General features: G+C 44.5%; 2 protein-coding genes across 5 annotated transcripts; both read left to right on the top strand.

Annotated features, from left to right (window-relative positions):
* Positions 1–1358: 1358 nt before the first annotated feature.
* LOC144943883 (stonin-2-like) lies at positions 1359–51321 on the top strand. The gene is made up of 17 exons (XM_078871721.1): positions 1359–1633; positions 24805–26635; positions 30328–30530; positions 31377–31447; positions 39953–39957; positions 40505–40548; positions 42678–42779; positions 43662–43809; positions 43938–43987; positions 44140–44212; positions 44666–44784; positions 45974–46093; positions 47113–47346; positions 47873–47998; positions 48273–48443; positions 49117–49206; positions 49374–51321. The coding sequence occupies exons 2-17, from the start codon at positions 24904–24906 to the stop codon at positions 49479–49481; spliced, it is 3396 nt and encodes a 1131-aa protein (XP_078727847.1). The 5' UTR covers positions 1359–1633; positions 24805–24903; the 3' UTR covers positions 49482–51321.
* A 3358-nt stretch (positions 51322–54679) lies between these two features.
* Positions 54680–70771, top strand: CEP128 (centrosomal protein 128). 4 transcript variants are annotated; one of them, XM_078872014.1, is made up of 25 exons: positions 54680–54841; positions 57962–58156; positions 58986–59072; positions 59214–59343; positions 59860–59972; positions 60574–60665; positions 61037–61070; positions 61580–61696; positions 61899–61982; positions 62079–62153; positions 62364–62493; positions 62703–62851; positions 63113–63571; positions 64143–64402; positions 65118–65379; positions 65648–65812; positions 66082–66249; positions 66770–66829; positions 67026–67218; positions 67542–67591; positions 67696–67719; positions 67839–67916; positions 68016–68129; positions 68403–68508; positions 69043–70771. In XM_078872014.1, the coding sequence occupies exons 2-25, from the start codon at positions 58010–58012 to the stop codon at positions 69129–69131; spliced, it is 3186 nt and encodes a 1061-aa protein (XP_078728140.1). In that variant the 5' UTR covers positions 54680–54841; positions 57962–58009; the 3' UTR covers positions 69132–70771. The 4 variants fall into 4 exon arrangements, with proteins under 4 accessions (XP_078728140.1, XP_078728139.1, XP_078728141.1 ...); XM_078872013.1 differs by having other exon boundaries at positions 57965–58156; XM_078872015.1 differs by having other exon boundaries at positions 57965–58156; positions 69052–70771.
* Positions 70772–144179: the final 73408 nt, after the last annotated feature.

A 144179-nucleotide genomic window follows, 5' to 3' on the forward strand; every position in this document is an offset into this window, starting at 1 on the left:
CGAGGCATTTACCGGATGCAGCGCTTTAACAGGTTACGTTATTGATGTCTCCTTACTGGGCTGTTTCTTTTTAGAACGTAAGCGTTCTGCAAATGCCAATAAAAGATCACTTTAAGACTTATGATTCTTTCAACATCTCAGAATTCAGTTCATTTGCAAAATTCTGTGAGAGCGAAATTAAGGTGGCTGATAAGAAAAAAAGAGTGGGAAAAATGTAACAAAGCTTTAAAATGTGTTTCCCGGTTTTACTACGCATTTGTCGGCATGATGTTTCGCTCCACAGGATAGGAGCTTCAGGAAATGCATGTTCAGTTTCTGAAGGAAGCACATGCTGAGAGGATCCTGGAAAAGTAGAACATCGGGAAAAAATGTCAAACATCACTTGCTGGGAGATTTTTTTCAGCGAGCGAAATTCGGACATCATGCCGAAGAACCCGCGGTACAATCTGAAAATTGCATTGGACACGCAGCACAAATGCGAACAAAAAAACCCCTACGCAGTGGACATGACGCATGCCAAAACTATCACTTGTACACGAGAACATTAGGAAATGATGCAATAAAAATAATTCATGGGACGATGCCACGAAGGCTTGGCGTTATGAAGCACAATTTCATTTTGAAAATGAGTCTCTAATATAAAATGTGTGACATCAGTAAAGAAGAAAATGTCAGTCTCTGCTAATGGGTTTACATCACCTCTCCTCGCACAAAAGTGATTACGATGAAAATAGCGAGGGTGAGGTTCATTTAATCGAAAGGTGTGGGGGAGGGCCTTCATCCAGTCAGCGGCTGTGAATTACCGTGTTATTTTAATTATCATTACTACGATCCACTAGGGTTTCCGACTGTCCCGCTTTGCCCAGAATCATCCTGAAGTTCAGACAGCCGTCCCGGGAAAGCTGTAAGTCTACCAAGCACATTAAAAGTTGCGACTTTTATAAGTTCTGAAATAGCACACCACTTATTAGACAACGCATACACTCTATAAATGTATTTCTCCCCTCTTCTGTTATTGTGAAATACAGCACTCCTCTTCCCATGCTACGTCTCGATTGGTTTTGATATACAACAGAGGTGGCAACGCTCCTAACCATTAACCCACACTCTGTGTGCGGTGTCTTGTTCGGCACTCAAAAGCATTGACATGCCTTCACAGTTCCTGCTCCACACACTCGCTGTCACATGACTCCCCCCCTCCACTCTGCTCACCCTTCCCTCCATCATCCCCCATGCACTCCGCCCCCATCCAACGCACAACCTCCACTGCACCACCCCTGCTCCACCTCCCCGCTCCTCCTACAACACCGCCCCCCGAGGGGGAAGGGGGTGGGTGGGTGGTATGTGTGGGCTTGCAAACCGGGGCTGACTGAGCATCAGTGTTTGTCGAACGCCTCCCTCCGAGTCGGAGGCGAGCGAAACCCACGGAAAGGTGCGAGTGGGTTTTCACCACCCCGCGCACAGATTCGCGAAGACCCAGAGATTCGTGCGGCTACGGGAGACTTAGAATGCGACTTCGTTGCAGGAGCAAGCGTCTTTGGGGAAACGTTGGAGAGTAACAAAGAAGAGAGAGAGGGAGAAGGAGGGAGGCAACGTGTTGTCTCAGCAGGCGAGCAGCTGGCGGAACAACTGGGTGAGTCGTCACTGAGTGAGCCAAGCGAGCGTGACCGCTCGTGTGCTGTGCCGGTCTTCATAGGTGCTCGCTAATAACAGCACTTTGTTGGAGGAGGGGGGTAAAGGGGATCTTTGTCTGTCTCGTGTTTTAGTTTTGTTTCGCTTTAACGTCACCGGCTCGGTGGCAGCTGTTCCAGTACATCCTGTTGCGCCCTGGGGGCTCGCTACTGAAGAGTTGGGGAAGAATTCCCGTGGAAAGTTGTGAATGACCGCGGCTCGCGCAGCGCGCTCATCGCAAAGCCAAGTGACATTGTTTCTGTTCAGTCGAGCGATGATTTGCTTTGTGTCTGGGTGCTCGCTTGTCCCAGCCGCCAGAGCCGACACACGCTTTTTTTTTGCCGAGTCAACAAAACGTGTGGTTTCTTGGACCACAATCATTGCACGTGATTTTGTCTTTTGTAAGAGTTAATTCCGCAAAATGTGCCCGGCGTTTCAAGACAAACGGAGTCGAGTCAAAACAAAAAAATATCTGCGCCTTCTATCGTGGATGTTTTCTTGCTGTTAACACATTTGTGTGTTACACATCAAGAGCGCAAGTTTAATGCGCGCGCGCGCGCGTGTGTGTAAATATAATAGGCGACGTTTACGGGGAGAAGGGCAACGTCCCTTTTTCGGAGCATTCATGTGGTTGTGTGTCATCTTTCGCGTGATACTAGGACAACTAGTTTCTACTTTCGCGTGACACTAGGAGATCATATCCTCCACTTGGCAGCGGAAAGGGCACGGAGTCGTCAACGCGTGAGTCTCTCCCGCCTGCTCTGACGATGGTCACGGCTGCCCTTCTTCAACCGCGCTTCTTCCAAGCAGCAATTTGGGTCGCGTGTGATTCCAGCAGTAGCAGCAGCAGTAGCAGCAGCAGCAGTAGCAGCAGCAAGTCCCATGCTGATGCCAGCCACTACTATACCGTGGTATGTAGTGCAGAGCGCGCGCGTTGGAAGCATTCCTGTCGCATTCTTGAAGTTTAAATCACCCCCCCCCCCATAGCCTGATCTTGTTTAAAGGGGGTGTGGAGGGGAGGGGGAGAGACTGATTCTAGATTTGAAGCTTTCGTGACTTGTGTTGCCTCCGAAACGTCGTGATTTAATTGATTTATTTTCATTTATTAGTATTATGTTATTTCAAAAAAAATTTACCTACGTGACTTTACCGAAAAAAACCAAGAGTAAGAGAGAGACTGGACGGCCAACGTTAAACAAACTCTAAACAATTTTGGTTTGAAGCTTTCCTGACTGCAGGAATCCATACTCTTTGGTTCTTTCGGTAAAGTCACGTAGGTAGAAAAATAAAATGAATCACGATGTTTCGGGCGCAACACAAGCGTCCGTCAATCAGGTGGGAAAACAGTCTGCATCAGCAGCAGGCCATGCTTTCCCACCTGATGACGGACGCATGTGTTGCGCCCGAAACGTCGTGATTTATTTTATTTTTTATACCTACGTGACTTTACCGAAAGAACCAAAGAATATCTAAACAAGTCGTGAAACGCCCAACATAATGGGCAAACGACACGATCTGCTGATGTCCCGCATGCGTTCTTCGCTCTGGCATCTTCACTACCAGTCCACACGGAGCGACGACCAGACGCACCTTCGCTTAATTCACTCCTGACGATGTGGACAGGGGATGAGCGGACAGCGGAGGGCAAGGCGGTGTCTGTAGGCGGATGAGCCCCCCCCCTCCATTCAGCAGGGGATGGCGGGGGGTCTCAGCCCCCATCCAGTCGCCCGACGCTACGGGGTTCATTCAAGTGCCACGTGTGCATACCAGCAGTAAACAAACATGATCATATAATAATACTCCTTGGTTCTTTCGGTAAAGTCACGTAGGTATATTTAATTTTTCTACTTACGTGACTTTACCGAAAGAACCAAAGAGTATGGATTCCTGCAGTCACGAAAGCTTCAAATCAAGATGGTAATTTCATGTCCTGGTGAAGGGTATACTCTGAAGTTTCTGGCCCAGATGTCTTGTGACCCCACAATGAATTGACCCCCTAACATTTTTTTCCCCTTTGCATAGTTATTTCTGTTTTAAAGAAACCTTTTAGAAAAAAGGTTACTATTTAGGGAATTAAATGGGGGGGGGGGGGGGGTGTCACAAGACATCTGGACCATCCTGTACAGTACCTACCCTATGGGCTTTGAGTCGAGCTGACAGGTTTGTATATGCAGCGTTAAGAGCTCCGTGACTTGGCTTGGGTGCCACTCGACTGACTTTTGTGATATTTCTGCCTCATTTAGATCATCAACGTCGTATGGACTGTTTTTTGTTGAACAGGGTATGAGAAATGTTGATGTTGGGGACAGTTGTGTTAAAACGAATTAAACGTGGTTTAGCATTCCTGCTAGATCCACGTTTTCATCATAAATATTGCCTCTATTGTGTAGTATTTGGAGTTGTTTCTTCTCGTGATAAGAGCACACAATGTCCCATTCTATCTTTGTAAATCTTTGTCTGACGTGTTTACGTTTTATTCCAAATGTACCATTGGCATCGTGTGTTCTCAAGCGCCCGTTCTGAAACCTTGCGGTGCAGTGCATCACCCTCTGTTATAAAATCGCCCGTGGAATGAGATTTCACAGAACTACTTCCGATATCCTCTAAAGTAATGTTTTGTATAATTATTTTACGTGAATTACGGTCCTAAGCAGTTGACATGCTATGCTGCAGTAACAGAATCCAATTAAAATACAGTATTGTATTACCGATGAGTAAAGTACTGTCATTTTAAAGTGTCTGTCTGATAGTTTTCATTCAAAGAGCTGTAATTTGGTCAAATTCGGTGAAAATAGTTTTTTCGTGTGATGGTTTTTTTTTGTTGGTGCAGTCACCATGAACTCGTAAAACTTGAGGACCCAGTTTAATCACGTGGGGGCAGTCGGGCGACCTGGATTCAAACGCAGAATCTCAGCGGTGCCAAGTCAGCGTTTTTTTAACCCCTTAGCCACCCTGCCACCGACCAATGACGTATTCTTAAGCAGAACGCCACTTGGTTCACAACAAATGACAGACAAGCTTATGAAGTGCTTTTTGATGCAGAACTCGCATCACAAAATCGGGGCGCTCTGAGATTTGGGGACTGCAAAACAACAGACTCAGTGGTGATTTTGGCTGAATTCCAAACCACTGAAGCACCCTGAATGGTTTCAGATTATTTTTTTACATTTTATCTTAACGTGTTAGATGGTCATAGTATTGCTAGAGAAGGCAGGGTGGCTCAGAGGGTCTGAGCACTGAGATGTTGGGTTCCAATTTGGACAATTGCCCGTAATTTTAAATAGGGTTCTCAAGTGGAGAGAGTTGTTACTCTCAGACCGATCTGTATAAGAAGTAATATCATTTAAAAAGATAGATTTTTCAATTGATTTGCTTGAATTCCAACTACAAAATAAAAAAAAAAGTCTGCCCCCCCCTAGTGTGTTTAAGAAGTCACTTTAAGAACATAATTCACAGGTAGATCTTTGACATCCATTTCCACGGACCATTCTCTAACTTGGGGTGATTGCATCTTTTTGCGAGAATTCCCAATGTATTGTTTGTCTGACATAACACCGATTGCAAAAACATTTTTAAAAAAACATGCTCACATGATTCTAACTTTGAAATGGGCAAATAGCTTTTTTTTCCTACACATTATAAGTTTATTTTTATAAAATTACATTTTCTGTCTTACCATTTTCTTGGCTTCGTCACGAGGTAGCGTGACGTGTTGCCTCAACGTAATCGTGGTCATCGCTGAGATGCGTGCGACACACGGGGGTCTTGTCCCCAGCAATCTCGGCGCGTCGGGGTGCTCGTGGAATTTGTTTCGTCTAGACGTTCGATAACGAGACACACCCGCCCTGGACGCAACGCAGGTCGAATTGGGACCCTGGCTGTGGCCGCTGCTGTGAAATGGGCACGGCTTTTGCAGGTGGCTGGACTGAAGCCCCTTCTTTGTTCCTTGCCAAGAGCCCTCATGCTTCAGCAATCTGCCCCTAGCATTTCCAATGAACAAGCCAAGCATATTATGAAATGAAGTGCCCCTGCGCAACCTCCCTCCCCCACCCCCACGTCACCAGCTACTTTCTGACAGCGATGTTAAGGCTCGGCTTAATGAAATGTCCTGTGAGGTGGAAATTCTATTGGCGTCAAGGTCCGCTCAATGCATCGCAAAAACAAAGACGCTTGTTAGTTTTCACTTGCGTTTATCTACACGGGTTCGATGCCCAGCCACGGTTAACACCACTGGCAAGTTATAACTAGGTGGGTTATTATTACATTACAGGATCCTGAGAGATTGTGGTGGTTTGAGGAGACTTTTACCCAGCGGTGCATTGGCAATGGCTGATGATAATAATTAAATGAAGCTATTATGATCAGTTTGCTCCACGATTGTGGAGATTGTTTGACTTTACCATGCTGGTCAGTCTGGTTTGGTGAAGAGAGGACCCAGACCGGTTGGCTGGAAATCAAACTCGGGTCACCGGGTTCATAGTGTGCTAACCAGTGCTTCGCTGCTCAACCTCGATGCTATAAATAATCTACAGACAATTATATAACATACACACGATCATGAAAAAAAAGACCCCGTGTGTTATCAAACACAGATATGCATTGCATTCCGAAGGAATGGCGAATTGCATCTGATGAACAATCTTACATATACACCTGTGCATGTGCGTACGTGCGTGCATGTGTGCGGAATGCAAATATGTCTCGAGAGGACTGAAAGTTAAAGAAAACACAGTCGGACAGCTGAGTATGCAACTGGCAGGATTTTACCAGGAAAAGCAGATCCGGAAATGCAAGCAAGATGGCAAAATATTCCAGCAGATTTATAGATTTCAGTGGGATAAAGAAATGGAAGTATGAATATTACACAAACACACGTACGCCCATGTGCACATACACATGAACGTAGCGCGATGCAGTACTCACGTTCTGTTTTTAAAGCTTTTTGTAAGTTGTGAATTGTAAATAAATACAATGGAATAAAAATTATTCTAAAAAGTGACAAATTGTACTTTTGACAGCTCTGACCAAAAAAGGCCTTCCTAATGATGCAACAGCAATTTTCTTTAAAACAAATATGTTTCGTAAGAAGAGAATGGATTACCACTGCCGTGTGTTGTTACAGTATTTCCAGCTTTGCAGCACAGCTCTTCGATGTATTTTTGGGTTGCACCGCATGTTGTTTTACGTGATAGCCGATGTTTTGCTCCCACGTACTGGGGAGCTTCTTCAGGGACATGATAAACAGCATGCAGCAAAACCCCAAGAACACGTCGGAATGCGAGAGAATGGATCCTGTATTGTCGACGATAAAGTTTGACGTGTTGAATTTTGTGTGAGACTGGCAAGGTACAGCCTTCTCAAGAGGCAAGAGGCAAGGTGCTGGTTATGTGACAATATTTTTTCAAATATTAAAACATTAACAACCAATTTTATTCCACATTTGGAACTCTCGCAGAGTATTGCATTACTCGGTGTTTGAGAACAGCTTCGTGGAAGGCATATCACGAACTAATTCTGACATTTCTTCAAGTGACTTCTTTTACATGCTAGGGGAACTGCACTATCCCAAATGCCTTGTTAAAGACATTTTCCCACGTAGCATTTTATTTAGCTTTTACAAGTTTGACTTGTTGGCAATTTATTAAAAAAAAAATGATTGTGTTTTTTTTTGTATGTGCAATCTCACTACAATTGAAAACCTCTTCTTGGTTCTTTTGGTAAAGTCACGTAGAATGGAAATAATAAAATAATAAAAATCAAACATAATAAAATAATTCTCACGACATTTCGGCCACAACGCAAGCAGCCGTCCTCAGGTGAAGAACAGGTCTGTCGCTGTATTTCCGACAGACCTGTTCTTCACCTGAGGACGGCTGCTTGCGTTGTGACTAAAACGTCGTGAGAATTATTTTATTATGTTTTATTTTTATTGTTTTATTATTTCCCTTCTACGTGACTTTACCGAAAGAACCAAGAAGATGAATCCCTGCAGTCACGAAAGCTTTAAATCGAAATTGAAAACCTGTTTTAATCAGTGGTGGTCGACACCCAGATTTGAATCCAGGATCTCAGCAGTTCCGGCTCAGTACTCTGAACACTGAGCCACCAAACCACCTCCAGTCTTCTGGCAATCTTAATAAGAATCTAGTGTGCCATTTGTGGGGAAAAGCGCAATATATGACGCATCAGCTTTCCGTAGAAAATAGAAAACAGATATTGATAAAAAAAGCACTTGTGATCACATATCATGCTTTTTTTAAAGGCACCCCTCTGAGCCTATTTTCCAATGCTAAGTGTTTTTGCATTTGCAAGGGAGTCATTGCCTTTCTTCATGCATCATCTTACGAGAAAAACGCATTATTCACGTAAAATAAAGGGTTTGTATGATGATTGGCATGTCTCTTAGACTTATTTGCATTTTACCAACTGGCAGCGCTGTCTATTTTTATAGTGTCATTCCAATCTTCGACATTTCAATCCCACTTGGATTTTTGTACCAAGCAGTAATTTCTTACAAGCCACAGTGGTTGAGTGCACCTGCCCAGAAGTCAAGCTACCCCATCTCGCGACGGAGATGAGATGGAGTTGGCCACGCATGGTGGCCCTCTCACCCCTTGTTTAGCTGTGTGTAGAGATTGCCAGATATTCCTTTGTCTGCTCTGCGCAGTATTTGGTCTAGCGGCGAGCACAAAAATTCACCAAGCGAAAAAATTGCAGAAATAAATTTGCGTGAAAGTTTTTACTGCAGAGGCATTCTACGCATCCGAGCAAAAATTATTGCGGAAACGGTTACGGCTCTGTGACCCAGTGTTCTAACCAAGATCTTTGTGTAAATAAACTGCATTATATGTTGCTTGACATTTCCATTAATATTTATTGTTTTAATAGATGCAAAATAAACGAGGCAACGTGCACATCAGCAGATATTACAGAAATAGAAGAAACGTCCACAAACAGATGTAGAGATATGAGTAGTGAGTTTCAAAACATTTTTAAAAGTCAAATTGATTGTTTCCATATTTTTTGTTTAAAGATATCATTGTGGTTGCTGAGAACATGTTTCAAACGCTGGCCCGGGAAGCCCTGACAATCCACACCCCACTCGCTTCCCGTCCCGAACGTGCAACAGGACGCGTATCCAGATTCCCTGGTGTCACTCGCAGTGTCGCCTGGTGGGTCACAATGTTGTCCCTATTATAATAAAATTCCCTTGGGAATCTCTTGTGGTGTAATGGTCAGCACACTGGACTTGCAATCCAGAGGTTGCTGTTTCGATTCGATCGCCCGACGTGACAGTTAAAACTAAAACCTGAACTGAACGCTTTTTATATTAACAGGTAAAGCCCACAGTAATAATGAAGTGGCTTATCACGTGGAAATGTATAGCAGCCAGTTGAAACAATGGGACAAGTTTATTAAATCGCCACCAACTTCTGTCCACCTAGCAGTGTCAATGGGTTACACTGCAGTTAGACGATGGGCAGGTCACGTGGGGTGGGGTATAGTGTGGGTACTCCCCACTTCCACCAAGATATCTGGTCAGCGTAGAAGACTAGTTCAAAACTCCCTCTTTTTTTAACGCAAATTTTTGAGTGGGATGTCGCCCCATGGCTCCATACAGACCAGCTGCCACTAATCGCATGATGAGGGAGGCAGACTGGACGAAGAGCCAGGACACATGTTCTCCGTAACAGCTAAGGGTCGTGAAAGTAAATCCAGACTGAAACCTAACAGGGGTTACACGAGGCCACGAAAGCCTCTCTTGGCAAAAACAAAAATCCATAACATCGTGGTTTTTTCCATTGATCCACCGCGATGGGTCAGGTTAAATAATCTACTGTACTTATTTGATAAATGTTATTCATTCTTTGTGTGTAGTACAAACAGGATGGATTCTTGTGTCATGGGACTGCGAGAGATGGCAATGGCTTTTCGAAGCCTTCGTGCAGCAGTGGATAGATCTTGGCAGAAGATGATAATAATGATGACACACAGATGGCGATAATGATGGCGTAGCTCAGTAAGTAGAGTGGCGAGGCTCTAGTGGGAAAAGATGAGTTTGAACCCTGGCTGCTTTTGACTAAACCTTGTCTCCTCTTACGTTGATAAAATGAGCACCAGCTGGTACGGCAGCAACACTTGGCATATTATTTTTCATGATTGTGTTATGGCTACACAACTTATCCCTGCCATATGAATGTGGAATGTACACTACTTGCTTAAGAAGACCAATTAAATTTAGTTTTCAATACCACTAAATGTCTGTTTATCACGAGTTAAACTTGTTTTTTTCCTGAAAAATACATGAAGATAGTGATACTGTAATACAATTGCTTACAGCCCTTTGTCAACCCACTACTGCATGAAGGCCTCCCCACGCGGTGCCAGTCATGGGGGTGGTTTGACCATAATTCACCACGATGGTCAGTGCAGGTTATCGAAGGGAGGTCTCTGAGAACGTTTCAATTATCACGAGTCACTGATGTTAGCCGTGGCCAAGATTCTAACTCGGGCCGCTGTGTTCAGAGCTAAGCGCGATAACCACTCCGCCAAGTACATCGCGAAACATAAATCCCAGCGTGGGTTTTTTATTTATTTCCCTAGCCACCGTATGGGACCCATTTTCGGATGTTGTAGCCTTCACGGATGTATATGTCCGAAGCAGAATGAGTGATGCACCAAAGGAACGATGTGTTCTGTAAGAGTAATCACGTGCCGTACGCCACGGCTTCAGTTGCCCCCCCCCACCACACCACCCCAGCCTTGGTGTAATGGTTATCACACTGGACTTGCAATCCCGAGTTCACCCGTTCGTTTCGATCTCCTGGCGTGGCAGTTGAAACATTGGTGCCAGTGTCTTCAATTGCCCATGCCTCTGTCCATACATGGGTACAACCACAGTTGGTCGATTGGTAGGTTGTGTGCGGTGGTGAAGGTGGTGGGGGTTGACATATAAAGTTCTTGTGCCTCTTTGCAAATCCAGCCAGCGTAGAAGAGTAGGCCAAATAACCTATTCTCAGGGCGTTCCCTTTAGCCAGCAGTGATGTCATCAATTACCCAATATTCGCCAGATTATAAGATACACCCTAAACTTGTGACAGGTGCCAATAGAGTTGCAAAGACAAAGATCCCCCGTATAGCCTTAACAGACTGTAGGGGCAAGTGCTGTTAGCGAGCACCTATAAAGGCCGGCACGGTACACGAGGGGGTGGGTGGCTAGTACGACGCCCGGCCACCTTTGTCTCGCCAGTGGCGATGTTGACACATCCCACCAGGTACTCATATGAGGCCGAGTCGACCTAGGGGAGGCCCAGGACCGGTTTTGATAATCGTCACTGGTGTTCAACCGTGAGCGGGAATCGACCTCGGGTCGCCAGGTTCGTAGAACTGTGCGCTAACCGCTACACCACCGTTCCCCCTTAGAGTTACACACATCTGACCCAAAAAATACATGTAAAATACAGGGGTGGGAAAGTGCGTGTTGCAATCTGGAGAAGTCGGTTATTGCAGGGCTGCACCTTTGGCTCCATAAAGAGTTCGTTGTGTTGTTGGTGCCGGTTTGGGGGAGTTGACCGCGTGATTTCCTGTCAGTTGTATCTCGTTGTTGTGGATTCGATTCTGACGATGAAAAAAAGTTTTGGCCATGAGAATGAAACATCTTTATCCTTTACAGCAGCCGAAGGTGGGGTAATGTTTACTTTGATCTCCGCCTCTACATTCTTGGCAAAAGCGTGGCCAAAAAATAAATAGTTATAAGGCCCAGTAGATATTCTATCTCTATTGTTTTTGTGAAAGCTTATGTCGATGTATGCGGTGGTTAGCACACCGCACTATGAACCTGGAAACATGAGTTTGACCAGTTAACATGATTGGTGAGTGATTTCTTAACTGGTCCGAGGTAACCTACTTCACCAACTTGCACTGACCAGCATGGTGAAGTATGGTCAAAATAATTCCCCATGACCAGAAGGCATGGAGAGCCCTTCATGCAGTAGTGGATTGACAATTGGCTGTAAATTATTACTACAGTCTATAATATAGGTTTTTGGGTTAGATCGTGTAAATATAATTGCGTTGTTAAACACGCCACCACCCAACACGGCCAATTAGTAAGGTTTGTCATGTCAACAAAACGTGCCAATTCGTTACTAGTACAGCACACCGGTGTGTTGGAGAGCAAAGCCACAACATTTACAATGTACAATTCGGTGTTGTGGGTTTTAATCTCCAACACACCAGTGTGCTGAACTTGTAACACATCGGCATGTTTTGTTTACGTGACAAACCTTACTAGTCGGCTGTGTCGGGTGGTGACAGGTTTAATGACTCATTTATATATTCATGCGATCTAGCCCAAAAACCTCTAATGGATAATATTGGTCACAAAAGCCTACGTGTTATTGGTGGAGTATTAACTATTTTTTAGGTGCATGGCAGTAATGGCTAGCAAACACAGAAGCCTTTCGTAAACGAATTTATTTTTTTAATTTAACCGTGCATTCATGGGACTGGCATTTAAAAACCAGTTTCAGAAAATGATTAGAAAGGCCTGGAGCATATAGCGTGCGACTGTTTCTCATTCCCCAGATGACAAACGTTTGAATTTCGCCCACCTCTAAAGTTGCTGTGAGAGAGAAAAAAATACAGTACAGGTTTCTGAAAACAAAGCGCAGCTGTGTGTGTGTGAGCGTGCTTTCGTACGCGCGCAAAAGTTTCGCTCATTCGCATTTTACACATTCCACTATATACCATCGACTGTACGGTAATGAAATCAAGAGCTACATCGAAGCAGGAAGCGGCGATGATGCACAGCTTTTAGTGATGATTTACCACAGAATTACAGTAGAGAATATCCCAGCAGGCAAGCGTGCCCAAACTCGAACCTCTGATTTATGACATTAACGTTCTTGATTCTCTCATTGCAGAAATCATTCGCTTACTAATGTTGGGAGGGGAAAAAAATGCAGCACAGCTTGCACTATTTGGGTTGCCACCCATGTCCTACTTTTCTCCCAGCATTGTCATCTTCTGTTGTCCTGGGGGAAATCTCGAAGTCTTTCCGGGACCTTACAAGTTCAGTTTTTTTTGTCAATTTCGTAACAAGAATAATATAGTCCACCACTGCTACACGATGGGTTTACGTGTACAGTGATTCTGCCCACCTCTGACCCCGTATTTGTGAGATAATCTTCTTCACTTGACACTGGTTTTGTTGTACCATACCCCAAAGGTGGCAACCCTTCGTTTAGGCCGTGTTGCACAAGACAATCACCTACTGACCTGCACCTTACAGTCGTTACTGGCTTGCCACAGCAGGCATGGCGTCTTGTTGTTATTGCGCGTGTGACCTTTCCAGTTGAGCCTGCTGACGCAGTGTCGCCCAGAGCCCGTAATGCTCGAACGGCGGTCAGTTCGGCGTGTGGTGATGGAGGGGTAAATTCCTCGTGTATTTTCCATGAACCTGAGTATATGCTTGCTGCCCGTGGTGTAATGGTTAGGCCCGCCGGACTTGCGATCTGGAGGTCACCGGTTGATTCCCCCACACCCCCCACCTCTGGCCAGCCAGCTGTATAAATGGGTAAAGCCACAGTGAGTCGGTGGGCGCGTAGCGCGTGTGGTGGGGTAAAGTGTGGGTGCTCCCACTCCTTTCAAGACATCTGGTCAGCAGTGGAAGAGTAGACCAAGTAGCCTCTAGAGGGGGTCATTCCGCCAGCAGCGGCGTTAGCAGGAAATTGACCTTTGCCCTCCGTTGACGAACTTCCATCATCTGTGTGTCGAACGTTTGCCTATAAGCTGCATTGTGTCTGTGATCCGACGGCATGCACTGCAGCGATTACAGCATTAACTGTACAGTACTGGATTGTGTGTTGTCTTCTTGTCCATGAAGCTCAGGTGTAACTGCCCCCACACACCTGCCTGTACCTGCCCTGCTGCAAATGTGGCAGCCTTGGCTGTAGGGGATATGAGGACACCAGCCACCAGGAGCTTTATTGCTATTTGCTGGTGGCCTGAACTAATAATAATTAATGGGTGTAAGATTGGCCTGTCATTGCATGAGAGCTGATTGACAAGTTGTCAGCAGGAGGGGGTGGGGAAGGATGGAGGAGGACACCGTTGGTGTCTCGTGAACCCAATTGGTCATTTAACCAATTACAGCGCACTGGGACATCAGAACGGAGTGATGTCCTCATCTCAGATGTTCAAGCGAGAACTGGCTTTGCCAGCACAAGACGGTGACTAAACCATCCCCCAATTGCTCTGCATTACGGTTGATACCTGGTCACTAGCAGCAGCAGCGTTAGCTAGCAATCGCAAGGCTGCATCTTTACCATGCGTGCATCTTGGAGGATATCGCATGGACCGAGTGTACCTCCCTCGGTGGAGTGAAGTGGTGGTGGCAGGTATTCATATTTATATAAAAAAATTAGTTTGCTGTACATGCGGTATTGCTGGCGCTGCTTACTTCCTCGCGAGTTTGGCGAGCCCAGAAGAGTCTGTTCTCCTGTAACGCGGTAGTTGCATTTCTAAAGAACCCCGTGTTATGGAAAAACCGCGTTATAATGAACAATACATAATATAGGGGTGAAGCACAGTCGGCGATAACACGTGGGAGATGCGTATGCAGGGTGAACAAAGACTGAGGCGCCGTGGATAGCGTCTAGAAGCATCCAGCAGCATCCCGCCCTGTTCCTACTCGCGCAACGTCGTTCCGTTCACTCTATCGCGTTATATCCAGTTTGCGTCCACGTTATAAAAAAGTGTGTTCCCGAATATATTCATCGCGCTATATCCAATTCGCCGCATGAAAACACACATGATAGGAGAACAGACTGCGGAGTGCTCGATGGGACTGTCACTTGCATGCGGGTGCATCCACGTGTGGTGGAACGCAGACGTTACACATTGCAGACCTGTGGCTAAAAGCGTTTGCGAGTTAAGGCAGAGTGACGGAGAGTCGGAGACGAAGACTGGCTCAGCCTTGTTTTGACGGCACAAAGCAATACGTTCAGATGCCAATTGGTTTATTAATAGTGGTGACCATTCACTGAAAGGTGAATCTTTAGGTCATTACCGATATGGATAAACAGATACAGTAATAATTATAAACACATTCCTGCGGAGGGAGCTGATAGGAACGTTGGCCAGGGTCAGCGGCGGCGTGTTGTATTCCACAAATATGCCCGACTGTGAGGGCGGGCACAAGCCGGCGTGAGTAGGTTAAACGTTGAGTTTTATAAGGGCACCACGGGGTGACCAGCCCTTCCCCACCCAGCCCCACCCTCCCCACCCAGCCCCTCCCCACCCAGCCCCTTCCCACCCTCCCCACCCAGCCCCTCCCCACCCTCCCCTCCCCACCCAGCCCCACCCTCTCCACCTAGCCCCTCCCCACCCAGGCCCTCCCCACCCAGCTCCTCCCTCCCCACCCAGCCCCTCCCTGCACGACGGATACAATAATCCCCTGTGGGCTGGTGTAACCAGGAGGTTTCTGCCAGTATAATGTACTGTATAGCCAATGTCAATACATTGCTGGATGAAGGGCTCACTTGGCTGTATTATTCAGAAACCACTTGAGCTCTGCTCTTTTATTAAATCTAGATTGAAAACTCATTCCTTTAGAACTGCTTTTTGTCTTTTAGTTTGTTGTCCTTCCCCCGCACCCCCGATTAGCACGGTTGGCTATGTAGAGTGCAAAAGAAGTTCTACGTACATACACACACGCATGGGGATTGTTATGGATGTACTTCACCATGCTGGTCAGTGCAGTTTAATGATGATGATTTATTTTTTTATTTTTGTGCCAGGCCATCTCTGAGTGCATTACACTCAAGCAAGGTTGCATCACATCTCGTCTCAAACGTCTGAAAGGGCACTTCTCCCAGTGGCAGCTGTACCCGTGGGCACAAGATTACTCAGAATCTGGCTTGCAATCAGGCATTGCTCTGCCATTAGGGGGCAATGATTGCGCTGTGTAATCCCAATTGAGTAATTTGCAGGTCATTTTGAACAGCCGAATGTATCGTATCTGATGCTTGACCACGTGACTTTTTTTTTATTAGATTGGCTTTGGCAGGTGGTGGAGGGGTTCATGATAAACATTTAGCCACGGCCTGGAATCAAACTCGGGTCACCAGGTTTATGTAACTCGGTTGCTAAACGCGGCGAGAGGAGGAAAGATATCTGACACAATCTTAATTTTTGGAGCTTTCGTGACTGCAGGAATTATTCTTTGGTTCTTTCGGTTAAGTCACGTCTAAAGATAAAATAATAAATTAAAATAATAGCGACGTTTCGATTGCAACACAAGCAATCATCATCAGGCATAAGAGAAATAGCAACAAAAATCTAACTAGAAAACTATAGACAGACATACAAGCAGACAGACATCACAAGGACACACAGAGAGAGGACACATATCGGCACAGAGAGAGGGGTCGTTTCTGTGACGGTCCCTTAAATATAGGGAGGGGGGGGCGGGGACGGAGAGAGGGAGGGGGCATAGAAAATTAGCATATAAATGAGTGGACGGCAACGTGTTGCTGCTGCTCAAGTAAGATGACGACGTGGCACGGCACGCAAGCTTGAAAATTAGGAGAAAGACACACTCTCTGTGTTGCATTACATCACATTTCGATATTTTGCGAGGTTATTTAATTTGAGTGTGTCTTTCTCCTAATTTTCAAGCTTGCGTGCCGTGCCACGTCGTCATCTCACTTGCGCAGCAGCAACACGTTGCCGTCCACTCATTGATATGCTAATTTTCTCTGCCCCCTCCCTCTCTCCGTCCCCGCCCCCCCTCCCTATATTTAAGGGACCGTCACAGAAACGACCCCTCTCTCTGTGCCGATATGTGTCCTCTCTCTGTGTGTCCTTGTGATATCTGTCTGCTTGTATGTCTGTCTATAGTTTTCTAGTTAGATTTTTGTTGCTATTTCTCTTATGCCTGATGATGATTGCTTGTGTTGCAATCGAAACGTCGCTATTATTTTAATTCATTATTTTATCTTTAGACGTGACTTAACCGAAAGAACCAAAGAATAATATCTGACACACTGTATAAAGATACACTTTGCATCTTAGGTGTGAGAAGCTGCACAAGTACAGTTGTGACTGCTGTCATCGAAAATGTGGGCCAACTCGTATTTTTTTTGTTCGCTGGGAGTTTGTCTGAGAATTCTTTCTCGACGTTTGGTCAACGTTGCCATGTGGCTTGAACCGTTGGCGCAACGTTCCATGCTTACCGAGTTTCTGCCCCTTTTTCTACGTGTGTATAACAAAAAAAACCAGACATTGGTGGTGCTAGAACAGCTAATTTACCAATCACGTCATGCTGTATTTAGCCGAGGTCAAAGGCCAATTGCTTCCCAGGTGTACAGTGCCAAAACCATAGTCGACAGCGCAAACAGCTAACAGCTGATAATAGGTCTATCATTTTTTTAAATGTTTTTTTGCCCCCGACAGTAACATTTACGGTATATTATATTTCAGCGGGGCTTAATATTTGCTGCAATGCTGTTTTAAGATGTCATTCCTGTACAACATCCTTAAGTGTTGCACATTTTTTGTTAAACGGCAGTTTGTTTTGTTTACACGTTGGAATGTGTTTGCTGTTTTTTTTTTGCCGCACTTGTTTAGACAAGTACTGTACTGTTTACTTGTTAAAACCCTTGAGAGAGATACTGTAACTGGCCTCAATGGGATATTTAATAATGTAAAGTATCCTTCAAGGAACGTCGAGGAGATGGAGCGAAAAGGATTCGGCTCGTTGTGCCGTAGGTACTCGTTGTGTGATTGTGAGAGATGGCACCGGCTTGGGGAGGCCTTCATCCAGCAGTGAATTGACCATGGCAGGTGATCATATCGTACAGTAACTGACAATAAAGGTCACCTCTCTATATTATGTGCGGTATGTTAGCAGGTGTCATTTTAAGTGTACGTGTATCTACAACCCAGTACAGTATGTCTAAGGTATCTCTGTAAAGTTTATGCAAGAGACTTCTGTTCTCAATGGGCTCTTACCTCCTCGCTTTGTTTACATGTGTAATGACATGATGACACCTGCTGGCTAGAAAAGGAAAGCACGGGTACAGGCACCACTAAAACAACATCCAATCTGAAAGGGAGAGGTATCTGGGGCAAAGGTAATGGGCGGGGTTGGCCAAGATTCTCCGGGAACCTGCTGGAAGGTTCCATGATAAGGCGTGGCCAGAGGCGGAGCCTAGCCACGCCTGGGGTGATATAAGCGGGGTCGGAGGGGGACTCTGGGTTTGTGTGTGGAGTCTTGGGTCCGGACTGCGCCGTCATCTCTCTCCGTCGTCCGGCCACGTGGAAGATCTCCTGCGGGCTTCCATGACCCTCCCCGGCCACGCCGCCAGCCAGCGGCGTGGCCGGGTGCGGACGGTGGAACCGCGCCGAGTGATCGGCCGTGTGTGTGTAGCCAGTGGAGACGCGAACATCTAAGTGTTGTACTCAGAGTTAGAAGATAAGGTTGGCCTGTGCTGTGCCCGTATAAGAATAAAGAAGAAGTACCCTCTACACGACGTGTCGCGGAAGTCGCTCATTACACATGTATAGTATATTTAAATGTGACATGTCGATTGTCTTATCTTTGGTTTGCTCTGGTAACCGGTAACCTTGTTCTACCTTCACGACAAGGTGGAGGCTACAACCACAACGGCCGCCATTTGCTGTGACGTAAAAACAGCGCTCGTGCCAAGCTAGGTGCACTTTTAGGCCATGTGAAGTGTCGAAGGCTCACTCCTGACCGAAGGACACGGTACAGACCCAGGTGTTATCGGTTGACTGAGATGACTGATAGATGCACGACCTGTGTGCCTCATTGCCAGCGTGCGGCGTTTTATCCACCCGCCGCTCCACTCATTGTTGTGAGTGACTGCTCCTCTGCCCTTATTTGTTGTTGGGAGGGGCGACTGCCTCCAACTGCCCAAGTAGCGTCCTTCACGAGCCTCCTCCACAGAGGCCAATATTGACACCGTTCCAATCAGTCATCGTCGAGTCCGATTAGTTCTCCAGCCTCCTGTACTGCATTGGTCTATCTCTTCTCTAGCCCGTGTTGCTGCACCCGTTTAGTCACCCTCTCTATCTGGCCAGACTCAAGCTGCCTTCCCTCTTTTGGCTGCCACTCGGTAGTTATTCTCGCCCACCTGGCCATCATCGCTTCGAGCAACGCAATGTCCTGCTGAAGCCCACGTTGCTTTTCTCGCCGTCTGTGCTGCAGGTCTGCGAATGACACGTTAGAATCGTCCTCTGTTGCCCGAGCCTTGCAGTGCTGCATTCAAAGTGCTGTGACGTCAGCTGGGTTGCGTTCGTGCCCTTGGCATCCTCCAACAAGTCCTCCCACGGAAGGCAGTGCATGCATAGGGCAAACAACAAGGGCTTTGTGGTGTGGTCAGGCTAAGGGCCAGGTACAAAGAGTTTGCTGCACAGGCATGAATACGGCAATGAGCTGACTACCTCTGCCACGTTGACGAACTTGTGTAACTTGCGCAATAGTACAGGCACACCTACATTGCGTATGCCGGTGGTGAGATAGGCAAATATCCCCCATATAGCCTTTAGCAAACTGTTGGGGCAAGTGCTGTTAGCAAGAACTTTTTAAGGCCGTCACGGCACACCAGGAGGTGGGTGGCCAGCACCACGCCCCGTCGACTTTGTCTCCATTTAAGGCTAAGTCGACCTACGGGAGGCTTAGGACCGGTCTGGATATTCATCATGGATGTTGGCAGTGAGCAAGAATTGAACTCGGGTTGCCAGGTTCGAAGCACAGTGTGCCGATTAGGATGAACAAAGATTCTGATTCTGAAATGTTGGCTTTGGAACACACTCGCACACACACACACACGTGGTTTGAATGGGATCACGTTGGGATTGCTGAAAGGTTGCTGCCTGTCCTGGATTTTCAAGCATCGTCCTCTTTCCGAGGTTGCAGCTGGCCGTCCTGGGAAATCTGCAAGTCTTCTTGGGACAATAAAAGTCCTAGTTTTTGACAGTTGCATAATAATACAGCACGAATACACCCAGACAATGCATTTCGTATGGGACTCTCCCCTCTAATGTTGTTCTGAGATATTCTTTATTCCAATATACTGTATGTCCTATTTTTTCATATCCTAGAGGTGGCAACTTTAGTTTCCACCGGTTAGTTGATAATTAGACTTCCGAACTGGCCGGTGGTACCAATGTTTAAACGCTGTGAAAGAAGAACGTAATAGTATTGTAGCAAATCTTGACTTGAAGCTTTCGTGGCTGCAAGAATTCATATTCTTTGGGTCTTCTCGGTAAAGTCACGCAGATGGGTACCTATCTACGTGACTTTACCGAAAGACCCAAAGGGTATTATTGCAGCAGTATATAGTTGACAGGGTAAATGAACCTTAAAAGTAATCTTTTATATATTGTCTCAGACTGTCTGGTGACGGCCAGCTTTGCTAGACTTAGCAGGTTCGGCAGGATAGGAGCGCTTTGCAGAAAAGTTGTTAACAAAAGTAACAAGAGACAGATGATGGATGTGACTCAATTGGCAAAACAAACACGAGACGAAAACAAACGTTCGCAGTCAAGCACACACAAGGCCAGCACACATAAACTTACAAACATACAGAGGCAAATGTACAAAGACAAATATCTCCTGTATAGCCTGAGCAGACTGTTGGAGCAAGTGCTGTTAGCGTGCACTTATGAAGGCCAGAACGGCACACACACCGCACCAGGTACTCTTTTGAGGCTGAGTTGACTTAGAGGAGGCCCAGGACAGGTTCAGATAATCCTCACTGATGTTGACCATGAGTGGGAATCGAACTTGGGTGGCCAGGTTCGTAGCGCAATGCGCTAACCGCTACACCACCGCTCCCAAAAATGTACAAGCACCCATACAAATGTATAAACACCCATACACACGCAAAGCTTACAAGCACACAGACACACAGACACACCCAAACTCACACACACATAAAAACCTACACACAAGCTTCCAAATGTACACACACACACTACTCGGAGGCAGGCTGTCAGACAGACACCCTCTGGAGTGTCAGTGGGTGGTTACTCATGCTCAGTCAGGACCCAGTGCGTCCCGTGAGACCCTGGAAAGGTGGTGCAAGGGGCAGTAGTTGTCACTCTAGCCCACTTAACCTGGACCAAAAACCACTCTGAGAACGAGCACATAGGGCGTCTTCTGTTCTTCAGGGCCATACATCGTGCTGAATGACGGCTCTCGGGTGCGCTTCCATTGTGTTTGCGGTCATGCTGCCTTTTGAATTGCTTGCGCAGACTTAGCCCCCAGGGTTGCCCACCACTCAGTGCAATTTCAAGACCGAGCAAGACCCCAACGTGTGAAGTGCTGTGCCTGGAGCTCAGCTGCGTTCACGCATATCGCTGTGTATAGAGTGGAACGTTGCAGCGTTAGTGTTTTATTTGGCAACAGAGTGCACTTTCAGTCGCTACTGTATAGCCTTGCTTGTTTGCAAGACGACGAGTGAATTTGTTTCGGCAAACTTTAATTTAAAAGCGTCCACGGTGCAAAGGAAAATGTCTCGCGGAATGTTTTGAGCGTACAGTTCAGTTGCTGTACGTATGCCAAAGTTTTACAAATATATTACAAATGTAGCATGTGACCGGAGTCTGTCAGCTATGAATACAAAACGAATCTTGCATTGCCGTTGAGAATTATGGGTTATAAAATAAATGAATATTATTTTCATTCATGGAATAGACATTTCACTATAGGAGGGAGGGATGGTGGCCAATGGGCAAAAATCGTGCCGGGAGTTGCAGCCAATGGATGGGATGCGTCTGAGAGCCGGAGGAGATGGAGCAATGAAATCAGCTCATGTGCAGGTGCTAGATTGATGGTTGTGTCACAGAACCATGACGACCTGGGGAGGCCTTCATCCAGCAGTTTATTAATTATAGCTGATGGTGACAATGAGTGGAACAGGAGGTCGTGGCTTCGAACCCAACCCAGACGCCTGCTGTATATTTGGAGTTTGCATGTTTCTCTCCGTGGTCGTGTGAATTTTTCTCTGGATCCTCCAGTTTTTCCCTCCACATTTAGAAATATGTGTTTAGAGTATTTTTCATACTAAAGGTTTTTCGGTTAGATCGCGTTATTTATAAATGTGTCGTAACCCTCCACCACCCGACACGGCCAAACATTAAAAAATGTGTCACGTTTACAAAGGACAAAATCATTCACTTATTTAGCCCACCGGTGTGTTGAAGAGTGAATCAACATCATTTAAAATTTGAGTACGACGTTTCGCTGGTAATTACGTTTAGAGTATTTGGCTGCTGTCAATATCCACACGATAAGTCGCTTTGTTGAGCGATCATTTATGGTCACGTGGCTTCTAAAAAAGAGCTATGTGGCTCAGCGGGTCTTACCTGGTAAAATACAAATTAAATAAGTATATTTGTGAATGCAGTATACAGTAAGATGGGCCCCATCACGTAGACAGAGAGCGCTTGCCAATATCGTCTGCCAACCCAGCAGTATTTGTTTAACAAGCCCGACGCTGCGAATGAGACCATACGTGTTTAAACAAATGCTGCGGGATAATATTGGTCTTGAAATCCCAAAGGCTGTTGGACTAAGATACCGTTTATATTATGTGCCAGGTGGCTCAGCAGTAGAGTCAACCCATCTACCCTACGGGGGTCGATAAAATGAGCACAATGTTTGTGCGGAAGTCAACAGTGGTTGGTCAATGGAGAGACTCGCCCCTGCCAAAGGTTTGTGGAATTTCCACCACTGGCTCTGGGTTGTAAATAGGAGATGGGCATCACCTCTGCTCACTTGAGGATGAAATCACTGACTTTAATTATCCCGTACAGCATAGTCATATAATGCATTACTGCGCAATGTTTTCAGTACCATTAATGTCTGTACAGTGTTACCCTTCTGTAGATAAATTAGTTTTCGTGACATTATTTTGATTTGACGGTTGCACATTGACATTGAACAGGCAAAACAGATCATTAAGGTGGTCATAGCCATGTAATTTTTGGTAAACGACCGATAGCGTCCCGTGGGTCATGCTGACGTCTTAACACGGGCCGAGTGAGTGTGATGAAACGTGTTTTGTTCACACTACGTCAACACTCCTGGCTGGACCCATATGGCCTCGCGGTCAAGAACTTTATATGCGTGCGTGCGAGGGCCCAATTCTCCCTCCTGACCCGCGTCTCCTCTGCCGTGTCTGGCTTGTTGGCACAACCATTGCAAAAGCGTCGTGGCAAAGCGAATGTTCAGAGTCACAAAGCACAGCTTCGGGCTGTTGCCAGGAGCCAGATGACACGCACACACCCAATGCGGGAAAAGGTTTAAACTGTGGAGGATGACGATCGCTTGTGTTTATTTTTACTGGTAGGAACCACCTGGTTCCACCAGCCCACAGGGGATTATTGTGTCCGTTCGTCGTGCATACAGAAATGGGTGGGGCTGGGTGGAGAGGGGAGGGGCTGGGTGGAGAGGGGAGGGTGGGAAGGGGCTGGGTGGGGAGGGTGGGGCTGGGTCGGGGGTGGGTGCGGTGGGGCTGGGTGGGGAGGGGCTGGGTGGGGAGGGTCTGGGTGGGGAGGGGCTGGGTGGGGAGGGGCTGGTCATCGCGTGGTGCCCTTATAAGACTCAATGTTTAACCTACACACGCCGGCTTGTGCCCGCCCTCAGTCGGGCATATTTGCGGAATACACCACGCCGCCGTTGACCCTGGCCATTGACCAAGCAACCCAACGTTCCTACCAGCTCCCTCCGCAGGAATGTGTTTGAGCCTATCTACGTGACTTGCCTGAGAGACCCAGGAATATGTGGAGGACAACTTACATTATACAATGACGATGACTGTTATTTCTGTATTAGGCGTTTTAGTGATGTATCGATTCATTGATTAATGCAGTTACTGAAGCTCGCGACGCATGCGTGCATGAATTGTGCCTGTAATAATTAATTACCGTAAAAATCATGAAAACGTTGCAACATTAAAAGTAAAATTTAGGCTGACGGAGTGAGCTAAACTGTAGAAAACGAGACGGGGAAAGAAATTGCAGGACAAATGAGATGGCCAAAGCCGAGACAACAAAGTGAACGTTTATTTAATCGAATCGCAACTAGAATCGTGACAATTTGTCGAATCAGTAGTGGAGGGGTTGGTGGTGAATTGAGCAGTATCTTGGTAAAAAAAAAAACTTGATAACCCACATATATACAAACACATTCAACACATATACAAAACTATTCAACGACATCGTGTGGCCTTAAAATAAATAAAAGTATATTATAATATACAACGTTTCTATCAATGACCCTTCATAGCACGTAAATAATGTGCTATGCAGATGAGAATGTGCACCGCTGCCAAAGCTTGCAATCACTCCAATAATTTGTCACATATAAGCAGTACAGTATGTAGAAGAAAACCCATGCGAATTCCGTTGGAACACTTTACGACCCACTTCTGACAGCTTTCATCACAGTATCTCATCTCCCATTTCATAAAAAAAAATTCCTTTTCTCAACAAAAGCTTTGCGGGTTATCATGTGTTAAATCTAAATACCCCCTCCCCACCCTCCCTCAATTGTCACACGCTTAATGATGTAATTATCCACGTCCTCGTCCTTCCTGGGAATGTGATGAGCACATGAACCTTGGGTCCCGCCGTAAGGTTAATGTGAAACGATGGGACAAGGCTTGCATGCTGTCTTTCAGGGGCTTATTTATTTATTCTGAGGTTGGTAATGGGTGGGAAGGGCGTTGGAATACAAACAAGCCTTGTGTGTGGTGCTTAGACTGCCCAGGGTGAACATACAGTGGGCACATTTGTACACAATTTGTATGACACCGTGCTTTACGCTATCAAGTGCACTGTCCGGTTACAGAGCGGACGAATTGCATGTAATTCAACACAGTCTGTCCAACTTTGCTCCACATCTAATCATCGTTTGGTGTATTAGCAGAGATTTTTGACATCACATTCCAAGTACTGTACAGTCAAAGGTTTTTTTTTGTGTGGCAAATTGTTTAGCTTTTTTTTACCGTACGAGTATTCACGTTGCAACCAGCTGGGGGGAAGTGTTGGCTTCAACTGTAAACATTTTTGTTTATTTTGTTTTATGTTTTACAGGCACAGAAAATACTGCTTCCGAACACAGTGGCATGTAAAAAAAAAGGATTGACTCAGCAACTGGCTCTTTCATTCTGGTAACAAAAAGAATCTTGAACCATGACGACCTCGGCAAATTTTTCAAACTGGGTGACCTTTGATGATGACCCCGGATTTAAAGCTTGGGGCGAGGCCAACCCCGACGGGCATTCATTCGCGGAGCAGAAGGGGAGCGGCGCCCTTGATCTGCTCACGTTTGAGTCTCAGCAAAGCGCCTCCCTCCCCGCGCCTTCCACGAGCAACGGGACGTTTCCCACTCCCGTGGCTCAGCAACCATCGCCGCCGCACACTCCGCTCCACCCATCCAATCCATTCCTCATCAATCTATACGACGATGTCCAGCCCTCCACCATAAACCCTTTTCAGTCGTTCTTTGACAGTTTTGAGAACCCGGAGGAGAAGGGAACTGGGCAGCAGCAACAGCAACAGCAGCAGCAACAGCAGCAGTCTGGTCAAGAGTCGCCGCAACTTCTGTTGAACGGATCCTATCACTCAGAAGACTTAAATGCGTCGGTTGACTCGACAAAGCCTGACCCACACGCTGAGGTCATTGACAAACTTAAACAAATTCAGATTGTGGACTCGTACGCGCAGGAAGATCCTTATTTGTCCGACGAATCTGTTGACACTCCGTATGCTTACTGCCCAGACTTCCCCGAGGTCGAATCAAAAGACGGCTGGCCACTGATGATGAGGATTCCGGAGAAGAAAACGAAGATGTCCTCCCGGCAGTGGGGTAATATCTACACCACCGTCTCTGACGGCCTCCTTATGTTCTACTACGAGAAGGGTCTCGAGAAGCCCTTCAAGGAATTCCAGCTGCAGCCCGACCACGAGCTCTCGGAACCCCGGCTGGAAAATTTTAACGAGCTCGGCAAAATCCACACCATCAGGATTGAGTGTGTCTCCTTCAAGGAGAAGCGCAAGTACCCGAGCAAAATCTTGCAGGCCCATGGTGAAACGAGGACGGAGTTGCTCAAGCTGGGCACCCCCGACTACAACGACTTCACCAGCTTCCTTCAGACGATTCGCGATCAGCTGATGCACCTCACAGTACCGCTGGACAGGTGCTCGGTGTACACCGAGGACACCGTGGAAATCGAGGTAGCGGATGAATTTAGGGGCATCTTGAGGAAAGACGACAGCAACTTGGTCAAGCATTCCGTCACGACACACATATATGCCATGGCACTCGTCTCTGGGAAGCCTGAGTGCGTCATCGGCATCAACGACATTGACGTCAGGGGCAAGGAGAGTGTCAACAGGCAGGACATTATTGCGTCTTCGTGCAACAATTGGATCAGACTGCACGACTGTCAATTTCACTCCTGCGTGGATGCTGCCGCCTTTGCCGAGTCAAAAGCAATCAAATTCACGCCTCCGGACGCCTGCAAGATTGAAGTAATGCGCTTCCGGACGGCGTACTGCGAGAAGGAGACTCCGTTTTCTCTGAAAACCGTGGCAACGGTCCGCGGGGCCTTCATCGAGCTGCAGTCGTGGCTGTTGATGTCGCCGGGCTTCTCGCCGAACAGGAACGTCCTGCGGCAGGTGCCCTGCGAGAACGTGATGGTGCGTTACCCCGTTCCGCCGGACTGGGTCAAGATCTTCCGCACGGAAAACTTCATCAAGCAGAAGTCGCTCCTGGCCAAGGTGAACAAGAGCGCCAAGTTCGGCACGACCAGCGTCTCCGGCTCGGAGCCCGTCATGCGTGTGACGATTGGCACGGCGAAGTACGAGCACGCGTACAACGCCATTGTGTGGCGCATCGACAGGCTCCCCGACAAAAACGCCGGTATGTGCAGAGATCGGAAACCACCCTCGATCATCGCTGCTTTCGGTGACTTGCGTATATCGTAAAAAGTTGTTGAAATTATCCTTTATCCAGCCACTGCTCGGGAAAATACCTCAACCCACCATTCTTACACTCTTGTCACAGCTGTTACTTTTGTATCGTTAATTGAGAGTTTCAACCTGCTTTTTTTTAGTGTTGAAACGTATAAATTGTTGGGTGTAATGAAAGGAAGCCGCCTGGTCATGGGCATCCCCTTCATCGGCTTGCACTCGCCGGCATGGAAAAGTATGGTCCAACAAGCCCCCATGGCTGACATGGTGTGGGGTGATCTAGCAGTGGATTGACATAGGGCTGTATATGTTTACAATTACCATACTACGTACACCAATTATGGGATCTAGAAAAAGGGAAACAAATTCTTTTTAGAGGTACGGTGACATGAGCGATTTTCGCTATGATAACCTATTTACCTTAACCATTATATACAGTGTGTATGCATACTCCAAAACATCAACGATGATTAATAATAAGCATTCACAGGCCTTTGTCAACTGTCTACTGGATGAAAGATGTTCTACACCGTGTCGGGTCATGGTGGTTGTCGGGTTGGTGAATCGGGGTAGGGGCAGCAATGAGCACTCGTTCATTTGTCACTCGTCACTGATGTTAATCGTGGCCGGGATATATTTTGTTTGCAGATCACCAGGTCCATTGTACAATGCAGCTATAATTTTGAAACTAATAATTTTTAAACTAAGTGAGGTTTAAAAAAAAAGGATTGGTTTTGCTGCATTTGTTTGAAAAGAAATCCCCGAAATTGTTATGAAAATGGAAGTGCTTCTCGTTTAAAATTCCTGTCATAATTTCAAAATTATATTAATAATTACATTTATTCTTATATGCAGGAAGACTGCACCAAATCTCAAGACTTTGTCAAGAAGATTTCCCCCTGGGGATGTCAACAGATAGGGGCAGTCCTCGACTTATGAACGGGTTACGTTCCTTAGACCCGTTCATAAGTCGATTTTTTCGTATCTCGGAACTCAATATTTTATTGTACAGCACGTACGATCAGTGCCTTAAACATGTGTTACGGTTCAACACAAAAGGGAACCATTGTTTAACTCATAAGAATAAATATTGTACGTTTGCAAGTGGTGCAGTAAGAAATACTGCGTCATAAATAAATAGCATAACACGAAAAGAAAAAAAAGCAGCTTTATTTTCACTTACCTCGAGTCCTGATGCTGGCATGCTTGTCACGAGGGGCGTTGCACGCAGGATGCCGGGACTCATTACGCCTTGCGGAGGATCACTCCGCCAAAAACAAAATAGTTGCTTTTTGACGAGGAAAATACAGTAGGTCTCTTTATTTGACTCTGCCATTCTACGGCTTCGCCCAAGATAACAAGATGGAATGCACTACGTTACTGCATTGCAGAAGGGTGCTCATGCCTGTCACAGTAAATTACTTAAATGGTGGAGCATGTCTTCTTCCAGTGCTATGCTTTTAGACTGACTTAAGTCAGTCTAAGTGTGGATATTCACTTAAGTCAGTCTAAGTGTGGATAATTGCTGATTACCATCTACTGCGCCGAGAATAAAATACTATTTGTATTTGTCTCGTGTCAAAATGCAACTGCACCTCTCGCAAACAGAGGGATGTGCATCACAGAGAAGAAGGAGGTCTGTGTGTGAGCAGTAGTGTAGCGGTTAGCGCGCTGCACTACGAACCTGGCAACCCATAGTTTGATTTTTGCTGACGGCCAACACCAGTGACGATTATCTCCCCTAGGTCGACTCCGCCTCAAATGAGTACCCGGTGCGGTGTGTAAACATCGCCACTCGGGAGACAAAGGCGGCCGGGCGTGGTGCTGGCCACCCACCCCCTCCTTCATCGGTGCTCGATAACAGCACTTGCCCCAACAATTTGTTAAGGCTATACGGGAGATCCTTGTCTTTGTATAATATATAGGAAGTTGAATTTATATATATGAGAAGAGACAGACGTTTGAGAAAAGGAAGGTCTTGAGCCTGAACTTTAACAGTGGCAGGGAATCGATAGCCCCACACAACAGGGGCATTAGCGGAGAAGGGAGGAATGACCTCCCACTGTGCAAATGTTGACATTGGGCTTCAGCAGAAGGCCCTAGTTGCCGGAACAGAAAGCAAATGAAGACCTGGAGTGGTGAAAGGTAGGCAGAGGTGAGTCGATGGAAGATTTTGAAGACTCTCGGGGTAACCTTGCTGCTAATCCAGTAAATGCATCAGAGGATTTTGATGATGGGGTTAAAGAGATTGGGCAGAGGGAATTAAATTAATAAGTGATCTATCGTCATCCTCCTCAGTCCCCATGTCAATGCCATCTTGCTCCGTCTAACAATGTTCTAATCCATCTTGCTCCCGCGCATGAGTTTGTGTCGCCACGATTGCTTCGGGGGTCATGCTCTGGGGCATGTTCCTTCATTTTCCTGCCATTCTGTCACTAGTCTCGCCCATCGGCCATAATCCCTTCAAGCAATGTGTCCTGCCCAAGACAACTTAGAGTTCATAAGAGTCGCCATTGTTTTTAATTGGCACATGTTCTCTGATCCATGTGTCCCTCCTTTATTCTCTCTCTATATCTCCCAGCATGCATCTGGGGGGTGGGGATGACAATGGAAGTCTTGAACACCGCAGCAGTGGCATAGCAATGCTGGTATGGACCCTGGTGCAAGGAATGAGATGGGGCTTCACGTATCATTTCCCCTCTCTTTGTTGCCCAGCGCCTAGGCTGGGGTTACCACCTATCCTGGTGTCCCCCAAGATTGTCCTCTTGTTGAGGTAGCTAGATATCCTGTACGTCTTTCTGGGAAAATACTGTCACTTAACAATACACCAGCCAAGAAAGTGCATTCACATGGAGCTCTTCCGGTATCGTGAGATATTCTTCTCCTCATGGTATGTCGCATTTGTTTCGCCTTCACAGGTGGTGAAATGTTAACTACCTCTCCTGATATACAGGAGGTCGTGGATTCGATCCCTATGCTGACGCCTGCATATTTGGAGTTTGTATGTCTCTCTCCCCGTGGTTGTGTGGATTTTTCTCCAGGGTCCTCTGGTGTTTCCTTGCATATTTAGAATCGATATGTGTTGAAAATATTTGGTCGCTATAAAGTTTCACACAATAAGCCACTTCTTTGGGCTATAATTTGTGGCCAGGTGCTTCTGAAAAAGTGCTCCATAGCTCAGTGGGCCTTACCTGATGAAATAAAAATACCGTAAAACGTTGGATTGCCAGCATAATTCGTTCCGGAAACGTGTTTGTAATCCAAAGCACTCGTATATCAAAGCACTCGTATATCAGTTGTGATCACGTGACGCTCGGCAGACAAAGCGTATACACGTACTACTCGTATTGCAAGACTTCGCTCGTTTATCAAATTAATATTTATTTCAAATGTTTGCTCGTCTTGTAAAACACTCGCAGACCAAGTTTACTCGCAATCCAAGGTTTTACTGTAGTTCAGTTTTAGTTTAGTTTCAGGTGGCAACCTTATCCTGCGAACCTTCTGCCCATGGGCCCTGGTGCGGTTGCACCACCTGCACACTCGACAGCGACGTCAACCGCACTGGAGTGATCACGAGTGTGGCGCCGACATTGTCAGACCCTTGCGATTGTTGATGCGTCACTCGCTTTTGCCCGGCGCCAGCGGCCGACCACCCGCACTGCTTCACGTGCCGCCTGGAGCTGGGCTCGGACCAGGAGGTGCCGAGAGGCTTCTTCCACTCGTTGGAGGCGGAGTTTGACATGCAGACCACCACCGCCTCTGGGGCGAACGTCCGCTCCGTGAGCGTGGTGGGGAACGTGGACGCTATCAAGAACATCAGCTACCGAGGGCATTATCGGTACCAGGTACGAAGTGATGGCCAACTCTGGGTTCTTCTTGGTTATGTGTTTATGTATGTATGTTGAACTTATTTCGCCAGCGTACATAGCCAACCGTGCTGAACGGAGGTGCTTATGGCTGGATGAGTGAAATTAAGTTAAAGGTGTAGCACTGCAATATTATATTTTTTGTATTACCGAATTGGGAGAATGCATAGCAATCAAGCCTCCCCCCCGCCACCCCGCGCTGTGGAACTATTGCAGACTGTTCGAAACATAGCTATAAGAATAGTGCAAATACGAAATGTGCTGAAGCTTTAATTTTCTTGTCGTGTATAATACATATTAATTGCACCAAGTTATCTCGTATAAAAGATGAAGGCGCAGCCCTGCAATTGCTCGGTCACGCCCCTGCTGGCGGAAGGGTCGCCACTAGAGGGAGCTCGAGAGGAAACCTCTGGAGGGTTACGATTGCTTACGCTTGCATGCTGGCCAGGCATCCTTGAGGGTATAAGAGTGGCCCACACTCTGCGTCACCACACGCGACCTACCGGTCGACTAACCATAGTGTACCCATTTATGCTGCTGGGTGAACTGTGGCGGCAGGATTGTTTCGTTTGGCCGCGCCGTGGGGTTGAATTGGACTGGTGACACCAGGATTTAAAGTACAGTGTGCTAACCCGTTACACCACGGCTGGATGATCGACGATTACCTATCCAGGAAATGGCTTCTGTTGATGTGTGGTGGATCACTTTGAGGAGCCCAGTGCCGGGGTCGAACGACGGTATTTGAGACGGTGGGGAAAGGCTTGCTCTGTCACCAAGGTTGCTGTGCTAAGACGAATGCACGCTCTCTTGCATGCCGTGTGCCAGGTGGAAATGGAGAAGAGATGGATCAAGGTGGGGGAAGTGGACGAAGATAAGCCAGGAGAGTGCTCGCAACAGTGAACCCTGGCCATGGCAGGGGGTGTATATTTTGAGGAAGGTGTGCACTTTTGTCGGAGGCTGTTGTGTCACAAGAGCAGCAGCTTTTAACTGACTTCTTAAAATTAAAATGCCATTATTAGTTTCTCCCATAGGGAGACGCTATTATATTTGGTTGGGGACCTTATATATCTATCTCTCTGTACCTCGAACTCTTTCGTCTGCAAATGATCTCCAAATATAAGGTTTATCTCAAAGAGAAACTCTTGACCTTTATTTGTGACGTATCAGAATACAAATGGCTAATATGTGTAGTTTTTTTTACGAAATTGCGCACTTCCGATTAGCGCGGTTGGCTACGTACGGCGCGAAAGAAGTTCAACGTACATTCAAAAACATCAATCTTGCACAACCGATAGAGCCACCTAGTGGTGAAATGTTGGTATCGCTTCGTGTGAGATGCGTTGAAAAAGCCGAGTGCGCGTGCACGCACCAAGAGATGAGCGGATAATACTGATAGTTTAAGAAAACGAAAAAGTTAAATACTTTGACAACTAGTGTATTTAAACACTATGTTTATGATTCTTAGGACTCGGTGTAAATTGTAAATCGCTGCAGCAGCCAAGTGAAAGCAACTCATCAAAGATCCTAGAAGTAGCAGCAGAAATAACTCGAGGTGCAATGCATGGCTGCCTCGTTTAAAATAGATTTAGCTTCTTTTTAACTGACGTGTCGGGCAGTAATGTCTGTAAAACACCCAAAGTCTATCGAAAATTTTACATTAACAAAGAGAGCTTTAATTTAATCCATTAGTGAGTAAGTACATTCTGTCAAAATTCACTCTGGTAGTTATGCTAAGTTTAAAATCTTGGGAGTATGGTCTAATTACTACAGTAATTAAAGCAAATGATGAATGTTGGCTTTTAAAGGGAAAAATAACCCATTGTTAAATTGACAGACACACACACTGGCTTAATGTAACACATTATCCCTTAAAAATGTTAAATAATTATATTTTAAGAAACTTTAATATGTTTGACATATTTTAGCTGGACAGGATCCAGCATTGGGATTTTAAGCTTTTTCTATTCTGTGTGTAATAAAGCTCATGGTAATGGAAGAGTGAAACCTTTATATTGCGTACCATTGTTGCAGCTGGTTGCAGTGTGGTTTTATCCCCTTAATTGCTATTGGGGCCATTCTCTCGTTTTTCCGTTAATGTATTTCTTTGTTGCCAACTGTTCAGCAGACTATTAACAAAATGCAGAGACAATGGATTGCTTCGCTTCATTTTCATTCCAACTGAATTCGTAGGAGAAATAAATCAATAAAAACAGCGGAAGTCGTGTAGAAACTCGAATGTTATTATTTGTTATGTGCCACATTCATTTCTATATATAACAAAAAAAAACCTTGCTTCATAATATAAGGTATATGTATAAAGTAAATGCGTGCAATAAACTGTATGTATATACAGGGTGCCCATCAATGTATAATTCATTGAAAAATAGACAGCAGTTTGAGCTAGGTTGATTCTATATATGCTCACATTTGTCGTAAAAAACAAAAGGTAAAGGTGCAGCCCTGCAATTACTTTTACAACACTGTGGGTGGAAAGGCCTCCACGAGTTGCCACTCTAGAGAGTCCCCCTAGAGGGTATTTGGCCTACTCTTCCATACTGGCCATGGAAGAGTTGGGAGTATCCACGCGTGACCTGCCCATCAACTAACTGAAGTTTACCCATTTATACTGCTGATGGGACAGATGGGGAGGATTGAATAAACTTGTACACTTGGTGGTGTGTAGATTGTATGAGTCTCATCACTAAACCACCACATATCTGCCATGGCATTGGTGTGACACATTTTGTATTGAGGTTTGTCCCAGATAGTCACCGACATTTCTGGCTTGATTTTTTTCAATTCTATCATGTGCTGTTGAAGACATTCATGTGTATTGGTAAATTAAAACCCAAAAAACTGAACCATTAGGAAAATGTTCCCAATATATCAACCACATAGTTGAAAATATTGTGTGTTTTATTATTTAATAATGGATAATATTATGGACACCATGTATGTATGATCTGCAGTAAGGCAAGACTTGATTTTTTTATGTTGCCATAATCAGAAACTGGACATTTACTTTATATATATGAACAGTTTTGCAGTGGGTTATTAAAAGTATCTGCATTCCCAATCGTGAAACTTAATTTTCATTTTAACTTAATGCACTTATTATTATGAGTACAGTACGTAAAACAAAGATTTGAGATAGCCCCCAACAGGAGATTTGTTGTGACTTCTTGGATAAAACGTTTGAACTTAATAGCCTAAAGTTTATTCATCAAATCTTTGCATAACATGAAGTCCCAAGATTAATAAACCTTTCGGAAATCTTGATTAGCGGTCGCCACGCCATATACTGGGGAACGGACTTCTCCACCAAATTTCTTCAAGTGGACTTTTTATTCTTTACACAGGTCAGTTCCCTTTTCCCACACACTTTCGATTGTTCATCACATTGCAGTCGAGCCAATATGTTTAATTGTCAGCTGGAATTTTGCCAAATTAAGTTAAAATGCGAATTTCAAAATGGTGATTTAAAACAGATATTTACATCCAGGGTCAGAATATAAACTCACTGCACTTGAGAACCCAGTTTTTATTCTGGATGGCTGCCTAGAATTTAATCTAGAATCTTGGCAGTGTCAGCTCAGTGTCCTGACCTCCAATCCACCTGGCCACAATCACAGTTGTCACTTTTAACCAGAACATGCAATTTTGAAACACTGCATGAAACATATTAAGTACAATTCATAATTAATTAATTGGTTAGGCCACGTAATGATATGGCCAATATTCAGTACAGATTTCTTAATTTGTTTTTAAATTTGTGCCAAATGTCATGAGTTTAATCTTGTTTATAAAGGATATTTTAGTGCTGCATATTCGTTGGCCTCTAATTCCCATTGGGCTTCTAATATTTTCATATAAAATATATAATAAGTTGTGTTGAGGATAATGACGTGCATAGGCTATATTCTCCATGTATTCAGCATGCTCTGCAGATGCTATATTCCTGACCAAATATAGAAATGTAACTTTATATGTTGCATAAAATTGTCTTACTTTTGTGAGAATATATTGATTCTTAACTTAAGCATTAAAGGCATTTCATGGACATTTGATGTTTAGAGGGTGACCTCTATCTGCATTGGCGTCTACTACCAATGCAGTCGTCCTTTCTTGGGCCAACTTTGCTAAATATTTGCTGCCATAAAATAGAACATTCCTCATTGCAATGCACATTTTTTTAAAATACATAACTGGTTCTTTCGCGCCCTCTAGTGGATGAATTTAAACAAGCACGTTTTAGAAATGTTCAGCCATGGAGTTGTGGGCAGTCTCAATTCTTTGGTGGTCGCTCTGATGTTTGACATTGGACATACGTTGGGGTGGAATGATGGTGCATTGGTTCGCGATGTATGCAATGAACTCGGTGATTTCAGTTTGATTCTCGCCACGGCTAACATGAGTGAAGAGTGATATCTGAGCTGGTTCTGCAACCCTCATTTCATGGACATGCCAACAAGGCATACGTCGGCTTTTATCCTGCATCGTTGTCGACAAAGAGATGTAAGTTTAACACGTAGGCTTTCGCGACCAATATTACTCGAAAAGTTGTAAATGTTGTGGTTTCACGCTTCAACACACCGGTTGGCTAAAGCAGTGAACTATTTGTCTTTTGTCAACGTGACACTTTTTTTACTGATTGGCCGTGTCGGGTGGTGGAGGGTTACGACACATTTATAAATAACGCGATCTAAACCCAAAAACGTTGATTATGAAAGAGATGTAAGTTAATAGTTGTAATTGGCATGTTATAGAACGTTTGAGACCTAATTTGTGGATACCTCATTAAGTATACTTTAAGACAATATAATAGGTAAGGTATATTTTCGTATTAAAACACCAAACAATACTTTAAAATTATTATCTTAACTACTGATAAAATTACTGCCCTGGCCTATAAGTGATTTTCATTTATAGGCCCCCCTTGCCTCGAAGTATTTTTCATTATTTGCATCAAATCCAGATTGCCTCTCCAAAATTCCCCTAGACTGCCTTGATATTTGTGTGTTTGATAAAAAAAATAAAAAAATTTATAGTCCAGGATATTTTTTGTATAACATAAGCCATGCCTTACTTGTGTTACACAGTGGTACCATTGCTTTTTTTTTATTCAGTATAACCGATATAAAGGTATGCATCTTGCACTTTCCTGGCAAACTTGTGTTTTATGCTGCGGTTGGGTGCATTCACTATTGTGCATTGATATCTTTTTTTGGCAGTTGCAGTTTAATGCGTTTTTTATATGTAGGAAAGTAGGTTCAGTATAGTACACTCCTCTCCAGTTTAATTGCTAGTTTCCTTGACAATCTGCATTGAAAGTAATAGAATTTCACTCGTCGAATCACAACAAATGTCAAGTTTGTGGTAACTTTGGGATTATAAATATATTTAACAATGCGACTGTGCAGTAAGTACAAAAGCAGATTTTATTGTTTTACCAAGATACAACAAATATTGTACAGTGATTAACACGAGGGGAGGCAGAATGTGTACCTTTTGAGTTTCATGTGAAAACTATGCTGTGTTAACATTCCAAAATAAAATTGTAACTGCTATGAAAGTTGTTGGTTTTCTTGGTGCGAAAGAAGTTCTACATACATACAGATGGGAGAGTTTTATGTCGGTGTACTGTATTATTAGTGTCCATTCTATTTCTATCTCATGAATTAGAAGTGGACACAGTACTCCATATGCTTAATACTGTATGTACTACATTTTATGTCATGTGCAATGCTTCAAATAAGATTGCAAAAATGTATATGCAAAAAACCATCAACATTTCATGAAGAGGTGCATTGTGGTCCTCTTGTCTTCGATCAGCATCAAAATAAATTTGAGAAAATGTGACCAACTGATAGCAGCACGTCACCTCGATGACTGACATTGGGGAGGTTTTCATCCCGAAATGTAATGGCAAAAGACTGAATTGAATCAAGGTATTTACACTCATGGATATTAATTGTATATGTTAATGTGTTGAATGCTGCACATTTTTGTATTATCCTAACATACATTCTCCATCGGGTCATATACAGTATCTAATTTTACTTAACTGCAAACTTTAAACAACCTTACTGATGTACATGAGGGCAAGACAACATTCACTTAGTGCCCTCATGTATAATTTTATCTGTGCTTCACACTGCTTGTTAACAAATGTTATCAAAAGGCCACTGCATGTCAATTTCCCAGTGTTAGGAGCATAATCTACTATATTTATTATTCACTTAAATGTACAAACACTGCATCCAAGTTTGTCTTTGGGAAAATTCACAAACAAGAGTGCCGCAGTAAATAAATGACTTTGTGCTGGTTATGCAAGATGTGTAAAAAAGCGTTTGATAGTTTGTATAAATATTCAGTACAGTCATGCATTTATTTTGTATTTCATTTGAAACATATATATAGTACATAATTTGCTTGAAACATTTAGCCATGAGTGAAAGTATGGCATTCATCCTTTCACTTCTGTCTTCAAACATAATGGTTAACAAATGGTGGCAATTTACAATGTTAAAAATGCGATGTTTTAATACACAACCAGTTCATGTATTTCCACCGTTGAATTGAACAAAATATGGACACATCTTTCCTATATCATCACGACAAATGCTGTTTGTGTTGGGGACAGTGGCATAAAGTCATGCACGTTGTTTAAAGAGTCGAATGCTGCAGTGCTGAGGGAACCCATCACAAACAAGCACTGCCAATATTAATAGAGGGTCTCATCCAGTAGTGGATTAACAAATTGTGCTGTACACGTACAAATTACACACGGGTGACAACCCTATATATCCAGAGCACATTTCAGCATTTGGCGATACTGCCTTGGCAGTGGTGCAAACCCACAACTAAAAAAAAACCCTTAAAAACATTCAATAAGCCTTACAAGTAATATAATAGGCTATTATCATGATCGCACATATAAGACGTTTCTGGCAATAGACCTTCTTCACAGCTCATAAGAGGCCAGAGAGGTGAGTGAACAGTGGCAGTGAAATAACTATCATCCATTTGCATATGCAACAAATGTGTTTAAAACTCATGGCTTTCTGGCCTGCACCACTATTATGATGGGTCTTTCTCGTCCTTATAATTTGGAGATGCTGTTGCTGCTGCGTTAGGCAATGGTGTACAAGCTACAGTAAATCTCGACACGCTTGTCACCAATAACCACTGGGACCTTGAAAAGAAAACACATACCTGTCAACCCCTTATCAGTGCCTACCTTATTACAGACCAATTCAGACCTTATTGGTCACCCCGTGATCTTATAAATCTCAACGTTCATCCTACAAAGTCCCATCACAAGGGAGAAACACAAACACATTTTTTTGCCCGTATTGAAACGGCCGTACGCCGCATGGACCTGAAAACTCAATTTCCCTGCACAAGAATACGGCTAAACAGTTGACAGGTATGTCACAATCGGCGACGTTTCGGGCAACCGCCCTTCCTCGTGGCACACGTTGCCGTGTCTTTGATAGAGTTGCTGGCGCACACAACAGCTGTGGAGAACTGTGGCAAGGCACGGATGGCATATCCGGCCACACCGCCGCCAGTAGGGCATTGGCGGTAATACAACAACAGCAGCAGCCGCCGTGAACGGGGTACGCGCAGTAGGCCCACAGCGAGGGCTATGGCCGCGCCTTAAATGCGACGGCGGCCCTCGAGAGCGCCTTAAATACCGCGTCGTGACGTCATGTCCGCCCGCCCACCGCGGGCCAATCACGCACGAGGGTCAAACACGTTTGATTGGAATACGTAGAGTGGACACGCGTGCTCACTTGTTTGCCGTGAATGTGGCCCACACGTTGAGTTCAACGTTCGACTCACGTTGGTTTGACGTTGGGCCAACGTTCGGCTAACGTTGGTCAAACGTTGGGCCAGCGTAAGTCCAACGTTGGGCCAGCCTAGGGATAACGTTGGGCCAACATAGGGCCAACGTTTGCACGTGGTTGAAAACTTTTGCCCAATGTTCCCTGTTAATTTGGATACCTCTCAGCTCTGGCCTCTGGCTTGCTTGGTCGTGTGTGCACCCCGGTTATACTTTTATTTTTTCAATTTCTTAAGGCCACTGTGTTATGAACGAATGTGGTGATATTTTTAGTTGTCCGTGCACCACTGTGAGACTGCATCATCACCAAATAATTTAAGTTGGCAATTGCAGTGTTGAGTTAATCTTCATCATGTTTTATTGTTTTTGTGAATGTCGTGGATGTTACATTTTGTCTTTATGTTGATACTGTGTATATTGTGCTTCAATGTGTCCTACAGAGCTGTGATTTTGGATTCATGCGTTTGTTTCATGCTATGTTTATGAGTCCATTGAAAAAAATTTACATTTGGTCTCAATGACTTAACCTGATTATAAATATTGTAAAGTATAATGACAATGATTATAATTAAAGGATCATTAATATTATTGATTGTTGATAGGTAGTAATCATAAATGGTGATTGATAAAGGTGATTATAATGGCCATAGCGATAATTGAAGATGGTGATCGTAATGATAACAGCGCTGAGAAGAGTATTGATGCTGCTGATAATTGTGAAAAAAGTTATGTTGATGGTTCCTGTAGACGGTGATCATGACAATTCCAACTGAAGGTGAATTTATGACAATTTCGAAGATCAATACAGTGATGGTCACAGTGACGGTAATTATGACAATTACGAAGATTGTGACGTTCATTCCAGTAAACATGCCAATGTTGGCATGTCTTTGGAACTGTTTGGCCCCAATATTGGCCCATACTGGGATGATAGTGCTTATGAAGACGAAGGTGATGATGTTGATGGCCCCAACAACTATAACCGCCGTTCACCACTAACTGGCAGTGACGTCTATCAAGGCGCTTGTGCCAGGCTCGGTACACTATGAGGCCACGTAAAAGTGTCGAAGGCCCGCTGGCAGGAAGTCACAAAACAAACCCAGGTGCCATAGCATTGGTTGACTGACCGAGATTTAAGACCGAAACAGGGGGAGGTCTCCACGAATCTGGCTGTTGACTGATGATGCTGGTTGTAATTACCGTACTCGAATTGTAAATGTTGTGGGTTCACTCTACAACACACCGGTGTGCTGAACTAGTAACGAATTGGCAGGTTTTGTTTACGTGGCAGTTATGAGCTAAGTAAAGAATTAAAAAGTGGAAGATTAGGCGTAAAAAGAGTCGGTGGTAAAACACCACATTTAAATCTCCAATGAAAAAAAATATTCGCGACCAATATTATTGATAGTATATTGGGGATATTGGGTAGCAAAAGCCTCCTGACCGACATGACGAGAGATCAGCAATAGTTATCGACAAACCCATGGTGAATAGGGGGGTGGGGGTTAACTTGGCCCTATAATTCCCCCAAGACATTCGCCGCCTGTGCCAGGCCAGGTGCACTTTGAGGCAAAGACAAAGATTCCCCCTATAGCCTTAACAGACTGTTGGGGCAAGTGCTGTTTGCGATCACCTATGAAAGCCGGCACGGCACACGAGGGGGTGGGTGGCCAGCACCACGCCCGACCACCTTTGTCTCCCTAGTGACGATGTTTACACACCGCACCAGGTACTAATTTCAGGCTGAGTCGACCTAGAGGAGGCCCAGGACCGGTTCAGATAATCGTCACTGGTGGTGTTAGCCCTGAGCGGAAATCGAACCCGGGTCGCAGGGTTCATAGCACAGCGCGCTGACCGCTACACCACCGCTCCCCACCATCAACACACAGACACATACACACAGGACACACACACAGGACACACACACACGTTCATCGCCTTATGCGTGGTGGGAAATGTGAAGGGTAGCCCCGCCCCCGCCCCCTACCCCCCTCCCCACAGCGACCTACCCGGGCGCCATTGGAGTCGGCTCGCCGCCTATATAAGCGGACTGCGGCCACCTCTCGCTCGGCTTCCTTGAAGCCGCGTCGTTTGTAAAAAAAAGGGGGCCCACAGACGCGAGCCATCATGGCCTATGGTAACCAAGTGGTAAGACCCGAGTGCTTGTGGCTGAGGAGTAAAGGGTGGGCTTATTTTGCCTGTGAATGGTGTTTTTTTTCTTTTTTGGCCGTAACAAACATCTCGTCCTCATCTTTGCTTGGTTGCTGTCGGGAGCGAAATGGCTTCCGACACATTTTTTTCCGTCTCTCTCTCACTCTCTTACTTCACCCCCCCCCCCTTTACCAGCGTCCGCCGAGCTTCATACATTTGCGTTTCTTGCTGCCTTTTGTAAACGTTACAAACCGGAATCGTACGTGTTTATACGATCCTTCAATGTTCTCTTGCGTGCGTGTGCAGTCGGGTAGCGTTTTGACTAAAGAGGGATTAAGTGGTTTTTTTTAGTTCGTCGGCTGTGTGCGTTTTAATGGTGAAGTGGCGGATACTGCTACAGCCCGAACGGGGCAAGTCTTTGCCTATGGAGCAGAGGACTCCTTTCTCATCCGAATCTTTGGCAAGATTACAAAAAAATATATATTAAAGCGTCGTTTTGGCGACGTTAATTCGTAAATAAATGAGTGGCGCCCAAATCGCATTTTTGTATTTTGCACGAAAAAGTAAATTGCGGTTCAAGCCACAAAGGTGAGCAGGGATTTTGAGAAGCCGGTCTCCTTGGGTCGCGTGGTTCAGGTTCTCTTGTTCTGTTTGCATTCGTTTTTGCTATGTTTTTGGAGGACTTATGTAATTCAATTTGCCTGTGGGGATAGACTCTGGGTTTGGGGGGGGTCAGAAGGGTGAGGATTCCGTTTAGACTTGGAAATATCCACACGAAGGTGGCTTTGGAGCCCAGTGGTCCCGGGGCCGGGGACTTTGGAGTTCATACCACCATCATGTTTAAGATTGATGTTTGGGAGGAAACAAAAAATCCCCTTTCAACGTGGTATGAGACGTTTCCCATTGTGTGCCTGCGTTTTCAGCTCTCATCCCACATTGATCATGACCCTGCAAGTCAATGAGAACACAGTAGAATTGTAATGCAGTGGTGATACTACAGTGTCCCAGGTATTATTTTGCACAATAAGTGCTACAGGCAGAGCTGATCCAGCTGTAATCTTGGTAACTGAGGTATTCTGCTGACCTGATTAAAGGACATTAATAATCCCTGACGAGACACTTGATAATGTATATAGTGCGCTACGCATGAACTTTTTCCACGTACACTTAAATGTATTTCAATCCTGTGTCCATTTATAAATGTGACCCCACGTTGGAGTGAATGAGGACCAATTAACCCAATAGAGTGTATTGTATGCACTACACATGATAAAACGACTTGACCACACAAGCACTGTCTGCTTTACCATTACCAATGAATTTATGGTCAGTGTAGTGATGGTACTGCACATTTGTTAGATGTTCAAGCATATATTTAACGAAATTTTTGAACAGATTTGAATGCGTAAAGTAAGTCCGAATAAATTTGAGTTACTTAAACTTTTAAAAGAGAGTGCTTTGACAAATGTGAAGTTGATGTGAGCCAGACTTGCTCACATTGGCTTATGATTGGCTGACATGCCTTGCATTGAGCTATGTAACATTTTCACCCACAGAAAAAGTTACTTTTGTCATTGCCTTAAATACCGACCCTAAAAAATGTAGACTGATGTTTAGATGGTCTTTGTCACTTTAAACTGAATTCAGATTGAACTCATTTTGAGGAAATGAGATTGAATGAACCGACAATTCTAAATACTGTATTAGGATTTCCATGCGATTAATTCTCTGAAGAGTTGAGGTATTTCTATAAACTGTCATGACCAGTATTGTGTATTCATATTTGAGGGAGGACTGGTTGGGTTGCTGTTTTTGAAAATTAACAGTACCCACATTTGTTTTTCCACAAAAAACTTTGGCTTTTTTACATTGATGCAATTGCTCTTCACATTTTTAACTTGTAGTTCTTTACTTGTTAGATGATTTTTTTAAATGTTTAAAAACTTGGTGGTTAAAGTTCTAGAAATACTTTTTTACGTATGCATGCTATGAATGTTTTGTGATGTCATTGTGCTATATTCAGGTGTAAAATTACATCTCGTGCCCATGTAATTGCATAGTTATATTTAAATTTCAGTGGTTAATGAATTAAATTGATTCAATTGTCTTTGTTGTTTTTTTTCCAGCCCAAGCTCTACACAGCTGTGATTGAGGATGTTGTGCAAAATCTAAAAGACATCTTCCTAGATGAGGGAGTGGATGAACATGTTTTGCAAGAACTTAAGCAGGTTTGTTTTAGTACAAGTGTTCCAATATACTTCTATAGTATGAACATAATAGGCATTTAATTATTTCCTCCCGCCCCACTGCATGATTAAAAAAATGCCAGAATTCAGGGCCAGGATTCCATTAAATATTAGATTTTATTGTCTGCTATCTTGTTCATTTATATTGTCTGTTCCATCTTTCATGTAATGTTTCATTCCTTTGTATTACCATTCACATTTGTACTAATGTTCTTGTTTGTGCCATCTGCTTTGGCTTTAGTGATGTGTACATTTTCTTGTCTATTTTATATTATCTGGTACCACTCATTATTTCTGGACATGGGTTTAAAATAAAGCTTTGCATGAAATGTGCATACATGGTAAAAACATTGCATAGTTCATTACATCATGAACATAATCGTTTGTATTTAAATAAAAATGTCTAATTCCTAATAGTACACTTTTTTGTTTTTAAGTTCTCATGGTAATGAATATCATAAAGTAATTTACAACCCTAGTCAATCTACTGTTGGATGAAGGCTTCCCCAAGTGATGTCGACCGTAGGTGTTGTTTGACCACACTTCACACTGGTCTGTGAGTTGGTGGGTCAATTTCCCCGACAACTAGTTTAAATATAACTCGCCACGATTATTAGCTATGGCCGCAAATCGAACTTATTTCACCATATTTAAAGTGCATTGTGTTAACTGATGTGCCACTTTAACCTCTTGGACTTAAAACAAGTATAAACTATGCGACTTGGAAGATGTACAATTGGTAACTCATAATATCACACTGCATTTTGGGATGAGATTCAGGGGAAGGCCTGTACTTGTCGAAATACATATTTTCATGAACATTGCATGTTAATGATAAAGGAAACCTTTTGTCTTTCATCACAGCTCTGGGAAAGCAAGTTAATGCAGTCAAAGGCTCTGGAGAGCCTGCAGCATCAGGAGAACTTGATGATCGCCCGTGCACAGCAGCCACATCAGCAGAACAAGAAACCCTCGCCTACAGTGGCTGTAGTTAGGCCACAAACAACTGCAGGTTAACTACCGACATCATTGTATTTTTCAGACGGCATTTTTTGGTTGTTATTTTTATACAAGAGCACTTTGCAGTAAATATTCATGGAATATGCTGTTGACATGTGTACATGCTTTTGTCTTTTGTAGCTGGTGTGTTGCCAGATCAGAGAAATGTTCAAATGACTACAACTACAGTGGTAAGTGCTGAAAAGTCTTTCAGCAGTCGCAATGGAACATTTGCAGTGAGATAGTTGAAAAAAATGAAAATGCTTTTTCCGTATGTGCTGATATGATGGTACGATTTCGGTGTTAACGTTTTATTTTTGCGCCAAAAATGTATTTCCCTTAGAGTACGCCTGTTGCGACAATGACTCTACCGACTGGCGTGATCTCGCCGTTTCAAGTCACTGCTCTTTCCCAAGGTAATACACTACTAGCATTAGTTGTAGATTTGAAGCTTTCGTGACTGCAAGGATTCATATTCTTAGGCTTTTTCGGTAAAGTCGCGTAGGTAAAAAAATTAAAATTAATGGAAGTAAAATAAAAATAAAAATCACGATGTTTCGGAGGCAACCTGAAGACGGAAGCTTGTGTTGCCTCCGAAACGTCGTGATTTTTATTTTATTTTACTTTAATTAATTTTTATGTTTTACCTACGTGACTTTACCGAAAAAAACCTAAGAATACTAGCATTAGCTTTAAAAAATACTCTTATGGTTAAAGTTGCTCTTCAAAGTAAATAACATGCTTTCAGATTGTGGAAAAATGTCCTGTCGCATGGTGTAAATTTTTTAAAAATATAAATCTCAACGATGAGAGACCATATTTGCTAATGTGCATGTCCTGTTGTACCTTTTTTCCATTGCGATGTTTAGGCATGATTGGTCGAATGCCTGTGGTGGTGAGCCAGGGGGGCCAGCAGATTGTTTCACCGCAGTTTCTGCAGCATATTCAACAGATGCAGCAGTTCCAGCAGGTCCCGCAAATGCAGCAGGTAAGCACAGCTTGTGTCAGATGCTGAAGAACAAATGTGACCTAAGGTCCTCGTTCATTTACCAGCTTCACATTCCTTATTGCCATACAAATACTGGAGGAAGGGCCTTTGCTGTTCATGCCCCCAGGGTCTTGCCAATAAACTGCAACTTAATCACTACCTGTGAGATCTGCAATCAAAACTGCTCTTGAGGAGCTGTACACCCCTAGCTGTCACTGCTATGCAGAGTGGCCTGAAATCAAATGCATCGCTCTGGATGACCGCTGCAAAGTATGATCTTGAGTTTTGATTATAGTGTGCGCTGATCTTTAAAGGTGCATTGCAAATTTTTGATACTCCTGCTGTTATGGAGTGATTCATGCTGCCAGCTATGGCTGCAAAGTTTGGTCATTCATGTTAGGGAGATCGTTTATTGTTAAATTTGAATCATAGTTCCTATGATCACTGTTACATTGTTTTTATAGCTTTATTTTGGTGATTTCGAAAACGTATGGTTTAGCCATGTTTGTTTTGAAGTACAGAGTTGGCCTAATAACTTAAATCTAAATTGTCTTATAGTTATTGTTCGACTTGCATCCCACTGGGATTTTTGCACACAGCGTTGATATACAGTGTTTTTTTCTGGAAAACTTTGCTGTTTTTTCCTGGATTTTTCTGTTGCGCGCGTAGTCACTTAAAGATGTTCTTTGTTCATGTTTTTGTTTGTTGGGGTTGCACCGGAGTCAAAAGCCGCATGGCTCACAGTGCTATACCTAATAAATGAAACTGAAAAGATAAAGGTGCAGTCCTTGGAATGACTTGTTAACGCCACTGCTGGGGGATGGGCTGCCAGTAGAGGGAGCTTTAGAGCGCACCCCCTTTTTTAAAGAGGGTATTTCGGTCTATTCCACACTGACCAGATGTGTTTTGAAGTACCCACATTAATCCCACCACACGTCTGCATATCGACTATTCCATTTATACTACTGGGTGAACGTGACTAGAGGTGGGGAAATGTAAGAAGCTTGAATGTTATTTGAACTTTCGCCAGGAAATTGCATCAAATTGAATACCTCCTGTGTTTAATAAATAAATGTGACACAAATGTGAAAATGAAACCTAAGAGTGGTTTATTGTGATTGCGCTTATTGCCCAAGCACCACAACCTTATGTTTGCAAGTCTAATTGTGTGGTTTTGCTATGTGCACAGATCCAGGTTCAGCATGTACCCACCATACAGCAGGTGAGACAAGTTCCAACCATCCAGCAGATGCAGCAGGGACAGCCAGGACAGCCTGGCCAGCTCCAGATCCTGCAACAGCTGCCTCCGGTGTGTGTAAATGTACAAATGCTTGGGCTACACACACACACACAGGTTTCGTGATTTTCTTACGTTTCCTATACTTGGCACTCTTGTCATTCTTCTTGGTTCTTTCGGTAAAGTCACGTAGAAGGGAAATAATAAAATAATAAAAATACAACATAATAAAATAAAATTCTCATGACGTTTCGGCCACAACGCAAGCAGTCGTCATCAGGTGAAGAACAGGGCTGTCGGAAAGACAGCGTCCGAATGAACACCACCAAGCTTGGCAGCGTATATTTAAGCTGGGTTAGAGGAGGAAAGCGCCTTGACAAAGGAATTTACATATCAACAGATGAATTTAGCATATTTATGGAAAATGCAGATATGGGATTAGTCACTACTTGTGGAATGTGTTGGTGGTGGGGAGGTCTCAAAGTCATATGCTCGTGTATTATGTAGGATTAGCAGTCATCAAGGGAGGAAGTAGGATTAGCAGTAATAGAGGGAGGGAAATTTTAATAGTAAAGCATTTTAATAGTAACTCTTGTCATTGTTTCTATGGTTTGTTGTCGTAACTTTATGAACTGTCCCTGCTGGACATCTATGAAAAAGAGCTTCATAGCTCCATTGGATTTTTCCAGGATAAATCAAGATTTATATTCTTAAATGAATGTCACAAAGGATAACTAATGTCATTTTTATTAAACAGACTTATTCAGAATTGCATAAATGTATTTCACTCTGGTTCTTTTGGTAAAGTCACGTAGAAAGGAAATAAATTAAATAAATATTTCTACGTGACTTTACCGAAAGAACCAAAGAGTAATTCCTGCAGTCACGAAAGCTTCAAATCAAGTATGAAATGTATTTCAGTTGTGTTTTTAAAGCAATATAAGGGAAAGTACGATTTGTTTACACCACATGGCAGCTTGTTTTAAACAATGTGCCTTATTTTCAATTCGATAATGGCAATACAGTACTTTGCCTAACTTTCATGCAATGTGATTTTTTTAAAATATTGACTTTTTAAAATGTTTTTCTAGGTCTTGCAGCTGCAGCAGGTTTCTCAGGCCCAGACACAAGGTCAGACACCTGTCATACAGCAGCAGTCTCAGCAGCAGCAGCATGCTCAACAACAACAGCAACAACAGCAGCAGCAGCAAGCAGGGCTGACGCAGTTGCTGCAGCTGCAACACGTCAACCCCCACATGCTGCCGGGGCAAATGCAAAATACCACATGCCACCCTGGAGTGATCCAACAGCAGATGCCTCAGCAAGTACGAATAATTTTTGTTTACTGAAATAGTTTGATAAAAATGTATCCATAAACCCAAGTGTATTGTGGACACCTTCTTTTATCATTAAAATTATATTGATTGTTTACCTTGTATCCCGGCTCCTCGCCTTCACTGACCAGCGTGGTGAAGTTTGGTTAAACAACTCGCACAACCCATGGTGTGGGTAGGCCCTAAATCAGCAGTGGGTTGACCAAGGGCACTTACATGAAATGTTTTAAAAGCATCACATCCTCATGGTCATAGGCAGAGTGGTTTACTGTATAGGTTTTAATATATATACAGTGTATTGTTTGTCGGGATTGAACGAGGGCATAGATTAATCAAGTATGGTTTCTTCAACTCGGTAACATACATCGAATTGTTAATGCTAAATGGTTTTTCGATTTGTATGTAATGGGTTTGAGTGACCGCTCGACCCTTTAAAAGATGAATCGTTACACACCAAGTGATTTGCAGTGATGTGCGTATTTTTAGGTCGTAATATTAATGTTTTTTTATTTATCAGGTCATTACCCAGCTGACCTCAACACATCAGAACTTGCCACCCGGCTCTGTGTTGTTGCAGCAGCAGCAGCCGCCTGTGTCGCAGCATCAGTCTGTCATCACGGGGCGTGTTCAGCCTGCTCAGCAGGTATGGCTTGGCATACAATAGTAATACTGTAACAAATATGAGCTTGAAATCATTCTTCAAATTGCATTTTTATTGGCAGGATGTTACTGTAAAATGTATCCATTGCGTGCCACTTTTTTTTTAGTTTTGCATCGGCTTTTGTTTTGAGGGTTGATTATATAATTTACGATTAACTTGTCTCTTGAAACTCCCCTGCTGGGGTGTACCTCCTATAGATGCATAGTTTAGTAATGGCAGCGTTAAACCCATTTTCTATGTTATACGAATCATTTAGGCAGGTGTTGCAATTGGACAGGTGAGCAGTGCATCTTCAAGTGCGCAGCCACCTGTAATCATCCAAGTTGATGGTGCTGGAGATACTTCATCAGAGGATGAATATGACGAAGAGGAAGAAGATAAAGACAAGGATGATGACTTGGGCGAGGAGGCGGAGCATGTGGAGGAGGTTTGATGAATTTATTTCAATGTACAGTGATACCTCGGTTCACGAACGCTTCTGTTCACGAACAACTCGGTTCACGAACAGAAAAGTTCATAAAAATCTGCTCCGGTTCACGAACTCCGCTTCGGTTCACGAACAGGAGCCGCGCCCATTTTAATGCTATTTCCAGGCTGTCACATGGTCGTGACTTCCTGTAGGAAGATCGTGGAGAGAAGAAGAGACACAGAAAGAAGTACTGTGAGTACTGTGAAGACACTTTCAGTGACTTTTTGGTGTGCTTTTTAGCACATACAGTACTGTACTACTGTACTGTACTGTACAATACTGTACTTACTGTATTGTACAGTTCACCCGTTTGAGTGCTTACTGAAGTCATCTCAAGCAAGGTTAGTGTTCTCTCTTTATACATTACTATACTGTTCAGTACTAATGTGTATTGTAATTTGTTTCATATTTTTGTGCTTCAAAAACCAAAAAAAAAGGTCAGAACAGATTAACCGGATTTACATTGAACCCTATGGGAAAATGTGCCTCGGTTCACGACCAATTCGGTTCACGACCAGAGTCAGTTCACGAATTAAGTTCGTGAACAGAGGTATCACTGTACAATTGATTTTGCTCCACGTTCCATGCCATGGTAACATGCCAAGAAGTAACACTCGTCGTTATTTTTCAGGAACCTTTGAATTCTGAGGATGATGTCAGTGATGAGGAGGGCACGGAGCTTTTTGAAACTGACAATGTGGTCGTGTGTCAGTATGACAAAGTAAGTTGTACATGAAATGCACTGATCATTGGCAGATTGAGCAGTTGTATATTTTAACAAGTCATTTTAAGACATTACTTTTGCAGTATTGTATTTGGGGAAACTAAATTAGTCTTCAATAGATGTAAAACAATGTCCTAAATTATCTCTTTTTTTTATTGGGACAGATTCACCGGAGCAAAAACAAATGGAAGTTCCACCTGAAAGATGGCATCATGAACCTCAATGGTAGGGATTTTGTGTTTTCCAGAGCCACCGGTGATGCGGAGTGGTAATTGAATTCATACACGTATTTGATTCTCGCAAGGCTTATATAAATTGCCTCAATGCCAATTCCATGTTCGATGAGCCAACTTGGTAGTCCAATCCCAGGATTCCATTCAGCATTACCTTGTTGTTAAACTGCTTGAAACTGACTGCATGTGCAGTTTTGCAGAGAAGATGGTACCATTTTAGTCATGCAGCTGTGAAATGAGCTTGGATGTCTGTAGGATTAACGGAAGATGGATACATTAATGTGGCACACTAAATGATTTTGTAATATCTTAATTACCAATGTATACTATAGGCTGTTGACATTAGTTGTTAAATTTGGTGTTTTTTCCCCGCAAACTGAAAAGGTTTGGTTTTTTTTCCTCCTGAAATTGATGGGATTGTGGTCGTCAATAGGTTTTTTGTAATTGTTAACTTTTTTGAAAGAGCTTAGTGAAAATCATTTATAAATATATTAGCTATTTTAGCATGTGCGTAAATTTTAATCACAAAGATAAGCACAGGCTTTAATTCTGTAGTACTGTTATCCATAAAATATGTAACTATAGCAAATGAGTGATCTTGCATGGTGAGGATGCTAATATTGCTCATCATGAACCCCTTTGGGAAGTTTTCATTTAATCATGTAAATAGTATAACTTGTTCATTTAAGCTGTTAAATGTTTTATATAAATGAGATATTTTACGTAATAGAATATCATTATTTGAATGTTTAATGTTGAATTTATATAAGTTAAACTTTGTTTTAAAAACAGTTAAAATACTGTGTTAGTATTTTACTTGTGTGCATGAAAGTATTTTAAAATCGAGTCAGAAATCATATTATGATATTGCCTTTTTTCTGTACCTACAAGTGCAATTGTGCTGTTTATAAGCAATATATTCCCAAGTGCCTTAGCACTGCTTAAATAAGCAGCCAGATCTTACGTGGCACATGTCAAAAAAAATATATTAACAGTTGCAGTTGTTCACATTTTACAGATGGTGTTACATTCGTCTGTTTGGTTGTAGTTCAGTATTTGCATTTTCATTGCTTGCCTGCACTGTTGACCAAGACAGGGTTTGTGTACAGTATATCATGACTCATGGGTGTTGTGTGATTAGTGTGAAAATCCTGATTGACATTATGGCATCACAACTTACACACACTTGAGAATTTACTGTTTTATGTGGTATGTACTTGATCAGAAACTTGATATATCCTGTCTTTTTCTACAACGGCAATAAATCAAGCAGGCGTCATGAAAATGTTGTGCTTATTAACCTATTGTGTTGAAGACGAACTCTTTCAAAACTCTCACTTTGTAGTGAAGAAATAAGTTGACATCTGGTTCCAAAAGCATTGTAGATAATGGTTAATTAAATGGTGTACTTTTTCATTGACCGCTGTTTTATTAGTTGTTACAGGTATACGCTGTAATGATCTGACATAAATATGCAGATGAACTCCTTATTACAGTACAAGTTTGCATGTTTTGGTGTTTCCTAGTGTGATAATTTAATGTTGGATTGCTAATTGTGGCATTTGCAATGCGCTGTTTTAAATGTTGAAATGCAATATGTGCACTGCAGCTTTATGTACCTTCATTTTATGTTGCATTTTGTTGGGTGAAGTGTGAAACGTGAAAGCTGTATGTGGTTTATATAAAATTTGCATTGATGGACAAAGGGTTGGTAGGCTAAATTGCTTTACAATTTATGAAATTCTTTACGAATAAACATTTACAATTATTCCTATATTCATCGACATCATTGTCTGTTTTGATATTCATTTCTGCTATGTTGTTTTTGTACTTGGTCTCCCGTAAATTAAAGTTGGCGTGAATGGTGATGCAGTAAGCGGGGCCCGCAATGTGAAAATTTCAGCCTGAGGTTTGACTCCCAACCAAGGCTAACATCAGTTTGCAAGTGAAAACTGAACTGGCCTGTCACCCTTGCCAACTTACACTCATGAGTATGGCGAAACGTGGTCACACACCCCCTGAATTGTTTCAAGAATTGCACTTATCCCTTGAATTTAATGCACGTCTGGTGGAAACAAGTCCAAAACTTCAGTTATTGAATGGGTAGAATTAAAAGGACCGTTCAGTAAAATGCCCTTTTCACAATGATGTGCGGTATATTGTGGAATTTTCCCATAAAATGTAATGTTACTCAAAAGTGTCTTTTACATCAACGCATTGTAACTCGGGAGTTTTTTCTGCACGTCAGATGATCTTGCATGTGATCCAAGGAGTGAGTGCAGTCATTATGAGGGGATAGCTGAAAGCAAAAGGAGCAGTGTGCTATCAAAAACAAGCTGGCTTTATAAATCAAGTCCCTGGGGTATTTTATGTTATTGAGCAGAACGCTTGGGTAAGTTCAGAAACCATTTTGTGCAGTTGGTAAACGGTTTATGTAAAATTAGCTATCCAGAATGTATATTCAATGTGTAATGGTAAATAGTGTTACATATTACAATGTGCTAAGTGTGTTTCGGTGTATGATGTTTTTTCAGCTTTGCTCCGTTAAAATGCGGCCCAAATTGTGTTTGTCACTCGGGGAAAAAATGTACACCCATAATACATGATCGATAAGGACTTGCGAAGCACGTTTAAATACCAAACCCGTTCATATTTTAATGATTATTTACAACGGGGAGTTATCAAATGCATGATGTAAATTCTTACGAGGCTCTTCAGAGCTGCATCTCTTCAGTCAACACGAGGTTTGCAAGTGGCATCTTGTCCAAATCCATAAGCGGGGACGCGTCTCCCAGGTGACGAAAGCGATGAATGCGTGGACAGGTATGGAGTGGTGCTGTGCATGGGGGAGGTAAGCGGTTATTTCGCGAGTGGTTCTTTATCCAGGAAAGCCTAAATGAAGTTGAGATTTCGGGAGGGGGGGGGGTTGGAATGTTTGCAGTCGCCTCTCCGTTTTGAGCTAAACTAGGGTTGAGGAATGGACTTAAGTTGTGATTTAACCTTTAAAATGTCAGACTGCACTGCTCCACTGAGCAGTAAATACCAGTTTTCTCCTAAAAAAAAAAGCACGTCTTGTATTTTGGTTTATTTTTGACACGAACTAAATTAGGAATGTGCTACAATTTAGGTGGTATATAAACTATATAGGTTGCTTGTTTAAATTGTATAAAAAAAAAACTTAAATGTGCAATTATGCACGCAGTTCCAGTAACCAGCGTTGCTTTGTCAGCTTATTTTGTTGACCTTTGGTGTCGCTCCAATGCTGGTGAATTTATTGTACTTAACCGACGAGAGTTTTGGAAAAACATGACGGCCTAATGAATTAATGTGCCTGGGTTATATGCAGAGTTGGTGTGCGGCATTCACCATTTTTTTCTGATGAGGATAATTGGGAAAAATTACGTCTTTCCCGGAGATCACTGTTGAATAAATTGTCCGTGGATAAACGGATGACCAGCATGCATTTACTGACGCTGCTTCGGTCATTCTCTTGGACAAAAACATTGTAGCGGCCACCAGTGAATGTCATTTGAATCTCCAGATGTTGATTCTTTTTGGAAGTAAGAGAGTGGGTTGTGGATTAGAATCCTACGATAATGTCTCTAATTGTATCGTGTTCTGCGGATTGTACGTTGGTACGCCTGAACTTCTGATTTAAAATATGACCACTGCAAACACTAGTGGCCACGACATTTACCCACAATTTAAAATAAAAAAAACAGATGGATCACGACATTAATCGATTCGCAAAAGCGTAACTGGTATTATACAATACTAATTATAGCACATTATGTGGTGATACGGAGTTGGAAGTGGTGCACATATAACCAAAAAGTCACTTCGGCAATAACAGTCGCCTTAAAAAGTCTGTTTTTAAGGCCGTATTTGCCGAATATTTACGATGATATTATTTATACATGACAAAGTATTGATCGAATTCTGCTCCGCAGCTCACCTTTGGCATAAGACTTTTCGTGGCTGGATTTAACATCAATAACACATTCCGCTCAACCTGCTTTGAGCTTCGTCAGGTCGCGAACTCGAAAATCGAGTTCTCATCGACAAGGTGATATGAAGGACCATTGCTTGAAACGTCGCCGATTAGCACGGTTGGCTTGGTAAGGTGCTTTATAAGTTCAACATACATACACAGATACACTGAGTTTTTTTGTTACAAAAATTGTGCTCCCAGTTAAACGTGGAACGTAAAGCCCAACATTGGGCCAAGCCATACCTGTCAACCCATACGGTTTAGCCGTATTCTTGTACAGGGAAATTTAGTTTTCAGGTCTATACAGCGTACAGCCGTTTCAATGCGGGCAAATTTTTTGTCCATTTGTGTTTCTCACTTGTGATGGAACTTTGAGATGTATAAGGGCACGGGATGACCAATACGGTCTGAATTGATCTGCAATATTGTAGGCACTTAAGGGGGGGTTAAGAAATGCCAACGGGTTCAACCATTCACATGCACAGCTCAACGTTGACAATGTATGGGGGGCCTAAGTACATGACACCAACCAAAATAATGACCAAATTACAAATATTTTGGTGTAATAAAACAATCACGTGGCTGAACACACATAAAAAAACCCACACACAACACATGTGAATCATAGCATTGGCTATCTAAACACCGACACGTATCTACTTACGCGATCTAACCCCCCCCCAAACCCCCCCCCTCTATTATGGATAAACACCGAGTGAATATGGGTTTTTATTATTTGCGCGAGCGCGCGTGTTGCTATTTGCTTTGCAAGTTTCGTTGTGGGCGAGGGCTGGGCTGGGTTCCACCACGCTGGGTGGGGGGGGTGTGTGGGTGGGGGGGTTTCGGGGGGGGGGGTGGGGGGGTTTCGGGGGGGGGGGTGGGGGGGTTTCGGGGGGGGGGGGTGGGGGGGTTTCGGGGGGTTTATGGGGTGAGGAGGGGGTTTCGGTGGGGGGGTTTCGGTGGGGGGGTTCGGTGGGGGGGTTCGGGGGGGGTTTGGGGTGTGTGGGTGGGGGGGGTTTATGGGGGGTGTGTGGGGGGTGGGTGGGGGTGTGTGGGTGGGGGGGTTTCGGGGGGGGTGGGGGTGTGTGGGTGGGGGGTTTCGCGGGCAATGCGCCCGCGAAACGCAGCGGCAGCGCCGAGGCCACCCCGGGGCTGGGGGGTGGGGGCTCAGGGGGGGTTGGGGGGTGGGGGTCGCGGGGTCCTTCGCCTGCCAACGGCGGCCATTTCAAGCCGCCTCGTAGACGCCGTCAACCCGCGTGCACTCCCCAGCCGCCTGCCTCGCTCACGGGGAGTCGCCGCACGCTTTCATTCAATCGTCGTTGGGGTTTATATTTTGTTTTGTAATCCTCGTCAAACTCTCGCTTGTTGAGCCGTCGCGGTTTGCAGTGGCGGGGTGCCGTGGAGAGGGGTGAGTGTTGATCCGTCTCACGTCGGCACTCATAATTCGTGATTCGGAACGAACTTGTCCACTTTAGTTCGTTCGCTGCGGTGGAGCCGTCAAATTCTCTAGGTAATTCGTTCGCGTGTATTTGGCCATTCGGTCATTCATTCATTCATTCGCCGGCAACGCAAGGCGTCGATATTAAAGTGTCGGCGAGTGCTGTGAAGGCGAAGTTGTCGAATCGATTTTGGATCCACATTAATCATCTTATGCTTCAGCTAACTTATGATTTATGTGAATCGATTTTGGCTCCACATGAATCATCTTGTGCTTTTGCTAACTTATGCTTCAGCTAACTTGTGCTTCAACTAACTTACTGGTAAGTTAGCTGAAGCATAAGATGATTAATAAGATGATTTATGTGGAGATGATTTAAGTGAATCGATTTTGCCTCCACATTAATCATCTTTCTAGATTTGAAGCTTTCGTGACTGCAATGATCCATACTCGTAGGTTTTTTTTCGGTAAAGTCACGTCGGTAAAAAATAAATAATAATAATAAAAATAATAATTGCGTGACTTTACCGAATAAACCTAAGAGTATAAATGATCTTATGCTTCAGCTAACTTAATGGTAAGTTAATACGTTACACTACTCGTTAAAGTGTCCACGAATTCGATTGTATTATCAATTGTTTATAATCTGAGGCGTGGAGACGAGTTGCCAACTCATTCCCCGTAATTTATTTTGCAAACTTTATTGTTGTTATAATATGACAGCGTTGTTAGTGTTCACGCTGATTATATATAAACTTTAAATGTTTGTGTAAGAGCGAGCTGTTGTGTGGTGAGACTGGGTACGCTGTACACAGAGAGTTGGTAAATTAATATTATTGGTTATTTCGGTAACACAAACAATCATCATGTTATGATGATTATTGCTTGTGTTGCAATAAAACGTCGTGAGAATTTTATTGTATTTTTTAAATTAATTTACAATTTTATTTATTATTATTTTATTATTTTCCTTCTATGTGACTTTACCGAAAGAACCAAGAATATGAATCCCTGCAGTCACGAAAGCTTTAAATCGAAAGTTTGTAAATTATTACACGTAATTACTTTATGACCCTTTAGTCAATCTACCGTTTAAAGGGTCTCCGTCACTTGGGCGTCGGTGAAGGTGGTGGTTGGGGTGGGGTTAAGATAACAACTCATTCTAGATTTGAAGCTTTCGTGACTGCAAGGATTCATACGCTTGGGTTTTTTTTGGTAAAGTCACGTAGTAAAAATAAATAATAATAAATAATAGAAATATTTTTATTATAATAGAAATATCTTGTATTTCTATTATTTTCATTATTTATTTTTAACTACGTGACTTTACCGATAAAACCTTAGACTATAACAACTCATGTTAGTCGTCTCGATTACAATTCATGTCGACGTCTTTACAGCACCTTCATATCGTACACTGTGTACATATCCACACGCCTAAATGCACATATGATACTTATAGTGCATATACATATATGCCTTACGAGTTTTTAGCTCTAAGAAAAGGTGCATGAGTGGTAGGTGATATAAAACACCGGTCCTAACCCTCCCCCATCCCACCCACTCTTCACACTGACCCCACACTGACCAACGTGGCGAAGCAAGGTAAACATTGACCCCCCCCCCCCCCACGATCTACATGGCGTGGGGAAACTTCATCCATTTGGGGGCTTGAGAATGGTCGGAATGTAGTTGTGTTACTTTGTACGATACATCCACTGTACTGTATTGTCACGTTGAGCTCAAAGAGGAACTGTTGTGGGCTAGTGTCGACACGAGTGCCCACTGGGTTCCGCTTTGGTCCCAATTAATTTGGCGAATGGTGAGCGGATGCTTTATACAGTACTTGTACAGGGTGATACAGATGTATTGCGACCCCCCCCCCCAAATTAATTGACCCTTTCCCCTTTTTTCTTTGCACATTCATTTATGGCTTAAATAAACATAAAAAATGTTTTATTAAGTCTTAGAGAATTTAAATGGGGGTTACAAGACATATGGATCACCCTATACGATATAAGTCATGTATCAGCCCATTGAGACGAGAGATTCCACGAGAGATCTAGGAAAAACACAAGCACATGGGTTCGTAATACACAAAGTAATATTACGTTTTATAGTGCAATTTGGCAGGGCAGTGTACTTAGAATTATTCTTGGAATGCATTAAAAGTGCCCACTCAATTAGTCTTGGTGTGGAGTGTTAAGCCGTTGGGGCGGTGCTACGTCGTTTGCTTCCTGCTATAGCGCCGTCTTGTGGCTGAGAGGTTGATGTGTCGATTAGCGGCGTGAAAGTTTGTAATGCGCTTGACACTGCGTGGGAATTCGGAAAGTTAGCTTCACTGTGCATTGCAGTTGAAATACGATTATATATCTGGAGACCAATTTTCATTAGCCTGAGCGCATTATGCAAGTTGGTAGGGTAATCGGATAGACATTATCTTGACACGTTTCATCTACCATATTCTCAGAAATTATTGTATTGCGATACAAAACATTAATACATCGAAAACTAAAGGTAATACAATCACTGCACTTTGATTGGCTAGGTCACAATGAAGTATCTGATTTTTCCCAATTCATAAGTTTTAAAAAGTAAAAAGTCACCAGGGTATGATTCCAGGTCATGGATAACATTATTGGCGAGTGATATCTGAACCAGTGCTGAGCCCCTAACTTTCGATCTATAATAGCCAAAGTGGTGAAGTATGGTCAAACAATCCTGACACTGCGACGAGATCCCGTGTTAAATTGGCAAAGGATTGTAGAAAGACGACCTAAATGGGGCACTGCCTTGATGTTTGTGAATAATTCTGAGAGCCTTGGAGATCTGAGGAGCTATATTGGATAGGGACACCCATACCAATCAAGTATTCAGTAAGAGGCGAGACAAAATGTGCTCACTTCACCAACTAGCACTGACCAGCTTGGTTAAATGTGTCAACAAAAATATATTCTATTGCAGGATCGTAAGAGATTGAAACGGCTTTTATTATCAGCCATGGTTTGCTCATGGCTGATGATGATCATGGTTGACGATATAGAAATGACTCTTAACATTTTCTGACTCGCGTACATGTGTGACTTTAAGTAGCAGGCAGGGCTGCATGAAGGAGTGAGCGGCACATGGAGAGCGTAAATGGATGACTCATCGGGAGAGTCGGAGAGCAGCGACTTGCAACAAGGCGCCCCACCTCCTCGAGATGGCCGCCGGCACACGAGGCGCCACCCGGGTGCCGGAGATGGCATCGCCCGCAAGATCAACACTCTCGCCAGCAGCTTGCAGGTTTTCTAAACGGCGAACGATCCATCGATTAATTTCCACTCGCAACATGCATCGAATTGTGCACGTAAAATGTATGATAATTATACAAATGTTAAGGGCAAATCAGATCGAACATACAAGATAATACAAGATAACAAATTGATCTTTGAATGGAGGTGGCTCAGGTCAGACCGCTGAGCTGATAAAGTTGGGTTCAAATCCAGGCCATGTCCAAGGCTAAATTACAGCTGAATTGAAAATAGCAAGTAGGAAAGTGCTGCCCCCTAGTGTCATTTGAAATGTTTTTTTCCTTCCATGCAGAACTTTTCTTAATAAGGTGTTATTCCACTGCTCTGTGAGGGTTCCTAAAGCCTTTTTCCTCTAATGATGATGCTGATTGCACAATTGGGAAAAATATGTAAACATTTATATATATAACAAAAATCAAGTGGTGGGTGAATTCTTACATGCCTATGTTCTACCATCAGTTCTATACCAGGCCACCGTAAACTTTGCATATAATATACTCCATTAACAATTAATGACTTGAGGTTGATGAGTTAAATCTCATTTGAAAGTTGTTGGGGAATTGGAGGGAGACACTTTTGACCTATCGTGTAAAGAGAAACATTTTTTAAATAAAATCACAGGCAAGCTTCATATATTAAAATACTGTTCTTGCTTGAGTTATGCTTCTTTGTATAGATCAGTTATGGATTTACTTTTATCATTACACTAATTAGCTTTTAAAACAAAAACATAAAAATTGTATGAAGATTTTGTTTGGTGTTTTGATTATGACAGGATTTTATATGTTAGTAAATAACTTCAGAAAATTTCTGCTTTTTAGGATACAAATCGTAATCTTCGAAGTGTGGACAGCCTGCTGGGCCAATACAGGGACTACACAGGCGACCAAACAGAAGCTATGTCTAGAGTGAGTTTAAATTTGCTCCCAACTCTTTGTTCAAACAGTTTATTAAAAAGGTATGTCTTGTCATATCTTTTATTAATGAACATTTTATTGTGAATACTTGCATCTGCACCCACACATATAATGTTGTGTTCCAACATTTAGTTGCGCGACAATCTAGAAGAGTCATTGGAGGATCTGAGAAGCCAGAGACTGAGTCGGAGTGCAGGAGTACGGGGGGCATCTACACTGCATTCTCTTCATGCGAGTGATCTGGATGACACCAACAGCAGGGGTAAAAGACCTGCAATATTCATTATTGCGTTGAAATACATCTATTTCATGGACCTATACTCACTTCGTCATCAGCCTTGGTTAGTCCAATGCTGGATGAAGACCTCTACAAGCTGCTGCCATCTCTCATGATCTTGCGATGTAATAATCCAACAAGCACATGTACACGAGCTGATTTCATTGGTTCATCTCTTCTTCTGGATGTGTTCCGTTCCTTGACTGCCACTCTGTCATTATTCTTGGCCATCTGCCCTCTCTTCTAGTGACATGTTTTGCCGAAGCCCGCTTACTTTTCTTTTCTTGAAATTTCTTGAAAGTTTCAATGTTGTCGTTTACATGTGTATATCCTCTAATATTTGTGTTCTGCTTTCTGTTTATCAATGTAATTTCAAGCAAGCATCCATGCTTTTTTGTGTACTTGTTAATGACCATGTTTCTAAATCCTATTTCAGAGCAGGTATTATGCATTGATAAAAAAAGCCTCACTGTTTATGTAAATATTTGTAATGTTCTTCAGAAGGCCGGCAGTATCGGCCCACCTCGCCACTCAGGAATTATGGTAGTCCCACACGACACAGGAGATCAAGATCTGTCGTGCGGTTTGCAGATGAGGCCATCCCTCGAAGCCAGGTGTGTGCTTTGGCTTCCACTCATTGAGGCTAATGAATCCTTTTTTGGGTTTCTACTGTGTGTGTCTGCAGTTGTGGTGTATGTGTTTGATGTGTTTTTGGGTTGTACCACATGTTGCCGGCACGATGTCCGACATTTCACTCCCAAGTGCTCGGAGCTTCTTGCCGAACAACATGCAGTACAACTCAAACACATCGGAGAGCATGTTTAGGGCATTTAATTTCGTTTCTATTGATATCATAATTGCACGCAGAAAAACGAAAACAAAAATGATTGGTGCCATACATTGAAATGTCTAATGGTAAAAATCCTGCCCTGCATGCGCGTCTTTGTTTTAAAGTACTATGCGGTAACTGATAAGCCCTGCCTCTTGTTGTTTAATATGGCTGAAGCTGACCAATCACATTTGAATCCACTGTGCAGTTTGAACGTTCAACATCTACTTAAGTTGACCTGGATTTGATTATCAATTCCATACTTTAGTAATTGATGGTTTATTATGAAAATAATGATAACAAAAACGTAGAATATATTAAGAACATAAAAATTGTTTGAAATATGTAAACTCATCTTTCGTCTCATTTTGTTATTTCTCATTTAGTTGCACAGAGTACACCAGTCTTTACGAGATCTCACGAGCGACCAAATGCGGATTGGTGATGATTTGGACAGGGAAATAGATCGTCGAAACAGGTACAGATTTTTTGACAAATGATAACTATTTCTGATTAAATTTTTGCAAGTTTGGTAATTTATTATGGTACTACTGCGTAGGTTTTCGCGGTTGTGCTATATAGCTCTCTGATGTGTTTTTGGGTTGTACCGTGTGTTACACGGCACGATAACAGACTTTACTCCGTGTGCTGGAAGGTTCTTTATAAACTGGGGAACGGAAATAAACTGAATTTTTATTTGATACCTGACGAAGCTCCCAAGCTCGAGGAGCGAAATGTCAGACGTGCGCAATAACTCGCACGTCTAACACAACTCGAAAGGACCCCAGAGAGCTATTTATTTAGCTATTTATTATGGCGTTATAAAACCAATGTGCAATGTATTTTCAGACCACTTGCACAAGATGGGAACACAACACTGAAGGTGAATTTTTGGGTCACATTTCACACTGATTTTATTTTCCTGTGCGTGAACCCCTTTTTCAGGGTAGAGGTTGATACCAGGCGAGCTATGCAGGACCTTTCGGAGAGCCTGCATGATTCAAGGAGCAGAGATGGTGTATGTTCTGTCAATCATGTATCCACTTAAACAATGTAGATACTTTAATTCAAGTCTTTAGTAACTTAATATGTGTAAATGCACATTTGTGTGTGTAATTGTGCACACGGTGGTTAAATATAGGCAAACTAAATTTACTGAATACTGTCATTTTGCTTTCATGCTGCAACAGGGAGCTGTGTAAGTATACTACACATTTGAGTTTCTGATAATTCAACATGAAAATGTAACACGTGACACTTTTTTTGATAATTTAACGGTTTAGTTATATTTTTGGCATGCCCTGTATGTAAACATGTACTTGGGTTAATTGGTAGATAGTGTGGTATTTGTTTGGTGAAATGCTCACTTTGTTACCTCGTGGGAATTTGCAGAGCTCCGATCGTGTGGAACGCCGGCTCCAGGAGATGGAACGGGAGATGCGAATAGAGAGGGAGATGATGGAGCGCAAGCAGGACCAAATTGGGCAATTGTCATCAAGTCTACAGGAGGCATGGATTTACCTTAAGTCGTTTATTGTAAACCCATTTCAGACTGTATTTTGAAATAATCCTGTGCTGCTTCGCTGGACAAGTTCATGCATTTGTTTTAGGAATAAATATGTTAACACAGTAATGCACGTTCCCATTTTTTGTGCATATGTACATTACTGCAATGAAAATGTAAAATATGTTGTGCTCTGCTGGCTGGCAGGTACTCTTAAAAAAAGAAGCCAAATCTGAAGCCGAGTCGCTATTGAAGACCAAGATGCTCAAGACTGAGTCTGAAAAACTTCAAGTAAGCATATGGCTCTTTGAATACTAAATCAATCTTATGAGGAATGTTATATTGTCGACGTAGTGTTTTTAACATTTGCAATGTATCTCTCTAAAGCTTGAGCAAGACCTTGAGCGGTTGCGTCGCAAGTTGGATCAGTCGGAGGGTGGCCGAGATGCCCTCTTCCAACAGGTTTGTTTGATGATGCAATAGAATGCAGTTTGGCTTTATATTCAGAGTAATAAATGAAGAGCCCCAACATGTTTACCTGAACTAATACTATTGTAAAGAAACCGTTTTGTACTTGAAAAACAAGATAAATGTTATCTTTAAAAACAGTGTCCGTAAGAATGTGGAAGTTTTATTATCTTGCGTCGGTGGTTGTGCCTTGCCTGGCTTCAGATTGATGAGCTGCGCTTGCAGCTGCGACGAGCCGAGGAGGAGAGGGCAGGGTTGCAGCACCAGATTTCCCAAGTGTCCTTGCAAAAGGTTCGCCGAACCGAAGAGGAAGACACGAGCTCGCTCCGGGCTGGTAATTCCTTTTTTGTCTCCACTTGAGCAATGGGCTCCGAGAGGAAATTTCCATATGGTGGCTTTGTTCATGAATGTCTTTTGCCCATATGTGAAATGTGCTTTTTAATTGGTCAATTTATATACTAAAAGATGTGCGTGCATGCGATTGTAGAATGTACCTCCTAACAGGCTATATTTTTGAATTATTCTTTGTGTTGGATATCCAAGTGGAGAGGGAGAAAATGGATCTGGAGCGACAAGTTTTGGAACTGAAAGCACAACTTAATCGCAGTGCTGTACTCACTGAGATGGATGAATTAAAACATGCTCTGCAGAAGAAAGAGAAAGAGATTGCAAAGCTCACGGCTCATGTAGAGGTAAATTATTCTGGTCCAGTAAAAAAAAAGTCATGTACTTTGATATGATATATGATTAAACTGGTTGTAACGTCTACATTAAAGTTCTCATGCAACTTAGTGTAGGTTGATGTGTGCAAATTTACTTGTCAATGTAAGAGCTTTCCAAGTTTAATATCTCTAAATATGTGTTGGCTCGTACAATTTTTTTTTACAACTTAACAGAACAATTTATATGAAAATTTACAATCCTGAGTTATATTACATTGTACGCTTTGGCAGCTGCTGTCGGCCGATGTGGACAAGCGCGAGAGACACACTCTGCGCATGCTGGAGCAGCTGAAGCAGCTGCAAGGCCAGTACGAGGTGTGCGAACGCGAGAGGCGGCGGGCTGAGGTTCATGCTGAGGAATTGTCCCGGGACATCGAGGGCCATCAGGTGCAGCTTCGCCAGACGGACCAACAGCTGTCCGAGGCGGAGCGGCGTCGTGACGAGCTGAGGCAGAAAGCGCAGGAGTCTCTGCGCCAGTGGAAGGGAAAGTGCCGGTCTTTGGAGCGCGAGCTGGACAAACAGAAGGAGGTTGTGACACGCGCCACAGAAAAGGGCGGGCAGCTGGAGAAGGAAAGTGAAGCCCTTCGCTCGCAGTTGGTGACCGGGTCGCAGAGAGTGGACGGACTCAAGCGGGAGCTGGACGATGTGCTGGCCAAACGAGCCCAGCAGGAGGAAATCATCCGCCGCAAGGTGATTGGTCAGCTATGAGACATGTTGTGTGCGTGATGAACATAACTAATCGGCTAAAATTGCGATGATTACATTCCTCTGAACATTGTTAAAAACCTGTTTCTTTTTGCATGTTTTCTTTCACTTGCACAGTGCACATGAAAGAAGGTAGATCTGAATCATTTCATAAGAACCCATTAGACCAGGATTCTCTTTCAATGAAGACCTGGCTTGAAATTAATATTACAAAACGCCAAACAAATCTATAAAGAAAAACACAAAACCACCATTTGACAAAGTTTAAATTATTTATGCTGCATCCTGGTTTTGGAGATTCCGCCATGGGGTGTAATGGTTGTTACACTGGATTTGCAACCCAAAGGCAGTTGGTTTGATCTCCCATCTGGGTACACCACAGTCCATCAGCAGATGGAGTAAAGTGTGGTGGCCAGCATGGAAGAGTAGACAAAATATCCCTCGAGAGGGGCTCTCTAGAGCTCCCACTATTGGAGAGACCCTTCTGTCAGCAGTGCCATGAGTAAGGAATTGCAGGGTTGCACCTGTACCTTTTACATTATATTCTGGTTTTGAGGACTCTGACCTGGGAGAGCTGCGCCTACTGCGTTCGGAATTGGAGCGCGAGCTGGGCGATTCTCGTGAGCGGACGGAGAGGCTGGACGTGGAGACACAGCGCCGAGGCTTGCAGGCAGAGCAGCTCCGGGAGGAGAATCGGCGTCTCGAGGAGGAGGTTGCTGTGCTGAGCTCACAGCACGAGCGCGACCGCCAGGCCTCGCTGCAGCTACAGAAGGAGCTCCGCGATCAGGGCTTGCAGCGAGCAGAGATTGCGACCAGGTGAGAAAACTGCCTTTTAAAAGCATTTCCGAAAGATTTCGGGATGGTGAGACATTGAACTCGTCGTGAAATATACTTTAAATATGGATTTTGTCCGACACCCACTGTTATGGTTTCAAATTGATATGGCATGAAATGGTCTTCACATTAAACTGTGTTAACATTTGAGAATTGGCATTGCTTTTTTTCTTTCTGAAGGCATTAAACACAAGTGATATAACCTTTAGTGACATCCACCTGATTTTGCAGTTGAAAGCAATAATACCTGATAAAATACATTTTATTGCTTGTGAATTTTACGTTGTTTTCAGTCAGGCGTGGGGAACCTATGGCCCATGGGCCAGATACAGCATGTAGCTGCACGTCATATAGCCTGTCGCTTTGAGCGCTATTTATTCATCAATACAAGTATCTTGGCTGCACTAATTGGGTACTAGAAGGGAATATTTTGGACTTGGCAACGATGTATTTTATATTGCATAATTGTGAGAAAACAGCTTGGTTAAATCTTCATTCACCAGTGAATTGATTGTGGCTGATGATCAACACCGCATTTATAAGTTTTGTCACTTATAAGTTTAGTCACTTACATCACTGCAAGGGCCTCCAGCAGTGACAGAAGTGACTGGGGTTTAACATGCGGTAAATGGATACAAATATTGCAAATTCCTATTCAGCCTTCGGTAAGGAAACGGTTTCCGACCCAATGCTCTAGGTTGACTGAGGAGGAACGTCTGGGCAAGGAGCTCCGCACACGGCTGGTGGAGTCTCGGGAGGAGACGGCAAAAGCGCAGGCTGAGGTCACGCAGCTTGAGCGCCAACTTGCACTGGAGAGGGACGCGCACCACCGTGAGGCTGAGGAGCTGAGGATTGAGGCACAAGTGGCTGCCACCCAGCATGAGGCCAGCACCCAGAAGGCAGCGCATGCCTACAGGCAGGAGCTTGCCCAGCTGGAAAACCACATTGAGAGCCTCAAGGTGCACATTTATCATCTGTCAAGCGCAGCGTCTATTAGAAATGCCTCTCTTTGTCTATTAACACTTTTTTTTCTCCATCATAATGCTACAAAGTATCAGTTTGCTTTGGGAATCCCACTGTCTGCGTTGTACAATTTGACTTGATGCCGAACATGCTGACCAACCACAAGGCTACTACTCGGTCAGGCCAGATTTTTACGTCAGCGCTGCAGCCGTTTGTCTTTTTGTGTGTCAGTCATTTTTCAGTAACGTATTTCTTTCATCTCAGGCAGAGCTTGTGGGGGAAAAGAGTTCCGCCAAGTCTGTGCGCACACGGATGGACAAGATGAAGGTGGAGTGCGACCGTCTGACCTCGGAGCTCGGCCAGCGTGAGGAAGAGCTTTCTCGTTTTCGTCGCAAATACCAGACTGTGCGCCAGGACCTGGAGAAGAAGGTCCGTTTCATGCCTGTGTTTAATGCAGACATTTATTGTGAATACGTGTTTTCAATTTGTCTGGAATGGCAGCCATTGAATGGCGACATGTATTAAAATGAACCTACAAAGCGCAAAACTGTTGCTGCGTTGTCTGTGATTAATGTGTTATGTCCCTGTGCGCCAGCTCCATTCACTCGTTGGTGTCTTGACGCCGGTGTGGATTGGGGGGGGATTGCTTGTGTGTGCGCATGTGTGATCTGTGCGTGCGTGCCAATTTTGCTCGGCAGAGCGAGCTGGCGGCCAGCCGTGGGGAGCGTGAGCAGCAGCTGGAGGAGGAGACGTGCCGTCTGGGCGAGCGGGTTGCCGGATTGGAGACCGAACTCGAGTCCGTCCTGGGTGCTGTCGGCAAAGAGATTGTGGCCCTTTGTGAAATCGTCTCCAAGGACGCTGCTAAGGTTAAACAAAACAAATGAAAACAAAATAAACTAAAAAAAAACACGAGCGTATTATATATAGAGACGGAGGAGATAACTCGACTTGCAATCCAAAGCTCAGCAGAATCCATTCAATCTCCCGGTGCGGCAGTTGGAACGGTGGGCAGGTTTCTTAAATCCCCCACCCAGCAGTATAATTCGGTTCACTGCAGGTATTCAATTAGGACGTTACATGTGGTGAGGTACTTCCATCTCTTCTAAGACATTTGGCTAGAGTGGAAGAGCAGGCCAAATACGATCCAGAGGTGCTCTCAAATTCTTGCGAGTGGAGACTCTTCTCCCAGCAGTGGTGTGAGCAAGTAAACCACAGGGCCTACACCTTATTACATGGAATAGATATGGCATCATTGTCATATTGCACACATGTTTGATACAATTTGAAATGTTAAATCTGTAAACACTTCCCATTTTTAGATAGTTGAATTGTAACTTTTGAGGATCAATCATAAGCTGGTCTTATTTGTTTTATTTATGCACGCAGGTATTGGCAAAACATGATGAACTACCAAGAGACCCCCATAGGTGGTCAGCAGAAATGAAGGTGAGTCGTGTTGTATTAGCAATGTTTGTCTCATGTTACGACTTGTACTTGTGGGTTCCTTTGGTTGTAACGGTTTATATTGCAATTAAAACAGTACTTAAGATTACTCCCATGTCACTCTTCCATCAGTTAAATTTCATTACGTCATATCCGTACTTACCAAAGTCGCTGCTCATACGGCTTTTTGTGGGCGTAGGCCAAGCTGCAGTGGGTGCGGGAGGAGCTGGCGGAACACATGGAAAAGGAGCAGCGCCTCCGGCGGCAGTTCCAGCAAGTGCGCGAGCAGCTGAGGGGAGCGGCCCAGGGTAAAGATTCCGAGCGGCAGCTCTACATGGAGCAGCTCACCAAGCAAGAGAAATTACTCGCCGAGATCCACCGAGAGAAAAGAGGTACGGGGGGGCGGCAGGTGTTAATGAACAGATCATGCCAGCGCACGTTGTCCCGGCACCTTGCGTTCAAAATTTATCGCCAGTTTTTCGCCTCCCACCCTCCCGAAAATGGATGTAATGTGGTTATAATGCTCTTAAAACACCCTGTCTTGCACATCTGTAGGATAACGTTTTTGACAGTAGGTGGTTGAGAGTCTTATGGTGCAACTTAGGCCATTCGTTTTCTCACACTCATTTTATCAAACCTGCAACAAATAATAACTGCAGTACTTTCTGTGATTCTGTCCATCAAATAAGTGAAGTGTGCAAATTCCTCTTTTAAGATCTATTGGACAAAAACAGAAAAAGGGATGAAGAAGTCCGTGTTCTACAGGTGATTGTCAAGATTACTTTTAACTTATAACAGATACATTTAATTTAATATGCACAACACTTTAGCACAAGTTCTCTGACCATTGTATTCTGTCGTATTCACAGGATCGAATAGCAGATCTGGAAATCGTGAGTACTTTTATCACAACCTATAAAAACAACTGCCATATTTGAAAGACGTTTAAAATTATCTGCTTTCAAATTTTGCCTTTCTGTTTGTTTCTTGTCAAAATATCTTTTTTTATCAGAGTACACGGGTAGCATTGGATCACTTGGAGTCTGTTCCAGAGAAACTGGAAGTTCTTGAGGGACTCAAGGACTTGGAAGTATGTGATTGACTTTTGGAGTGTTGTGTTAGAATAGATCATTCAGTCTTATGCCCTGAATTGAGCAGGCTTTCTCACCGTATATGTTTGTTCAACCAGGAATCTCACCAAGAGCAGAACAGAATTCAGGAGCGATACTCCAACTATCGAGAGTCTCTGGGTTTTCTGCAGCACCAGTTGGATGAGTCAAAACGCAAGGTCGAAGAGTACCGGGTACCGACTAACCGCTGCACGTCTGCTTAGCTAACTGCCTGCTCTTCCTATTTTATTTTAAGCTATAGGAAATGTTTACATCCTTTTACATACATAATATGCTATGGGCATATCGCTATTGGCCGAAAACACTAATATTTGTTTTACATTATCAATCTTTATTTTTTTAAAGCTTGGACCATTACAAACTATAGTAATTATGGAAGCAATGAATAGTTGACATGGCGTGAGTTTATATCGGTAGCTTTGTTCCCTCCCCCCTTGGTTCTGCAGGAACAGGAATTTGATGCATCCCTCCGCGCATCAAGACTGTCGGCACTGTCCTCTTTGCACGAGGGGGGAAGCTTTCTGAGCAGCTCGGCTCTGACAGACTACGCAGGTTGTGCTCTTGGCAACTGACCTTGTTTTCTCATGCAATATTTCAGCTTGTTACGTGAATTGTTTGTTTCATGGCCAAGCGGTAGCACGTTTGCCTCTCGTTCCAGAGGTTCACGGTTTGAGCAGGTGTACTAATACTACGGCTGTATTAACCAAAGATACGTGCTTTTTCACAAGCGCTAGGTGCTTTGTGCCAGTATAACAGTCCAAATTTGCAACATTTTCAAGATCCCTGAAAATTATCTGAATTAGTCAAACCACAGCAGCACTGCCCACTACTGGTCGATGGCATCCACCTGGAACATGCCTTCGTGCTCTAAGAATGAAGCAAATACGAAATGTAGCAATTGTTATAATTATCGATCGTGATTTATTTTCAAACAGAATGCTGCTCATGGAAGAAAAGATATTTATTGGGGAAGGCATGCATATTAGGTTTAATCCTGATTTCGTGCAAAATTTAGATTTGTCTAGAAAAAATGCAATGCAACGGAGCAGTGCTCATTTGTAACACATCACCTGCGTTTTTGTACAGGTGGCCAAGATAGGAAGCCGTCACCGGATTTGAAATTGTCGCCACTTAAAGAAAAACAACCTTCGAAGCAAAAAGTCCGGAAGAAATGAAATAATGCTCGAAGCACTTATATTTTTATTGTCACGTTTGCGTCAAACTTATGATTATACAGTATTTTGTATTCAAACTTCTATTTTTGTAATGAAAAAAAGTGTAAATATGTGAATCCATGAAACATAGATGTGTGTGGGTTGTGCAAGTAATTTAAAGCGATCCCGTTTTGTAAGAGACTCGTGTCTGCATACAGTACGTGCACAGCCAGATATGCCAGGCGGGGAGGCACAGCATACAAATAAGCTGCACGTCTTTGTTGCATCCACATCTGCCGGGCCGGGAACAATTATCTCCTGGAGGCGTTTTTGCTACAAACACAAGCAAGGGTGAAATGAACCCTCAGCGTATTTACTTGAACTTTCCTGATAAATGCGTGTGCTGTACACATTGCTAGATTAATGAGCTAACAATGGGTTTGCGGGTTGGCTGTGTTGGCTTGAATTTACTTCACGCAAAAAAATCTACCATTACAATGAAACGTGGCAATTTAATCGGTATCCATGAGAACGCCATTATGTCAATAACAGGTGCTAAAAAGTTTTTCATTTTTATGATCCTGCTGTACAGAAATTATTTGTATAATACAATGCGGATGTGTGGGGAAAAAAAATCATTGTTTACACAGCGCAGTATGTGTAGACTACATTTTTGTCAAAACATAGAGGATATTCTACAATGTACCTCCAAAATAAATGTAATCATGTAACAACACAACTGTAATTTGGATTTCCAGGGTACAGCGCATACTTTTGTTCTCAGAGTTCTTCACCATGCACAAAAGTTTTGAATTGGTGTATCAACTCTTGTGAAAATATTGCAATCAAAGTAACAATTACGCAACCTGTAACGCGCGCAAATGAACAAAAGTTAGAAGGCAACTCGTGGGTGCATTATAGTGAAATTAATCAATATTTACATGAGCTTAATGCTGCCTTAAATAAACCAGAGCATCCATTTTTATAAATATTTAGATATGCACATGTGGCATTAGCTAAATTAGAATTTCACTTTCTGACAACATTTTCCCGTGTTCCAATGTCATTGATGTAAACAACTTAAGCGAAAATGACATGAATCACATGATCTTTACCACTCCGGATGACAGGCACTTTTTACTTAATTAACCAATTATAATTTACATTATTTCTATGCAGTCGCGTGCCTCTGGAGCCCTATTGTAATTTCAAAAACCTGTTAATTGGAATGTGCGCATGAGCGGGCATTACAGACAAGCTTTTAAGTGATGCATTCATAAGTTGCACCAAAAGGTTAGCAGCAAGTGTAATTCTTGCGAATTATGATTTTGGAAAGTTAGTGATGTGCTGTTATTGTGATGATGATTACTGGTCCCGGTGTTCCTGCTGTGTTTTTTTTTAAATCACGTTTGCTGTGAATGGGTGAGTGCTTTCAAAATTAAGTGTTTTTTTGTTTGTTAAATCGAGTGTGTTATTTATATGACCCTGATTTTTTACAATACAAATTTTGTAAAATGTTCATTTGTTGAAAATATTTATTGAAGTGTTGAAAGAAAACGTGTGTGCATGTCAGGTTTTGGCATTTGACCTGTGTGCAATGCAGTATGTAATAAAACATGTCTGATGAGTTAGATTTTTCCCGTTTACTCCAGATAATAACATAAGCGTGTTTATAAGTTATTCATTTAACATGGAATGCAGTCACAAATCTAAACGAACCTCCACTAGAGGGTGATATTGTATAGTATAGTACTGTTGTGAAAAACATGAACTACATTGTATTTTCTGTGGCCATTTCGAAATATTTCAAGGCGCATTATATAACGGATTTTTTTGGGGGAATTTAATTTAATGGTATATCCTTAATGATAATGCGGCGATTATATAATTACAGGGAAATTAACAAAAACATTTCTAAAATATCTCCGTAGTAATGTTGGGATGCTTTTGTAAAGTAATGCAAACCATCGTATGCCACTTGTGCAGCGAGTATTATTCGTCTTGGTTGCGGATTATTTTCTCCTTCCATTGCAGCCATTGCTGGCCCTTTTATGAAAGCGATAAGAGAAATGACAGCTACAATAAAACATCTTTTTTCATGTTTTCTCCCCCAATATCACAAAGCCCAACAAGCAAGCCCAGCTGATTTACAATTTTGCACCACGTTTGTTTACGGAATATAGAGGTGGTGATATGGTATGCTCGTGTGAAAAAAAATACATTTAGTTCTGGTTTTGACACTTCAGTTATCCGGGACTTCAGGGGAAGCACCTCTGCAAATGTGATCACTGCAGAGGACTCTTAATACGTGTTTGAAATTACATTTTAAATTATTAAATCAATCTTTCACTCGGTTTATACAACTGTGTTCTGGAGTCAGGGGTGAGCGATGTGTAATGTGATTGCTCATTTGAGAGGTCACTATGCAGTGTTGGTACTCGGGTGACGGCCAACAATGACCGACAAGTCTACCTTTGGTTTATGTAAATGATGAAGGGTAATGACCTAATGTTATCCCAGTGAGAAGTAATTGGCACGGGAGGTTTGAACAATCAGCAAGACGGCTAACGGTGACAGCCGCTTCTGCGTTTTGTCTACAATTATCTTGCTGGCTATGAAATATTTAATGCACCAAAGCTCTTGGGTATATAATTGAGTTTCTCCATGGGGATGTTCTTTTCTGTTTACAACCTATAGCCTAATTGCATGTATCTCTGGGTTTCCAGAGTTTTCTCAAACAAAAAAACACATTTGCTTGTTAAAAAGTCACCAAACCATTATTGGGACGCCCACTAATGAAAAACAAACTGGTCTATCTACTGTTAGATGAAGGCGTCCCCAAGCCGTCGCTATCACTTCTATCATGTAACCTACCACAAACGTGCACACGAGATAATTTAATTGCTCTGTGATATTACATTCCTTGGCTGCTGCTCAGTTATTCTTCACTTATTGCCCATCTTCCCTTCTAGCCATGGGTCTGGCCTGAGCCAACTTCCATTTCTTAACAGTTTGAATTATTTCATTCACACCGCATGTGTTCTTCTTTGTGCCTCTCAATGTAATTACAAGCATGCTTCTTCGCACACTTTTCAATTTTCGTTCCAATTTTTGGTTCGTGACTTACGTGTCAGTAGGTAGTATGCACGTATATGATTTTGTTTTTGAATAACCAATATTACATTTCGTAGTGTATGATGGAGCTAAACAATCTAGAGCGGTATATTCGTGTCGTATGTTACCTGTGGTATTGAAGTACACTGTATCGCGCGCTTTCACTTGCGCTTCTGCGGCCGTCTGGAACGCTCTTCTGATTTTTGGAAGCCACTAGATCTAGATTGAAAACTAATTTCTTGAGAACCACCTCCGATTAGCACGTTTGGCTACGCACGGTGCGAAATACATTCAACATACACACCTTGGTTCTTTCGGTAAAGTCACGTAGAAGGTAAATAATAAAATAATAAAAATAAAATAATTCTCACGACGTTTCGGCCACAACGCAAGCAGCCGTCCTCAGGTGAAGAACAGGTCTGTCGGGAAGACAGCGTCTGAATGAAACACCCCAGGCTTGGAGCGTATATTTAAGCTGGGTTGGAGGGGGAAGAGCGCCTTAGAGTCGCGGCATCTCTTCGTTTCTGAGACGAAAGCTGAATTTGGATAAGTTCACAGCGGGGGTTTATTTTCCAGTGTCGGTCAACTGCGCGGGCAATTGGGGTTCAAGGTAAAGGTGCGGCCCTGCAATTGCTTACACTGCTGCTGGCGGAAGGACCTCCACGAAAGCAAACTAGAGGGTATCCAGTCGACTCTGTCACGTTAACCAGACGTGTTGAAATAGATGGGTGCGCACACACCTTACTTCCACCACACGCTGTGTGACCTGCCGATCGACTGGTATACTCGTCTACGGGAGAGCTGTAAAAAAAAAAGCTTTACAGCTCATCGGATTCCTCCAGTAAAAGTGGACATTCTGATGCTGACACTGCTGGGTGGAAAGAGAGACGGTGGCAAGTGAGTAACTTATATTGTTTCAATTTCTATGTAAAGCTTTCGTGACTGCAGGGATTCATATTCTTGGTTCTTTCGGTAAATTGACAATAAAATGTAATTGTTTTATTATTTTATTATTTCCCTTCTACGTGACTTTACCGAAAGAACCAAGAATATTGTTTAAATATTGATGTTTAAAAAAAAATCTTACTCGGTAAGGTCCACTGAGCTTTACAGCCCCTTTTCAGAAGCGACCTGGCCACAGATGATCGCTGAACGAAGTGGCTTATCACCATGTGGAAATTATAGCAGCCGAATACTCTAAACGCATGTCTCTAAATGTGGAGGGGAAAACCGGAGGACCCGGAGAAAAATCCACGCGACTACGGGGAGAACAACTCCAAATATACAGCAGGCGTCAGAGTTGGGGTCGAACCCACGACCTCCTGTACACCAGGCGAGGTAGGGAACATGTCGCCAAATAAAACTCAAACTGCCATTGCTATAAGATGGAATTGGACTTCTGGATTGCAACGACAGCGTTTTCACCAATTACACCTCAGCGTTGGTGGGTCTCATGTTAAGTAACAAAGACAAAGATCCCCCGCATAGCCTTGACAGTCTGCTGGGGCAAGTGCTGTTAGCGAGCACCTATGAAGGCCGGGGGGATGGTGGCCAACACCACACTCGGCCGACTTTGTCTCTCTAGTGGCGATGTTTGCACACCGCACCAGGTACTCATTTGAGGCTGAGTCGACCTAGGTGAGGTCCAGGACCGGTTGAGATAATCGCCACTGATGTTGACCGTGAACAGGAATCGGACTCGGGTCGCCGGGTTCGTAGTGGAGTGCGTTAACCACTATACTACCGTTCACCCACCGGCTGCCTTGTGGGCAAGTCTGGGAAGACAAAGGCTAGGGGCCGTCCATAAATGACGTCACGCGATTTTGGACGATTTTTGTCCCCCCCCCTCGTCACACATCGTCACAAATGTCTGACCCCCCCCCCCCCAAGTGCGTGACGTCATTTATGGACGGCTCCGTGGGTGGTGTGGCGACGGGAGCAGGTACGACACGTACCAGGAGCTCCTCGTAAGGGGGCGTCCATAAATGACGTCACGCACCTATGGGGGGGGGGGGGGGGTTGAGAAATGTGACGTCACATCAAAATGCGCAACTTTAAATAAATATAGACAACACGTTCTACATAATACAATTTACTTTTTAATAAATATTTTCTCCTACAGCATCAGAGTGCAGCGCCACATTAAATACGCACTACAATGACAATAGTTGAAAGCGATTTGAAGCATGTTTTATATTTTTTTTTGGGGGGGGGGGGCAGAGCTTTGTGACGTCATATTTGAGGGGGGGGGTCTGACTTTTTGTGACGCCGTGTGACAAAGGGGGGGGGGGTTAAAAAATCGTCCAAAATCGCGTGACGTCATTTATGGACGGCCCCTAAGACTCCTGGGTAGTGTGGCGACGGGAGTAGGTACGACACGTACCGGGAGCTCCTCGTCAGACCCCTGCACGCCAGCGGCACAGGGGTCAATCTCACAGAAACGCGGATTGGTCGCTTGCAGCTGGCACTGAGTGGCAACTGCTCTCGCCAGACCCCTGTGTGACTGAGCAGTCCTATTTAGGACCAGCACTGCTCACCCCGAATGGGGAGGGGCCTAGAAAAGGTGGCCTAAACATCGCCAATTCAAACTTACCTGGATAGGTAACCCGTAACCTATCGGGTTGTTCCAGCCTGAGGTCGAAGAAACCACAAGAAAATAATCGCCTCAAACTGGCAACGTGGAATGTAAGAACCCTACTGGACGCTGACCGTAACAACTGAGAGACCCCATCGAAGAACTGCAATAGTTGCAGCCGAAACTTAAGTGATACAATATTGACATTGCTGCACCACGCGAAACCAGACTCCTGGATGAAGGCTCGCTGAAGGAGGAGGAAGGCCAGGGTTGTACCTTCTTCTGGAAGGGATACCCCCCAAGGAGGACAACATCTACATGGTGTGGGATTCGCAATAAAACAGCCTCCTACCCAATCTCACAGAAACACCGATTGAGCATCTCGCTGACAAAGAAGCGCTATGCCACACTTATCAGTGCCTATGCACCGACTGAACATTGCTTGACCATCACGAACACCCTCTTTCAATTAAACGACAAATATAAGACATCCTGGATCCACCCACGTTCCAAACATTGTCACATAATAGATTACATCATTGTGAGACGTTCCGATATCAATTGCATCTTACTCCCCCGTGCAATGAGAGGTGCTGGACAGATCACAGACTTATCACGACCAAGTTACAGGTGAGAGTACGCCCTTCAATCTGTGTCCAGAAGTCAGGAAAGAAGCGACTCGACTGTGTCCGGCTCGAAAACGCTGTGGTCCGGAACGACCTTCGACGCTCTCTGGCTGAGAAATTGGAAGACGTTGAGCCTTTGCTAAGCGCAGAGGATTCCATTGATGTGAAATGGTCCTCTATCAGCTCAAGCCTCTGTGAGGCAACAACCGACTCCATCGGCCACAAGGGCAAAAAGACACCAGGATTGGTTCAATGAAAACGCTCCACCAATAAGTACCTTACTCAAAGATATGCACAAAGCTCACAGCGCTACAATCAACAAACCCACATCGGACACATTTCGGCAAAAACGATATGCACAACTTTTATGATGCAGTGAAAACCATCTACGTCCCAAGAAACTGATATGTCTCTCCCCTGAAATCGGTTGATGACCTGACCCTCATAAAGGACCAGATAAAGATCACACAGAGATGTGCCAAACATTTCGAAGCCCTTCTTAACCAACACTCCCTTGCAGACCACTCTGTTCTGGACGAATTACCTGACTGCCCCACTATTCAAGACCTGGATCTCTCATCAACCTTCACAGAGGTTCAGTCAGCAGTAAAGTTTATGAAAAACAACAAGACCCCAGGTCCTGATAGCATCCCTGCGGAGATCTCCAAAGAAGGAGATTACCTTTGCATCTGAGGCACTACACCTCCTCATCACTCAAGTTTGGGAGCATGAAATCGTCCCCCAGCAATGGCGGGACGCAAACATCACCACCATCTATAAAGGCAAGGGTGATGAGTCAATTTGCGGCAACGGCCGTGACATTTCACTACTGGTTATTGATGGCAAGGTCCTTGCCAAAGCAATGCTCCACAGACTGGTGCAGGAGCGTCACAGAGGAGCTGTTTCCTGAGTCGCAGTGTGGTCTCAGGCGAAACAGGAGCACTGTAGACATGATTTTCACAGCACGACAACTCCAGGAGAAGGTTCGAAAGCAGCACCAGAACCTCTTCATGGCTTTTGTCGATCTGTCAAAGGCCTTCGACACAGTTAACAGGGAGTTTCTGTGGGACGTTTTCCTGAAGTTTGGCTGCGCAAGAAAAGTTGTCAATATCCTGCGTCAATTTCATGAGACGATGATGTCACAGGTGACCATAGGAGGCCAGGAGTCTGAGCCCTTCAGAGTGCGCACCGGCGAACGCCTCGGACATGCGTCCTTGCTCCGGTACTCTTCAACATCTTCCTCCTGTGTGTCACCAAGCTACTGCACAAGTAGATTGAGAAGGATAGTGGTGTGACAGTAGACTTCAGGCTGAATGGAAACCTTGTTAACATCAGGAGGTTCCGAGCAGTCACATAAATTACATCCGAGCTGGTCATCGAGTTGCAGTATGCTAATGACTGCGCGCTTGTGGCCCACACACCAGAGGCCCTGCAAGCTACCCTTGCAGCTGCTGCAAATGCGTATGGCAGATTTGGTCTCTCGGTGAACATCATGAAGACTGAAGTAGTATGCCAGTGGGCATCTACTAATCCACCTTATCCACCCACCTTCACCGTCTTTGAGAAACCACTCACAATAGTGGAATCCTTTAAGTACCTGGGCAGCTTTCTGTCTGGCGACCGCAGCATTGAAAGGGAAGTATAAAACCGAGTAAAGCAGGCGTCATCCTCTTTTGGCAGGCTCAGAAAAAGGGTATTCCAGAACAAGGACGTTGGCCTACGTATTAAAACATCTGCTTACCAGGCAGTGGTCATCACGACACTCCTTTACAGCTGCGAGACGTGGACCTTGCACAGTCGCCACATCAGGATACTTGAGGCCTTCCATATTCGTTGTCTTCAATGCATCCTGGGGATAACCTGGCATGACCGAGTGCCCCATACCGAGATACACTGCAAAACCAACTGCATCAGTATGGAGGCTACCACCATCCAGCACCGACTTCGCTGGCTCGGTCACGTCATCAGGATGCCAAAGGAGCGTCTTCCACGTAAGGTCCTCTATGGCCAGCTGCACCTAGGCCACCGCTCTACAGGTGACGAGAAAAAGGGCGCTACAAGGACCAACTGAAGACGGCCATGAAAAAGTGCAGCCTGAACCCTACCCAGCTGGAGGACACTGCCGCAGGACGCTCCGTCTGGCACCAGCTCTGCCAGCAGAGAGTTGTCGAAACTGGAAGAGGACCGAAGTTAGCTACGGAAAAGGCAGCGTCTTAAGAGACATGAAGCCAGAACCGCACCTACAATCAGCGACTTCACCGGCTTTGTCTGTAGCAGACGATGTGGGTCGAGGATTTGACTTTACAGTCACACAAAATCCCACAAATAGAGTCAGAGGAGAAAGGTCATCATCGGATACGATGGACAACCCCGAAGAAGACGAAAAGGCCGATCCCCAAATGTTAAATAACACCCACACCTCTATCGTTACACCAAGCCAGATCGTGTTGCGCAGGTATGGGGGGGGGGACATTCAATTTGGAGCGTATCACGTCGTGCGTGTTTGACAAGGTCAAATCGAAGTCCCGCAGTATACGTGCCTGAATGCTTTAACTCTAAAGCATCCCAAACCTAATGTCACGATAATGAGATATATCAATAACACTTACGTTTTGCAATATCAATATCACCCAGAATTATGTATCGATCTCCCGGCCCTGCCCGTTTTCACAGTTACATCTTTGACCCCGTGTTAGGCCCACACATCCCCGTTTGTGAAAGCTACAGGCTTTGGTATGAGCGCATGACAGTGCAGGTAAGAGCTCACCAGTAGGTGTTGTAAAAATCATCCGATTTCATTGATACTCTTTGTTCAGACTTTCTTTGGTTAATGGTGAGAACACAGGACTTGCAATCCGGAGTTCGATTCTAACTCCCGGTCAGGCAGTCGAACCCATGATTGAGTTGTTTTGTTTGTTTAAATCCACCACGCCTCTGTCCACCGAGCGGCGTGATGTACAGGGCTACACCACCGGTCGTCAAATCGGCAGGCTGCATGTGTGGTGGGGTAAAGTGTGGGTACTCCGCCCACCTCTTCCAAGACGTCTCGCCAGCGTGGTATAGTAGGCCAAGAACACTCGAGAGCACTGGTTCTTAACCTTCACTGCAGCCTTGCACCCCTTTGGTTCGCAATCGTTAAAAAACATTATAACGTTAATAAACACATAGGTTTGATTAAAAAAAAGTATTGTACTTACGTTCCCGTGCTTTGTGTTTTAGATTATTTACCTTCAAAAAAAATCTGGCATGTCTCGCAACCCCATGGGGTGCGTGCACACCAGATTAAGAACACATTCCTGCAGAGGGAGCTGGTAGGAACGTTGGGTTGCTCGGTCAATGGCCAGAGTCAACGGCGGCGTGGTGTATTCCGCAAATATGCCCGACTGTGAGGGCGGGCACAAGCCGGCGTGAGGAGGTTGAACCCAGCGCCACCCCTCCCTACCCCCCCACCCAGCCCCTCCCCACCCAGCCCCTCCCCACCCTCCCCACCCAGCCCCTCCCCACCCTCCCCTCCCCACCCAGCCCCTCCCCACCCAGCCCCTCCCCACCCAGCCCCTCCCCACCCTCCCCACCCAGCCCCTCCCCACCCTCCCCTCCCCACTCAGCCCCTCCCTTCCCACCCAGCCCCTCCCCACCCAGCCCCTCCCCACCCTCCCCACCCAGCCCCTCCCCACCCTCCACTCTCCACCCAGCCCGACCCCTCCCATTTTTGGATGGACTTCGGACGGACGGACACAATAATCCCCTATGGGCTGGTGGTACCAGGTGGTTCCTACCAGTAAGAACCAGTGCAGTAGCGAAAGCTCGACAGAGCTTCAGAGGGCTTCCTCTAGCCCAGGGGTCGGCAACCTGCAGCGGAGGAGCCGCGTGCGGCTCTCTACGGACTGCTTCGTGACTTCAAGTCGCATGTATTCACACGCATTGCGCCTCTTCGAATATTGAGTTTTGCACCGAATTCGAATTTTTTTAAATCTTCTTGTTATTTTGGTTGCCCACCCCCTGCTCGAGCTCTGTAGAGTGCAAGCCCTTCCACCAGCAGTGGCGTGTGAAATTAATTTCATGGAAGCACCTTTACCTTTTGATTTGCTTGGCAACGTGGTTCCTATATGTCCCAGTATTTCTCAAACTCTGAGATCCATTGACTCGTATAGAGACCCATAGACTCACACAGAGACCGCAGACTCCCATTAGGGACCCATAGACTCACACGAGAGACCCACAGACGCACATGGAGACTGGAATGTGCTGGCAGTGGCTTTCCAGAATCCGCAGCGCTTTCTCCAGCAGACGGGCACGGTCGCATCCCACGGGGATTCCCAGGGGAAACTGGTCTGGTGGGAAGCCCGACACTGGGGCATCAGCAGAAGCATCATAATCATCATCACAACCACGCGTCGCCTTTGTGTTCCAATGAGTCCACCTGCATGCCGCGCAATCATTAGTTCTTGTTAACTGTACCATCATGCGTGTCTGACGATGACATTCACAAAAAGGGATAAGCAGATAATGTCTCCATCATATATCTTCTGTCTTTCCACGTAAAAAAAAAACGATATATATTCAATGTTGCTATATTGCCCTGTAATGAAAACCATAACCCACGAATAATTGGCACCATTCGTGGCCACGATTCTATACAAGAAACTACTTTTTGTTGCTATTCTCGTAGAGCAATCTCTGGTGGCACCAGGGGTCACGTGAACCCATACATCGTCGTCATCATCAGCCACGATTTATTCACTGCTGGATTGAAGCCCTCCCCCAAGCCGTCACCAACGATTGCACTGGGCTGCATATACAACATCGAAAACAAAAAACCAGTTCAACACGATGGCGTATATCGTGGACCAAAATCATCAACTCTTGTGCGAGGTGCTCTGGATTGTTATATCGCCGGATCGGCAGAGATGCCGAATAGCTGGGGGGAGGGGGGCCTTCATCCAGCAGTGGATTGATCATGGCTTATGATGAATAATGATCGCATTATTGATTCAATATATCGAATAAATAATGCATGTTAGACGTATTGTTCAGGTAGACTTTGCTATAATACTCGCCGCGCGTGCTTGAAGCGAGATTTATTTTGATGAACCGAGCAATATCAGAACTGTCATCCGTGTGCCATGCACAAGGGTCATTGCCCGAAACATTGCCTATTCTAGACAATTTTCTTTTAATGCGACTTATTGATGAGCGCGTTGAATTTTTTGTTTTTCTCTCTGTCTATAATCCGCGGGGCTATTCACGATTTTAGGCTCCTCTGCTCATCCGCAGTGGCAATAATGCGGAAAATAGGAGTCGTGAATAATAGGGTGACTGATAATAGGAGTTCTACAAGAACAACAATGGAAGGGGGGAAAAGTTATAAATTGTAGATTAAAGTCGGTATGGAACCACAACAACAACAACACAATTACTGCAGAGGCCAGAGAAAATTGAGCACTGTGTCGTTGAGATTAATTTCCTGAATATTTGTATGAGGAGATATCTAAATTTGGCTGCGAACACTTAGTTTACAACGAGGCCTTGTCAGCAGGAGCAGCAATACACCTCGATCAAGTCGAAGCAAGCAGAGTTATCATCGGCCCAGGAGGACCTCGAGCAAAATAAACAACAGCATGGAATTACACCATTGGAACCTCCTTTGCCAGTAGCAAAATATGATAATTGTTTTTTGACCCTTTTATCTGGCAACAAAACTGACACCTTTTTTTACAAGGAGCATGTTTGCATTGACCACAATACCTGCGGTCGGAATGCAAACAAAAAACACAACTCTGATAATGTATGCACTGTCCATGAAATTGATTGGTCCACACCCGAGACAGCTTTTCTTAGAGGTAGTGTTTTTTGTTTGCATTCCGACTGCAGGTATTGTGGTCAATGCAAACATGACTCCTTGTAAAAAAGGTGTCAGTTTTGTTGCCAGATAAAAGGGTAAAAAACCAATTATCATATTTTGCTACTGGCAAAGGAGGTTCCAATGGTGTAAATCCTTACCTCGAGCTCTCATACTCTGATGGTGCGTTGTCTTTGAGTTGTGTGCCTTTTGGCGTCATCTGGTCCAACACCATGTGAGACTAGGCTCTAAGAAAAGCTGTCTCGGGTGTGGACCAATCAACTTCAAGGACAGTGCATATCATTATCAGAGTTGTGTTTTTTTGTTCGCATTACGACTGCAGGTATTGTGGTCAATGCAAACATGACTCCTTGTAAAAAAGGTGTCAGTTTTGTTGCCAGATAAAAGGGTAAAAAAACAATTATCACATTAGCATGGAATTACTGTATTTCTTATATGTGACATTTCTTCTTCACATATAAACTACGTACATCCGGATACAAAGACACAGCGTAAAAAATTAACCCGTAAAAACAAAGTTTTTCACTATAAATCCTTTATATGCATGGCGGCTAGAGTCCTCTCGTCCTCTGGCTTGAGATGGCTGCCACCTATGGGTCAGATGATTGCCTGCCACCATTAAGCAATTGGTAATTAAATCTAATTTATTTTTTCCTAAAAAGTGTAAAATTTTGGAAATTTGTTTTCACGAAAAGAAATTGTCACGCACAACGAGTCTGTGTGCAAAATGTCAGCTCGATTGGATCACGGGAAGTGGGTTAAAAAACGACCGAAAGATTTGCACGGTCGTAAGCGCGCAAGCAAGCAAGCAAGCGAACTTAATATAAAGGATTTAAAAATGCAAGACTGTGCCGTGTTGTCCGGTTTATAAGACGCACGTTTGCCCCCCGGTTATTTGACAGAAAAAGTTGGGGGCGCCCCCCAAACACTCCGTAGCGTCTTATAACCCGGAGGACACAGCCACAATCTTGCAATACGTTCACAAGCGCGCACGTTTTGAATCTGCGCGCGCAACTCTACTACCTGCTATAACGTGCTTCGCTCTCAAACGTGGTCGTTAACAACAACAACAATCAACAGACGGCAAAGAAACGCATTACTGGGAATAATGACATCGAGATACTGAAATTGGTGGAAGACGTGGACTGGGGGAGCGCGCGCACGTTGAATGCGTCTTCCGGTGCTAAACGGGATGATGGACGATGGTCGAAAAGGAAGACACATTTAGAGACATGCGTTTAGGGTAGTTGGCTGCTATACATTCCCACGTGATAAGCCACTACGGCGAGCTACCACTTGTGGCCAGGTCGCTTCTGAAAAGGAATTTCATAGCTCAGTGGGGCCTTACCTGGTAAAATAAAATAGCTTAGATTAAAGAATACAACGCACCCGAGAAGACGTCGGTGCTGGGAGGTTTATTAAGTCATCGGAAGGATCGTGGGAGATGGAGGCGACTTGGGGGAGGCCTTCATCCAGCGGTGACTCAATTGATGGTAAATATTTGCGAGTACACAATGGGTGGGGATTCCCCTACAATCAACAAAGATGTGAAGGCGAACCAGATGTGTTGTGGTTTTATCACCACTTTGTCACTGAAGGTGATTCTGTCACAGTTTGTTTTCGTCGAAGTCTTTTGTGAATTCGTCATAAAATTAATGTTTACCTCAGGGTTTTGGCCATTACGATGCTTTGGCAAAATCCAAGGTGGGTATTTATCGCTGGTGCCACTTACTTCAGACCAAGGGTAACCACTAAAAACAATGGAACTACATCATTCTCTTAGTTGGACATATTCACTCCCAGATTGATTTAATAATTTAAAATATACAGTGCTTAACTTGAGCCAGAACAGTCCGGAATGCTGTTCTACGAAATATGGGTCGTAATTTTCGAGTTATTCATTCGGTATTACACCTTTTGATAGTAATATAGGGCACAATTAGATAAGGTTATTTTGGATAGGTGTAACCTGTGCTCGAATGACAGTGCCTTATTATAAAAATTATTAACCTTCAAGCCAGCTCAGATTTCAGTAGAATATCGAGTGGAAAATTAAGTCTAATGCATGATATGTTGAGTGGTCTATGGGGAGATATAATAATGGTGTTTTAAATGAAACAGTTGTTTTTCGGCACAATGTCCGATGTTTCACTGCATGTGCTTCTTAAGGATCTACGGTTATATAGTGTTCCGACTGCTGCTGGTGTATGATGTAGGCCGGTCAATGTTGTTCAGTTTGCTTTTGTCTGGGCACAAACTTACTCTTTGGTGTTTTCGGTAAAGTCACGGTAAAGTCACAAACTTACTCTTTGGTGTTTTCGGTAAAGTCGCGTAGGTTAAAAAAGAAAAACGGATAAATTAAATCACGACGTTTCGGAGGCAACACAAGCTTCCGTCTTCAGGTGGAACCGTCACAGCAAAATTACTGTATCACTTGAAACGTCATGATGTAATTTATTTGTTTTTCTTTTTTAACCCACGTGACTTTACCGACAAAAACAAAGAGTATGGATCATTGCAGTCACGAAAACTTCAAATCTAGAATTTTAAAATTATGTTTATGATTTAACACTTCTTCGTGATGGATTTTTGTTTCTCGGTAAACACAGTTTTTAACTCGAGGCCATTTGATTTTTTAAAATAACCTGCCTTTCACTTTACACTACAAGTACATGAAACAAAACACAATGCCCCTATTATATATCAGGCGGTGGCTGAAAGAGAATGTCTTGCCTCTTGGCTCCAAAGTGTGCAGTTTGGGATGTCACCAGAACACAAGAAGTTCTGTGCCGTGTGTGTGTGTGTGCTCTACCATTTGGACTATGTGATCTGTTGTTTTGTTTTGGGCCGCAACACAATAGCAGATAAAACATCAGGAATCGATGCTTTACACAGAGACTTTAAATCTGGGCTGAGGCAGCATTTGTTCTGTTTATTTATTCATTCACTTTTCCCGCCTTTTGGGGCACGTTCATTGTCCCGCAGCACAAAAGGTCGCCACATGTGAAGGGCACCGGGTAGAGTGTCCTGAAACGAGAGATAAAAATAAAATTACCTAATGAATAGGGCGGAGTGGTGCTTCAGTGACTTGGTGGCACGGCGCTTTGAACCCGGAGCGGCATGAGTTTGATTCCCGATCACGGCTAACGTGGGTGGCCATTGATATCTGAACCTATTCTGGGCCCCCACCGTCACCATTCCGCACTGACCAGCGTGGTGAAGTACGGTCACACAAACCCGCATTACCAAACAGTGTGGAGGGAGCCTCGTGCATCAGTTAATTGAGAATGCTTGCAATGATAAAATTACAACCAAATGAGTTATTTTGAAATAACATTCATGGAGGAAAATTGCCACATGCAATGAATGTAGCAATTTTCTTTTGCCCCAATCTTTCATCTTACTGCAGATGCCACTGGGTTTTTTTTTTAATGGTCTTTGGTATTTCAAGTCATGTGTGAATTAAAGATAAAGATGGCTCAATAATGATTGATATTTACGACCAATTTCCTCAGCAAATGACTGGTTCCTAGTTTTAATTTTAGAATATTGTGCTGCGGAATGTTTGAACACAAGTTTTCAAAAGTTAAAACCAATTAATGCTGTGATAATTCAACACAATTAAATGTAGAATAGTATTTGACACAACCCAAACACACCAACCATGATATTAAAAGAACCGTATCTACAAAAAACAGATTAATTCAAATTGTAAAGTCTTCGACTAAAAATTAGTTTTTTTATTTGGTGACGTGCCATTTTTTTGGTTGCCATTCTATTCAATTTATGTATCTAACAAAGCAACCATAGAAAAACAAGAACAGGTTTGAGAGGATCGACTCTTTGGGTACTGACAAATTTACCTAAAGAGTAATCTATATGTGGGTCTAAGGCAGAGAGGAGAGAGAGAATATAAAGAGAGGATAAAAGAAATAGAGAGAGAGAGAGAATGACGAGGTAAAAATTATCAAACCAGAGCCAATGTGGCATTTCGAAATTATTATTGATTTGCTTAATCATTTACAACTCATGGTGTATTCGCCATTTGATGGCTTTGCGGTTATCGAATTACTGTATGAGTTTTTGTTGACCTGTCTCTTGAACAGCCAATTTCAGTGTGTCCCTGGTCCCAAATGCCCACACACCGTTCCAATATGGCAAATGCATGCAGCACGTGCGCTTGCCATCCGTTTGAGTAATGGAGCGTTTGCGGGGTGAGCAGTAATGCTGCCTGACAGCCATTCCGCGCGATCACAAGTCGCACTTGAATTGCTTTGTGGCGTGATGGAAAGAATTATGTTGGGCATGGGACGTGCTGGGTGATGGAGGGTTCGGAGGTTAAATGCCGTAGTAGCTGCCGAAGAGAAGAGACTGGGGGTAAAAAAAAAAGCATAATTTCTTTTCTGTCTTTGGGCGGAAATTCTTCCGAGCAAAGCGAAATTTGATTCATCACATTTTGCTTGTAGCTGAACACGGTGTTGAGGAGCTGGAAAAATAGCTGGTGGAATCTTGGGGCCATTTCAATAATAAAGCAATCAATTACATGCACGGAAATCTAAAATAAGTATAATAACCCTTAAATGATTACGTTTATTAGCAGCTAAATTAAAAAAAAAACACAGTACGTGTTCGATAAGTAATCCGTTGGAAACGTTGGCGAAAATTTCACATAAATGCGCTTTTAAAATCAATGAATTTTTTTTTTTGCTAGAAGCAATCTAAATCTAACGTTTGAAATGACTCCAAGCAGTTGTTGGAAAAAAAAAGTAAAAAAAATGAAATATACATATATAGACGTCCTTTCCATAAAAACAATTATATTTTTGGCCTGCACCGATGAAAGGTTAATTACCCTCATTAATCATTGGGCTTCGGTGCTGGCGTGCAAACCGCGGGGCACACGTGCCCAGAGGACATCTGCCAAAGGTCGTACGACGATGCCATTAACTCATCACGGGGAAAGCGCCACCACCGTTGGCTCTCTCTGCGTCTTGCAGATGGTAATTTTAAAGACTTCGAATTTGTTCGTTTGTTCTTTACAACGAGGAACGTTCCTTCAGCGCGTGCTACTTTATGCATATGTTTAGCATCATGCTGTTCACGGAGGTGCAAGATGTTTTAGTTTTTCTGTCGAGAAACGTAATACACAAATGAGTAAATAACGTGCGCCAACCACTACCTTACCCCGCCTGCATTTTAACAATTAATTCTGCATATACATATTTAATATAATTAGTTGTATTGTGTCCATCGGCTCTATATGTGGTCCAGGGTCAGAGGTCATAGGGCTCTGCTGAAGGGATGTGTTCACGGCTCACAGCGACTGCTTCATTACAATGTTGATTAACCTTTCGTTCGTGTGGCCCACTATCGAAACAAAGCCATCCACAGTGCACCCCCACCCCACTCCCCCAGGATCCCACCCTCACACACTACCTAATGTTTTGTTTACAACATGCACATTGTCTTGCGGAAAAGGTAGCCAGCCGCTAGTTCGATTTTTTTGCTCGCCGGCAATTTTATTTGGGTTGTTGTTCCATGGTAATGTAAAATAATAATGACAAAGGCTTGTGACAAAAACCAGACTTTTCATTTCTGTGTGCTTCCATGAATGTGACGTGAGTGATGTTGCTCTGGCAATAATTGACTGCATGAAAAACGCAGGCACAAGCATTGGGGAGATTTATCACATATTAATTTTACCAGTCCCCGCCTACAGGAATAAATCACCTTGAGAGAGTCTCCAACCTATCCCTATCGCATATTTCTCAGCATCCCCAGCAGAATAATAACAACTAAATGCTTTGACCCCTCTTCGCTGGGACAGATACATCCTCTGTGAATTCAGAGAATGGGCCTTTTATTGCTTCGACTATGTCACGTAATTAAATGCTTGTACACCCATTTCATGAATGCACAGTTATTTAAAATAAATGTTTTTTATTAAACGTTCATTCGGTAAAAAAAAACCCCGTTCATATTTTGAGAATATGTCATTGCCGGTAGAGCGAGTTATAATACAAACATTACAAAAAATGTTTCAGCTAAAGATTTGATTGCGTGGTTATAATTCAGTTGCATGCAATTAATCATTTCCTAAAATAATTAGAATATTTTGCTGACATTGAAAAAAATAATTGTTATTTAATTACGCTTAAATTATCATCCCGAGTCACGATTGGACATGCTTTTTTGACTTGCTGCGTACAAAGTTAATAAATGCAATTAACTTCGTAAAATTGTCTTGGCGAACTTACAAAATAAAAGTACGCATAGCTTTGCATTATTCCCCAAGTGCTCCACTGGGCATGTACAATAGAATTACAGTCCAGGGGTATGGAAACTATCATTTAATTAACTTCATGGCATGCAGCTGACGTGGGCATCTCTACAATGCCCAGGTGGCCTCATTAGAAATAATAAGCATCGACCCTGATGATGTTTGCACAGTCGAGTGGAGTTCACAAGAAGTCACAAACGCCACCTCATGGAAGACCTTATGCAGAACATCCCTGGCTTCGATCTTCCACCAAGCTTCTGGGCCACAACCCCTAAACCCCATCTGCACATAAAACATGGCAGCAGCAGCAGGTTCGGATAATTGTTGATGACGATGATGCACTCATGGAAAATATAAAAGCTCTCCGGTCAGTGTGGTCACCACCCAGAACAGAACCATGAAAAGCATAACGACTCAATGCCCTAGACACAAATACGAAGAAGGCATCATCACAGTGACGCACCACTCCTGCTACTCCTCACCAAGTGATACTGGTAGGAACCTCCTGGTTACACCAGCCCACAGGGGATTATTGTGTCCGTCCGTCGTGCAGGGAGGGGCTGGGTGGGGAGGGAGGGCCGGGTAGGGAGGGGAGGGTGGGGAGGGCCTGGGTGGGGAGGGTGGGGAGGGGCTGGGTGGGGAGGGTGGGGAGGGGCTGGGTGGGGAGGGTGGGGCTGGGTGTGGGGTGGGAGGGGTGGGGCTGGGTGGGGAGGGGCTGGTCACCCCGTGGTGCCCTTATAGAACTCAACGCTGAACCTACTCACGCCGGCTTGAGCCCGCCCTCACAGTCGGGCATATTTTCGGAATACACCACGCCGCCGTTGACCCTGGCCATTGACCGAGCAACCCAACGTTCTTACCAGCTCCCTCCGCAGGAATTTGTTCTTGTACAAAACACCTCAATGTACAATTATAGTTGTTGCTCTACATCAACATCAGCCATACCAAAACGAAGAAGACTAGAAATAATGAAAACCATTAAACGTTAACTCTTGCTACCATGGTTGTCATTGGCCAACAGCTGCGATTTGCACATGCATCCAATCGTACGGGGGACGGTTCAAAGTTAACCTGCACGTTCATATAAACTGTGAAGGTGAAGTGACTGCAGGTATTCATCTTCTTGGTTCTTTCGGTAAAGTCACGTAGAAGGGAAATAATAAAATAATAATTAAAATAAAACATAATAAAATAATTCTCACGACGTTTCGGCCACAACGCCGAAACGTCGTGAGAATTATTATGTATTATTTTTAAATCCTTTATATTAAGTTCACTTGTTTGCTTGCGCGCTTACGACCGTGCAAATCTTTCGGTCGTTTTTTAACCCACTTCCCGTGATCCAATCGAGCTGACATTTTGCACACAGACTAGTTGTGCGTGACAATTTATTTTCGTGAAAATGTTTTTCCAAAATTTTCCACTTTTTAGGAATTTTTTTTTTCATATTTACTTTAAAATACCAACGTGATAAAAATGAAACTCTTACTGAAGAAAAACAGAAATGAAAAATAAAATAAAACCGATGCCACGCATATAAAGGATTTATAGTGAAAAACTTAGTTTTTACGGGTAAATTTTTGATTATTTTATTATTTCCCTTCTACGTGACTTTACCGAAAGAACCAAGAAGATGTGACGGTGAAGGTTACAGCCCTGCATTTGCGGATTTATGCCATTGCTGGTGGAACGGCCACCACTAGAGGGAGCTAGATAGAGCACCACTTGTAAGGTATTTTGAAATTCTTCCCAGCTGGCCAGAATTCATTGAAGTGGTTGTGACTACCACGTGGATTGCTGATAAACTAAGCTGGTCTAACCAATTTATGCTGCTGGGTCGACAGCGGTGGGGTGATTTTAGAAACATTCCCATTCATCGCACTTCTATAGTTTGTCGAAGTATTTTTTACCACATGTATGCATATTTTCCCATAGATGTTGTAATTTCTTCAAAATCGTTGACAGTTTTCGTCTTACCCCCAATGTAATGACGATTGTGCTCTCGGTATGTCATGTGCAGAAGTAACCATTGAGAACTCTCACTAAGCAGTGCAACCCTACTTGTTACATACCGGACCACAGAGGTGCAGCTACCTCCGAGATCTCTTCAATTAACCTCTCAGGGCTGAAATCTAGAAACTTAAAGTGTAGAACCAAATTTTTCCTGGCCTGCACATGTTTTGTGTTCATCAAATATAGTTATTTTATTGTATCTATAACTGTAGCCACAATGTAATTATCAAGTAAATGAATATTCAGAACAGAATCAGAACGTTTAAGCGCACTTCAAATGACAACACCATTATTTATAATGCGTTTTTGTGCGATTTTCTTCAGCCTAAAAAACTATGTAATTGTCTCTAAATGTTTGCTAGTGTTAATGCGTTTTGTGATATTGTGGATGATCTGTGACTGATAATGTCCAATTGTGAACACAGACATTTTTGGATGTTTATTTACGGCTTCCATTTTTCTTAGCAGGAAGGTGTCTTGACATCTGATGATGGCCCAATAATTATCCAGGGCCACTGACAATGATTTAAGTTGTTTGCTATTAACTGCTGTTATTAATAGCCACTTACAAAAAAAATAAAATAGGCTGAGACTAATAGAGGCTACTCATCCTTTAGCTTTCTGCAGAGCCCATAAATGATTCATCTGGATACGGAATGCTTATCGTGGTTGTAAATTACAACACACTTTTGGCTTTTGAGCGTTATCTTTCCTTGGTGGTGTATTTTTTTTAAAATAACAGCGATAATCACGAAGTGAAATGTGATCTCCTATCACATTTCTTTTTTGAAAAGTCAAGGGAAGATTAAGCGCTCAGCATTCCTGATATTGTATTTTAAAATACATCGCGGGACGGTGATGAATGGCAACGGCTTGGGGAGGCCTTCATTCAACAGCGGATAGATCGTGGCTGACGGTGGTCACGATGATGACGAAGTATGTAAATTATTTGCAAAAAAAAATGCTGAGCCTCATCATCAGACTATGACAGTGCTGCCACTCTGTCATCTTGAACCTCCCCCCCCCCCTTTTTTTTTCCACATGGCCACTCGCGGTCCATGCCCACCCCCCCCCAGAGCGCTGCAATTTAAAAGTTTTGCCGACGTGAGCCACAAATGCCGCTGGCATTATAAAAGCTGACGTTTTGACGCCGCTCCAGCCCGGTGCACACACAGCGAGGTTGTCCTGGGGCCCTTTCAGCAGTGGGAGTGGCTGGCCAATGGATCAGCACCAACAGGGGAGGCAATTTTAACGAGCACGTCGGAAGGATAAAAAAAAAAATCCTCACGAGGATTGGAACCGAAAATTACAAAGTTCATTAAGTTGGTATAATGTGCGTTGGTGGCATCAATGGATTTGACGACGGTGACATCGTTTATACTTATCCGTCCTGTGATAACTGAACACCCTTGCAAAAAAGATGGTCCATCTCAAGAGATTTTCCAGGTGACATTTAATTAAATGAATTGCATAAATATTAATTTACATTTATTTGTAAGGTGCCTTCCACTGTCTCAAGGCGCCTTTATTAAGAATAAGGAATAGCCAAGAGAGAATAAGCTAAAGAGAATAAACTGACTTAAGAAAATGTGTCTTAATATGATACTTAAAATAATTAATATTATCGAATAAACCAATTTCCAACGAATTTCAAACAACAACAAAACTTCCAGTTAGCTCGGTGGTGGAGCGAACGGCTTGCAATCGGAAAGGTTGAGAGTCGAAATCCTCGCTGTGGGTTGACTCAAACCATCATCCCTGCAGGGTAGATAAAGTATCACATTGTGGGGGAAGTCAGCAGCGGTTTTATGTCCCATGGATAGGAATGTGAAATATGAAATATATACCTCGAGCTCAGAAGATGAGAAGCGCCTCAATGTCCATTTCAGCAGACAATCACGCGCTGACTTTTAACGTTTTTGTACAACTGCATCTGGTGAATCTGTCACCTGAAAGACCACTGTGGTGGAAGGCAATGGTAAACCGCCAAAACTATTCTAGTGAGAACACAAGAATCATATGGAGTGTGGAGTAGTGAGTTACTGGAATCCGATGGTTCTGTTTGTTTTAATTTTTGTTCACCTGGGTGTAGGGCCCATTGAGCTAAGACGCTTTTTAAGGGTTGACAGCAGGCAGCGAAAAAAGAATGATATGAAAAAAATGCAATGCTGTTAGAATAATAGTATAGCAGAAAACTGAAAACCGAATATATAACTGCAAAACAATTCGATAAAGACTAAGAATTGGGATTCAGCATTCGAGTATATCTACTCAATGAGGAAGAGGAAACATGAGGCAGACACCTGCCCTTGGCCAGATAACTGAAAGAGAGAGAGAGAAAATGCCTGTACGGATATGAAATATAAAGTGAACAGGCTGGATTTCACATCTGACAAATCTATAATCAGTGCCATCAACTATATGTGTGAAGCCACCGCGACACAGTTGTGTAATTTAAGATCAGCATTCTGACCCAACTACGAATAAAGGGTGAAGATGAGGATGCAAGGCTTCGGCTACCTTTGATGCTCAACACTGTACAGTGTTTTCTGCACGTGATTGTCGGCTTTGGCCCACCGAGGAACGGCAGCGTAGTTATCCCCCGCCGCTGACCGCTAGCGCCGTGCTAAATTGCAGCGTACCGTGCCCCCCCTCCCCCCCATAAATGACACTAATGGATTCTGGCTTGGGTGATGGGCCAGCTAAAACCAGCTAGCTACCCCCCTTGTTAGATGGACCAACGTGATTGGCGAAAAATGGCCGCAAAATGCAACTCCGCTTGGCGAATTGCAAAAAGAAAAAAAAATTGGATGAGAAAAAAAGGTTTGACCCCACCACCACCACCCACCACCACCACCCACCACCACCACCCACCACCACCAACCACCACCACCAACCACCACCACCACCACCCACCACCACCACCCACCACCACCACCCACCACCACCACCCTCCACCACCCACCCACCACCACCACCACCCACCACCACCACCACCCACCACCACCCACCACCACCACCCACCACCACCCACCCACCACCACCCACCAACCCTTCGGCTCTTGATTGGAATAGTTCAGCAGCCAATGGCAGCGTGAGAGCGGAGACCCGAACGGCGAGATAGCAGGGGGGCGGCATTGCGAGGGCCCCCCCCGCCCCCCTATCTCGTGGGATTCTGCCACTTTATGCATTAAAATGGATGGACCTTGGAGGCCCCCAATTTGAAAAGTACACAACATTCCCATCGTTATCCGTCGCCGATCGTGATGTCCGCAACGGTAATAAGCACAAATAGGCCACTGCCTGGCGAGAGCTGATAAAGCGGTGATTTGGGGGGGGGGGGGGGGTGGTGGGGAATTCGCGATTTATAATAAAACGGGGGAGTAAAAATCATGGTGGAGCTCTCTTAGATCGGACGCTGATGGGGTCGCGAATGGCAGGGTGCAGATGGGTTGTTATTGTAAATAGCTTTCGACTCTTTGAAGTGGCCGAACTGATTAACGAACGATTTCAGTGGCACTATTTTTTGTGGCGGCGGTGAAATTACTCGCTCGGGGGATAGCACGTACTTATAGAACAAATATGACAAGATAAATTTGCCATCAAATAATTTAGCTCTTTGAAAAAAATAAAGAGAACGAATGCGTTAAGGAGACGCCAGCTAAACTCAAACTGCTGCCCGACTCAAAAAATAATTAATCTTCACGTAATCTGTTTTCAACAAAGTATCTCTTTAACCTATTTTTTTGTGGAAGGGGGTGGGGGGGCTTGAGGTAGAAGAAGAAGAAAAAAAAGTATTTAGTTCATAATTGCTTTGTGTTTTCTGTCGCTTTTATCACGGTGCGTTCATAGCAGTTGTCGGCAGTGTCAAAAGATAGTGCCCACACCCATAAGATGTCACGACAGATTAGGGCTTCGAGTTTCAAAGCGCCTGGCGACGATTACTTCCTCCCACCCCCCCCCCCTTTTGTTTCCTCCCCTCCCCTCCCTCCCTCGCTCTTTGCACATCTGATGGCAATTATAACACCGGTAATTAGCTCGGCATGCGACGATTGCTATGTCTGCCGTGGGTTCCTCTCTTCCTTTTTGTTCGTTGCTGCAGGGAAACGAGAGGGGGGTGGTGGAGGTGGTGGTGATGATGGTGTCTCTGTGGCTTGGGTGTATAATGATTCTGTGCCACGCTCACTTCAAATCGCATTGCCGCTTGTGCCGCTGCTGCTGCAGTGGGTGGCCCGGGCTGAGGGTTGCGATTGAAGAGGGGGGGGGGGGTGAGGGGGGTGAGGGGGTGAGGGGGGTGAGGGGGGGCTTCCTTTGTTCAACGTTGGCGCGCAGCTGCGTTGCACCTCAGCCCCCGTCAATTGCCGTACAAATCGCATTTGACACCCACTTATAAAATAATTAGCGGCAGATCACTAACCCCTCAAACGTCGTCACCTGGTTTCGGTATTTCTCCAATGGGTTCTCCCCTCCCCCCGCTCGCATCTCCCCCCCCCCCCGACCTCTTGCAGCAATGCCATCGCTGCAACTCGCCTCACCCCCCTCACCCACCTCTCACCTACCCCTCACCCACCCCTCACCAACTGCTGCCCTTCGCTTACTCCATCCATGCCGACGTCGTTCAGGTGTCATTTGGCCGAGTTCGCAGATGTCAAAGGTGGCCCCCCTAACTCTTCATTAGTTCTCGTCTGCCCTAAGCTTTTAAAGGCGACGGACCGAAATTCAATCTCTGCCTCCACGTCTCCCTGTCTCGCGACAGCTCTCTCGGCCCCCTCTTCGTGACTCTGCCGCGTCGTTCCAGCGCCGTCTTTGGGACATCCATCCCCGTGTCTGTCCTGTCCCACGCACGTGGGCCTGCACGGCAAGGGTCAATGTCGCGTGGGGACTCGTCGTTCTCGGTTCAAATTCTACCACGCGTGCCAGCCACCGGAGGAGCCCTGCCTGTCTTTGGAGCACCTTGGCTGTGAGCGTTCCCTCTTGGCCCAGTTGGTCTCGCGTGGGGGATCAGGATACTAATGCGAGCTACGCATGTGTGTGTGTGTGTTCCCCTCAATCGAGATGCACACACGAGCAAGTATATCTATTCAAGGGCGCCTGCCAGAGGACGCCTGGGACAATACTACTACTACCAATAATACGATTTATAACGTGCACAATATTTCACAGACACAGATGCCCGTGACTCTTGAGGCGTGGAGCCAAGCTGCGTGTCACACACTCGAAAGCCAGGGGGGAGAGAGAGAGAGAGGGGCGGTGGGGCTTTTTGAGTGTCTCTGAAAAGTCGGCGTAGATTGAAATGCTGCTGCGAATGTGCAGGTCGGGATGATGATGATGATGATGGCCGTGTTCCAGACGACATGGACAAATGACGCCACAGCAGTGGTGGTCTTGCTCCCTGGTGTAGAGAGGAGGATGAGGTTGTGAGTCAAACTGCTACGGAGACTTCTACGGCGATGTGTGGCGCCCCGTGTTAACAGGCAGAGAAGAAAGTGGATGATCATTGAATGCCTTTTAGAGAAGGTGGCTGCCCGTACCTTCTCTTTGTGCTGCGCCAGTCGATGCGCCTTGCTGTGATGATTATCATCAAGCAGTCGCGATGGCCTTACAGCAGTGTAACGTGCGCGTGTGTCTCGACAGGTTGGTCCTGATGTCTTGTGACCCCCCCCCCCCCCAATTATGTGACCCCTAATTTTGTTTTCCCCTTTGGATATTAATTTTCTTCTAGATTTGAAGCTTTCGTGACTGCAAGGATTCATACTGTTAGGTTTTTTTGGTAATGTCACGTAGGTAAAAAATAAATAAAAAATACTAAAAGGAATAATATAAATTATTTTATTTTAATAGAAATTATTTTATTTTATTTCTATTATTACTTTTAGTAATTTTAAATTTAAATTTTTACCTACGTGACTTTACCGAAAAAAACTAAGAGTATTCATTTTCTGTTTTAATGCATAATACGTAAACATATTCAGTTTTGATTTGAAGCTTTCGTGACTGCAGGAATCCATACTCTTTGGTTCTTTCGGTAAAGTCACATAGGTAGAAAAATAAATAAAACATAAAATAATATATCACGACGTTCAGACCGCAACACAAGCGGTCGTCCTTAGGCGGAACAATATAAAATATAATTACTGCTATATATTTGATTATTATTATTTGTTTTATTTTACCGAAAAAACCAAAGAGTATATTCAGTCTTAGAGAATTAAATGCGGGGGTCCCAAGACATCTGGACCACGCTGTACACTCAGGAAATTACATATCCCCCACAACGATACGCCGCTCCTGCTACTACTACTACAACTCACTAACTAACTAACTAACGCTCAACTGGCCTGATTGCTCAGCAGCAGAGCGAGCCGACGGACGGTTGCGAGGTTTCAAATCCCGTGTTGGGGGTCGACTCAGCCCCGTCATCACTCCGGGGTCGATAGATAAAAAAACAACATTTTGCGGGGTGATTGCCGCCCTCTGAAGAGACTCTGCTCTGCCACACGAACGCCGAGTTTCCACCCACGGGCCCAGGGCTGTAAATGTGGGGGAGATGAGCACCGCCGATTCACCATCCATTTGAGCAGGAAATGACTTTGACCTTGAACTCATGCGGTCAGTAATGTGGTAACTAATGCGGTAACTAACGCAGTACGTGACCAAGGCATGGGGTTTTGGGCTGCCGATGTCTGTGGGGGGGGGGCTGCAGTGCGTGCGTGCGCGTGCGTGCGCGTGCGTTTTTTTCTGCGCGTATCTAGAGGTGGCACGGCTGTTGCTGGCAGGTTAATAGAGTGTAGGTCTCGGACTATTAGGGGCACTTGGTTGGTGGGGGGGGGGGTTTGGTTATGGGTGTGGAGAGGGGGACACGATCGCCGGAGGGGGCTCGGGATTTGCCATCCTTGGAAAAGGCGATCGGGGCGCGCTGATTGAAGCGGCGTGTCGGATTGTATTCATGAGCCGTGAAATACCTGGCGTGCGCTCTCGCTCTCTCTCTCTCTGCTGCGTGCAGCCAAATTAGGACGTCTGCTTCGCGGCCGCGAGTAAATCGGGATATCGCCGAGCGTAATGGATTTTATTGTGCGTACCGTTGTGATTACGTTGGCGAATTTGTTTATAATTATTGAAGAGTTATATATATCTTACGCGCACAGAGATAAAATACGGACTGCATGTATTCGCAAGGAAGAGAAATAGGATGTTTTAAAATATCGTTTTTTAAAGACCCCCGAAATCAATCATCTATCACACCAGTTTATTTATTTTATTATTCCATTTTTCACTCGACTGCAAATTGTTCTTAGTAAGTGAAATGTTACTGTTCTCACACGGAGCTAAGCACGTCCTGTCTTTTCGCAAGAGCGTCGTGAAATAATAAAGAGCAGAACGCCGGCCCGTCGAAAGAATACGCATCGCTGTGAGGTTGTATTCCTCTACCACCCTCCCAAGAGTATTAATTGAAACATTTCGATATTCTTCAAACCGTTAATGGCATGTGTGCAAATGACGTAACGTACCGTTTTTGAAGCCTCGAATATTTTGCGAACAAAAGAGCGGTTAATCTCAGGGACGTGCAATGGATGTAACGCGGGAACGCGAGCGCAAATATTATTACGTGCCTTCTTGCAATAAATTGTGTTTTCTATGTGCGCGACAAATCATAGGGGATTCCTTAATGTTTTTTTTCTGCCGGCATTTTTACGACTCATTCCAATAAGTTTATTAACAAAAAATCAATTTTGCTTGCATGGACATGCTATGGGGAACGAAAAAAAAAACCACAACCACGAACCGAAATTATCCACACTTTAACTCCCATACGTTGCGGGAGGTCACCCCCATTAACCTCTCGGAAAATGTCGCGCACGCGCACGCGACCCCCCCCCCTTCCACCCCACCCCGTCCTGGGGCAGTCGTGCAGTCTCAGCCACACGGTGGAGCTGATGGCAAATACAACGGCTCCCGTTCACGATGTTTGCGCGCTATCTCGCCCGCGTTGCTGTTCGCCCCGTTGGGAATGAGCGACGGAGAGAGAAGGGGAAAAAAATGTTTATACGGAAGAGACGAAACGGCGTGATCCAGCGTGCAAACCATTTCCAGAGCGCCTTGCCCGTTTCAACACGTAGGCTTTCGTGAACAATTGTGTCCATTGTTTACGTGACAAACCTTATTAATTGGCTGTGTCGGATGGTGGTTGGTTTAACGACATATTTATATTTACGCGATCTAACCCAAAACCTTCTATTATGGACCTTCTATGTGGTTGTTGTTGGCTTGTGATAACAGCAGTGACGCTTTTGGAGAGTAACCTTTAATTTTAAAATTTCTGCCACCCACCTTGTCGTAAATATTTTCTTCATAGGCCATGAGCCAGAACAGACGTTGGTATCACACAGAGGTCGCAAAACTGTAGTAATTTCAATGTATCTTCTTGGTTCTTTCGGTAAAGTCACGTACAAGGGTCTGGTCTTCACCTGAGGACGGCTGCTTGCGTTGTGGCCGAAACGTCGTGAGAATTATTTTATTATGTTTTATTTTTATTATTTTATTACTTCCCTTCTACGTGACTTTACCGAAAGAACCAATAAGATGAATCCCTGCAGTCACGAAAGCTTTAAATCGAAATTTCAATGTATTTACACGGCTAATAGTGATTTAGTTGATACACCCACTCATTGCACGTGGTTATCACATAATTCACTGTTCAGAATCTTTATTTATCCTGGAGAAATCCGATGAGCTATTAAGTACTTTTTCACGGATGTCCAGTTATTGGCCGCATAGCAAAAATAAAAATATAGAACCATCAAATTTGTGCCACCTCAAGTGATACCGACAAGTAAAATATCTGGCCTGGGATCACGGACTATAACATTCGATACACCAATGTATGGACCAAATGGTGTAATTACATGGATTAAACACGTGCATTGCTCTATGAAATGTTAATTTCTAACTATTTCAGAATCATCAGCCATATTCAATTTACTGCTGGCTGAAGGCCTCCCCAAGCCGTCACCACCTATCACAAACTTGTGATGTAATAAATCACCTAGTACCTGCACATGACCTAACAGTTTTTATCCAGAACATTTATAAATACACATACAAGTGTACACGTTAAAGATTTATTTTATTCTATTGATATTTGACCGCGACAGTCCTCGCCAAAGTGTATTACTGCCTGACTATGTATATGGATAATTATTACTGGTTACAAAATAAAGTTTAGAATAATTTTTTGTGAAATAATTTATCATTGAAAATACTAACTTTTGGAAGAAAACCCCATCGAAGGAATTTATTACCGGGAAATCTCAGCAGGCATCCCACTAGCAATATAATACGAGAAATATAATTAAGGACAAATGGAACTCGAGCTAAGAATTAATTAAAATTAATTAAAATAAATTCTTAAGACATTTTTAACGGTTGGAAACTACTTTATCTATATAAGGAGCTTCTGGTGGTTGTTAGTTCATGACAGGTGATAATGCTGAACTTTGACATTTCTAAAAGATGGTGAAGGTGGAATGTACTGCCAACGCATTCCCATTTCTCAATATGAGTCTCTGGATCTCCATGTGAGTTTAAAGGGTCTTCATATGAATCGATGTGCTCTGCTGATTTTGTACGTTTGCCCACTGACAAAGAAATGATCAGTCTTTAATTTTAATGGTAGGTTTATTTGAACAGTGAGAGACAGAATAACACCAAAAAAATCCAGAAAAACGCATGTCAAAAATGTTATAAATTGATTTTCATTTTAATGAGGGAAATTAGTATTTGACCCCCTCTCAATCAGAAAGATTTCTGGCTCCCAGGTGTATTTTATACAGGTAACGAGTAGAGATTAGGAGCACACTCTTAAAGGGAGCGCTCCTAATCTCAGCGTGTTACTTGTATAAAAGACACCTGTTCACAGAAGAAATCAATCAGATTCCAAACTCTCCACCATGGCCAAGACCAAAGAGCTCTACAAGGATGTCAGGGACAAGATTGTAGACCTACACAAGGCTGGAATGGGCTACAAGACCATCGCCAAGCAGCTTGGTGAGAAGGTGACAACAGTTGGTGCGATTATTCGCAAATGGAAGAAACACAAAAGAACTGTCAATCTCCCTCGGCCTGGGGCTCCATGCAAGATCTCACCTCGTGGAGTTGCAATGATCATGAGAACGGTGAGGAATCAGCCCATAACTACACGGGAGGATCTTGTCAATGATCTCAAGGCAGCTGGGACCATAGTCACCAAGAAAACAGTTGGTAACACACTACGCCGTGAAGGACTGAAATCCTGCAGCGCCTGCAAGGTCCCCCTGCTCAAGAAAGTACATATACATGCCCGTCTGAAGTTTGCCAATGAACATCTGAATGATTCAGAGGACAACTGGGTGAAAGTGTTGTGGTCAGATGAGACCTAAACGGAGCTCTTTTGGCATCAACTCAACTCGCCGTGTTTGGAGGAGGAGGAATGCTGCCTATGACTCCAAGAACACCATCCCCACCGTCAAACACGGAGGTGGAAACATTACGCTTTGGGGGTGTTTTTCTGCTAAGGGGACAGGACAACTTCACCGCATCAAAGGGACGATGGACGGGGCCATGTGCCGTCAAATCTTGGGTGAGAACCTCCTTCCCTCAGCCAGGGCATTGAAAATGGGTCGTGGATGGATATTCCAGCATGACAATGACTCAAAACACACGGCCAAGGCAACAAAGGAGTGGCTCAAGAAGAAGCACATTAAGGTCCTGGAGTGGTCTAGCCAGTCTCCAGACCTTAATCCCATAGAAAATCTGTGGAGGGAGCTGAAGGTTCGAGTTGCCAAACGTCAGCCTCGAAACCTTAATGACTTGGAGAAGATCTGCAAAGAGGAGTGGGACAAAATCCCTCCTGAGATGTGTGCAAACCTGGTGGCCAACTACAAGAAACGTCTGACCTCTATGATTGCCAACAAGGGTTTTGCCACCAAGTACTAAGTCATGTTTTGCAGAGGGGTCAAATACTTATTTCCCTCATTAAAATGCAAATCAATTCATAAAAATTTTTACATGCGTTTTTCTGGATTTTGTTGTTGTTATTCTGTCTCTCACTGTTCAAATAAATCTACCATTAAAATTATAGACTGATGATTTCTTTGTCAGTGGGCAAACGTACAAAATCAGCAGGGGATCAAATACTTTTTTCCCTCACTGTAGGTTTGCTGTTTCAGTAGCTCAGTTGTGCCTAACCACTGCCACCGCTATCAGTATGATTATACAAAGAAAAACTATAGTTTGTGCAAATTGCATTCTCAACACAAATTGTACGTATACAAATCGCTGTCCGTGGTGCTGACGTTAAGAAAAAACCGCCACTTTTTTCAAAATTTCTTCCTGTGGATTTCACACCTGATGATGATTGCTTGTGTTGCAGTCGAAACGTCGTGAGAATTTTATTGTTTTATATTTGTATTATTTTATTGTTTCCCTTCTACGTGACTTTACCGAAAAGACCAAAAATATTAATCCCTGCAGTCACGAAAGCTTTAAATCTAAATTTGTACTTATACTGTTTGCTCAATGTCGACCATGATCACAGTTGAATAACATGTTGGAAGCCTCACTGATAACACACTGCTGGATTGCCATCAGTCTCATTTGTTTCTGTTCACTGTTTCTTGTGTACTTTAGCGTATGCATTTGCAAATGCATTAATCTTCACGTTTAAAAAATGTACTTAAAGCAGCTGTTAATATTTTTTTCTTAAGTTCAAATTGACTGGACTGTATTCTTGAGCATTATAATTCATGTGAATGCCTGTAATTACTGCGGTTGTAATCTGAACGCTGCTTAAGTCTACTTAAATTTTAGTGTAACATTGTAACGGTTTTTACCCAAACTATGTAACTTTACGTAATTTTTATTTTATTTTTGATTGAGCTTTTTAATCATCTGGGGAAAAAATGCTTTCTAAATATTCTAGGGATGTGACATTAATCGTCGTCGTGATCGTTTGAAATGTAACGTCTTGACTGAAACGTTTATATCGCACACTATATTAATATGAATACAAATGTACAACATATTTTATTGTGCTAATCATAATCTGCTGTGTTCTCTTGAAAATGTCTGCATATTTGTTTATATATGCTCGTGCATGCATGTGTGTGTGGGAAGCGTTCGATTCCCGCTCACGGCCAACATCAGTGACAATTATCTGAACCGGTCCGGGCATCCCCTAGGCCGACTCGGCCTCAAATGAGTACCTGGTGCGGTGTGTAAACATCGCCATAAGGAGAGACAAAGGCGGCCGGGCTGGGTGTCGGCCACCCCCCCCCCCCCCCTCGTGTGCTGTGCCGGCCTTCATAGGTGCTCGCTCACAGCACTTGTCCCAACAGTCTGTTACAGGCTACACGGTGGATATTTGTCTTTGTGTGGGAAGCAGTGCTGTATGTTGCGGTTTGCGCATTGAACAACAAACCCAGCAAAGTGTGGAAAGTGATATTTGAACTCAACTCATTTGTAAACGACTACCTGGTGTGCGGTGTAAACATCAGAGCTAGGGGCATGGTGCCAGCCACACCACCCATCTCATTGACCATTCCAGCCTTAACTGCCTCAACAGTCTATTCAAGATTACGTGGCGATGTGATGATGTCACGCTGCCACTGTTGTTGTGAAGCGTCAAGCAGGGATGACCTCCCCAGTAAACTACTGACGGAGTCAGGGGGTGTGCAGGCCGCCTAGCATGGCTGCTTGAATCTCGGGATGGGTTCTGCAGGATTGGAAGGATGCTTTTGGTGATCGCCCCTCTGTAGGGAGGAGGGCTACCCCGATTGTAACGACCATTGGGGTATAAAAGGTCTTGGAAAGAATGATTCAACATTGCCTTGCCAGGAATTCCGAGGAGAGCCCCAGGGTAGGGTTTTATTTTCAGGGCGATCCTGGATAGAGGCCAGATTCTCCGTCAGTCTGCTGCAATAGAAGTGTAGGGACATTTCAAGAGGACCTACACCTCCGCTTCTGTGCTGACCTGATCAAGGCATGCAATATCATCAAAAGGCCAGATATTTGAGTTGTTTTTCATGTTCACAACGATTATTGACCTTCCTGGTTGTGAGAAGGCCTGGATAATTTATATGGCCAGGAGCTCGAGCCGTTTCCTGTAGATATGTATTATTAAAATATTTTGCTTGGAAAATTCCTTGAGATGAATCATGGTGCAACAGGGATGCACCTTTGGTTTCTTCTCTGTTTTTGCATCTTTTGTTGACCACATCGCTTGATAAGTGTTACCGTGGCTATGACAATTGAATTTACATCTTGTTTCTCAATATTTTAGTTGTTTTAACCGGTTGTTGCTTATCATGTACTGTAAAGGTAAGTCGTGTAGAGCATTTTGCAGATTAAACAGTGACTGCCCGCCTGACAATCTTTGTAATGTAATGTGGCCCTTAAGTGCGCCAAGCTTGGTGCAAGTCCAGTGATTGCCTAACGGCCACGTGGTGGAGAATGGCGGTTGCTGTTGTGTGCTGTAAGTGGCAATGCCGGGGTTGGATCACTGCACTATGAAATCGACGACCTGGTTTTGAATAATAGTTATAGATAACATCGGTGGCAAGAAGTGGCGCTAGGGGAAGACAAACGTGACTGGTGTAACCGGGCCTGTTTCTTTCTCTCTTGCCGTGCTATGAACCTGGCAACGTGACATCAATTCCCAATCGCGGCTAACATCCGTGGCAAAATCTGAACTAGTCTTGTGCCTCCCCTAGGTCCACTCAACCTTAAATCATGACCTGGTGTAGTGTGTGTGTGTGTGACCATCACCATTGGTCAGGCGTGGCATTGGCCACCTCGCACGAGAGTTGCTCGCGAAGGAGCATTTCCCCCAGCATCTTGAAAAGGCTCTACTGCAGATATTTGTTTTTTGTGTTTAACTTGGGGTCTAATTGTCTGAAGATTGCCTGTAACACTAAAGACACTTGGGTAGTTCATCTGGACAATGTAATACATGAGTGAACTACTCTGCATACAATGTGTTGAAGAGGATGCATCGAGTCCATGCTCCCTGGCAAGTTTAGATTATTCAGCCAGATGTTCTCAAATATTTCCCATGATAAGAACAAAAAATAATTGGTCTGCACCCAGAGTTTTTTTTTATTGTGGAATCTTCTGTAACAAAGCGTAAAAAGCCAGATATTTTAAACCCATCTCCCAAGATGGCACGCTTACTCATAATTCCAACGTGTCATCCGCTAAACATAGCCAAGAGGGCCTCAAACATTGACCTGCAAAACGAGGGCTTAAATTCGACCACATTTTTATGCCCCGACATCTTTGGAGAAACTCGGCGTTTGTCAGCGTAATTGAATTGGTTATAATGTGTTAAAATGTGTGGCGGTTATGGGCTTTAAGGGGCGGGGAGGGGGGTGGGGGATTGTGGAGTGTGTGTAAGGGGAAAGGGGGAGGAGCAGAGACAAGTGCTGGGTGGATTTTGTGAAGGGGGGGGGGATTGTCTGGCGTGAGGAGAACCGTGCAATTACATGCGGCAATTTGAGGTGGAATTGTTGCTTTATAATTGCTGGTGCGGGAAGAAAAGGTAGCGCTCAGTGCTGGGCTGATGATAATAGGAATTGGCAGGAAAAAAGCAAGAAGCTTTGAACCAGACTGACAGAGACTTCAATAAAGAGAATAGAACAAAAACAATGCAAGTGGTGAAGAACCTCTTAACGGTTTGGAGCAAACCAATTTTCTTTGTTTTGCAGCCTTTTATTTTATTCTTTCGTGACATTAACCTTTGGATTCTGCTTTTACTGTTCATCATGAACTGTTATTTTGTTTAAGTGCACAACAAATACCCCGAGTGGTGCAGCATTACCCGTGCATGATTCTGTATTCGCGCACAAACAATTTTTACTCGTGGCACACGACGGGAAGGAGAGTTGAGTCGGTTGCGTGATAGTGCAGACAGGGAGCAAGAGGATCGGGAAGAGGAAGGGATTCTGGGACGGAAGTCATTTGAGATGGACAAAGATGGCACGGCTCAAGATGAGCAGAAGGAAGAGAGAAGGAGCGCCAGGGCAGGAAGGGAAGGAGGTGGAGAAGGAATGACCAGGCCAAGTTGTCCGGGATGAGAGGTGGTTAATGATGTGAGGGCAGGGAAAAGAAAGGAGAGATGGAAGGAGGGAGCAGAAGTGAGCTACATGGAGTAGCGACGTCTATTTTCACGGGGAACCAGGAGATGGAAGGGATTGAGAGCGGGTGTGGCCATACGTAAGTCACGTGACTTACGGGAGGCTTGAGCTGATTTGGCATGGGTTGGTGGTGATGGGTAGTGATCGGCCAAATGTTTTCTGAAGCAGATTAACCGGACCAAATATTTGATGAAGTTTAAAACACGCGATTTGTAATAAAAAAAAATCCATGAATAACAATGTTGTATAACTGTTTTAGAGTATTCATTTGTGCTTAAGGGGAAATCCACGAGTTATTAATTCATGTCAAAATCTCAGGTGCGCAGTTTTAATCCGCAAATTGGATAAACCGCACGCCGATAATCGAGAGTCTACTTCAAACCATCGAGAACGCGGTCTACGAAACTGTGTTAGCATCTTGCTTCGATAGCCCCTCTGGCCTCAGAATCCCCCAACGATCCGATCATTTTCATATCCAGAGGGCGGCGCCTTCAAATTCCCACAACACGCTGTCTCTTTTGGTCCATTGATTGGCTCCCCAGGATCACAAACCTCTGCTGACGGGACGGCATTTGGATCCTAGGCGTTCAACAAAAAGCTGTTCACGCTCTCCAGCGCGCGCAGCCTTCTCCAGCGTGCATGGTGACCTCTCACCTTTGTTTCCATTGGCTCTGGAACCTGCTTCTCCACGCGTTTGCGTAACACACAATGCGGCTGCACATCAGTCCCTTATGCACATTATCCCAACAACAACATTATCATCATCATGACCAACTTTATTATCACCGTCACATTTCAAACCATGAACTCAATCACAATGCCCGGGCTCTCCCTGGCTCTCAAGCCCTGGTGTGCGTGTGAAGGTCATCGTTTTCTCCTGTTTGTTATTTTAAGTATTTCATGTTTACTCTTTGGTTCTTTCGGTAAAGTCACGTAGGTAAAAAAATAAAAAAAATGTATCACGACGTTTCGATCGCAACACAAGCGGTCGTCCTCAGGCTGAAAATTAGTATTTCATGTTTTTTTTTCTCTCTCTTGCTTACCCTGGTGATGTAACCATTTTCCTGGTGTTGTGTTACGTAAGGCGCTTTGAGATGCTATTGCGTTCAAGTGTGTAATATATGCAAATCCTTATCTTTATGCATAGCGCAGTGTATACATTTGGCGTGCACATGTAAATGTCAACAAATGTCAGCGCTTTGCTGCTCCAATGAGCATTGAGATGGTGCTCATCAACTGTTTACAGCCCTGAGCCAGTGGTGGAAATGTCATCTTCCTATGGCAGGCTGGGTCTATCCATAGGACAGACGCAGTTGACTTATCGACAAATGTGGTCCCGATTTTACTTACCCCCGGAGTGATGATGGACTGTGTCATCCCCCCAACTAGGATTTGAACTCCTAGTTCAATCCGCTCCCTCTACCACTGGGACACCTGGCCAAATTCATGTAGGTTTCATTCGTAGCCTCGTTTGCTGTATATGCTGGCTGCTGAACAAACTGTACAAACATTTTTAGATGCGTGAATATACTTGCGCCTCCGTAGAAATGTGGACTTACCAACCACTCGCTTTTGAGTCACCATTTTACGTAAGATCCAAATGTATATCACTTGAGATGGGAAGCTGACATTGACTTTGACCTAAAATAATGAAACATCACATATATACCTGTGTGTGTTATTGTCAGTTTAAAGTATTACAAGGAAACTCAACTTGTTACAAAAACACAAAAAACCCTCCTAAAATTAAACGAAATAGATTAAAAGTATGATTGGAAATAATCACGGGGACGCGTCCTGATCCGCTGCGACTGATGACTGCCCATGCATATTCCGAACACCACCTCAGCCCTGTCTGCCACGCACAGATTATATTCGTGTTATCGCGTTGATTGCTGTCCGTTGTCTGTCGACAGTTGGCAGGAGGGCAATTTCCTTAGATTAGCATCAACACCGCGAAACCGTGTGCTATTCCCAAGGCCCGGGGCGGTCGGAGGAGGGAAAAAGAATAAGCATTCATAAACTGCTCGGTCGAATTATTTAGCTTAGATTTTTCAAACATTTATATACAGCACCGCGTGCGAATTTTTTTTCTTGTTTTTTGCCCGTGATAATTTCCGCACTTGTGTAAATGAGCTGGTTCATTCAAAGCCAACGCTTCGTTGCCACGGGAAACTAGAAAGTTGGACACCTTTCCAGAAGCGGACCGCCACCTTCACCGCCTCCTAACCGGTCAACGCGAAGCTTGTTGTGTTTTTTTTACACTGCACACCAACCCGTTGAATGTGGAACAAAAAATTAGGAAGCGATTCCACAATGATGCGCTATTGTTAGCATACATCAGGGAAGAGCATTATCATTCGTTGAGTGCCATCCAGTTCCTAATTGTGCCGTTTAATTCTGTAATTGCTGTTCTACGCTTCTGGCTGTGTTTGATGATGCCAGGTCTTAACGCAGTGTCTAGTTTTCGAAATGTGAGAAACTTTTTAATTGGTGTCTTATGCCACTCAGCGAAAAGGAAGAATTCACTGAACTGCATCCTGCACGTAAAGGCAAAGCCTCGCAACTGCTCGCTACCGGAAGTGCCCCCAGGAGAGGGAGCTCTCCTGGGGGCACTTCCGGTACCCATACTGTAGTGTGTAGTCCATCACACGCGACTTGTTGATCGATGAACTGTAGTGAATCACATAGCGGTGGGGGAATTAACAAAAAGTTTGAACTGATGTACTGAGAGATCGAATCGAACCGGTGAACTCTGAATTGGAAGGCCAGTGTGGTAACCGTCAAACCACAGCAGGCATATACCCAAAACACAACGATAATGTAATATGTTAATTAAACACACAAGTGTTTGTTTAACCACCAAAAAAATATATAAACGTCATTTACGTCTGTTGTAACCCATACTATTATTTACCAAGATTTGTTTAAGCAGGCAAATCATTGGTCAAGGACCAAATTCAATTTCGCTGTTCAATCTGCAAATACCAAGAATGTTTATCTGGCAAGTGTTTATCGTTTGTTATCTCAATATGTTGTAATGATTTTCCTTAAAAAACATACAAATTAAATTGGGTTTTGTTGCAGATTGAACTGCTTGGGAAGCAGAAGGGTGGGACAGTGGTTAACACTTGTGCCTCAAAGCAAGGAGGACCTAAGTTTGATTCTCAACTTGGGTGTCTTTCTGTATGGAGGCTCATATGCTCTCACCCTGTTCTGCATGGGTCTCCTCCTGGTTCTATAGCTATGAAAACATACAATGTAACGGCTATTGGCCAAACATACCAACGCTAAACAATAACCGGAATATTACTGAGTTGGGATTACACATAACAGCGTAGCTACGACTGTGAAAAGTTTTTAGATCACCCCCGAATATTGAGCCTTGAGACTCGGTGAAATGATAATTGTTTTTTTACCCTTCTATCTGGCAACAAAACTGACACCTTTTTTACAAGGAGTCATGTTTGCATAGACCACAATACCTGCAGTCATAATGCAAAAAAAAACATAACTCTGATAACAAATGCACTGTCCTTGAAGTTGATTGGTCCACACCCGAGACAGCTTTCCTGAGAGTCTAGTCTCACATGGGTTGGACCAGATGACGCCAAAAGGCGCACTAAAAAAGGTGTCAGTTTTGTTGCCAGAAAAAAGGGTAAAAAACCAATTATCATATTTTTTACTGGCAAATGAGGTTCCACTCGACGAGATGTTTCTGGGTTAACACGCATAATAATACTAATAATAAGTAACAACAACAACAACATTCACACTGCAATTTAAAATTATATGGAAATATGTATTGGGCACCGGGATGACTTTACACTTGCAATTCTACAAAGCAGTGCGATGGTAATTGTGAGTTGAAGTAAAATAATTGGAAATTCAACGGAAATTTATTGTGGAAATGAAACCATTGCACATGGAGGTGGCTGGGTGGCTCAGAGGTCAGAGGGCGGAGGTGGCACTGCTTGGATACATAATATGTTGATGACCACAGCCTGGTCACCAATGATGGCTGTACAAAAACAAACAAACCCATTATCACTTTTAATTTTGGTTCTACGCTTAAATTGACTCAACACCGTAGCAGAGCCTGGTGGGAAAGCCTCCTACCTACCCTGCTCGTGTGTGGATCGGAGGTCTCAGAAGTACTGTTTTGTTCTCTCTGTTTTTGCGTGCCGGTCTGTAAAACCCGGGAATGGCGCTGCCCTTTGGAGAGTTCCGAATGCGTTTTTGTTAGTCTCGTGACAAGCCACCAACAACACAATTAGGGATAAAGTTGGGGGAAGAAAATACTGGGGTTAAAGCAAGTTTCAACAAGAAGCATTGGCAAATACACCTTCAAGAGCGCACCTTGCTGGCTGCGATGATTCACCAGGCTGAGGTTTAACTACACAGACATCTGCTCAGTCTGGCATTGCTCAGGGCTCCGTGCTGTGTGTAGCAACACTGCATTCCAAGTTTCTGCTTCGCTCGCGACTGTGAGTAAGTACCACGAATCGTAGTAATGAAGCCTGTAGTTGCTTTGCATTTTGTATTAAAAACTCGATCCCTGCCGCCGTGCTAACGTTTAATGTAAAAACATCACTTGTGGAAATAACGCGCGCCGCGATTGTCGCTGCGGTGTGTACAAATTGTTTAATAACTGGTGGCAGAACGCGACGGCCGTGCAAGCGAAATCAATTTAACGTTTTACTTTCGAGGATGAAAGTCTCCTCCGCAGCAAAGTTTGCCACCTTTCGGTTGAATAAATTTAATTTTATTTTACACCTACGTGACTTTACCGAAGAGCATGAATAGATCACATTCAGCATTGTGGCAACTGGCTGATAGTTTACCCACCTCCTCCCCCCCCCTATGATAAACGTACTTGCCTTCAGGCTATTTATTACACGTTACCCAACAAAACCTCCCCCCCCCTCCGTACCACACACATTTTTCCATTACCGGTTTTATTAAACGACAACGGCATGTCGGTTGGTAAATGTGGGTGACTTGAGTGCCGGCAAGTCTGGGCGAGGCTGGCGGGCAGAGTGCGTGGCAGGGAGCAGAGATCTCGGTGAGATCTGGCGATGACTGCAAAACAGAATGGTGTATACAAATAAGCATTCGCTTAAGGTGGTAATTCTGAGTGCCAGAAGGCAGGCGCGTTTAAACACACCGCGCAGTTTGTCACAAATCTGTTTGCATTTCGCTTTCAAAAGATGCCACGGGGTGTGTTGTTCATCTCCCGGGCGGAGAAATTAGGATGTGTGCCCGCGAATATTTTTTTTTTATCGCCGGCACTTTACGGCCTAACGGGACAGCAATAACGTGCGCTGGAGTTACTTTACGATTTAATTATAGCGCGCCATGTGGCGTTGTCTCCCAGAAGGCAAGCCGCAAGTGACAAGGCCAACGGGGAAGGGAGGAAAAAGGTACAATTAGATATCTCTTTCCTGATGGAAAAAGAAAATTATTTTGTATCTTATAATAAACCAGTGTGCGTAGATACAGTTCGCAGGTGTGCGCAAGGAGCCAAGTTCAGAGGGATGCGCTGATTTATCCTTATTGTTACCTTTACCAGCTGTGATTTATCCACTGCTGGATGAAGGCCTTCCCCCAAGTCGTCGGCAGTCTCGTGCTGCAGCAACCTGTCGAGCTCCTGCACACGAACTGACCTCATCGCTCCGTTTCTGCAGTGGACGTCATCTCGGGCATGTTTCCCTCCTTCGGCTGCCACTCCATCGTTCGGCTTGACCATTCGCAATCAACCCATCGAGCGGCGTGTCCCCTGCTCAGGCCCGCTTTATTTTTGTAAGTCGATAATTATAATACATCTCCAACTTGCACATGTTCTCTGATCTGTGTTCTTCTCTCTGTCTCCACGTGTAATTCTAAAGTATGCGTCCCTCCATAGTTATTTGCGTACTTTCAATGGTTTTTTAAATTGTCTTCGTGAAATGTATTTGGCAACAACTGGTCTCCTTGCCTAACTCTCCTTCCGATTTGTGTTTTTGTTTCTTCACGAAGTCTCAATGTCCCATTCTTATAATTCGTTTCTATAAAAAAAGAAAACTACGATGCTTTTTATTTCTGAGAGCTGAAATTACGACATTCATTTCCAAACGTGTTCTTATAGTCTGAAAATCGGAGGCATAATGGAATTTGACATGCATTAGTTTGTGTGTGCGTATGTTGTGTGATTACAATGCAGTCATACTGAGTGGCTTGGGACCTTTCTCCCCACTACTTTCAGAATCTTCGATAAGCCGCTTGACTGGATCGTGGGGCAAGGATTCATACTCTTTAGTTTTTTCGATAGAGTAACGTAGGTAAAAAATTCAAATAAATTAAATCACGGCGCAACACAAGCGTCCTTCTTCAGGTGGGTGGGGACAACTTAGCAAAAGCACAACCGCTTGAAGAAGGACCCTTGTGTTGCGCCCGAAACGTCGTGATTTAATTTATTTTAATTTCGTAAGAAATCCTAAACAAGGTCTGGTGAGATGAATAAAATGGGACAGAAAAGGCTACGGAGATGTCACCGGTGCAGAGCAGAGAAGGAAGGGAGTGGAGGGAGACCGAGGGTAGAGATGGGAGGATGCAGTTAAATGAGATGCGAGGTAGCGAATGTGACGAGAGGAACGGGCACAGAGTAGAAGCCCATGGAGAAAGAAAACCCGAGCAACTAACCTCACGCGGGAATGAAACAACCCATCATGGCCATCAATAACACTGCCTTCAAAATAAAAGGCAACCTTTTTTTCGGTCAATGGCTCTTCTCCACGGCACACCGAGAGGTCATAGGCCTCTCTATTATTTCCAAGGCAGCATTATTGACGAGTGTCGTCGAGTGTTCTTCTTATCCGTCAAGGCAGCAGCATCATCAACTCGTTTGTCCAACGCAGAAATTGAACTTTGAAGAAGAACAAGAGATGGCTGTGCTGTGAGCTGCAGTGCTCTCTACGCACAAAAGCATGGATCGTGTCTCGTGTTAAATTAAGCCACCAAAACGTGTTTAATTAAATTATGCTGCCAACCCTATCCCCCGGTGTAAACCCCCATGTCTTAGTTGTTGTTTTTGGTATACGCTGCATACATTTGCCTGCTGCGTAGTCAGCTCGTTATGCATTGGCCGTCGTGACTTCACTCCGTGTCAAGAAGTGTCGTTTATGTGTCTTTGATGCTGCACGAAAAACCACGCCGTGTTCGCGTTGGAACCGCTTATGGCGAACGTGACGGGCATGATGGAGCCTCGCCTGTGAATAACGCGCACACGCGAAACTTCCAAACCCATCGCGCTGCGAGGTTGCCAGTCGCTGGCAGTGCAGCGAGTGGATGTGTGAACACGTGTTGAATGCGATTTCCCTGCCGTCATAATAAGCAATCCACCGCTGTATGAATGCTTTCCCAAGCCTTCGCGATCGCTCACACTCCTGCGATGTAACAATCCATCGAGCACACCTGCACATGAGCCGGTGGGCATCCTCCCCGGCAAGGTCTATCTGCCACTCTGTCATTGCGTCGAGAAGTTCCCGTGGACGCACTCGGAGACGGAGGTAAGTTAAGGGCTTCCGCCAGGGTTTATTAAAGCTGTTACAATAATACACAAGGGTACACAACTCCCAGGGGCTAGGGGTCCTACTCTGAGTCCGGGTCCCTGCCGGCTAGCTCCGGTCTCTCTCTCTCGTGTCGGATCGTGGACTCTGCCGACTCCACCGAGCGGAGAGAGAAGCACCTCTACGGCTACCACCGGCTTCTCCCCAGACTCCCTATTCGATCCCTCTCTCTACCCCTGGTTCCCTCTTAACCCTGCTTACTCTACCCGTTCCCACAGTGACCCCGCTTACGTCACGGGGTCTCCCTTAAGTACCCTAGGAGACGTGACGTCATCGCACTAAACGGCACACCTGACGTCACGTCCCCATTTTACTCCTCTACAATTGTACTCGATCACTGGCGAGCAACGCTGGCCAGCCGTGACGTGTCCGGCACATGTCCACTGACTGATAAGAGAAGTCAGATTTCGGAAGCTGAGCAGGTTTGAGCCTGGTTAGGAGCTGGGTGGGTGACCACCAGGGTTGGCCGTGGAAGATTGCGGTGTTGAGTGTCACCTCCTCATGTGCGTGGTGGATTTATTCATTTTGTCCCTTCGTTCTCTGGCTCTGGGCCACTAATTACGGGATTTGATTAAACTCGCATTTAACCTTACTCAGTAGAATAAGACATCTGTTGCATGAGTTACACACAGATAATCTCGGCTTCGCTTGTGGAAAACAACACTTTTTGTTCCTGCAAATCATCACATGGCATTATTTATGAAGACACGGCTGCATTTGGTGCAACGTTAATGCTGTTTGTGACTGCTTTGCAACCCTACAGCAAGCGACTAGGCATCATATTTGCGTGGTTTAATTATGGAAGTTTTCAGAGATACGCGCATCGGCTTTTGTGAATCGATAATGGGATTGCCTACCGGCGCTGACGGTGATGGCCGGTGAATATTTGAAGAGGTTGTATTTGCTTAGACCCAAGCCGCTTGCATGAAGTACAATTCATCTGTTTGCTTTATTTCACCGAGGGCTGCGCGGGGGAAAAAAAAAACGCAATTAACTGCATTTGTGACATTTCGTCTCACGTGATCGGTGCCTCCCGTCTGTTTGCCAATGTTTTTTTAATTCTTCTTCCCCCCCCCCCCTTCGTTTGTTTACATTTTATTTTGCCCCTCCCCCCCCCTCACTTTGTGCACTGCGGTTTCAGGTGATTTGTAGCGAACGTCTGTTTAGAGTTCACGGCCACTGCTAAATCACGACCTCAAGCAGCGCCTGCCCGTGCGGTTTGGCCGCTCCAGGGATAAGCAAACGAAGAAAAAGGCGCAGGGCGCCCAAACCTAAGCAGCTCAGGGGTGCCACCGGATTGGTGAACAGAATAAATATATTCTAGATTTGAAGTTTTCGTGACTGCAAGGATTCATACTCTGGGTTTTTCGGTAAAGTCACGTAGGGAAATAAATAATAAAATGTGAATTAAAACAACTAAAATACAATTTTATCTGATTTAATTTTATTTTAGTTGTTTTCATTCTATTTTTTTTGTTTTTTGCCTACGTAACTTTACCCAAAAAACCAAAGAGTAGAATAAATATAACAAGAGCGCCTCAAATATCAGCTATGGATTCAAATATTTATACACGTAACATGGTAATTAACATAAACAGGCCAATCAATATTTCTCATCTCTACGTTGCCTGCACCTCTCTTCTCTAAGCTCGCTACATACTGTTTATTTTTTGTCTACATTTATCTTCTGTTTGTTATGGGTTTCAACTGGTAACTTCCCACTGCTGGCCAAAGTCCCCCGCTATTTTCTTCCATTGCCTCCTTTGCTCGGCAGTTTTACCTCTGTGAGCTCGTCTCTCTTCCACCTCTTCCGTCGACTTCCCCTGCTACGTTTGCCTTCTCTTGATATCCACTCTGGAGTTAATTTTGTTCATTTCTCATATTTCCCTTATCTCGCTACATCTTTGTTTTTTTTTCTCGAAACCTCCCTTGTCATCCTACGAGGATTTTCTAAATCGAAAGGAGGGGACCCCAAAAATAATGTGGCCTCGGGCAAGCAATGGACCAGCACCGCCACCACTGCTGCTGATGATGCTGTTGATGATGCTGCTGTTTCGATTTAAAGCTTTCGTGACTGCAGGGATTCATCTTCTTGGTTCTTTCGGTAAAGTCACGTAGAAGGGAAGTAATAAAATAATAAAAATTAAACATAACAAAATAATTCTCACGACGTTTCGGCCACAACGCAAGCAGCCGTCTACAGGTGGAGAACAGGTCTGTCGAGAAGACAGAGTCATTATTTTGTTATGTTTTATTTTTATTATTTCATTACTTCCCTTCTACGTGACTTTACCGAAAGAACCAAGAAGAAGCTGCTGCTGCTGCCGATGCTCCTGAAAACAACACACAAAGACGCGTAAAAAAGCACTCAGCCCTTTGTGCACGATGCAAAAACTCATTAGTAGGTTGCCATCAAAATTAATTTGAGTAAATGTGACTGACTGACAGCGGCAGCAGTGGTACGGAGTTGAGACAACTGTGGACTAGTTGAGCCATTATTAGAATTTATATTATTTTCCAGCCTGCACTATTATTCTGTTCACAAATTGGATAATGCTGCTGCTCTTCTAAAAAAAATCCAATCGGCTCGGGCCGTTGGGGTGACTTGGTGGGTTTCGTCTCTCGTTGTCCGCCCGAAGCGTCTGCTTGCGCACGCTCGCACGCTCGCTCGCTCGTCATCTTTACCACGGTGTGACCCCGCAAGCGTCGCCGCAAAAGTGACGGCGGCGCGAACTCGCTCGCTTGAAGTGGATTTTAGCTCGTGTTGTTCCTCGTGTCGTCGGTTCTCAGCGTCGTGTACGAACCACTGGCTCCTGTACTTAATACTCCTTGCGTGTGGTTTATATATGAGGCGATATGTTAAAATAAGTGTATGTGTCCTTGTGTGTGGTTGTCTCTGTTGGACGTAAGGGGCCGTCCATAAATGACGTCACGCACCTAGGGGGGGGGGTCAGACATTTGTGACGATGTGTGACGACGGGGGGGGGGGGGGGTTGAGAAATGTGACGTCACATCAAAATGCGCAACTTTAAATAAATAGAGACAACACGTTCTACTAAATTAAATCGACTTTTTAATAAATGTTTTCTCCTACAACATCAGAGTGCAGCGCCACATTAAATACGCACTACAATGGCAATCGTTTAAAGCGATTTGAAGCATGTTTTATTTTTGGGGGGGCGGGGGCAGAGCTTTGTGACGTCATATTTGAGGGGGGGGGGGTCTGACTTTTTGTGACGCCGTGTGACGAAGGGGGGGGGGGGGTCAAAATCGTCCAAAATCGCGTGACGTCATTTAGGGACGGCCCCTAAGTGTCGCATGTTTCGTGACATTGGTGCATGGCCACTTTGTTTGTGACGTCACGCGTATTATTGCGTGACGTAAATAGAATCAATAAAACGCGCTCCCAATTGGAATGTTAACGAGGCACTCTTTGTGTCCGTGAGAGCATTTGTTTTCGATGGTGACAAACCCCAAAAGTGACACCGGATAATCCTTTAGGGTTTTGGGTTTTTATTCACAACAAGGCCCGCGGCTATTGTATTGCTGTCAGGAAAAGAAAAAGTCAATTCATCGCTATTATCTGATACAGTTTAATCAAGCCCCGTATACCTTTCACACCCCCACCCCCCCCTTGCTCTCATTCCCCCCAAGGTCTTAAGTGTTCATTGTTGGAAGTCAGTAGACACATGCTAATGGCTGCATGGCCTCCGTATATGCCGGGTTGCCTTTCACAATAATTAATTTGCGTGTCACTCTGCCTCGCGTGTGGACGCGTCCTGTCGCGTGGCTCACATGAAATGTGGCCGCGATGTTCGCCTTTTGTTGTTGTTGTTGTGGGCGAGGGTGGCAGCAGCGAGAAGTTCGGTGGGAGTCGTGTGACCCCCCCACCCACACATCCCCCACAGGATCATCCTCTTTTTTTCAGAAGCTGTCGTGGGATATCTGTGAGTCTCCCTGAGACAAGGCATTTAAATGTATTTACACAATTGTAACCTCATTGGACAGTAAAAAAAATGAAAATTGGTTTTTTACCCTTATATCTGGCAACAAAACTGACACCTTTTTTTACAAGGAGTCATGTTTGCATAGACCACAATACCTGCAGTCATAATGCAAACAAAAAACATAACTCTGATAATGTATGCACTGTCCTTGAAGTTGATTGGTCCACACCCGAGACAGCTTTCCTTAGTCTCACATGGTGTTGGACCAAATGACGCCGAAAGGCGCACAACTCAAAGACAACGCACCATCAGAGTATGAGAGCTCGGGGTAAGCATTTACACCATTGGAACCTCATTTGCCAGTAAAAAATATGATAATTGGTTTTTTACCCTTTTATCTGGCAACAAAACTGGCACCTTTTTTACAAGGAGTCATGTTTGCATAGACCACAATACCTGCAGTCATAATGCAAAAAAAAATATCATCATTTAAATGTAGTTCACCCCTGTCCTGGGTATTGTGAGAGATCCTTTTCTCATAATGACATCTCCTGGAAATGTTGTATCTCAGAGGTGGCTACCCCAATGAACGCGTTGTACGGCCCTCTTGTCATTGCACTGAGGCCCTCCCCACGCCGTGGTGGACCCTTTGACCACACTTCATCGCTCTGATCAATGAGGCTTGGTGGAGGCGGAGACCACGGATGTGTAAGCAGTGGAAGCACAGTACAGCCATTGATTTTACATCCTCCCATCTGTCGGGTATTGTGAGATATTATGCTCCTTCACATGATATTTTCCCAATTAAATTTTTGTACCTTCAGTTATATCCCCCCCCCTCTCCTCTTCGTGATATTATCAGATATCTCGTGATATTATCAGATGTACTTTTTTGGTTCTTTCGGTAAAGAAAAGAAATGAAATAATAGAATACGACGTTTCGGTTGCAACACAAGCAATCGTCATCAGGTACGAATTAATTTAATTTCGTTTCTTTCTATGTGACTTTACCGAAAGAACCAAAAAGTAATTCCTGCAGTCACAAAAGCTCCAACTCATTTTAAGATATCTCATATTATTCCCGAACGAAACACTCCCGTTTATTTCGTACATTCGACGTGGGGGGCGACATCTCTGCGTAACTTCCCCTCTTTCAGTCCTGCGAGATATTTATTCTTGCCGTAATAAATGCTACGCCCCCAGAATTCTCCTCTTTTTAAGCAACCACGGAGGTGGCACAGCCCCCTCGGGGCACCATGCTGCCCACGTCTGTGCTCGCCGCTGAGCGGAGCCGTGATGAATCGCTCGCCGTGGCCGCGAATATAAATTACGGCGCCCCGTGCGGCGTTGCGCGGACGTGGCTCAAGCGCCTCTGTGTCGCGGGGTCCACGGATGGGCGCGCAGAACAGTGGGGCCTTTAAAAAAAAAAAGGCGACGCTCTTTTTCCCCACGTGGAGCTCTTCCGGTGGGGAAGGGGAAGGAGGCGGGGGGAGGGGACTAATAAAAAAATAGAATTAAAAAAATAACCAGGTGTTTTTTTTTCTTTCACCGGTTACAGTGTGGGATGAGACAAAAGAGTCAGATTTGGTAGACAAAGTCCTCCGCATGGGTGGGGAAATCGAGGAGCGAAGTTCATGGGAACAGTGACTGTGGAGGTAGCGATATAAACGTGATTATGATCTCTAAAAATGTCTTAACCGTGCCTCAGAATAAAATATTGGCTTAAATGCTACCTACTAATTCAACGCGTGGCGATTTCCAACCAAGCCCCTCGTGTTCGCGTTCTTCCGTGTTCCCTGCCCGTTGTACAATTTGGTAAAATATGCAAATGTGCCTTTAGGTCTGGAAGAGCTCTGCAATAAGTTGTAAAGTACAATGGGGCGTTTGAATTGCCAATTCCACGCAATGCCACATTGCGTCAAATCATGGCCATCAAATTGCATCTTTGGGCAATGGGCCGCTTGTGCATGAGTCCCTTTCATATGAAAAGCATGTTCTGTAATGGCAGCAGTAAAACGGACTGGGTCCATACCATTCAGCGTGATCGAGATCTAAAAGTAAGCGCCCTATTAAAAACGAATTCTTCAACAATGCAACGCAAGCTGACCTGAGCATTTTTTTTTTAAAAGCTCATTCCTTGTAAAAAAAAAAAGGTGATAAATGTGCAGCCCTGCAGCTGCTTTCTCACGCCATTGCTGGTGGAAGGGGCACCACTAGAGGGAGCTCTAGTGAGCCCCATCTAACAAGTCGAAATTTAACAAGGCTTTTTTCCCACCCTACTCTTCAACACTGGCCAGGCGTCTGGGAAGAAGTGGGATTATACCCACACTTTACCCCACCCCACAGGATCTGCTGATAGGTAAACGGGTGACACCCATTTACACCGCTGGATGGACAGAGGCGGCGGGGTAGAGGTGGTGGATTTAAGAAGCGTGCCGGAGTTGAATCGGCAACCACGTAATCGCAAGTCCCGTGCGCAAACTATTAGGCTACTGTGGCAGCATCTCTCATTCCTTGTAAAATAAAATAAAAAAAGCATTCACTGCTGTAACGGGGGGGAAAAATCACAGCGTCTCCATGCCGTGTGTTTGATAACGTAAATAAATCGAATAAAACAAAGGCACAAAAAAAAGTCTTCCTAATTTCAATTTAAATCTGCAACACGGCGCCAGAAAACTGATGAGATATAAAATTACACAGAAAGCAATTTCTGGTGCCTCGGTCTTCTGAGACTGTCATTAGCAGATCCTGCTGTTGCACAGTCTATAAAACAAATATCAGGCCCTCTGGAGTGGCAGTGTGGGAAGAGTGGGAGACGCACAGAGAGAGAGAACAAACCCAGCACCGTCTTCGCAAAGCGAAAGACGTAATCATCACCTTGAAGCAACGTTAGGCACATAGCCAGCCTTTAGCAAGACACTCGTGTTTTCGAGAGCAATTATCACCGGTGATTCGCCTGCCAATTGAATGTGTATAATCGAGTTTATTTTTGGGTTATATCCCGTAAATATAAATGTGTCGTTAAACCCGCCACCACCCGACAGCCAATTCGTAGTGTTTTGTCACGTCAATAAAAGAACCATGCCAGTTAAAGAGTCAGCCTGGTGAACAAAGTCGCTCAACGTGGGCGGGAGGGAATCGATGAACGAATCTCACAGGAACAGTAGCACAGTCGCCGTCGTGGTAGCAATAAAAGAGTGATACGGAGAAGACTGACCGCCATTGAGCGAGTGACCAGAGTGAGTGGTGGATCATCAATCAACGTGATTGCTTGACGTCAAATGTTACCCAGTAAAAATGAGATACACGTCACAGGCGATAATTGAGCCAGAACGTGGACTTTGCATTTTGTCAAATAAATGAACACGGCTGTAGTTATTTGTTTATATAAGCTTTGCAATCACTGAAATGGCGACATTTGATTTTTGCACGCGCAGATTTGTGTGCGAGTGGCAGAAACCGGGTGGGGATACGAGGAATTCAATGCCTCATCGGGTTTCATGGCTCAAAAATAATGGTGGACTGTCTGTTCGTCATGCGTTATCAGCAGACGAGTGGCTTCATACTGCTTCCCGATCAAAACGCAACCAACTACAGTATTGCACGCGTAGGCTTTCGCGACCAATATTATTCATAATATAGGTTTTTGGGTCAGATCGCGTTATTTATAAATGTGTCGTAACCCTCCACCACCCGACACGGCCAAAGAGTAAAAAGATGTGTTACGTTTTCAAAGGACAAATTAATTGACTTCTTTAGCTCACCGGTGTGCTGAAGAGAGAATCAACAGCATTTTAAAATTTGAGTACGACGTTTCGCTGATAATTACAATCAGCTTCATCGGGCAAGAATGGTGAAGCTCTCCTGTTGCTTCCGGTCTTAAATAGAGCAGCATCAGGGTGACATCATCATTTGATTCATTTTTTTACTGTTTGGCCGTGTCGGGTGGTGGAGGGTTACGACGCATTTATAAATAACGCGATCTGACCCAAAAACCTATATTATGTACAGTATTGCAATCGAAAGAAACACCTCTAACGAGTCCGTCCAGCGCTCCTAGAAGAATCAACGCGTGAAACTCACAGGAACAGTAGACGTGGCAGTCGCGATTAAAGAGTGATGCGGAGATGACTGACCTCCATTGAGCACGTGACTGCCGTGAGTGCTGGATCATCAATCAACCCGATCGCTGCTTTTTGTGTTCAGTTTGTTGTCCTTCCCCCGCAACCTTCGATGATTACCACAGTTGGCTACGTACGGTGCGAAAGACGTTCAACATACTTACGTCTGCCACGAAGGTAACGGTGCAGCCCTGCAAATACTTTCAAATGAGAGAATACCTTTCATTGGGGTATGTTGACCTACTCTTCCACACTGGTCAGGCGTCATGTAAGAGCGGGAAGTACCCACGATTTTCCCCACCACTCGTGACCCGCCAATCGACTGCGATGGTGTAACCCATTTATACTGCTGGGTGGACAGCGGTGGGGGGGGGGGCGTCGAGGATTTAAGAAACCCCTTTGTTTCAAATTCTGCCGCGGGAGATGGAATCAAACCAGGAACTTTGGGGACGCAGATCCAGTCCCCCAACCATAATATCACGGCAGCAATATGTGTGTGTGTGACATCATGGTGTTTGAGCAACGTGTATGATTATGTTTCCCCTCCTTATGGACTTACCAGATCGATGTACGGCTCTCTTCTCTTTATTTCGGTGTACAGAGCGCAGATGACTCTGTGTTTAAATTTGAAAAATCTTAGCCAAAAAGACTTCCCGATTACTACACGCCCCTCGCAAATATAATAGTGCGTGTGTGTGTGCTCGCTTACAGCACTTGCCCCAACAGTATGTTAAGGCTATACGGGGGGGGGTCTTTGTTTTTGTGTGTGCGTAATTTGTTTTGTGGTGCTGTAATGGTTCAGCGTGCGGCGTTATGACCCCAGTGACCTGTCTTTGATTCGTGGCTTCTGATAAAAATCAGTGGGCGAGTGGTAGTTATACTGTATAGTAATAATATAGTACGGGAATAATAATCCCCTATTGCCGCGGTGTAACGGTTCGCACAACGAACTTGACATCCAGAGGGTCGCCGGTTCGCTCGCCTAGAGCCGGTAGTTGAAACAATGGTGCAAGTTTCTTAAATCCGCCCGTCGGCCTCTGTCCCCACCCCACAGTTAGGGGCTGTCCATAAATGACGTCACGCGATTTTGGACGATTTTTGCCCCCCCCCCTTCGTCACACGGCGTCACAAAAAGGCAGACCCCCCCCTCAAATATGACGTCACAAAGCTCTGCCCCCCCCCCCAAATATAAAACATGCATCAAATCGCTTTTAACTATTGTCATTGTAGTGCGTATTAAATGTGGCGCTGCACTCTGATGTTGTAGGAGAAAACATTTATTAAAAAGTATATTTAATTAAGTAGAACGTGTTGTCTATATTTATTTAAAGTTGCGCATTTTGATGTGACGTCACATTTCTCTCCCCCCCCCCTCACACACATCGTCACAAATGTCTGACCCCCCCTCCCTACGTGCGTGATGTCATTTAGGGACGGCCCCTTAGTCGATGGGCAGGTCGGGTGTGGTGGGGTAAAGTGTGGCTACTCCCACCTCTTCCAAGACGCCTGGTCGTCAGCATGTGATGAGTTGAGCCAAATACTCTCAAGAGAAAGGCCCTTCATCCAGCAGTGGCATGAGCAAGCAATTGCAGGGCTGCACCTTGGCCACATTTACCTTGTATCCAGGAAGGCCGCACTGAGTCTCACGGCTCATTTCCAGCAGGCGTGTGGATTGGAATGTGTGGCCGAGTAAGCATTTCACATGTGGGAAGAAAGTGGGAAATCCACGGGCGCAAGGAAATTACACTCAACTATTCATCCAGTCCACTCGCTCTACTGCCATCTCATGGCCATCGCACAGCCCAACAGGTTTGGGAGTTTCACAAATTCATTTGAGCCACCCACTCTCACCTCTGATGTGCTGGATATTCGGGAGCCAAAATGCCTGAACCTGTCCGATTCCTCAACTAGGTTGGCTCGAACTTTCGTGGCATGAAAACATTAGCAGGTGGGGATACAAAAGTGATCGAACTTGGTACGAGTTGTCCCATGCTTGCCTTTGTAGGTGGTTACTGACAGCACACCGAGTCTATAATCATACGCTTTGAGATGTTGGCTACATTCTGGGCAAATTACGAAAGTAATTGTTTTATTTTAGTTGTTGTTCGCATGCTGACAGGGTGTTATTATTTTTGTTCGTGTGTGTGTGCACATACACAAACGTGTGTGTGTGTCTTGCCGTGCTCGCACCCATGTACACGAATGCAACAAAGGTGGCAAAATTATTTTAACGTGAGGCTTTTGCGTATTTTTGAAAATTCTATTTGCCATTAATGCTCGCCGTCTGCTTTAATGGCCGCATCATTTATCCCCTAAATTTATGATTTTTTAAGGAAGAGCGCCCACGTGAAACCCGGGTGCCGTCGGGCAACACGACAAAGGCCAAGAAGAAAAAAAAAGCTCACGGTAACAACTTAACGTTGTGCTCATTTATTTAATATAAGGCGTAACCAAGTAGCCCGTCGACGCGTCTGGAGGTCAGCGTGCCAGAGTGCTTTGTACAGATGAACACAAGCGTGTGTTGTGTGGAGGAGGGCAAGGCATGGTGTGTGATGTAGCGGTGACCTTCGTACGCCTAGACAGAAAGCAATCACCTTTTGAGCATGGTGGGGGAGGTGGGGGGGGGGGGCAGTTTAAAAGAAAAAAATATATATTTGTGTTTTCCTCGGCAGTAACTGAGGTGAGATCTTTCACGGTCTCGCGCCCCAATCTTTTTCACCTTTAAACGGAGGGGACAAAACGAGACGGAAATACTCTCCTGTCACCATAGAATGTGCAAAGCATTGGCGATATTTGAACTTGATCGACGACATCCAGAGCTTCTAATGAGGTTATTTCGTGACACGAACATTTATGTCGTGAACTAACAGATGCTTTAAATACATTTTGCATTGATAATGGTTGTTTTGTAAGTAGAGTAATTATTTGTAGATTTGAGTGGCTCACTCAATGGTAGAGTGTGCGACTCACAATCCATGTCTTGAGTCAATTGGCCCATCATCCCTCCAGGGTCGATAGCATGATGAGGACCACTTAGTGGGGAAGTCGATTGTGGTTGTCCTTTGGAAATACTCATCCCCGTCATAGGAATGTTGAATTTCCACCACTGATGAGCGCTGCCCAATTCTAAATAAAGCAGGAAAACCACTTTGGCTTTAACAAAACATTGTTTGTATTTGGTGAGGTCAGAAAGGAAGACTGCTATTTCATAGCCATAGGTGTGTTTTCATAAACATCCGTGAAATTATTCTGAATAAAATATGATAACGCTGAAACATATGCATATAGTTGTGAAAACATTGTTCTTGTAAATTCTATATTTTCATATCGTAGCTTGGGATCACACCACACTTCAATGTTTGGCCATCTTTTTGCAGTACATGGGTCAGATCAGAATTCAGTGCCAGTGGTGGCAAATATTTAGTGATACAAAAAAAAGTGGATTTGTGATCACATTATTATTAAAAATATTTTTTTCATGATTCACATTTATTGGTGATCTAAACACAGTATAATGCTCAACTCAAGTGTTACCATCTCAGGTTGGTTACAACAACTGCAATATTTGGTCTGGGCCCATCGAATGAAACACCTTGAAGCCATCGCTGTTTGATTACTGCTTCAGTATCTCTTCACAATTCCCCCTCGGTCTCGCATTTGCCAACTCGGTGCACAAAGATTTCTGGCTTTGGCCTCACGCTAGATAGGGCCCGTCAGCGTTTACGGCCACTATCATTGAAAATGATCCATGTGCCTTTAAAGGGCACTGTGTGTGTGTGTGTGCGTTCCCTGCAGTTTGTTGTTTTCAAATTGGTCCTAGAAATGGTCTGTGATGATTTTTATGATGATGATGATGATGGAAAATTAAACTGGAATCATGAGTGATCCCCTTAAGCTAAGCTGGATGAGATTAAAGCGGTTTGTTTGCATCTGGAAACATTTGGCCGACAAGAAAAAATACAATCGTACGTGTAGTATATATATATAAAAAAACAATTTTAGTCATCATCATTAGCCACGATCAATCCACTGTTGGATGAAGGCCTCCCCCCAAGATGTCGCTATCTCCGGTCTCCAGTGAACTAGCAATCCATCTAGCATCTGCATGTGAACTGATTTCACCTCTCCTCTTGCTGCCATTCTGTTGTTAGTCTCGACCACCGGCCGTCATTTCTTCTAGCGGTGTGTGTGCCCTAAGCCCAATTTATTGCTTGTATATGTTAAACAATACGCGCCCCTCTATCTGGACCTCAGTGTAACAATCGCGTGCCTTGCCACGCGTCTTCATGCACTTTTAAAATCTAGGACAATATAATTGTACGGTTATGCAAGTATGTGCTTACCATTGCCAATTTCCGTAAATTGTGTCACTGTTCGTGAAAATTGTTCGTCGGAAGGTCAATATTGCAGTTACTAATGAAGTTTTAAAGAACAATGTGCGAAAATTGCTCTGCTTAATAAATAATATAAACATTCCACATGATTCTAAGCGGTTCCTTCAACTCACCTTGGAATATCTTCCGACCAAACAAAGTCGTCGTCACCCTGCTAAGATTGTAATCGTACGTGATCAGCGCGCAGCGGTGTGTCCCGAGCAGCAGCAGCAGCAGCACTTGCCTTGGTGTGCAGCGTTAAAAGCGGGGCCTAATTAATTCTCGTTTCTTACAACCCACAAGTTCTGCCCTGTGGCGGAGGCCGTTGGGCAGAATGTGAGTGAGCCAGCGGAGCCCACACGCGTTACAATAAATACGGCCTCGCTCGCTGGGGCTGTGAAACATTTTATTACAGACCACTCCGGGGATGTTGGTCCACAGTCTATAATCTGACAATCGGCCAACGCAGGCGTGTGTGAAATGGCTAGCGATTTCTCCGTGGGTCAATAACCAGTGGTGTGAGGAGAATTCTGCTGTTTTGCCGCGGTGCGATAAAGGAGCTGTGGGGTGGCAGGCGCATGGGGAGCAGGGAGGGAGGAGGAGGAGGCTGGGACGCAGTGGGAGGAGAGGGCAGTGGATGTGGATATTGTGTCATGGGTGAGAGGGCAGTGATGGGTGGGCAGTGCCGGTGCTTACTCATTGGTGGGGGGCTTTAAAAAGAACAACATATTATTGGCGGTTCCCTCGATTCAATGTAGCTGCATAAACTGCTATTGGGATGATAGAAGAGATATAGATAAGAGAGAGAGAGAGATGGATGAAGCGAGATGAGAAATATAGACAAACGATTGCTCAGCGTAATGAGATGCGAGCAGAGAGATACAGGCAGAGGTGTGGACTCGAGTCATGTGACTTGGACTCGAGTCAGACTCGAGTCATGAACTTGATGACTTGCGACTCGACTTGGACTTGCATAACAATGACTTTGTCCCACCTATGAGGTGTGGACTCGAGTCATGTGACTTGGACTCGAGTCAGACTCGAGTCATGAACTTGATGACTTGCGACTCGACTTGGACTTGCATAACAATTACTTTGTCCCACCTATGAGGTGTGGACTCGAGTCATGTGACTTGGACTCGAGTCAGACTCGAGTCATGAATTTGATGACTTGCGACTCGACTTGGACTTGCATAACAATGACTTTGTCCCACCTATGAGGTGTGGACTCGAGTCATGTGACTTGGACTCGAGTCAGACTCGAGTCATGAACTTGATGACTTGCGACTCGACTTGGACTTGCATAACAATGACTTTGTCCCACCTATGAGGTGTGGACTCGAGTCATGTGACTTGGACTCGAGTCAGACTCGAGTCATGAATTTGATGACTTGCGACTCGACTTGGACTTGCATAACAATGACTTTGTCCCACCTATGAGGTGTGGACTCGAGTCATGTGACTTGGACTCGAGTCAGACTCGAGTCATGAACTTGATGACTTGCGACTCGACTTGGACTTGCATAACAATGACTTTGTCCCACCTATGAGGTGTGGACTCGAGTCATGTGACTTGGACTCGAGTCAGACTCGAGTCATGAATTTGATGACTTGCGACTCGACTTGGACTTGCATAACAATGACTTTGTCCCACCTATGAGGTGTGGACTCGAGTCATGTGACTTGGACTCGAGTCAGACTCGAGTCATGAATTTGATGACTTGCGACTCGACTTGGACTTGCATAACAATGACTTTGTCCCACATATGAGGTGTGGACTCGAGTCATGTGACTTGGACTCGAGTCAGACTCGAGTCATGAATTTGATGACTTGCGACTCGACTTGGACTTGCATAACAATGACTTTGTCCCACCTATGAGGTGTGGACTCGAGTCATGTGACTTGGACTCGAGTCAGACTCGAGTCATGAATTTGATGACTTGCGACTCGACTTGGACTTGCATAACAATGACTTTGTCCCACCTATGAGGTGTGGACTCGAGTCATGTGACTTGGACTCGAGTCAGACTCGAGTCATGAATTTGATGACTTGCGACTCGACTTGGACTTGCATAACAATGACTTTGTCCCACATATGAGGTGTGGACTCGAGTCATGTGACTTGGACTCGAGTCAGACTCGAGTCATGAATTTGATGACTTGCGACTCGACTTGGACTTGCATAACAATGACTTTGTCCCACCTATGAGGTGTGGACTCGAGTCATGTGACTTGGACTCGAGTCAGACTCGAGTCATGAATTTGATGACTTGCGACTCGACTTGGACTTGCATAACAATGACTTTGTCCCACCTATGAGGTGTGGACTCGAGTCATGTGACTTGGACTCGAGTCAGACTCGAGTCATGAATTTGATGACTTGCGACTCGACTTGGACTTGCATAACAATGACTTTGTCCCACCTATGAGGTGTGGACTCGAGTCATGTGACTTGGACTCGAGTCAGACTCGAGTCATGAATTTGATGACTTGCGACTCGACTTGGACTTGCATAACAATGACTTTGTCCCACCTATGAGGTGTGGACTCGAGTCATGTGACTTGGACTCGAGTCAGACTCGAGTCATGAATTTGATGACTTGCGACTCGACTTGGACTTGCATAACAATGACTTTGTCCCACCTATGAGGTGTGGACTCGAGTCATGTGACTTGGACTCGAGTCAGACTCGAGTCATGAATTTGATGACTTGCGACTCGACTTGGACTTGCATAACAATGACTTTGTCCCACCTATAAGGTGTGGACTCGAGTCATGTGACTTGGACTCGAGTCAGACTCGAGTCATGAATTTGATGACTTGCGACTCGACTTGGACTTGCATAACAATGACTTTGTCCCACCTATGAGGTGTGGACTCGAGTCATGTGACTTGGACTCGAGTCAGACTCGAGTCATGAATTTGATGACTTGCGACTCGACTTGGACTTGCATAACAATGACTTTGTCCCACCTATGAGGTGTGGACTCGAGTCATGTGACTTGGACTCGAGTCAGACTCGAGTCATGAATTTGATGACTTGCGACTCGACTTGGACTTGCATAACAATGACTTTGTCCCACCTATGAGGTGTGGACTCGAGTCATGTGACTTGGACTCGAGTCAGACTCGAGTCATGAATTTGATGACTTGCGACTCGACTTGGACTTGCATAACAATGACTTTGTCCCACCTATGAGGTGTGGACTCGAGTCATGTGACTTGGACTCGAGTCAGACTCGAGTCATGAATTTGATGACTTGCGACTCGACTTGGACTTGCATAACAATGACTTTGTCCCACCTATGAGGTGTGGACTCGAGTCATGTGACTTGGACTCGAGTCAGACTCGAGTCATGAATTTGATGACTTGCGACTCGACTTGGACTTGCATAACAATGACTTTGTCCCACCTATGAGGTGTGGACTCGAGTCATGTGACTTGGACTCGAGTCAGACTCGAGTCATGAATTTGATGACTTGCGACTCGACTTGGACTTGCATAACAATGACTTTGTCCCACTTCTGGATTCAGGTGAGACAGATTTCGTGAAATGAGAGAGATATCGGCTGACAAGAAACAGATTTAGTTACACGAGCAAAGGGAGCTGCGGAGGAGATTGACGGGAGATATAAATTTGCGTTTTATGTTAATTGCCCCTTTTATGTTCATTAGGATCTGAATCGGAGCTGATTCTCTCGTCACCTCCCGGATTCGTTCATCAATCCGGGAGCCCCCATTGAGAGGCTTGGAGCTCACAACTTTCTAGATTTGAAGCTTTCGTGACTGCAAGGATTCATATTCTTAGGTTTTTTCGGTAAAGTCACGTAGGTAAAATATTTACTTGATACAGCTGTCGTGGCTGTGACGGTTCCACCTGAAGACGGAAGCTTGTGTTGCCTCCGAAACTTCGTGATTTTATTTTATTTTACTTTTATTAATTTTAATGTTTTACCTACGTGACTTTACCGAAACAACCTAAGAATATCACAACTTTCACTTGGGCAGCTTGCGCCGCTCACCAACACTGCACACGAAATACCCATCGTGGGGGGGGGGGGGGGGGTACGGTGATGGGTGATCCTCCGGTGGTGGTACTCGCTGATGGGTGATACTCTAGTGATGGGTAGAACTCCGGATGGGGGGTAGGGTCGGTGTTGTGCGAGGGGTATTCTTACTCCGCCCGGTACCCATCGCCCCTCGCCCCCACCTTCTCCCGCCCCCGGTGTTATGAATTTCTCCACGAAACTAATCTTTCTGGAACAAGTGACTGCAGGCGGTCATGATTGCGCCCCCCCCCCCTTCCAGCCGGCCGAAGATAAATGGCCGAAGGCTGTGAAATTAAAAAAAGCCTGTCTGGGAAAACAAAGCGACGTGCCCCACTTGTGCGTTGTGATCCCCGTGCCCGTGACATCGCCAGCTTGCACCGATCTCTCAAATCCCTCCGTCACTTTTCGTAGATTTTTGCTCCTTTTCGCCGTTTCATTTGGCTCCTGACTTACCCACACCCAGAGCTGTAATAGGTGTTCATGTGGTAAACACACACACACAGGCGAGCTTACTTGCCTCCAATACATTGCGTACGGATGTTGGAACAATACACGGATACGTTTTACGTAACTGGAGATGTATACGTGAATATGCAATTGGCCGCTAACTACGCACAGATTAATTGAACAAGATTGGACATTTGAGGATGTACACACTAGGTAAAGGTAAAGGTGTAGCCCTGCCACTGCTTACTCACGCCACTGCTGATGGAAGAACCTCCACGAGGAGAGGGGAGCTCTCGGATAGCCCTCCTCTAGAGGATACTTGGCCTACTCTTCCACGCGGGCCAGACGCCTTGGAAGGGGTGGGAGTATACCCACACGAATCAGCCGATCGACTGAACAATGTGGTGCACACACCCATTCACGCTGCTGTGTAGACAGAGGTGGTGTGGGTGGGCGGGCGGGGTATTTACAGCCTTCACGGAGGGATGCTGCCGTGGTTCAATCGTTCGCACGCTCGACTTGCAATCCAAATGTCGCCGGTTCAACCTCCCGGCGTGGACCAATAGGCCGAAAATGGTTACTCGGAGGTGGGGGGGGCGTTCTTCCAAGAGCTGCCTCGCTTTTACAAACTTTTCGCAAGAAGTAGCGGAGGCCAGCGATTGCAAGGGGTACATCTTGAGTACACAGCACAGACATCGGTCCCTGGTCGCGTCCACCCGATCGTTTGCTCGTGAAGCGGCTCCTGGAGGCTGTGAGAGATTTGCTTTCATGGCTTTATTTTGGTGATTTCGGAAAGTGTATTGGTTTAGCCATGTTTGTTTGCTGTAGTACAGAGTTAGACTGATGGCCTTAATCTAAGTTGTCTTGTGGTTGTTGTTGTTGTTTGACTTGCATCCCCCTGGGATTTTTGCACACAGCGTTGGTGTACGGTGCTTTTTCTGCAATATTTTGCTGTCTTTTCTTGGATTTTCTGTTTGCACTTAGTCACATATTCACTTTAAGATGTTTTTTGTTCATGTTTTAGTTTTTTGTTTGTTGCGGTTGCACCCGATTCAAGAACCGAATGGCTCACAGGGCTACACCTAATAAATGAACTTGAACTTGTGTCGATGTCCACATCGAGAAACAAACAAAAACACGATTTGGAAATCAGCTCGCGGGTGGCCACCCTAAAAAACATTGCTGGGCTACCCGGCGTTTTGCAGGCTGATATCAACAAACGATGAAGTCTTTGGTACAGACGGAGAGAATTATAATTCTAAAGCTTCCCATTAAAGGCGCCAGGGAGCTGCAGTGTTAAGGGGCCGTCCATAAATGACGTCACGCGATTTTGGACGATTTTGACCCCCCCCCCCCTTCGTCACACGGCGTCACAAAAAGTCAGACCCCCACCCTCAAATATGACGTCACAAAGCTCTGCCCCCGCCCCCCCAAAAAAATGCTTCAATTCAAATCGCTTTAAACTATTGTCATTGTAGTGCGTCTTTAATGTGCCGCTGCACTCTGATGTTGTAGGAGAAAACATTTATCAAAAAGTATATTTAATTAAGTAGAATGTGTTGTCTAGATTATTTAAAGTTGCGCATTTTTATGTGACGTCACAGTTCTCAAACCCCCACCCCCCATCGTCTCACACATCGTCACAAATGTCTGACCCCCCCCACCCCTAGGTGCGTGACGCCTAACGCTCATGCCTCATCGCAAGAAGGACCTGGGTTGGATCTCCACCTCGGGTGCCTTTCTGTGTGGAGCTGGGTACATTCTCCCCCTGTCCTGCATGGGTTTGCTCTGGGTTCTCCAGTTTCCTCCCATAGCGAAATAAAACAAAATACAGTAATACCCCGATTTACGTCCGGGATGCGTTCCTGAAATGTGCGACGACGAATACCCAATCGACGTCAATCGAAGCAATGTACAGGGTAGGTGGTGGAGGCGAAGGCTGTCAGTGACGTAAGTGTGGGTTGAGGCGACGCAAATCAGGTGGCGGGTGTTGATAAAGTGACGACGTGTTTGCAAAACGAGGTTAAATGGGGAGACGTAAATTGAGGTATTATTACATTTTGACTTAAAACTTTCGTGACTGCGGGAAATCATATTCTTTGGTTCTTTCGGTAAAGTTACGTAGATATAACAATAATAATGAAAATAAAGTGAATACAAATAATAAAAATAAAATTAAAATAATTAAAAACAAAAAACACCGAAAGAGTAAAACCCACTATTGTAGACTGTAGCCCGGTTCTCAATCTGATTGAGTGTACTGGCAGTCTATAATGTAGACTGTAGCCTGGTTTTTAAGCTTGGTGAGCGTATTGGCAGTGTATAATGTAGACTGTAGCAATGGTTATTAAACTGAGTGAGCGTATTGGCAGTCTATAATGTAGACTGGCTGGTTCTTAATCTGATTGAGTGTACTGGCAGTCTATAATGTAGACTGTAGCCTGGTTTTTAAGCTTGGTGAGCGTATTGGCAGTGTATAATGTAGACTGTAGCAATGGTTATTAAACTGAATGAGCGTATTGGCAGTCTATAATGTAGACTGTAGCCTGGTTCTTAACCTGAGTGAGCGCACTGGCAGTCTATAATGTAGACTTATTTTTTAAAAGTGAATACAAATAAAAGTAACAAAAATAAAATGAAAATAAAAATAAATAATTGCTGGAAGCCCATCACCAGGACCATCTCTGCTCACTGCTACCATCAGCACTAGCAGTAGCCCTTTATTGGTGGGAGCTCACCACCAGCACCATCGATACCCCCTACTACCATCACCTCTAACAGCAACCTCCACCGTCAACAGTCTGATTGTGTAAAGTGAGGTGTAATGATTACCTGGCAGCCCTTTAATTGGTGGAAACCCACCACCAGCGCCGCCGTTGCCCACGACTACCACCACTTACATTAACATCAGCTGCCCCGCCCACCACTGACATTAACATCAGCTGCCCCGCCCACCACTGACATTAACATCAGCTGCCCCGCCCACCACTCACATTAACATTAGCTGCCCCGCCCACCACTTACATTAACATCAGCTGCCCCGCCCATGCTGCTGACACTTGGGCTACGCCCATTTTAAACCTCTATAAATAGTTTGCCTTTAGAGGCTAACCCCCTTTTCCTGATGACGACCGCTTGTGTTGCGATCGAAATGTCGTGATTTTTTTATTTGTTTATTTTTAAAGAATACGTCTCCATTATAGACTGCTCACTCAGGTTAAGACCCAGGCTAGTCTACATTATAGACTGCCAGGACACTCACCGAGGTTAGGAACCAGGGAACAGTCTACATTATAGACTGCCAGTACACTCACCCAGCTTAATAACCATTGCTACAGTCTACATTATAGACTGCCGGTACACTCACCAAACTTAATAATCAGGCTACAGTCCACATTATAGACTGCCAGTACACTCACTCAGATTAAGAACAGGGCTACAGTCTACATTAATGTGTTTTTTTTCACTTTATCATTATTATTTCTATATCTACGTGACTTTACCGAAAGAACCAAATAATGAGGTATTATTGTACAATGTCACTGGTATCCCAATGCTGAAAAATTATCTGCAGAATGCTCAATTGGCGTTAAACCTAGCAACATCACCCTCAACTGCAAAAACTTTGTAGGACCCTCCCGAAAAAAGGAGTGAAGCTTTCCTGGATAGACAAGCAAAATAATCGTTTATTTGGAGCTCTCAAAATTGGTCCAGCATTAACTCATCAGATGAATGTGCATGTTCCTTTTTACACTTGGATACAAACACACTCGAGGCATGAATATGCAGCGTGTTGATGTATAAACGTGTCTGTTGTTGCTGAAAGCGATCGTTTATTTCGCAAATGCGGCGCGCGCAATATAAACATCTAAAGCTTTTAACATTTTGAAAAACCGAAGTAATTTCCCGAAATCATTTTTCCGTTTGCAAATTCATATCGCATTGTGGCTAAATGAATGCAAAAACCCCATTAGCGTCCCCACGTGCAGAGACTGCTTTGTTTGCAAAGTCATCTGTGTGAAACATTTGCAAAACGTTGCATTCACACGCAGTTCGGTGTAACTCTACGAGTGCACTTCGACTCACTTCCAAAGCTGCAGTGGCCTCGCTCTGAGCCCTGTGCAATTGTCCATAAGCGTAAACGATCGTTCTCTCTTGCTTAACCTTGTAGGGCAGCCTCGTACAATAATGTGGCAAAGTCCACCTGGATATCTATTAATTTATATCACGTGGCTATCCCTGCCACTGGCAGTTTGAAAGACGATGGTGCCCGTTTTTTTCTGCTTAATACCCCGTCCCTCCTCTGTCCACCCAGCGATATCAATAAGTACACCATCAATGTTAGGTCGAACGGCAGGTTGCGCACGGTGTGGTAAAGTGTGGGGAACTCCCACCTCTTCCCAAGACGTCTGGCCAACGTGGAATAGTTGGCCAAAAGTTCCCCTTAAGGGGGGCTCTCTAGAGCTGCCTGTAGTGGAGGCGCTTCCGACAGCAGTGGCATGAGCAAGCAATTGCAGGGCCGCGCCGTTACCTAATCTCAAGCTAACGCTGTTAATAGGACAGCGATTCTGCATGCAATGTAAACGCAAGCAATGTTTAGGGAAATCGAAGCCCGACCGTCTGTTTGCTCAGCTCTTGGTATTTTTGACCAGTTAATAACGCGAGATCGCGTGATGTGTAACCACCTTCATTTGTGTGCTTTTATTATTCTCGCCAAACACGGCCGTAAATTTTTATGCGGTTCAAATGCATTTTATGTCTCCACACGGCGACGGCTTTCGCCTTTGATTTTTGATTTAGTTTTTAATGCCTCGGTTTCCAAGCCATTAGTGTTGGATGCCCTATCAAACAAGACAGCGGAGTCAGGATTAATTATGGGATGTTCAAATGCGCTTGGGCAGTCATCATTATGCGCATGGCGAGAAACGCGCCCTCTCGGATTGCGTCGAGACGCGTGCACGCGTTTACGAGGCGCTCAAAGCGCCGCGACAGTGAGGACACATTTTAAAATACATTTTCGACCATTTTCCGCATGCACGATGGCCTTCATCCGCCAATGGATGAAGGCCTCCCCACGCTGTGCTGCTCTTTGTCGTTTTATTTTTTAGTTTTTCTTACCGCCCTGCAACCATGCTGGTCAGTGAGGGTCGGTGAGGTGGGAGGACGGGAGCGCTGGACTGACAGATACATAAATATTACTTTCCCACCGATGGTAGCCGTGGCCAGAAAACTAAAGCGGCTAGCCGTATTGCCACACAAAGCCACGCACCAGAAGTGACTGCATCCGAATAGCACATTCACTTGTTTGATAGCCATGTAAGCCATGCAAAAATAACATTCTTCAGAAATAAATACATGCATTTTGTAAATCCGCTACTGGAGAAAAGCCTCCCCATGGTATATTAGTCATTGTTATTTTTTTTACTATATCCGGAATGGTGAAGGTGGGCGTGATGGACAGTCGTCAGGACCAGTATCTAACATCACTTGCCGCTGATGTGAGCCATGGCCGGGAATCTAACCCCTGAATCGGTGGTGGGTTAGTAGCGCAGCGTGGCGCCGCCGTTCCAACGTTCCGCTCCACTCGCACGCGTTGACGACACGTGCGGTAATTCGTGGGAATCAACGGAGCTCATTCCGTCGTCGCCACCGTCGAGGCTGCCGAAGCCTCCCATTGTCGCACAAGGGGGGGGGGGGGTAGGGGGTGGCGGCGTGACCGTCACGCGAGGCTGCGCGCGATGAAAAACGTTGGTCACGTACTCGTTGGCACCCCCCCCCCTCCCCACCGAAGTGCTCAGGCAGCAAAATGACATCGTCGAGCATTTGTGTGTGCACGCGCGGCGTGTGCACGTGGGAGTGGGCCATCACGCGGCGTGGCGCTCTCCGTCAAGAAGCGAGAGAGCTCGTTTCGTGTTGGATGCCTTGGCCACCGATTTTCTGCGTTCATCTTCTTGGTTCTTTCGGTAAAGTCACGTAGAAGGGAAATAATAAAATAATAAAAATAAAACATGATAAAATAATTCTCATGACGTTTCGGCTACAACGCAAGCAGCCGTCCTCAGGTGAAGAACGGATGCTTGCGTTGTAGCCGAAACGTCGTGAGAATTATATTATTATTATTTTATTATGTTTTATTATTATTTTATTATTTCCCTTCTACGTGACTTTACCGAAAGAACCAAGAAGATGAATCCCTGCAGTCACGAAAGCTCTCGAAATCTTTAAATCGAAAGATTTTTTGCGTTGTAACGTTTGAGCAAATAAACATTTGTCCGAGTTCCTGCGATGGTCCTTCGTCTTATGGGTTGACTTAGCCTGAAATTAATATTCTGTGTGTCGATGAACGCCGGAACGGAGTCTGCAGTAATCCCCACCGGCTGATTTTTTTTGCTGTGCTGCGCCTAATAGGTACTCGCCAACACTTCAAATGTAGACACTCGTCTTTGTGTGCGTTCATGCATCGTCGTCATCAACATCAGCCATGTTCAATCCCTTGCTAGATGAAGACCTCCCGACACTTTTGCTGTCTCTCGCAGTCTTGCGATGCAAGAACTGATCGAGTATAGTACCTGCACATAACACGGTTTGTGATCTCCTAAAAATATATCGCAGCACATCCGAGTTTGTGTTGTGTGTGTGTGCCATTAACAAAACACATTCCTGCGGAGGGAGCTGGTAGGAACGTTGGGTTGCTCGGTCAATGGCCAGGGTCAACGGCGGCGTGGTGTATTCCGCAAATATGGCCGACTATGAGGGCGGGCACAAGCCGGCGTGAGTAGGTTAAACGTTGAGTTTTATAAGGGCACCACGGGGTGACCAGCTCCTCCTCACCCAGCCCCACCCTTCCCACCCCCCACCCAGCCCCACCCTCCCCAACCAGCCCCTCCCCACCCAGCCCCTCCCCACCCTCCCACCCAGCCCCTCCCCACCCAGCCCCACCCTCCCCACCCAGCCCCTCCCCACCCTCCCCTCCCCTCCCCACCCAGCCCCTCACTCCCCACCCAGCCCCTCCCTCCCCACCCTCCCCTCTCCACCCAGCCCCACCCCTCCCATTTTTGGATTCACGACGGACGGACGGACGGACACAATAATCCCCTGTGGGCTGGTGTAACCAGGAGGTTCCTACCAGTAAAATACTACATTACAGTCCTTTGTCAATTCACTGCCAGGCGAAGACCTCACCCACGCTGTTGGCGGTCATGGGGGTTATTTGACCATACTTCACACGAGTCAATGCAGGCTGGCGAAGGAGGAAGAGGGGGAGGGGCAGGACCTGTGGCTCATATATTACGTGCCACTGATATTAGCCGTAGCCGGGAAATGAACTCGGGGTCAGTGGGTTCACAGCGTAGTGTGCTAACCACTCCATCGGTAAGTTCCACTAATATGTTTTCAAAATATTTTTTGTTACTGCATTTGTATGTGCATGATATACCTGTCACAGTGTTTACTCTGTTTACATTGACCTACAATCGTGTTGTTGTCAATTTTGCACGCACGAACAATCTCTCTTCTTTGTGTCAGAGCCTTATTAGGTTAACGGTGGAGACCGTTGCTGTTTTAGCCTCGTGCAATATTTCTGAGTTAGAGTTTTAAATAGGAAATTTCACACAGTGCTGTGATGCACGTCATTTAAAATAATAAATTGTCGGAGTGCACACAAGTCCTATTCTGGTCTTATTCACACCAGGCATCTACCCCATGGGCAATGTGTCTCGAGAAAATTCGAAAAATGAAATGTTTTAACATTTCTCTACTTGGATGGATTTTCACAAGAAGTGGCACATTAATTTAGGGCGTCTGTACGGGTCAATGACCCGCAAAATGTTTCCTCACCCGGGGCACACCACATCAAGTATTTTAATACGCGTCACTATGTCCATGACTACTATTCGCGTGCCAACGCTACCTCGGTCTGCCAGCCGGCCCGTAAAATATTCGGTGAGAAATTAAGCCCTCGATGTGTAAGGCATCTTAATGCACAAAAGGATTACGGCACCGTGTCGGCTGACGTGTTCGACAGTGCAGGGGTGAACACATTTTTCATTATTTGTCCACACTTGTTGGCTTTTGTGGGGTGGGAGTTTAAAATATGGCATTTCTGCCCGAGCTGTCACCACACAAACTGCTCCCCAGGACTTCCGTCATGTCAAACGTGTAGCCCTCAGAGATGTGCCGCAACTACTGCGGCAATTGTTGCAATCACTCGGAGAAAAGGCGAAGATACCATATCGCCACGGCAGAAAGGGTAACTCTTCTGTCCTTTGTGTGTTTTTTTGTTGTTATTTCCCTCCCCCCATGAACGTGTACATTTTGGCCACGCGACTACAAGGTTAATCGTTTTCATTAATCACCGCGCCGTTCAATTGTACGCACTCATGGCAAGCTTCCCCGCCGCGTGTGTCTCGAGTTGATTAAAACCGCCAAACACAGCGGTGCCTTACCATACGTTGCATCAGTCACGCCCTAACTTTCTGCAGAGATCATGACAACGTAATACCATTGCTTTACGGCTGTCATTGCCGCCGTAAATATGGCTCGTTTTGTCGTGAAAAAAAAAGGCCCGTTAAATTTTTCTTACATATATATGCTGGGTGGGTGGGGGTGGGGGGAAGGGTAAAAAATGAAATCAAATCTAAAGCAGCAACGGGGACAACGTGAGCAAGGCTTCCATAGGTGAATGGCGCTGCCCCGAGTTTCCGCTGCGGTGGTCGTACTAGCGATGCTGAGAGGGCCTCGAGGTGAATCGGCTGCCCCCCGTGGTGTGCGGCGAGACGCTGGGGGCAGTGTGGTAGTGCAGCTGCTATTTAATGAAATAATAGGAATGCAGTAAGAAAAAAACGCACACAAAAACCCCCCACAGCACTCGCACGCTTTTTTATGAAAAGATCACACCCCCCAAATGTCAGCATTTGCATTTCAAAACAGTTGAATTGGCCGCTGTGAAAGATATCTCAAGAAGCAATTTAAGGCAAAGTCCTATCTTTATACTTCCACGTGTAGCATATTCCCGAGATAATTCGGTAAGGCCTGCTGTCTTCTAAGAAACAAAGGACTTTCTCTATCTGAAGATTTTTTTTAATTCATTAGTCTGTCTGGTTCTCAGTCGGTACCCTTCCCCCCTTTTTCTAACATTAGTTTCTGTTGAACGAAAGAGGTTGCCTCCTCCTCATCCCCCACCTCCTCCTTCCCAATAAAGCAGCCTTCAGGTGACCACTGTGAAATTTGTTTATCTTTGACCACGGCGGAATCAATCTGGCTTCAAAAAAATATAAATGTCTGCAGCAAAAGCCTTTTTGACATACATCAGCAGTATATTTGCACAGACAGAAGAAAACCCCCCTGCGATGATAGCCATGCCAATTACTGGAGAGCACACAATGTAGTTCACTACGAAATGCTCTCCCACGGTTATCAAACGCATCTCCCGTGTTCTCTCTTAAAGCTATTCAGTTCAAACGCTTCCTTCTCGACGAGCGATTCAGAGAGCTTGAGTTCCGAATGAATCCATGCTTTCAAAAAACACTGTTATGCGCTGGGACGAAAATGTCATCGAAATCAATGGCTTTATTATGGCGGATTTTATATGTGAAATTAATCCTGTTTCACGTTATTTGTGACTTTTATGGAATTAGTAAATAGCGTTAAAACAAAATGTCAATTTGCGATACAATTTTAGGGGGGGGATGGGTTAAAACGGTCAAATAATCTCACAAAGTAGTTCGTATCTTGTTGAAATAACAAAGACAAACATGTGGCATTTGCAGTATGTGCTCTACTTGTTAAACTATTTGTCAAGGAACAGTACGGTTGTAAGGTTTTTGAGTCCTTAAAGCTCAAAAGTTAACGCTTTCGCGCATGGCTGATAAAATGTTTTCCTGTAAGTTAGTCTTGGGTGTTTATGTCGACTTTTATACCCGGCAAGTTTTTACAACAAAAAATACCCCCAAAAAATGTCTAAATGGGAAAATGGAGACTGGCACTACACATTGGCAATTCTTTAAAACCCCTGATAGTCGCTGCTGTAGATAGGCGGTGATATGCCGAGCCATTATCTCAAGGGCTTTATATAAACCAAAGCCGTTGTCCGTGAACCGTGACCCTGTGAATTACACGCCGGGCTGGAAGGGTGTGCAGAGGTGTTGGATGGTGGCCCGGAGGTTGCTGGATGACGGGTGGGGATATAGCGGCACTGAGTGAGGGGTTACTCGGTGGAATGCGAGCACACACCCAATACGGTGAGATTCACTCGTTTATTCACTCCACTCAGCCACTCACCGGCGGTCGGATGCCTCCTACTCACTCCTCTATTGCTACTACCGTGGTTGCTGTCACTCGGACACCGGCTATAAGTCTCCTCCTTATCACCCCCTCGATTGCTTTTATTGTGGTTACTGTATCCATGAAGATTTCTCCACACATGTTTGAGGACTCAGTCTACCATAATGAGCGTGTTGTGCCATTCACGCTGTGCTCTACCACCGCGCTGCAGGTCGCAACGCTTCTCTAATGACGAAACGATGGCGCGTTTTGCTGCTTGTTGCAGAGGTTCATGGTTCCGGAGCCAGCGGCTACCCTGATTATTTCCGTGGGTGTAATAACCAACATACTCCGTGCCATCTGCTTCAGTGGATGTTAAAGATCCCCTGACATCGTTGGCAAAAGTAGTCCACTGTGTGTGCCAGCGTCAGGATCCAAATTTACTGAATACATTTTTTTGGGGGGGGATTATAGTGTACTCGGCAATCGTCACCGCCTACTGGCAGAATAACGCCCCAGGTTTTTCGTACAATTCTCTCAACTGGTTACATGAAATAAACTTGACACCTGAACTGCTCTGTAGGTTTGTTTTTTGCTGTTGTGCTCTATAGCTCTGTGATTCGTTTTTTTCTGGTCGTACGACCGCGTGTCGTTTGGTACAATGTCCGACGTTTCGCATCGCACGCCGGGGGCTTCCTCAACAGCCGACAACTTCTCTTTCCGCTTCTTCCCGCGCACCGCTCGACTTGGGAAAAACCCTCCCATCGTCGCTCCGTTTCCAAGTCCTCGCCAGCTCGCTGATGTCACGAAATGCAATAATTATATGTTTCACCTTCGACGGTGCTGTTTGTTTCCTGGCCGCTTGGTATTTTAGAACGTCACACTCTGCAGCCGTGACGCCATCGCGAAGTGCACGTGCAGCTGAGACAATGGCCACCGGGCAGGACAATGCCCAGGATTTACGTTGAATTGGAGTGAGGCATTGGTAAAACCAAATATGGGGTCAGCGCGCCGTCACGGCGCCATCTGGATGTGGCTTCGTGTCCATCACAGCCCATTACGTGACGCTCACCCCGTCTCCTCTCCTGCTCGCTCCTCTCCCTTCACCGCTCACATTTCCATTCCGTTCAGCATCGCATTTGTGAAATGGAGCTGAAAATGTAATTTATATTCACAGCTCTGGTTTTGCTTTGCCTATGCCCCAGCACCCTAACCAACCAATCCCTCCCACCGCCATCCGATGCCACCGCAACCAGCGACCTCCCCTTCTTCCCCATCCACTTTCACTCCATCTACACCTCCGCCGTGCTCACTACTACCCGGCTGTTACACCCACCAGCCCGCCCGTCCGCCCGTCCGCCCACCCCAGCAATGCACTGCAAACCATCTCTTCCCCGCCATATCACCTCCCCCCCCCGTTTTTTTTTTTGGAGCAGGCTGCTGCTGTTGCGGGTCCCTAGGCTAGCGTTTGCTCTGACTCACTGAAGCGATAGGTAGGATCTGCTCGGGGAAAGGAATTGCGCTTTAACCATTGGCACGCATCGACAACTCTCTCCTCCCCCCCTCCCCTTCGTCAAAGCTGTGCCTCGCCACGGCCCCGGAGCGAAGCGCCGTTGTAACATTTTAAATCCATTAGAAAGCGAGGGAAAAAAAATATACTGCGCATGAATATATACAGCGCATGAATATATTTAATAATACAGTGGCTTGATAGAAAAATATATATATAATAAAAATCCCCATTTTGCTAATGCTGTGTTTGCACAATAGTGTAATGTCGAGGAGTTCCATGAAATGACTGAGACGTTTTTTTTTAGTGGGAAGAATTTGTCGTATCGTTGTGACTTAAGTACATAATGCGCTTCGCATTTGTCAATTCGTATTACTTGTAAAAGACATTTGGATGTAACAGGGTTAAAGCTGCAGCTCTGAAATGTCTTGCTCGTGTTACTGCTGCAGGAAAGGGCCCCCTTTAGAGTAACATTTTGGCCGCCTCTTTCACGGTGGCCCGGCGTGCACAACCTGGCAGAGTGACTTAAATGTGGTGTGCGCATTCATACTGCTGTGGGTGAACGGAGGTGGGAGTGGGATTTCAGAAACCTGCTCCATCGTTTCAGCTGCCTCACCAGTAGATCGATCAGGGGACCTCTGGAAGACGAGCTTGCTATTCCACCAGTGGCAGCAAGCCTCGGACGTAACTATGTTGATCTAAACCTCATTGCTGTTCATACAGACGTTGTGTATTGTTCGTGTTAATTTTCGTGCCATCGCTGCTAAAAATGAATACAGAAAAATGTCAACCAACTCACTTGTTAGTATTGTGGCAGTGTGCTCTGTGTTATGAACTATTCCAGTGCCCCTTGTCCTTTTCGTTTATTTTGGCTGACTTTCGCATTTTGAGCCTCGGGGCACATTCATTGAATTCCAGCAATTGTTGAGATGCCACAGGCGCTATGCCATGCTACAGCATTGTATTTTATTTTTATTTTGTGTCGCCATCAAGCTTGTCCTTTCGGTAGACAATCATGCAGGAATTACCATAGGGGGCAAAGCGTTGCCTTCAGTGCAGTCGGCCATAAATGTATGCACGTTTTGTACTGCGATTAAAATACCTCTTTGATCGTGATTTGCTTGCTCAAGCTGTTTTGTTGTTGTGCAATTGGCTTGTGCAGGACTCAATGTTCCCAGTGCTTAAATCCATAACGTGCCAAGATATAATTAAGAGCTGTCATTGTGCCGTTCATGGAGTTCTTGTCATGCAACAACAGTAAGCAGGGACGAGCCGAGCGTTAGAAGCATTAGCACCTCCACATTTTTACCTATTTTTTTTGCTTTCCAGCGGCACTTGCAGTTGTATAAAAATGGGTTAATTCCTCCGAAACTGTTTGGGAGCTTATATAAGAGCAAAAAATCCTAGCGTTTCAGCTGCCATATGTAATGGGCTGCCGAACAGTTTGGGGGCTGAACAAGTTCATCACTTAGGCCACTTTGTTTTTATTGGCTGCAATTGCGAACAATATCCATATGAGACATGAACACATATAATCGGCATAATCATTGATTCATTGCAGCTCAAAGACTCAGTCCCTACAAGGCGTGTGGTGAAGTTAGGAGATGTCCGTGTGTACGCTCGGCATTCGAAGGCTTGAAGACCAGAATTGGTGATTTCGCCGACAAAGTGTTCAGGGAGGCAGTTCCATATCCGGATAGCAGAGTCAAGGGAGCTTCTGTCCAGGGAGCAATGTTCTGGCAACTGAAGGGGTAAGGTCGTCGCTTTGCGGGGTTGAGCATAATTGGGTGGCACGGCATTCTGGTGGTGCCATTGTCTGCAGTCAAAAGTTAAACGTGAATTTCCTGCTCAAATTAGCAATGAGGAGGTGCTCATCTGCCAATTACATCCCTGAGTCAGTGGTGGAAATTCCACATCCCTCCAGAGGACAAATCACTGTTGACTTCTGCACAAAGCGGTCGTCATTTTATCTGAAGGAATGATGAGCTGAGTGAAACCTGCTAACCAACATTTAAACTCGAAACCTTTCGATTGCAAACAACTCGCTCGACTGTTGAGCCACCTGGCAGTGGATGTTGGTAATTGATGTGTTGCAACAAAGTGAAATGTACGATCCGATATTAATCTTCACAATGAAGATCAACAAAATATTATGTTTGCCATTACTTTGTCATTATATTCCACAATGAGAGAACGCTCAACACAAGCCTGCCATTAGTATTTTAATAATTGCAACTTTACATCCGTTAGCACGTACAAAGCACAGGCTATCATACAAAAAAAATAGGCGTTGAAAACTGGGCCACCTTGCTTCAAAATGGCCTGGGGAATGTGGCATTTAATTCCACTTACAATAAAGATATTTTAGCTCCGTAGTCGCAGCTGCTTAAATAAGTGATGTTGATTGCAATTTAATCGTGATACAGTTGAGACAAATTACTAAACCTATTGCTCTGACGCCATAAAGCATCCCCACAGAGTGGAGTCAATTCATTAATGCTTCACATTGGCAGCACATATTGGCCATAATTCTCCAGACACGGCCATGCACTGTGATGCAAATGTTTTCAGATAACTTCCCATGCTGTTACAACAATAAGAAAACCACATTATTTATTTACCCAGAAAGACCACACCGAGTGGAAGACTTTCTCGGGAGGGATGTATGGCCAACACCAATGACAGTGTATGGGAAGAAACCAGACTACTCAGACGAAACCCCATGCAGAACAACGGGGAGAACACACAAACTCCACACGTAGCGGCACCCGAGCCTGTAGTCGAACCCAACAACCCTCCAGCTTGTGAGATCACAAGTGTTAACCATTGCGCTGCCATCCTGCTGAAGAGATGAATGTTAGACTCGTGTTCCTTGAAAATAAAAACAAATGCAGGCGGAACAATTCGACGAAGAACACAGCAAGGGCAGTTGTTCACACAAAAGTGTAATCACGAAGAAAATCAGCGTGCCGGCGGTAACTCGTGAAGCCCAAATGATGGAAAAACATTGAAGGATGCGACACATTGCGTGAGAATTCCTTGCTTCCGAGTAAACGAACACATTTAACCAATCGCACGTATTTAGCCTGCGAAAAAACAATCTCGGGGTTGGAGCAGT

The sequence above is a fragment of the Lampetra fluviatilis genome, chromosome 33 (genome assembly GCF_964198595.1).
Source record: "Lampetra fluviatilis chromosome 33, kcLamFluv1.1, whole genome shotgun sequence".
Classification (NCBI taxonomy): domain Eukaryota; kingdom Metazoa; phylum Chordata; class Hyperoartia; order Petromyzontiformes; family Petromyzontidae; genus Lampetra; species Lampetra fluviatilis.

What these genes read in the sequence shown, in the direction of transcription:
- LOC144943883 (XM_078871721.1), top strand. Translation starts at nt 24,904, where the DNA reads ATGACGACCTCGGCAAATTTTTCAAACTGGGTGACCTTTGATGATGAC. An exon ending in GAGGGCATTATCGGTACCAG is followed by an intron (nt 30,531 to 31,376) that starts GTACGAAGTGAT and finishes GCCGTGTGCCAG; the next exon opens with GTGGAAATGGAGAAGAGATG. An exon ending in AGTCACTGCTCTTTCCCAAG is followed by an intron (nt 44,213 to 44,665) that starts GTAATACACTAC and finishes TGCGATGTTTAG; the next exon opens with GCATGATTGGTCGAATGCCT.
- CEP128 (XM_078872014.1), top strand. Translation starts at nt 58,010, where the DNA reads ATGGATGACTCATCGGGAGAGTCGGAGAGCAGCGACTTGCAACAAGGC. An exon ending in CTCTCGCCAGCAGCTTGCAG is followed by an intron (nt 58,157 to 58,985) that starts GTTTTCTAAACG and finishes TCTGCTTTTTAG; the next exon opens with GATACAAATCGTAATCTTCG. An exon ending in AGGAAATCATCCGCCGCAAG is followed by an intron (nt 63,572 to 64,142) that starts GTGATTGGTCAG and finishes TCTGGTTTTGAG; the next exon opens with GACTCTGACCTGGGAGAGCT.